Source organism: Perognathus longimembris, chromosome 20 (assembly GCF_023159225.1).
Source record: "Perognathus longimembris pacificus isolate PPM17 chromosome 20, ASM2315922v1, whole genome shotgun sequence".
Taxonomy (NCBI): domain Eukaryota; kingdom Metazoa; phylum Chordata; class Mammalia; order Rodentia; family Heteromyidae; genus Perognathus; species Perognathus longimembris.
Window position 1 is genome coordinate 21,184,035 of NC_063180.1, and position 101,586 is coordinate 21,285,620.

The window sequence follows — 101,586 nt, forward strand, 5'->3', positions numbered from 1 at the left end:
GGTGGTGTGATCATCCCCACTAAGGGGACCACACAACCCCCCAGGTGGGCTTCCTAGAAGGACAGATCCTGACCCATCATCCCTGACCCAGACCAGCTGTCCAAGGCCCTTGGCAGCTTTTTCCATTCTGTCTCCACCCCATGATCACATGCCCCTGGCCCTTCCCCCTCTCCCTATCAGCTGCCACCCAGCTGGCACCTCAACTTCCGGTGCCATACCAGCCGGCTCCCAGCACCAGGGGAATTGCTGAGGACCAGGCCGGGTGCTAGGGCTCCAGGAGCTTCCTGTCCCCAGCAGAGGACTCTAGAAGTCTGCTCTGCTCCTCTCTAGGCCTCAGTTTCCCTCCTGGGCTTTGAGGGCCTTAGAGGCTGCTGGGTGGCAGCAGCCATCACTTCTCCCTAGCAGGAAGGGCTGTGTGCCCGGGGGCGGGGTGTGTGCAGAGCCCAGTGCAGGCCCGGGGCTGAGGGGCACTTCCGGGTCTGGGGAAGGAACGATGGGGAGGTGAGTCAGGAGCCAGCTCTCCACCCAATGCTGGGGACTGGACTCAGCCTCCCAGGGGACCCCAGGCCAGGGCAGAGGAGGAAGGACAGCCAGACACAGGGAGGGCTGACTCAGGGACACGGGGAGGGGAAGGAGCCCGAGACCCAGAAGAGGTGGGTGTGAACTTGAATTTGGCATGTGAGTGTGTGGGGGCTGGTGGGGTGGGGGAGCCCAAGTTCCAAGCATGGTGATTGTGTGTGAGCGTGTGTGAGGGGGGTAGAGGGAGGGAGAGGGCAGCTGATGACTACAGGCATGGTTGTGTTGCTGTGCTGTGCAGACTTGGGGATGAGCTTTTTCTGGAGGCTGTAGTGGGCTTGTTTGGGCATCTGTTTAGCTGGTTCTCTTCTTTGTGGCTCTTTCTACCAGGGTGTGTTTGGATGGGGGGAGCGGGTTATGTGCTGTGGAAGGAGAGAAAATGTTTTGTTCAATTTGGTTTTGGTTTTGCAATCCTGGTGATGGATCCCTGGCCTGCCACGGCCAGCGAGCTCTCTACCACACCAGCCGCACCCTCAAGCCCTGTATCTTGTTCTTGACACCGAGTCTCCCAAAGTTTGCCCAGGCTGGCCTCAAACTTTCAGTCCTCCTGCCTCCATCTCGCAGAATGGCTGGGATTCCAGGGAGCTTTTGGAAGCCCATCTCTCCCTCTCCCCACTATGCTATCATTCACTCAACAAACCTCACAGCTCACTATGTGCCAGGGGCACTCGACACACTCGAGCCCAGAGGGCATCTTCCAGCGGGGGCGTGTACGTCCATGGCATGTGTGCCAAGTGGAGCTGGGACACTCAGTGCCCTTTGCTGAGTCACCCCGTGCCCAGCTGGGGCTCCCATCTGGGTGTGTATCAGCCGGACAGCAAAGCCAAGCAGGCCAGGAAAGGAACCGGCCGGGCTTTTCCGGTACCCACTAGCTGCTGCCTCTACAGCCATCCATTGGGGCTACATCAGGACAAGCGGCAGCCCAGCCCCCACTCCCAGCTTTCCACACTCCTGGATCGGGCTTCTCCTCCCCCAGCCCCCTCAGCCAGGCCTGCAGTGCTCTGAGCACACTAGGTGGGAAATGGGGTGCAGGGGTACGGGAGGGGGTGGGGGAACAGGACAGCGGCTCCTGAGAACAAGAACTTCCCAGGTGGCTGCCTCGCCCACCCTCCACCTCTTGCCCAGGCTGTGACCCCAGGCTGGGTCTGGCCCCAGAGTTGACCTCGCAGCTGGGTGGAGCAGGAAAGAACTGGGCAGAGCTGCTGCTGCCCAAAGGGAGGATAATGAGATTAACGGGGTCTGTGTTCATGGCTGCTTGTCACCCACAGACTTGTCCCTCTCTTCTCCAGCTTCTTCCACACAGACATCCTCTCCTGGGCCTCCCTCTGCCAGCCCTATGGGGTCAGAATATTCCAGAATTCAGGGGCTCTGGGGTTGATCCTAGATACCTTGGCTTTGAGGTTCTTAGTGAAGAGGAGGTGCTGGGTCTGACATTCTAGAATGATCTGGCTCCATCCATGCTGGCATCTTTTCTTCTTTCCTCTTTCCAGCCTCAGCTCATCCTTGGCTCTCTCCCTGTCCCCCTGCTCCCCCGGGGCTCCCACAGACATGACGCAACCAGGCCGGAGCCGGCTGAGAGGTGGGAGGCAGGAGGGAGATGTAATTACAGCTGCTCCTGCCTCCATCCTGCAGGAAGCTCAGAGTGGGGGCCCAAGGGACCCTAATTCTATGTGAATATGGAACATTTGCTATATTCACATGAGCACCCCCTCCTACCCCCAGCCCCAGAAGAGAGCCCAGGCTGCCAGCTGCAGCCAGAACCAGGGTCCAGCCTCATTGCATGAGCTGGGGGCATGGGACCCAAGGATCAGACAGGGAATCACAGGAGGGTGGTGCAAATTCAGCATCCTCCCCACCCCAGGCCAACCAAGTCAACAAAGGCAAACCCACAGATACCCAGGATATGTGTATCCTAGTCTCTCTCTGGTTCTCTTTCTCCATCTCTTTCTGGTGGATCTGGGATTTGAACTCAGGGCCTTGCATTTGCTAGGCAAGCTCTCCATCACGTGAGCCCACTCCCACTCATTTCCCTCAGTTTAGATAGAAGCATAGAACATGTCATTTTACATATACCCCCCTTGCCAGCTCACCCCCCCCCGTGGTAAATAGCAATTCAACTCCCTTCACCAGGAGACAGTGGGGGTGGAGTGAGGACTTTGTCCAGCTAGAAAGTCAGGACCTTCCTCATGGCTGACCCTGAGGGTCAACACATCTTAGAATTCCAGAGAACCTGGAAATTCAGACTTTGTGCACAAACTCAAGAAGTTAAAAACTTCTTTATACGTGTGTAATCCCAGCTACTTGGGAGGCTGACATATGAGGATTGCAGTTCAAAGCTAGCCTAAGCAGAAAAGTCCATGAGACTCTTTGCTCCAATGAACCACCAGAAAAGCAGAAGTGGCGCTGTGGCTCAAAGTGGTAGAGTGCTAGCCTTGAGCGAAAAAGAGCTGGAAGTGGGGCTGGGGGGCTGGGAATATGGCTTAGTGGTAGAGTGCTTGCCTTGCATGCATGAAGCCCTGGGTTTGATTCCTGGGTTCAGATGTCTCCTCCTCCAGGCAGGCCTCCTTGACCTCACCCTAATGTAGACAGACTGGTCTGCCTATCTGATGGACTCAGAACTCTACCCAAGAGGCCAGGACCTGGGCTGTCTCAACCACAGGTACCCAGCAGGGAGCTATTTTTCAGGGAATGTTTGAAAGGAAGGAACAGAAAAAGGCTCTGCATGTGAGGACAGGAATCAAGGCAGTGGTAGGGGCAATCTGCTGTGACAAAAGGGGTGGCTCATCATTCTGGGATGAATTCTGAGGCTCTTTAACATCTCCAGCCCAGGAGGGAGGAGAGGGGAGGGGTGTGTGGAGGTGCAGAGAGAGCCAGGAGCCCTTATGGTCTTCGTTTGCAGCAGTAACTTTGAGTGAGGGACTTCTTTGGGCTCAGTTTCCTCATCTGTAGCACAGGTCTGGTGCCAGGGCTCCTGGGGTCAATGAGTGCAGTTCAGGATGGGATTGTGGGGTGCTCAAGAAACGATGAAGGGCTGGGGATGTGGCTTAGTGGTGGAGTGCTTGCCTAGCACGCATGAAGCCCTGGGTCCCATTCCTCAGCACCACATACACAGAAAAAGCCGGAAGTGGCACTGTGGCCCACGTGGTGGAGGGCTAGCCTTGAGCCAAAGAAGCTCAGGGGCAGTGCCCAGGCCCTGAGTTCCAACCCCAGGACTGGCAAAAGAAAGAAAAAGATGGAGCCCCAAGTGCTCACTTCCTCCCAGGTCCCTGAGCCATTCGCATTTCCCACACCCACGGGCACCCAATGGATGGAACAACAATAGCAACAACAAAAAAGCACCAGGTGCCCCAGGCTATGCACGTGCCCCAGTTTCCCCTAAAACACGAGCACCATCACAGTCATCAACTTTATTGGGTCATGTTTTGGTGGGGGCGATTATCTGTCAAGATGACTCAGAGCAGGACGCAGAAGAGGCGCTTGTCACGGAAGGGGTTCTCGGCGGCGGGGACGGGTGTCACCAGCGGGTCATCTTTGGTGTGGGTTTCGCAGAAAGCCAGCAGCTCGGCCGCCGCCTGCGACACCTGCAGGCATCAGGTGGAAATGACAGCCCGCCTTCCAGGCTCGCTCCGCGGCGAGGAGGGACGACCCAAACACCCGCCCTCGGGCCAGCAAAGCCACGCCCTTCCAGATCCGCCTTGACTTTCCATTGGCTCTGCCCGTCCAAGCCACGCCCCTCTCGCTGCAGAACAGTCCCCCGAGCAGCCCCGCCCCTTCTCGGCCCGTCCTACCTGGTGGCCACGCCCCTTCCAGGCCCTGCCCCTCGTGCTCGCTATTGATCAATTTCCCCATGAGGCTGTGCTTATTCCAGATCATCCTAGCTAGCCGCTGGTCCCACCCCTCCCAGGCCCCGCCTCAACTGGACTAGGAATCACGTTCCCTGGTGGAGCCCCGCCCTTTGAGGCCCCGCCCACCACCCCGCAGCTGGCCCCTCCCTTCCACGGCTCCGCCCGTCCCTGCCTGCATCTGTCCGCAATCCTGCGACCACGCCCCTTGCCCAAAGCCACACCCCGTTCCTGAGGACCTCCTTCCGCGGCTGCTGCTGCTCCCGCCAGATCTGGCACCTGGTGTAAACCCCAGCCCCAGATCTCCCCGATTCTTTCCAAGCCCTCCCCGCACCTTCATGCGGTCGATGTTCACCTCCAGCTTTAGCTGCTCTACTGTTTTGCGGGCTTCCGCGATCTTGGCCATGTTGTTAGACATAGCTGCAGCAGGGAAGGGGTTAAATGAGGACGGGAGTAGGGGCTGGGGCCTGGACCCTGCGGTCGGAGTGCTGGTGATGGGACCCTATAACAGAGGGGTGGGTGGAAGCGATCACTCGCAGCATCCCAGTGACTTGTAGAAGTGATAATGTCGGGGAAGCAGAGGGACGCGGTGGGGGGTAGAAGGTGTGCAGATTGGTGTGGGGGGGGGTGGACCTAGAGGTGAGTGAAGAACTGAGATCTGCAACGGAAGGAAAGGGGACACCCAGATGGGAGGCTGAGAGGCAGGTGAAGACGGAAGGGCCAGAAAGACAGGGCCTCAGGGGCAGGATCAGAATCTAGGGATCCAGGTGTCCTCACCCCCCAGGGACAGAGCAAGCGCCAGGAAGGAGGGGGGGGGCTCCCCAGGCCAATTAGCAGTGACTCCAGGGAGAAGTGCGAATTAAGATCACGGCGGGAGGGGCGCAGAGGGGGCCTCATTAGGACCTTGGCAGCAGCTGCCCCCTCTGCCACCCTCAGGGGGCCCCTCCTCCCCAGCCCTGGCCACCTCAAAGGCTCTTCTGCTCATTAGCAGCCAGGAGAGAGAGCTGGGGTGAGGGTGGGGGTGAACTCAGCCAGATTGGCAGAGGGATGGAAGGATGGAGAGGGGGACAGACAGGCCCAAGGAGGCACAGAGTGATGGGGGGTGGTGGGGAGAGAACAGCCGTGGAGGTGGAGGACATGAAGAGACCAAGGACGGATAGAGAGAAAGAAGGGGAGAGTGGGGAGGGATGGAGCAATGAGAGAAAGACATAAAGAAAGGGACAGATGGAAGGGTAGATGGGACAGAGGATGCAGGGGACAGAGGTACCGAGGGGACAGGCACAGAGGTGAGGGACACAGGGACAGAGGAAAGAAGAGACTTGGACACAGGAATGACTAGAGGTCAGAGAAGGAAGGAATGGGGTGGGGGAAAGAACAGAGGTAGAGAATGGCTGATGGAGGTACAAATACAAAGTCATTCACATTTACTCACCTCAGGCAGGCAGGCAGGCAGGCAGGCAGACAGACAGACAGACAGTGGCCACCAACTGGCAATTGGGACTGGACAGGAGCCTCCTACCTGTTGCAGCTCAGGGCCAGGATGGCTGGCTCGGAGGATGCACAGGCAGCGTCAGGGTCCCCCTCCCTCCCCCGTCCCGCCCCGCCCCCTCCCCTGGGGCGCAGCCCCTCAGGATCCGCCTCTTCCCCCAGGTGACCTCATCTCCAAGCCTCAGCTCTCCAGGCCCTCTCTCCATGTCTGTCTTTCCCTGCTTTGTCTCTGTTGTTTCTGTTTTCTGTGTGTGCCTCTCACTCCATTACACTTCGCATTGGTAGGTGCGTGCACACACACACACACAAGCCACTCCTAGGTGTCCAATGTAGCCTTTCTCTGCCACACACAGTCCACACGGTCACTCACAGTGTCTAACAGCAGAATACGCCATCACCAAAGGCAGCCTCTGCTGACTGTCAAATGTGCCAGCAGTGACTCACAAAAGCCAGGTACCAGTTGCTCACCCTTGTAACTCTAACTACTCAGGAGGCTGAGATCTAGAGGATCATGGTTCAAAGCCAGCTCAGACAGGAAAAAACAAACATAAGAATCGATTTCCAAATTAGCCAGCAAAAAAAAACAAAAAAAACAAAAAAACCCTAACTGGGGGCTGGGAATATGGCCTAGTGGCAAGAGCGCTTGCCTCGTATACATGAAGCCCTGGGTTCGATTCCCCAACACCACATATATATAAAATGTCCAGAAGTGGCGCTGTGGCTCAAGTGACAGAGTGCTAGCCTTGAGCAAAAAGAAGCCAGGGACAGTGCTCAGGCCCTGAGTTCAAGCTCCAGGACTGGCAAAAAAACCCAAAACCTAAATGGGAGGCACGGCTCAAGTGGCAGAGGACCAACTGAGCAAGCAAGCTGACCAAGTGCATAGCCCTGAGTTCAAACCCCAGCACAAAAACCAAACCAAACCAAAATAACAACAAAAATCCACAGCACCTACATCCATGCGCAATTTCAATATCTCAGCCTCACACACCTTTCTAATGGTCTCCCATGCACAGTGCCCTGTGATCGCTTGTATACTAACGTGTACACCATGTGGCACAAAACCAAGCAACACAGTCACCCATCCAGGATGTCACACACCTGGTGTACAATCTCCTGGTGACACAAGTGACCTTACACACTCCTGTCCCTATTGCACTAACTTTTGGTGTCAGCTATACACAAGGACTTTCCATTTCACACACTCACATCCTGCCACACACTGCCCCTGCCTCTAAGTGTCACACAACTTCCCACAAAATCCCCCAACAACCTCACGGTGTCACCGCCACCCTGACCTCCCCATTGTAGGCACGCAGTCACCTCCCTGCCATCTCTCACGTGGGCAGTCCCACTGAATCCCGATGTCAGGGGTCCGGAGGGTCTCTGCCCACCTCCTTCCCGGGCCAAGCCCTCGCCCACGGCTATGACTCTGGACGCCACACGGGGGCGCCCGCGAGCCGCCCATCAGGCCCGCACCAAGCTACCCTGGGGCGTGGAAGCTGGGAGGGAGGGAGCGCTAGTCGCGAGGTGGGAGGGCGGGGGACTGGACGGGAACCGGATCGGGGAGCCGAGAAAGACGTGGGAGGGAACAGAGACCCAGAAAAGGCGGAGGAAGCCAGAGGAAAAGGATAGGGTAGAAGACGGACAAAGAAACAGGCAGGAAAAGATGCAGGGAGATACAGTTGCCGAGAAAAACCATCACTCAGGACCATCACTCAGGAGAAGTAGGGAGGGAGAGGGAGAGAACTGAAGAGAGAGACAGGGCGCCGGGAGACACTTAGGCCCAGGGAGAAACCAAACTCTGGCCTTCAATCCTAGCTACTCAAAAGGCTGAGATCTGGAGGATCACGGTTCGAAGCCAGCCTGGGCAGGAAAAATCCTCAGACTTCCATCTCCAAATAACCAGCAAAAAGCCAGGCTAGGGGCATGGCTCAAGAGCACCATCTGTGAGAGTGAATGAACAATCCAAAAGCCCCGAGTTCAAGCACAAGACAGACCCAGCACATAGACAAACAGCAAACGGAGAAAGGCACAGAGACAAGAGAGGCAGGCTGAACGACAGACAGACGTAGATGGTGGCTCGCGCCTGTAATCCTAGCTACTCAACAGGCTGCGATCTGAGGATCGCGGTTTAAAACCAGCCTAGGGAAGAAAAGTCCATGAGACTCTTATCTGCAATTCACCAGGGGAAAAAAAAGAAAAGAAAAAAGAAGCCAGAGGTGGAGCTGTGGTTCAAGAGGTAGAGCACTGCAGCCTTGAGCGAAAAATCTGAGACAAGGCCCACGGAGTTCAAGCCCCAGGGACTGCACTGCCAGGGGCGGGGCCTGACGGGGAGCGTCCCGGGGCGTGGCATCGTTGTGGGCGGGGACAGCGGAGGCGGGGCCGTGTGGGCGTGGCCTCTGGCTGGGGTTCCGGGTAGAGACCGCGGTGGAGGCGGCGGTGTGGAGGAGGCTCTCTGCCCAGCGCATCCCAATTCCGTTTTTACCGAATGGACTGGCAGGCGAGGCCGGCAGGAAGGGAAGCCTGGTCCCAGTAGTTATTTCAAAGTACCGGTCCTGGAACTCTGGGCGCTGTCCCGGAGCTTTTTCACTCCAGGCTGGCCCGCTACCACTTGAGTCACTTCCAGCTTTTTGCTGGTTCATTGGAGATGAGAAGAATCTCACAGACTTTTCTGCCCGGGCCGGCTTCGAACCGCGATCCCCAGAGCTCAGCCTGCAGAATAGCTGGGATTACAGGCGTGAGTCACGGATTCTGGACCCCGGCTCCCTTCCCCCACTCCGCGGGCGCAGCCGGGCCAGGTCGGGGAGGGGAAGCCGGCCCACATCTGGAAAGCATCAGGCGCCGGACGTGCCAGGGCCCCGGGCCGGCTGCGGAAGGGGGAGGGGACCGCAAAGCGGGTCCGCCGGCGCCGCCGAGGAGGGGCCTGGGCGTGTGCCGAGCCCGGCGCCTCTCCCAGCTGGTTTCCATCAGCCGATCTGGCCTGGCAGCCCCCGGGGAGGAAACCCAGCTTGGAGCTGGGAAATCAGGGTGCCGACCCAATCTTCCCTCCCCGTCCCTTTGGCCAAGCCCAAAGGCTTCATTGGAGAAACGCTAAATGAACAGCAACAGTGAGTCCTAGGCTCAAGTTTCCCACCGGAGTGTTTAGTAGGTATTTCACACTCACAGCATCAGTAATTGTGCTCTCAGGGCTAGGAGCAATAGCTCACAGGTATAATACCAGCTACTTGGGAGGTAGCCGTCCAGAGGATGATGGTTTGAGGCCAGACAAAAAGTGAGCAAGACCCACTCCCCCAACCCAACCAACAAGCAGGCATGGTGGTGCATTGTGGGCCCCCTCATCCCCCATCCCCTCCCCCCCAGGAGGAAGGCCTTAAATAGGAAGGCTGGTCCAGGCTGACCTCTGGGGAGAACAGGAGAGACTATGTATCCAATTACATCAGGGGGTGCTTAGGATCATACCTGTCATCCTAGCTGCTCAGGAGGCTAAGACTGGAGAATCATGATTGGAATCCATCCTGGGTCTCACAAAAGTCTGTGAGACTTCAATTAACAAAAAGCTGGAGGGCTAGGAATATGGCCTAGTGGTAGAGTGCTTGCCTCCCATACATGAAACTGTGGGTTTGATTCCTCAGCACCACATATATTGAAAAAGCCAGAAGTGGAGCTGTGGCTCAAGTGGTAGAGTGCTAGCCTTGAGCAAAAAGCCTACACACCCCTTCATTGCTGTAAGGGAGTTCATGTCTGAAGTATTGCCAGTGTGGAGAGGCCTGGTGCAGTAAGAACAGTCAGGGATAGCTGGTTGTGTGATTAAGTACAATCATCTGAAAATGCAAGGAAAGCTTTCATATTTGCTCCTATCTTTCAGACCACACCCCCTCCCTGCGATTTCTGGCTTCAGTTGCCCATAATCATGGCAGCTCTAGGCATCTATTTACCATCTACCTGATAGAAAAACAGTCAAAGTGGAGGAAGACAATTTGTGTAAATTCCCGCACTGGAGAGGCCAAGGCCCACACTGGGTGCCAGGGCAGTGTGGAATACCCAGCAGGACCCTGTCTCAAGTCAGATAAGAGTCTCACCAGCTTTCCAGGATGGTTGGGAACTGTGATCCTCAACTCCCAGCCTCCTGAGTAGCTAGGATTACAGGCCTGAGCCATTAGCAGGGGAGAAAACCTGACAATGTTGAATTTAAATATTTTCTACAAACAAAACTATAGGCACAAAAAAACTTCACTAAAAATATGAGAGATAAGTACCTCCTTCATATGGTTCATGTGTGTGTGTAAACACATAAAGAACATGGAAGAGCCAGGTGTGGTAGAGCATGCTTGTAATCCCAGCCACCAGTGGGTGATGCAGAGAGGATAATTTTTTTCTCAGAACTGTAGTTCTCTCCTAAAAGGGCTGGGAGTGGGCGTCTCAAGTGGTAAGTCCTTCCAAAGCAAATAGCAGTTGCTCAATAAATGCCAGTCAACATGGAGAACCCACCACGTATGGAACATTGTGCGTTTATTTACCAAGAGGTTAGAAGAAACACAGAATCTGGCCCCCCGTGCACCGGGGAGTCACCGTCATCGTAATAAATACAGTAATTAAAAAAAAAAAAAACTGGAACAGGTGAGGGTCATCCGGTTTCCCCGACTCACAGTGGGGAGAGGCACGAGATATAAACCATCTTCCTTCCTCTCTTCTTCTCCCTTTTAATCCTTAATTGTCCAGGGCGAGAGGTGAAAGTCCTTTACTGATTTTTTGCCAACTCCTATTTGACCCTCAAAACCCCAAGTTGGTGCTCCTTCCCTTGGTGGTGGTGGGGGCGGCACTCTGAAGGCAGCACTTGAGACACAGAATCCGTGACCAAGTGCCGAGGGGATGTCCCAAGGGTCCAGGGACAGGGAGGGGGCACTTTGTGAATGACAAGGGACCACATTTGGACATGGGGGGGGAAGTGTGAGAAGGCCCATGATGATAGGGGTGAAGGGAAGCAGACTAGTCTAAACGAACACCGGGACAATTAAACCGAATTGTCCCTCCTGCATACCAGGGCACCGGTGTGCACAACAGGAAAGGGGCCCACCCAAAGGGTCTAAAGACTTCAGAGGTAGACGCTGACGCGGGCCAGTCAGGGTCCCCTCTCTTCCTCCTTGGGTGTGTGTGAGGCGCCTTTCCAGCCCACCCGGACTTGCTGTGGACGCGGGGAGCGCAGAGGGTCTCGGCGCACGCGCACACAATGGTGGTCTTTGGAAAGGTGGGTGCGGATGGGCCAGTGGCCGGGCGTGTGGCGGTGCAGAGGCCAGAACGGGGGTGGGGGAGCCCAAGCGAATCCCAGGTTTCACACTGTGGTCATGACCTTGAGAGAGCCAGAGCGGAAGCGCAGGATCTTCTTCTTGAGCGCGTGGGAAGCCTTGATCCGCACGAAGACCTTGGCGGGGCCCCCCGCAGGCGCGCCGCCCCCCGCGGCCGCCGCCAGCTGCTGGGGCCACACGAGCCCTGCGCTGCCGTCCGAGTCGCTGGACGCCGAGCTGAGCGCGGGCGACTCGGCCTCGCTGGCGCTCGACGCGCTCTCGCCGTAGGCCCCGCCGGGGGTCCCCCGGCGGCCCAGCGGCCCCGCGCGCCCCGACGAGCACTCGGAGTCGCTGCCCGCGCAGCCGTACAGCAGGCGGCGCTGCTGCGGGGCCGATGGAGCGGCCGGACCCGGGGGCGCGCGGGGCGCGGGGACCGCGCGGGGCCGGGCGCGGCGCGCCTCGGCGGCGTCGATCTCGGCTGTGGAGCGCCACCGGCGGCACGCGCCCGAGGCCTGGGCGGCGAGCGGGGGCGCGGGGCCGCGGCGGGGCCGCGGGGGTCGAGGCTCCTCGCGCTCGGCCGTCGGGTACTTGGGCGGCCCAGCGGGCGCAGGGCCGGCGCGGCCCAGCAGGCTGGTCTCCGACTGGGAGCGCGCGGCCTTGCGGGCCCGGGGCGAGCCCCGGCGTCCCGGGGCCTCGGGGGCGCGGCCCCGCCGCCCCGCCGCCGCCGCCGTGGTCGCTGCCAGCCGCGGCCGCTCGCGTTCCCGAGGCGGCGACTGCTCCACGCTGCGGCCGCGGGTAAGCGGCGGCGCCTTGCGGCGGGCCGCGCGCCCCGGGATGTACTGTGCCTTCACCAGGCGGCCCTCCGCAGGGCTGTCAGGGGGCTCGGGGGGCGCCGGGGCCTCGGGAGGCTCCGGAGCCGCCTCCGCCTCCCACGACGAGGCCCAGGCGCGGCTCAGCGGGGCCGGGCTGGCGTTGCGGCCCCCGACGCGCTCCGCCGATGGCTCCCGCGCGGGCCGCGCGCCCCCGGGGGGCGGGGACGCGTCCAGGGGTCGCTGGCGCACGCTGTTCTGGCGCCGCGGCGCCCCGTCCGCGCCCCCGGGACTGGTCCGGGGCTGGCCCGCCCCCCGGTGGCGGCGCCTGCGCAGAAGCGCGGAGATGTAGCCGTCCAGGGGCTGCCCGCCGCCCGCCGCCGCCTCCGGGGAGCTGGAGGCCGGGCGACCGCAGGGCCGCGGGCTGCGCAGCGCCACCGCGTGCAGCGGACTCGGAGTCAGGAAAGGCCCGGCGCGCGCCCGCCGCTCCGCCGACGAGCAGTCCGACCCCGCCGTCGGGTAGGGCGCCGAGAAGGACCGGGGCACGGCCGCCCGCGCGCCCACCGGCTCCAGAGCGCTGGGACTGGCATCGCCTAGAGGAGGGGAACACAGGAGAGAAGCGGAGAAGAGGAGGATGCCCCCCACACCCTTCCTCACCCCACCCCGGCAGACCCTCGAGTGGGTCAGAACCGGATGGTCCCGGGATGCGGCATGGCCCACCCCTCCCGCGCTCAGACTCTCACACCCCTTTCTGGATGCCAGGCATAGTCGGCTCCTGATCACAGGGCCTTTGCACTTGCTCTTCATCCGTGTTTGTCCCAGAATGGCCTCCCGGCCCCCCTTGAGCCCTTTCCTCACTACAGGGGGCCCCCTTCAGATGTCCCTTGTCTGTGTGCCCCCCACCCCCTTCCAGGTGGATGTACTGGCTGCAGTTCCCTCGATGGCCTACAGGGGGACCTCACAGCCCCTTCTCCTGGTCTATCTCTGGTCCGAGTACAAGCCAGTGTCCAGCACCCTGTATTGTTACTTGTCTTTTTTTTTTTTTGGCCAGTCCTGGGGCTTGGTCTCAGGGCCTGAGCACTGTCCCTGGCTTCTTCTTGCTCAAGGCTAGCACTCTGCCACTTGAGCCACAGCGCCACTTCTGGCCATTTTCTGTATATGTGGTGCTGGGGAATCGAACCCAGGGCCTCATGTATACGAGGCAAGCACTCTTGCCATTAGGCCATATCCCCAGCCACTTGTCTTTTTTTTTTAATTTATTTTTTTATTTTTTGCAAGTCCTGGGTCTTGGACTCAGGGCCTGAGCACTGTCCCTGGCTTCTTTTTGCTCAAGGCTAGCACTCTACCACTTGAGCCACAGCACCACTTCTGGACATTTTCTATATATGTGGTGCTGAGGAATCAAACCCAGGGCTTCATGTGTACGAGTCAAGCACTCTTTGCCACTAGGCCATGTTCCCAGCCCTGTTACTTGTCTTGTATATCATTTCGGATCAGAACATCCGTCCATGAGACCAGGATGCTGTCTGTCTTCGTCATTGCTGTCGCCCTCACTCTTAAGCAGTTTTAGTGAGGCTCAGAGCAGAGGCTCAGAACCCTGGTGTGTAAATAGCAATTCCTGTTTGACTGTGACTCCCACGTGACAGAGTCCAATGCCTAAGGAGGATCCCCAAGTCTTCTCTGATAACCCCACTTTAATGGATGCGCAGAAGCCAAGAAGGAAAAGGGATGCTCAAAAATATCACACCAAGAGCAGTCAGAAATGGAATCCGGGTCTGTCTCACAAGTTCATGCTTCAGCAGGTGCCTGTGTGTCACGCCTGTGATCCCTGCTACTCGGGAGGCTGGGATCTGAGGACTACAGTTGGAAACCAACCTGGGAAGGAGATTCTGTAAGACTCTTAGGTCCAATTAGCCCCCCAAAACCTCAAAAGTGGAACTGTGGCTCAAGTGGTGGAGCACCAGCCTTGAGCACAAAGAGGTAAGGGACAGTGCCCAGGCCCTGAGTTCAAGCCCCAGGACTAGTTGGTGGGCATGCGTGCGTGTGCACACACATGTTCTCCAAACCAGCCTTCTCGCCAGCAGCCTGGCCTTGGCCTCAGGCCCTGCAGGCCAACCTTACCTAGAGACTTGGGCCTCTCGCTGGCGTAGATGCCCCGGGGGTCCGAGGGCCCTAGGCGTCCATAGGAGCTGGACCCCGAGAAGCCGCTGTCCCCACAGAAGGTCGAGGGCGGTGACTCTGGGCCTGGAGTGCAGCTGCGGTCTTCATAGAAGCCTGGGTGGCCAGGAGAAGCCGTGGCTCGATTGTTATTGGGTGGGAAGACAACCAGGAGGGGATGGGGAGCAGGCAGGGGGACCTGGGGTGTGGGGTGTGGGGGAGTTGCCAGCCCTCCTCCCATGCTCACCCGAGCTGCGCCCACTCTCCTGGTCCAGGCCCCCCGGCTCCAGGCTCAGATATCCCAGCTGCTGGCCGAGGTCCCATATGAGCCCAGGCAGGGCCTCCTGAGGACACAGGGAAAGCAGGGTGGTCAGAGCTATCCCCCCAGATCTCCACCCACTGGCCCCCACCCCCAGAAGCTCATGACAGAGCTCAGTCCCAATTTCCAAAGGATAAAATGAGCACCTGAGCCCCAGGGTCCCCTCAGAGATCAATATTCCTGTCCATCATCCCCATTAGAAAGTCCTTTTGCCTGTCTCACTCCTATCCTTGCTACCATCTCCCCCACACCCCGATTCTCTCTCAGGCTTGGTGAGGCTCCAGTCATCCCCACTCCCCAGCACTGTTCCCATCCAGGCTCACAGGGCATACCACTTGGAGTCTAACTGCAGGTCTTCTTGCTGCATGAGTTGTTCACTGCTAACATTGCCTAGGGGACTGCAGGTTCCTTGGCCACAGGTCTGCCTTCCCTTAGCCTCTGGTGCTCCTCTCTCCCCTCTGGGAAAGCCCCTGAGCAAGTCTTCTTCAAGGGCTTTCCTGCTGTGGCTGGAATCTTCCCTCTCAGACAACTCTCCACCCTAGTGCTTCCTGGAAGTCCCTCTGTGAGTCTAGCCTTATTGGTACTGCAACACCCACCTCCAGATTGATTGATTTTGCCCTAGGTCCCCCTTCTATCTGGGCTCCTTTCCCACCCAGTGTGTGTCCACAGTTCCTCATGGAGCCATTCCAAGGGGGAGTCTTGACTTTGACACAGCCCTGGCAGGAGGGGGGCTTTCCAGGACCGCCCAGGACGGAACCTCATTTTGGAAGAGACAGCCAGGGTCCGAAGCACCACATAGACCAGAGGTAGCAGCGGCCACGGGCTGACGGTTGACCCTAGACAAAAGCGAGCTTGTCTGGCCAGCGGGAGGGGGGCGGGGTGGGGCGAAGGAGGGAGGGGAGGGGCGGGCAGCAGGACCGACACCCAGCCAGGCCTATTTAGGGCAGAAAGCCGGGCTGCTCCTGCAGCCTCAACCCCCCTCCCCAGAACAGGAGCCAGGAACTTTCCCAGCCCCTGCTCCCACCCTGAGTATGTTACAATGCCCCCCCAGCCAATTTGTACAGTATTTGGGGGGACCCTCTCTGGGGCCATGTTTGTCACCCCCAAAGTGCCGGCTTGTCTTACCCCTCCTTGGTGGACCCTGTCCTGTGGACTCTGACCCCCCCCTTCCACCTCTCTTCCATGCTTTATTCACAGAATCAGCCCATCCCTTCTCCCATACTATTCCAAAATTGCTCCCCTCTCCTGCACCCTGCCTTTTAGATTTCATCCCACATAGGATAAGGCCTCTTGACTTTAAATTATATACATTATATATTGACTCTTGCAATTACTCACTGGGGCAGATATTGTGTCTGTTTGGTTCATGGATGCCTCCCTCTCCCTCCCCCTGCAGGACTTAGCTCAGTACCTGGTATGCAGTAGGTATTCAGGAAATAGTCACTAAAGGAAGGAGGCAGTGAATGCCTACAGTGGAATACTATATAGCAGTTAAGATGAAGCAAGGCAGTGTGGAGCAGGTCCTCAGGATGTATAGCATGAGAAGGAGTGAGTCAGAGTTAGTCAGGGGACACGTTCTTGACAAATGCATCATGGCTGTTGTCATCTGCCCTTAGTAAAAGCAACTATACTGTCACAGGGCAATATGGCCTTAGAAGGCTACGGCCTATAGGCAGTGTGTTGTTAAAACGATGTCATTAAGTATGATTGTTCCTGGAGGACTTGTTAGAAACTCAAACTACTGAGTCAAGTGTGGTGGCACACACACCTGTAAATCCCAGCTACCCCTGAGATAAGAAGGATCTGCGTTCCAGGCCAGCCAGGGCAAAACAACTCTTGAGAACTCCATCTCAACAACCACAAAATGCGGTGGGCCAGGGTCCACCTCTTTGCCATCCCAGCTACGGATGGTAGAAGATGGGATTGTGGTCTAGGCCTGCTTGAGCAAAAGTGAGATGCTATCTCCTGGTCTATAAGATGGCGAGGTAGGGTTGTTTTAATGTTTAAAGGCATTAGAAGAATAATTTCTTTGAATAAATGTCTCTTTGCATTATCACGTCAGAGTTACAGGTTTCTTTTAAGGAACAGATCTAAACTGTTGCTTGCATCATTGAAATCAGTGGGAAATGATACTTTTTTTTGGGGGGGGAATTCTGTAGGTTGGGTTTCAGTTCTGCTACAGGGAAGGGGAGAAGTTGGGGGGGCAGACAATTTGGAGGTCTTCCTCCCCCAGAGTCAAGTACCCCATCCAATACTTCTCCTAGTCCATTTCTCCTACTTTGCAAGTCTGACCTCATTCTCCCCAGCTGCAAAAAAAGCCCATGGATGTTTAAAAGACCAGAGGTCTATGGCCTGAATACTGCTCCCCCATGCTGTGCCCCCCATCACTCTTTTGTGCGTGTGTACGTGTGTGTGCAAGGCCTGTATAAGCAGGCTGTCCAGCTCAGGCAGACTTCACAAGGGCATCTTTAGGACACCCCTCCCTCCCCAAGATCCCTTGGTCCCCTGCTTCCGGAGGCCTGTATTCCTCTCCTTACATTTCCCTAGCCAGTGTTCATTTTCCTTCTGTGAGGAAGTCCTTCTGCAAGTCTAACTTAAGTGCTCCTTGCCAGGAAGGACCTTTTCCTTTTTCCTTCCTGGGAGTAAACAGGACACAAGCAGCCCCCACCCTGGCTTGGACTCAAGCCAGTCTGGTCTTCGATAACCTAGTCTCTACCTGGTAGAGAAACCTTGGTCACCAGGTCTGGGCGTCAGTCTTTCTTGCTTCAATGGGGAGTAGTGGGTCCCCGGGTGAAGGCAGGGGCGTGGCTAAGTCCCCACGGATAGGGTGCAGGGATCCGGAGCGCCCCTCCCCCTTGCAGAAGGACCCAGGACCCCCCCCCTCCACACACACACTGGAGGCCTTATATTTAGGCTTCTCTACTCCTCTGAGTGCCGCCACCTCTTCCCTAGCGCGGTGTCCAGCTCTGCCTGGTGACTCCTGGGGGACAGGGCTCCCACAACAACCCATGCCAGCCAGGGGAGGCGGGAGACCGAGGGGGAGGGGAGGCCAGGACACAGACAGCTCACCCTGCTGCCCCGTCCTCTCCTTCCGAAGGCCAGGCGGCTTGGGGCGCAGGGGGCGGGAGCTGGCGGGGAGCCCCCCCCATCCGTGTCTTAACTTTGGGAGGGGGTGGGGCCTCCCACAGCTGTTTCTGGTTGGAGAAGAATGCACAGGGTCCCACTCCGGGCCGGGCCGGGGAGGGGCCTGGCCCGCGTCTGGCGGCAGCCCCCCTCCCCACTTCCCATCTCGGGAGAGGGGGGCAGCCGAGGTCAGCGACCGCGGGACCCCTCCCCCCTCCGCAACCGGCTCAGGTTTCCCCAAACGGGAAACTCTGACCACACACCCGGCCTGGAGACGGGGTGGGCCAGGGGAGCCGGGGGTCTGTGGGCTGGGGGAGGGGAAGAGACTGGGGGGTTGGGGGAGGGGAAGAGGAAGATTGAGAGGGGGAGATACAGGCTCAGACATGAAAAGAGGGAGGACCAGGGAGTTAGAGATGGAGACAGGGCCGATAAGGGAGCCATTAGAAAGTGACAGAGATATGGTGGCAGGGGCAGAGAGAGAAACTCAAGAAGGGGGTCTCGGACCTCCTGAACTGGGGGGCCTCTGCCCATCCTGCACGCTAGGGCGGCCGGAAGTCGGGCCACCGAGCTGCCCTTACGGGCCTCTCCCCTCCCCCACCGTGGGTTGAGGGAGGAAGGGGCTGGTGCGGGGGGCCTGGCACAGGGTGATCCTCGGGGACACCCCCCCCCCGCCTATACCCCTCCCTCGCTGCCCCCTGCGATCTCCAAGCACTCGGGGGACTCGGTGAAGATGAAGCCCTGGTATCTGGGGAGGGGGTAGCAGAGGGGCAAATCTTTGCCTGCTGACTGTGTGACCTTGGGTGAGTCGCTTCCTCTCTCGGAGCCTCAGTTTCCCTCTCTGTGAAATGGGGACCAGCACCTACTCCTCCCGACCCCCCCCCCTTATCTCGCAGGCTCTGCAGGAAGCCAACCCATGCATAGTACTGGGACCTAGGTTTGACACATCTTGGCGCCCAGAGGGCTCGTCCACGGGGAAGAAGAGGAGGGGATAGGGCCCGTCCATCACCCCAGCGGAAACCAGGCAGTGCCCCCCTCCCCCCGAACCCCACCGCCCGGCCTGGGGGCGGCGAGGCCAGGTCCCACCCATCACCCGCCCGGACTGCGGGCTCTCCAAGCCCACTCCTCCTCCCTTCTGCCCTCCCCTATCTGAGCATGCAACCCAGATCCCCGGACGGACGGACGGACGGACGGACGTGCAGGCGGCCCCTCACCAGCTGCTCTTCCAGCGCCGCTGCCGCCCGGCGCGCCGCCGCCGCGTCCTCGTCCTCGTCGGCGTCCTCGGCGTCCTCGGCCCCGGCGCCCCCCATCCCGGGCTGGGCCAGCCGCAGCGCCTGCCGCACGCGGTACTCCTGCCGCTCCCGGAGCCAGTGCAACTCGCACAGCCCGGCCAGGCTCCCCTCCAGCCAGCCCCGCAGCCGGCCCCGCTCGGGGCTCACCGGGAACGAGAAGGCCCGGATCATGGCTGCGGCCCCCCGCCCCAGCCTGGCCGGGCCCCACGGCCGCCCCTCTCTCTCCCGGTCCCACCTCCCCGCCCGCTTGGCCGGGCTGTCACCGTCTCATCTGCATAGGCGCCCGCCCATTGGGCCGCCCACCCGCGCCGTATCTACATAACCACGCCCCCCGGCGACACAGCAACGGACGCCTATTGGCTGGTGACCTCTCTGACGAAGGTGTTCAGCGAGGCACTCGCGCCGCCCAACACGACGCATGCTCCAAGCGGACCTACTCACTTTGCTTCAAGGCAGCCTCGCCACGCCCCCTCGTAACGGGCCTTTGGGGATTTGGTCACGCCCCCCTCCCGGCGCGTCACAATGAAATAAGCCCGCCTTCGTTCCGATCCCATTGGTGCACGCTTCCCCGGTTCTGCAAATGGCTCCGCCCTCTTGCGGGAGAGCTCTGGCTGCCATTGGACTGATGGCGGAGAGGGGAAGGGTGGTCTATAAATAGAGAAGGGATCCACGTGACAGTTTGGCAGCTGTTTCCAACCTCCCCTCCTTAATTTTCAGCTTCTGAGGCTGCGCACGGGGAGGCTACATTTAGAGGAGCAGCCCCGATTTCGCCTCCTCTTATAAGAAGCTTTCCCAGACACTCAGCTGTAAAACCAGACTCATATTCACAGATAAAATTATGCTTCTAAGCAGGGCGTGGATCTTGCTTAGAATAACCCCTGCGTTTGCTTTAATGTCGGCTACGGCTGTATTTAAAATTATTTTTTCTAGGAAGGTGCCCGGCACTAGGCCTGAAAATTATGTAGATTCTAAGAGTCTAAGATCGGTTGTGCCCCAAAATTCTGGAATGATTAAGACCCTGAGTGGAAGAGTCTATGTTTGGACCAGAACAGAATGTAAGTGTCTTATCTCCCAGGTGCTGTGAGGCTATGCACTCTAACACTCTGCGATTCCAGGGGCCTTTGTTCTACGTTCTAAGAGGCTTTGTTCCCCGCCTTCTAAGATGCTCTGTTCTCCCAGTTCTATGGTCCAGAGCCTGACTGGTTTCCAAGGCTTCTGCTTCCCCACGCTTAGCAAGCTGGGCTGGCGCGCCCTCTGGCGGTCGGTTTCTGTTACTACACCGGACGCCTTCCTCCGCTGCTGCTCTCACCGGGGGTGGATGGTGTGGCTCCTGGTGGGAGAACCTGCTTAGCAAGCAAACCTCAAAAAAGTGAGAGGAAGTCGGGTGCTCACCCCTGTCATACTAGCTACTCAAGAGGCTGAGATCTGAGGATTGCAGTTCAAAGTCAACCCGGGCAGAAAGGCCGTGACATTCTTCAATCAACCACCAGAAAACCCTTTAGTGGCACTGTGGCTTAAATGGTAGAGCCCTAGCCTTGAGTGAAAAAGCTCAGGGACAGTGCCCAGGCCCTGAGCTCAAGCCTCACCACACATGCACACACACAAAGTGAGAAGAAAAGGTAACCTGCCTATGGGTGAGTCGAAGCTTTGTCACTTTGTAGCTGTGTGGCCATGGGAAATGTTCTTAATCACTCTGTGCATCTCATTGTCTTCATCTGTACCGCAGAGATGTTCTGAAGATTGATAGTATCTTCTATGAATATCCACAAGTAGGTTTGATAATAAAATAATCTCCAACTGGGCTGGGGATATGGCCTAGTGGCAAGAGTGCTTGCCTCGTATACATGAGGCCCTAGGTTCGATTCCCCAGCACCACATATACAGAAAATGGCCAGAAGTGGCGCTGTGGCTCAAGTGGCAGAGTGCTAGCCTTGAGCAAGAAGAAGCCAGGGACAGTGCTCAGGCCCTGAGTCCAAGGCCCAGGACTGGCTTAAAAAAAAAAATCTCCAACTAAACAAATGAGTAGAACTTCAGTAGAGATGAATTTTATCCTCTTCTTGTTCAAGACATACACATAATCAGGGCAGGGGATATGGCCTAGTGGCAAGAGTGCCTGCCTCATATACATGAGGCCCTGGGTTCGATTCCCCAGCACCACATATACCACATATACAGAAAATGGCCAGAAGTGGCGCTGTGGCTCAAGTGGCAGAGTGCTAGCCTTTAGCAAAAAGAAGCCAGGGACAGTGCTCAGGCCCCTGAGTCCAAGCCCCAGGACTGGCCAAAAAAAAAAAAAAAAAAAAAAGACACATAATCAGGGCATGGTGGTTCATGCCTGTAATCTTAGCACTAGAGAGGCTGAGACAGGATGATGGAGAATTGAAGCCAACCTTGTTACATTTTTTTTTACTGCAGCCTGGACTACATAGTGAGACTTCTCAAAATGGAAAGAAAAGAAAAACAAGCCAGGCACCAGGGGCTAATGCCTATAATCCTAGCTACTCAAGAGGGTGAAATCCAGATGAATAGTTTAAAGCCAGTCCAGGCAGAAACGTCTGTGAGAAGCGGGGCACTGGTGGCTCACACCTAGCTACTCAGGAGGCTGAGATATGAGGACCTCAGTTCCAAGCAGTTCAGGGGCAAGAAAGTCCACGAGACTCTTATACTCAATTAATCACCAGAAAACAGGAAGTGGTGCTGTGGTTCAAAGTGGTAGGGTGCTGGCCATAAAAAGAGCTCAAGGACAGCACCCAGCCCTTGAGTTCAAGCCCCTCAACTGAAAGACAGAGAGAGAGAGAGAGAGAGAGGTCCGTGAGAATCAATCCAGCAAAATGCCAGATATGGTTCAAGAGGGAGAGAACCAGCTGTGAGCACAAGGGCTGAGCAAGTACAAAACCCTGAGCTCTATCCCAAATTCTGCAAAAACACAAACCAGCACATGCCTCTAATCCCAAACCAGGCACTCCGGAGGCAGAGGCAAGAGGATCTCAAGTTTGAAGCCAGGCCAGGTAGACAGGAAGACCTTGTCTCAAAGTGAAACTACAAACAAAAGTGCTGGAGACCTGGTTCAAGTGGTAGAGCGCTTGCCTAGCATGCACAAGACCCTGGATCCAACCTTTAGCACTGCAAAAAAAAAAAACTTTTTTAAAGCATTACACCATGTATTGATGGTCCCTAAATTTCAATGGCTCAACTTATTATGATCTTAGGTCAAAAGTGATACAACTCAGTAAAAAGCACGCTTCAAATTTTGAATTTTGCACCTTTCCCAGTGATATTCACTCCAGGATTTTTTGGGATACTGGTAACAACAGATGAGCTAGCTCCATTTGTGAACAACAGACTAAAGATTCAAGAATGTGGTGTGATCAGAGATCCAGGCATGGTGGGAGCCAAGTCCATTTTAATTGCTGGGGAGACAGGGAGGGCCTTTCAAGATAACCTCCTCCCCCGCATCCTGCAAAAAGAGCCATCCAGTCTGGGCAGGGAACTGCTTCCTGTCAAGCACTTCATCTTCTAGGGTACTCCCCCGGGCAGCGGCTCAGAGGATGCTAATGCGCTCGGCTAGGCCCTGCATCTCATGGTCCTGCGGCAATCGGGCACTGCCAAGGTCCCCATCGGTGGGCATCTCAGGGCTGGGCAGCATGCGCTCCGTCAGGAACAGATCCCAGCGCGCATCCTCACTCTCGTGTGTGATGTACCGCTCGCCCATTTTATTCTCCAGCTCCCGGAGGTCCAGCCACGTTTGGTACTCCTGGCCCGGGAAGAGCTAGGTTACCTTGGGGGCTGCATCTGTGGCAGCCAATTGTGGCCGGAGCAGCGCTGGACGCTTTCTGCTCAGCCAAAGATGCACTGGGTACTATGGATGAAGCTACACCCAATGCAGTAGTGCTCAGCCAATAGTGATTTATTCCCTCCCCCGTTGCCCAGCCCAGCCAATGGGAGCTCTCTCCATCACTAGTGGCTCAGCCAAGTGGGGCTCCACCCCTTCCCCAGCACAGACACGCCCCTTGCGTTACCTGTAACCAGGGGTGGCTGAGAGACTTGTCCACGCTGTAGCGTTTGCGCATCTTCACTTGAAGCAGGTTGTTGATGAGGTCGATGGCTGCATGGAATGGAGAGCCCAGCAGCTTGCCACCATGGCTGGCCCACCATCAAGGTGTGCCCAGGTAGCTCAGAAATCTCACCTATCCAAACACTTGACTACTGATTTCCTGACCTAAATTATAAATCTGTGCCTGGTGCCCCTAGTTCACGTCTGTCATCCTAGCTCCTCAGGAGGCTGAGATCTGAGAATCATGGTTCAGAGCTAGTTTGGGCAGAAAGGTTGTGAGGCTCTTATCTCCAATGAACCAGCATAAGGCCAGGAAGTGGTGTGGCTCAAGGGGCTGGCAAATAAGTTTCAGGTGAGTTTGGTGGCACCCTTGGACACAGGCCCCACCCACAAAGGCCATGCCTGTCACCATCTGACCCAAGACCACTCACCACCAGCTGAGATGTGGCTCCAGGGGCTGGCAGGGTACATGAAGGCCGCATTCTGGATTTGGTCATTGATGTCCTCGTCCTCGTTGAAGGGGAATGTGCCACTGAGGCTGACATACATGATCACCCCCACCGACCACATGTCCAGTGAGCGGTTGTAGCCCTGGTTGAGCAGCACCTCTGGGGCCAGGTAGGCAGGCGTGCCCACCACCGAGCGCCGGAAGGATTTCTCCCCGATGATGCGGGCGAAGCCGAAGTCACACAGCTTCACCTGCAGAGGTGAGAGGTACAGGGTCTGGGGGCGATGCAGCCATACCTGCCCTGGGGTGTTCCTGCACTACCAACATGGTATTCTAAAGGAAACAGATGTTGGCTGGGCTCCCTAGTGGAGTGATCTTGGGCAAGTGACTCAGTTTCCTCATCTCTCCCAGGAGAGGCCTAATAGCACATCTCTCAAGGACCAATCCACCTAGCACACAACACAACATCTTACTGGGATTACAGGCATGAATTACCACACACATATACCTACCTCCATTCCTTCCTGCCCTCCCTCCTTTCCTTCTCCTTCCTAGTGTGATTTATACCACCATGAACCTGTCAGAAAACCAACAAAAGTGCAGCTCTTCCTGTCAAGAGGGCCTTTGCATGGACTGTTCCCTGTTTAGAATACTCCTTTCTCAAAAAGAAAAAAAGTGCTACTCCTTCAGATAGTGTTTTCTGACTTCCAACAAGGCTATATAACTTCTACTTTTGAAAGTTTTCCTATAAAAGACCTCCAGCTGTCCCCAACATTTGTTCTCCCCTATTCTCTTTATAAAAATCCTCAATGTAATGGGACACATGGCCACCCAGCATCAAGACTACATTTCCCTGCCTCCTTAGCAGCAGGTTCAGATCATGTGATCACATCCCGGCCAATAAGATATGAGGAGAGGTGATGCAATTTCCAAGTACTATTTAGTGAAGGAAAGGGGTGTGTCCAGCTCATCCACTTTTCCTCTCTCTGGTGGGCCTGCCTGCTCCACAGGGGCATACACAGATTCTGTTTTGTCCAGCCGTTGTAGGAAGAGCACAGATCACAGTGTGGGCACTATGCTTGGCCTCACTTCCCAGAACCGGGAGGGGACCTAGCTGACCTGAGGGAAGGGATCGGCTGAAGCCAGCAACACATTTTCTGGTTTCAAGTCACAGTGCACGATGTTCTTGAAGTGAAGGTGTCTCAAAGCCACCAGGATCTGAGAAAGGACAGAAGGGCCCATGAGGCAGGCAGAGGGCACCCCGCGTCCACCCAAAGGAGCCAGCCCTCCAAACCTCATCCAGAACTTTCTCTGCATCCCTGAAGGTGGCCCCCCCCAGGGCTCCGGAAATGTATGTATGAAAACACGGAGGAGTTGCAGATGTCCAGAAGCATTCTGACTGAGAGCTAAGAGCTAGATAGATTCTAGAAAGGATGGGTTAGAGTAGAGGGACTGGGGAGGAACCCAAGACCCTCTAGCAAGCAGTACACTCCTAATTTGCCTAGCAAATAATCAGTCTCAATATACACCAATGACACTACTTATCAATTTATCACCATCACTATTAGCCTCTGCTGGGTTAGCCTTGCCCAATCTGAGTAATACTTTCTTTGGCCAGTCCTGGGGCTTGAACTTAGGGCCAGGCATTGTCTCTGAGCTTCTTTTGCTCAAAGCTAGCGTTCTAACACTTGAGCTATAGTGCCACTTCTGGCTTTTTCTTTTTTTTTCTTTTTTTTTTGGCCAGTCCTGGGGCCTGGTCTCAGGGCCTGAGCACTGTCCCTGGCTTCTTTTTGCTCAAGGCTAGCACTCTGCCACTTGAGCCACAGCGCCACTTCTGGCCATTTTCTGTATATGTGGTGCTGGGGAATTGAACCCAGGGCCTCATGTATACGAGGCAAGCACTCTTGCCACTAGGCCATATCCCCAGCCCCGTGGCTTTTTCTGAGTAGTTTATTGGAGTTGGGCTTTTCTGCCTGTGCTGGCTTACAATACAGTCCTCAGATCTTAGCCTCCTGAGTAGCTAGGATTACAGGCGTGAACACCTGGGCCCAGCTTGGTGACACTTTCTAGATGCCAAGTTATTTTGGTTCATAGCTCTTGCCTGGTAAGAAACGATACATGGAACAGGGGTTCACAGAGTATTGAATTTAATAAAGGAATGAATGGCTGAATGAAAAGTAACCTCTTGCCCCTTTTTTCTCTTTAATAAAAACTAGGTGCACGAATCTTCACTCAACAACTATAATTGTGTGTGTGTACTAAAGTTTGAACCCAGGGATGGGGTGCTGTCCTTAGTTTTTTTCACTCAAAGCTGCCACTTGAGACAAAACTCTGTGTAAATTTTTTGCTTGTTACTGGGAGATAAGAGTTATGTGGAGGGCTGGGGATATGGCCTAGTGGCAAGAGTGCTTGCCTCGTATACATGAGGCCCTGGGTTCAATTCCCCAGCACCACATATACAGAAAATGGCCAGAAGTGGCGCTGTGGCTCAAGTGGCAGAGTGCTAGCCTTGAGCAAAAAGAAGCCAGGGACAGTGCTCAGACCCTGAGTCCAAGTCCCAGGACTGGCCAAAAAAAAAAAGAGTTATGTGGACTTTCCTGCTTGGGCTACCTTTGAAACTTGATCTTCAGATTTCAGCCTCTTGTGTAGCTAGGATTTCAGACACGGGCACCCAGAAAAATTCTCAATAATTAAATATAATAAGAGCTAGTGCTTTAATTTTGCTAGTACTTTTTTTTTTTTTTTTTTTGGCAGTCCTGGGGCTTGGACTCAGGGCCTGAGCACTGTCCCTGGCTTCTTTTTTTTTTTTTTTTTTTTTTTTGCCAGTCCTGGGCCTTGGACTCAGGGCCTGAGCACTGTCCCTGGCTTCTTCCCGCTCAAGGCTAGCACTCTGCCACTTGAGCCACAGCGCCGCTTCTGGCCATTTTCTGTATATGTGGTGCTGGGGAATCAAACCTAGGGCCTCGTGTATCCGAGGCAGGCACTCTTGCCGCTAGGCTATATCCCCAGCCCCCCTGGCTTCTTTTTGCTCAAGCTAGCACTCTGCCACTTGAGCCACAGTGCCACTTCTGGCCGTTTTCTGTATATGTGGTGCAGGGGAATCGGACCCAGGGCTTCATGTATTAGAGGCAAGCACTCTTGCCACTAGGCCATAGCCTCAGCCCCTTGCTAGTACTTTTTTTTCCTAGTCTTTAGCCTATTGTTTTTCCATTATTACCTTAGTCTACTTATTACATGCACAAAATAACCCACTGCTACTCTATTATCTAATCTATTATTCTTGTCTGTCATTTCTCCTTATTGCTATGAGTCCTTGCCTTTGCCCCTCCTCTGCCCTCCCTCTCCCCCTCCCCCTTTCTCGAGTGTCCAGGTCCCCAGGGCTTCCACCAGGGGGCGCACCTGGGTAATGAGGAACTTGGTAAGGCGCTCCGGCAGCCGGCCTTTCTCGCTGGAGAGAATCATTTCCAACATGTCTCCATGCAGTTTTTCCATCACCACAAACACCTTCTCAGGTGTCTCGAACATGCACTCTAAGTTCACGACCCCAGAGTGCCGCAGACTCTAGGGGAGGGGAAGGATGGAGGAAAAAGGTCACAGATCAGGTCACCCTTGAACTCAGGCCCCAGCAGATAACATGAGAAGGTGACCTACCAACTAGGCTGTCCCTGGGCCAGGCCAAGATGCCCCACACCACTTGACAGTGTCTAGAAGCATCTTTGCTTTGCATAATGATTTAGGGAAGTCTGCAGTGTCAGGGTGAAAAAAGGGACCTTTGTGTTGTTATTGTTGTTTACATTTTTTTAGTTGGTCATGGGGCTTGAACTCAGGGCTAGGCTCTGTCCCTGAGCTCTTTTGCTTAAGACTGGTGCTCTACCACTTTGAGCCACAGCCCCATATTGGTTTTTTGGTGGTTAATTGGAGATAAGAGCCTCAGACTTTCCTGCTTGGGCTGGCTTTGAACCACAATCCTCAGACCTCAGCCTCCTGAGTAACTAGGATTACAGGTGTGAGCCACCAGCACTGGGCAGGACCTTGTTTTTGTTTGGTTTGGTTTTTCTTTGGTGCCAGAACTGGGGCTTTAACTCAAGGCCTGGGCACTGTCTCCTAGCTTTATTTTTTTTTGCTCAAGGTTAGCCACAGTACCACTTGTGGCTTTTTGTGGTTAATTGTAGGTTTAAGAGTCCCATGGACTTTCCTGCCCAAGCTGGCTTTGAACTGCAATATTCAAATCTCAGCCTTCTGAGTAGAGCTCTGATTACAGGTTTTCTTTTTATTTTAAATTTGTTTTTCCTACCCCTTCCTTTAGGTCTGTCTGACCCATCTTCTCCTACCCAGGTCCCTGGCCAGTGGTCACCTGGAGAATAGCCACTTCGTTCCTCAGCTGGCTCTCCTGTTTGGTGGGGAAGCGCAGTTTGTCGATGACTTTTACCGCCACATCCCGGCCAGTCTTCCGGTGCTTTCCTGAGGGGTGGGGAAGGGTGAGGGAAAGGAGGAGGAAGCAAGGACTGGGGACCTCTCAATCGTGGCTGGAGGAGCCCTGCCTCTGTGCCTACCCCATCTCACCATGAACATCCAGACAGGGCTTGGGGAGGGAGGGGGAGGTCACGAGAGAGAGGCTTTGAGGGGTCCTCAAGAGGTGAGGGCTGGGATTGAAGATGACAGTAAAAATGGAAGGATGGCAAAAGATAGAGCTTCAAAAAGGGAAACAGAAAGCAAAGGAAACTTGACTTTTACCCAATCAGAAACTAGTATCTAGTGATGTGACCAACCAGAGTGCAGAACTTTTACTTGATTCATTGAATGAAGGCACCAGGGGCACATGCCCATAATCCTAGCTACTTGGGAAGCTGAGGTCTGAGCATCGAGGTTCAAAGCCATCCTAGGCAGAAGATTCCATTACTTTTTTTTTTTTGGCCATTCCTGGGGCTTGGACTCCAAGCCTGAGCACTGTCCCTGGCTTCCTTTTGCTCAAGGCTAGCACTCTGCCACTTGAGCCACAGCGCCACTTCTGGCCATTTTCTATATATGTGGTGCTGGGGAATTGAACCCAGGGCTTCATGTATACAAGGCAAGCGCTCTTGCCACTAGGCCATATCTCCAGCCCTCCATGACATTTTTTTAATCTCCAAGTAACAGTCAAAAAGCCCAAAGTGGAGTTACGGCTCCAGGGGAGGACTGCCCACCTTGAGTGAAAAAGTGAAGGGACAACGCCCAGCCTTGAGCTCAAGTCCCAAGACCAGCACAAACACACAAACCCCAGGAAGATCCATTGATTTTGCCAATGAGAAAGATGAGTGCATTCAGCTAAGCCAATCAAAACAAAGACAAGCACTGGGCCAATCAGAAAAGGTGGGTGTGGCTCCATGAGGGCTCTGCCCATTGAATGGGTCAGCCTAGTCCTTACCTCCGTAGACCACTCCAAACTGCCCTGAGCCCAGCACCTCATCTGGGAAGATCTGGTAGACAGTAGCAATGTCCTATGGATTGGGGACAGGAAGAGTTAGGGGTGTAAATGGGGATGGGGTGTCAAGGAGACTGAGGAAGTTGTATGGGAGCTGGAAGGCATCAGGAACGTACCACATTCTCTTGGATTTGACTGTTGGACACAGAGATGCTCAGAGACGCTTGTCCTGGGGGGAGAGGAGACAAGAGGTCAAAAGACCCCGGGGTCAGGGTGGTCTTCAACCATAGCTCCAAAGAACCCCCTCTACAGCCAACCCACCCAGGGTGTAATGGAGTGACACAACTTGCAGCTTTATATAGGCCCATTCTGAACTTTACTTTCCTCTTCTAGAAAATGACAACAAAAAAAGGCGCTTGTGCCTATGGCTACTGGGAGGAGAAAAATGAGAAGTGATGTCACAACCCTACAATCCCCATGATCCCAAATCCCAAGGAGGGAGCCCAGGGGATCCAACTTTCCAGGACCTTTCCCCCCACAAAAAACATATCCTTGCCTTCTAGACTCTTCCCTCATCTCCTTGTACCAATCCTATTCTCTCTTTTTTTTTTTTTTGGTCAGTCATGGGGCTTGAACTCAGGGCCTGGGCGCTGCCCCTGAGTTCTTCTGCTCAAGGCTAGTGCTCTATCACTTTGAGCCATAGTGTCACTTCTGGTTTTCTGGTGGTTAATTGGAGATAAGAATCTCAGACTTTCCTGCTGGGGTTGGCTTTGAATCACGATCCTCAGATCTCAGCCTCCTAAGTAGCCAGGATTACAGGTCTGAGCCACAAGTGCCCAGCCTTCATTTTTTTTTAATTATTATTTTTAGGCTTCTTTCTTTCTTTGTTGGCCAGTCCTGGGGCACTATAACTGGGCTGCTTTTGCTTGAGGCTAGTACTCTCTATCACTAGAGCAACAGTGCCACTTGCAGCTTTTTCTATTTATGTGGTACTAAGGAATTGAACCTAGGGCTTCATGCATGCTAGGCAAGCACTCTACCACTAAGCCACATTTCCAGCCCTCCTTTTAGGTTTTTGAAGACAGGATCTTGCTATGTAGTCAAGGCTAGTCTCCAATTTGAGATTCTCCTAGCTCAGCCTCCTGTGTGATGGGATTACAGGGCTACACCAGCAGGCCTTCCCTTTCTTTTCACACCCTGATAGGGAAGCTAGAGGAACCTTGCTGAAACACAACCCTAATCAGTCCTTTCCTTGGTTACAAGGCTGCTATGGCTCTCAGGAACCCTAGCAAGGATTCCAGGTCCTTTCAATGGCTCTCAAGCTGCCCTGCTCCTGTCCCAGTGTCACTGTCTGACAGAGCAGGCACTCAATAAATGCATACACAGTCATTTCATCTGGCATGGGTTCAGAGAGGATTAATATGCTCAAGATCACATATTAAGATCAGGGGCTTAACAGAGACTGGAACCCAGACTCGCTGAGTCTAGAAGACATGTCCTACCACATCCTATGCTACTCTAGGCTCTCCCCTTCCCTGGTCCCCACTCAAGCCCCTCCGGACCCTAGGCAGGGACTCACGGTGGGGTGCATGGCCTGGGGCACTGGGAGCATCTTGGAGGATGACAGGCATCAGGGCTTGGCGGATGGCAGTCTCCCAGCCCCGGGCAGCCTCAGCCCCCTGCCCACTTGGCCCGCCTGGGGCTCCGCCTGGCGTCTCGCCCACAAAATAGGTGGCATTGGCTGTGATGATCTCAAAGCAGTGTGGGTTGGTGCCTGGTGGCACGAGGGTGAAGTTCTGGGCAGGCTCCACTGCGAGGATTTCTGACAGTGGGATCTCCTGGTAGGGCATGGGATCACGGAGGTGAGCATGCCAGGCTGGCCCTGGGGTGCCTCCACTCACTTAGAGGGGCACCCAGGAATCTAGGTCAATGAGAACAGGCTGGCTTGCATAGGGTGGAAAGGAAAGGCTTCTGGGCAGAAGTGATGCTGAAGCAGAGACCTCTAGAAAGACTGGCAAAGAATGGATGCAACAGCACGTGTAAAGGCCCAGCACGTGACACCCCCCTACCACAAGATGGGTGTTTGCATGGGTGCTTGATGAATGAAGGAAGAGGAGGCCACAGGCCTGAGGGTCACAAGGAGAGTCCTGGGCTTTGAGGGCCCTAGGGAGACACTGAAGGGCTTTGAGGAAGGTAAGGGTACCCTCTGGTTGAGTTGAGGGTAGATAGGGTAGACTGAAATCAAGAAAAAAGACCAGCAAGGGGATTGGGGGAAAAAATTCAGGGCCAGGTACAAAGTGGCTCATGCCTGTAATCCCAGCTACTGGAAGGCTGAGATCTGAGGATCACAGTTCAAAGACAGTCAGGACAGGAAAATCCAGGAGATTCTTATCTTCCATTAACCAACAAAAAAGCAGAAGTGGAAGTTTGGCTCAAGTGATAGAGCCCTGAGGTGAGTGTTGCTATTTGAGGCATTTTGCAGAAGAGAGATGTGAAGCATAGAGAGGTTAAAGGTTAAGGAACTTATCCTGGGTTCCCCAGCTGGGAAGAGATAGGGGCCAGGCACAAACAGGAGTGGACTGGCTAAAGAGCTAGAAGGGGAAGCTGGGGATGGGGGAATGATGTGACTGGCAGGTTTGAGTGGAAAAACTGGGGAGGGATTTGAGCAGAGGGGCAGGGATGCTGGGGGCCTTGGCCCACCTTGTAGTATCTGTTGGTGGTGTTGTTCTGAAACAGTGTGATGCACTTGCAGTCTAGGCGCCAATAGTGCCGCTTCCTCTGGTGGGAGAGATGGGGGAGGGGAGGGGCACCCCCCCCAGGCTGTCAGGGCCTGGGGCTTGACTGGAGCTCTTAAGGAGGGGCCTAACTCCCAGTTAGGAGGTCAGCCAAACTCCACCACCGGGCTGCCCTCTCTTCTTGTCCTTACTCCTGCTTTACTCTAAATCCCGATACCTGTCCCATTCCATCCACCCACCCTTCGGATTCCAACACTGTCTCCAGCACTGCCTCGCACCCCTAAAATAAGCTGCGACTCCACTGGGGCTTGTCAATGGAAACCTAACTTCCAGCTCTTCACGCCACCCTAGATAGCCCCGCCCGCTCACCATTCCAACCCCGCCCACTCTGGCTGTGCAGACCCACCCCCAACACTAGCCCCGCCCACTCACCAGAGTGTCCTTATTGCTGTAATGAACTACCCAACCCTCCCGCAGCGTGGTGCTGGACTTCCGGGTGGTATGCCGAACTGACTGCACCACCCTCATCAAGGGGATGTAGCCCAAGGAGCTGAGGGGGAGAAAGGAAGGGGTGAGATATCACCGGTCAGATATAGTATCAGGAGCTGCAGGGTCATCTATGGGCCATCGGGGAGTGGGGCCTGAATTCAAACCCCCGGCATCAACACAAAATAGATGGGCCTGTGCTGGTACTCCTGCCTCAGCCTCTTAAGTTCTGCAATTACAGGATCACACCACTACACCTGGTTTTCCAGTGACTTTAAAAACGAAAATATCAATTAGGGCTGGGCACTGGTGGCTCATGCCTGTAATCCTACTCAGGAGGCTGAGATCTGAGGATCAAGGTTCAAAGCCAGCCCGGGCAGGAAAGTCAGTGAGACTAACCACCAGAAAACTGGAAGTGGTGCTATGGTTCAAAGTGGTGGAGTGCTGGCCTTAAGCAAAAAAAGCTCAGGAACACAGTCAGGCTCAGGCCCCAAGTTCAAGCCCCATGATTGACCAAAAAAAAAAAGTTTCCATCAGGACCAAAGGTTAAGGGGGTCTGAGAATATGGCCTAGTGGTAGAGTGCTTGCCTCCTATACATGAAGCCCTGGGTTCAATTCCTCTGCACCACATATATAGAAAAAGCCAGAATGGGCGCTGTGGGCTCAAGTGGTAGAGTGCTAGCCTTGAACAAAAAAAAAGCCAGGGACAGTGCTCAGGCCCTGAGTCCCAAGCCCCAGCACTGGCAAAAAAAAAAAAAAAAAAAAAAAGGAACCAAGGTTGTTAACTGTTAAGTTTTGGCAATTTGAAAGGTTTGTCTCAGGAACTGAGAATCTTTAGTGTCAGCCCATTGTAGAGATGGGGAAGGAGTGGCTAGCTACAGGCAAGGGACTCTTGGACAGCCCCAGGTACCTTTGGGCCTTTCCTCCCTCTCCTTCCTCCTCCTCACTGGCGTGGAGGGCATTTTCTGAGTGGGAGCCGGGGATGACACCAGAGTCGTCTGATTCGTCCAGGAGGGCACTCTTGTCGGCCTCGCTGAAGTCTGTGGCCTCCTCCATTGGCACATCTTGGGAAGCAATGGCATCAGAGGGCCTCTCCCCAGTCTCAGGCCTCTACTCCATCTCCACCCCGCCTCAGGTGCCCAGCCTCTTACCTCCGTTAATGAGCGCCTCCCCCAGACAGTCATTGGGGACACGGGTGGCACAGCGTTTGTGACAGTTGAACTTGCAGTCTGATAGGACAGGGAACAGGTAGAGGGGGAATACAGGTCAAATACAGGGTTGAGCCTTCAACATGCAGGCTCAGAGGAGTCTGTTCTTGTTGTATAGATCAGAAAACCTGGCTGCTTTTTGCCCTGGTTGTTCCCTGACTCTAAGCCATTTTCTCCAACCATGGGGAGTGAAAGATTCAAAAAGGAGACTCTGAAGCTCAATGAAGCTGGGCTTGGTGGCATATGCTTGTAATCCCAGCACTTGGGAAGCAGAGGAAGGAAGATCTCAAATTCAAGACGAGCATAGGCTACGTGTACTTTCCAGGCCAGCCTCAGATGCTTAAAGAGGTCCTGTCTCCAAACCAACAAAAGCAAGCCAAGCATAGTGGCTCCCACCTATAATTCTAGTTATACAGGAGGTAGAGATCAGAAGGATCATGGTTCAAGGCCAGCTCCAACAAAAAATGTGGGTGAGATTCCAACTCAATGACTTAAAAAAGCTAGGTGTGTTGTACTTGTACTCTCAGCTTCTCAGGAGATAGAAACAGGAGGATGATGGTCCAGGCTAGTTCAAGCACAAAAGTGAAAAATAATTCAAGAGGAAAGGGCTAGAGGATGGGGTTCAAAATGGCAGAGCACCTGCCTAGCACAGGGGCAAGGCTCTGAGTTCAAACCCCAACTCTGCAAACAAACAACTCTTTAAGGATCTACAATTCCAGGTTCTCATTAACCTAAGATTCTAGAATGTGTCAGATTCTGCCATTATATGACGGTAGGCTTTTTATATTTTGGTAGTACTGGGGTTTGACTTGGCTAGGCAGATGCTCTTACTTGAGCCATGCTTTTTTTTTTTTTTTTTGGCCAGTCCTGGGCCTTGGACTCAGGGCCTGAGCACTGTCCCTGGCTTCTTCCCGCTCAAGGCTAGCACTCTGCCACTTGAGCCACAGCACCGCTTCTGGCCGTTTTCTGTATATGTGGTGCTGGGGAATCGAACCTAGGGCCTCATGTATCCGAGGCAGGCACTCTTGCCACTAGGCTATATCCCCAGCCCTGAGCCATGCTTTAATCTTTTCTTTTTTGCCAGTCCTGGGGCTTGAACTCAGGGCTTGGGCACCGTCCCTGGCTTCCTTTTTGCTCAAGGCTAGCGCTCTACCTCTTGAGCCACAGTACCACTTCCAGCTTTTTTTGTTTATGTGGTGCTGAGGAATCAAACCCAAGGCTTCATGCATGCAAGGCAAGCGCTCTACCACCACTAAGCCACATTCCCGGTCCTTTTTTTTGGATAGGATCTCTCCTTATTCCATGGGGTAGCCTCAGACTTTGATCCTCCTACTTATGCCTCTCACATAGCTGGGACCACAGATGCATACCCAGCTTGTTGGTTGAGAGGTGTTCTTATTAACTTTTTGCCCAGGCTGGCCTCAAACTACAACCCTCTCTGCCTCCAGGGTAGCTAGGATTTTAGCCAGGAGCCACTGAACCCAGCTGAGGTTCTATGGTTCTCACTCTGGGAATTCTCCAGTCCTGCAGTTGGGGACTTCCCTGCTAAGTGTCTGATGAATTTAGATTCCCAGAGTTCCAGGACTGTAGAACTCCAAAGGTTCTAGAGCTTTCCTCTTCTGGAGAATACTGAGATTCTTGCTTTGGGCTACAAGTTCAGTTTGGGGGGTGGCTGGGACAGGGAGGTTGGGACCCACTAACCTTTGCACTGTAGGCCCTGGCGGAAGAGACCCTTGAGGAGTTTCTTGCAAGCCTGGCAAACGGTGGGTCGCGTGTAGCTGTGGATGAGAAAGGTGTGTGGCACCTTCACTTTGGTGAGCAGCATCTTGTCCAGCTCGATGGGGCGGCCCGTGTAGAATGAGGCAGAAGATGAGGAGGAGGAAGAGGGCGGCCTGCGACCCAGGAGATCCGTGGTGCTCCGACTCTAAAGGGTCCAGAAGAGGGACAATCAATCAGTGTGTGTGTTCCCACAGGGGAGAGTCCCACCCCCAGCCCGGCCAGCCCCACCCTGCAGCCCCTCACCAGCTCCTCCGCCATGCAGGGCAGGGATTCCGAGCTGCCCAGGCGCACTGAGTGGCCGCTGGCCAGGGAGGTGGACGACAGGCGACGCTTGCGGGCCCCACTGCAGTTATTGGGGATGCTGAAGGCGCAGCGTTTGTGATAGTTCAGCCCGCAGCCTGCAAGAGGTGCCACATGGCCAGAAGCACAGCTTTCATTCCTCTTAGGCCCACAGACTCCCTTCCATCTTCTTTTTATTTGGAGACAGAGTCTCCCTATGCAGCCCAGACTGGCAGTGAACTCATGACCTTTCTCATCGCTGCCTCCTAAGTGCGCAAATTACAGGCATGCACCACCACACTGGGCTGTCACCCCTTAGAATTTTTGCTTTGCCCACTCCCTCAAACTCCAATTCCCTCTTAAGGCATTATACCACTAAAGTTACCCATCACCAGACCCAGTCTCTAATTCTGACCTGTAGCCCCCTCCTACCAGGTCCCTGCAACTCTTCTCATCCCCTCTTCCCTTCCCACCACAGGGACATCTCCCAGGTCAGCCCTAGAAGTACACCCCAGTTCACCCTGTTCAAATACCACTTCCTCACCTGCCCCTGCTGTTAGCCCTCCCCTCATTTTCTGATGGTCAAGCTTTATGTGCCAATGTGGTTGGGCCTACCTCCTCCCGCCCCCACCTTAGGAAAGTGTTGCTGTGCAGGTATATTGCTGATGGGGCTAAAGTCTGCTATCAGAGGGCAGTAATGCAGGCGATTATCTTGGTTCATGGATGAATCTGTCTCAGTCAGTGGACAGGATTAAAGGGCTGAGACGCCCAAGTTCCTGAAGGCTCTTCCTGCCAGGCCTTGCAATCCTCTAAATAAATTCCTTCAGAGAAGACTTAATATTTATCTCTGGTTGTTTCACTGCTGGATCCTTGCCCAACACAAGCCTTCATGCAACTTCTCCCTCTGAAGAAACCAGCCCCGCCCACACAAGCCCCGCCTTTATACCCAGACTACCTCCTCGCCCCGCCCACAGCAAGGCCCCGCCCAGCGCCCCCATCCCACCCCTCACCATCACACTTGAGGCCCTGGCGCACCAGGCCGAACAGCATCTCCCCACAGTGGTCGCAGAAGGCAGGCGCGCGGTACGAGTGCACGGTGAGGGCATGGGGGCGGATCTGGAAGTCCTCAAAGGTGGCAGAGGCTGCAGGTAGTACAGAGGGACGCAGGCCTGAGCTAGGGCTCGGTGTTTCTGGCCATGTGGCCACCACCTCCACCCCCCAAAAGTTATACTGGCCCAGGTTTCTCACGCCTTTCCCGCCACCCTCCACCCTGAGTTGCAAGGTTACCCCGAGTTGCAAGGTTTGATCTCTCTTCTTTGTCTTTATTCACACTGTATTCTGTGTGGGGCGGGGTTCAAACTCCAGCTCCACCACTAGGAAAACATCTACTTGCCTACACCACGCTCCTGGGCAGAAGATGATGGGGAGTGGTTTCATGGCTAGAGAGCTCTCCTTTTATTTTGTTTTGACTAGACAGACTCTCTGAGCCTCAGTCTCTTTAAATTTGTTGTTGTTGTGCTGGTCCTGAGGCTTGAACTTAGGTCTTTGAGCTCTCACTTGACTTTTTCACTCAAGACGTATTCTACCAGCTTGAGCCACAGATCCATTTCTGGCTTTTTGGTGATTCATTGGAGATAGTTTCCTGCCCAGGATGGCTTCTAACTGTGATCTTCAGATCTCAGCCTCCTGAGATTACAAGAAGCTGAGTACAGGTGAGGTGAGTCACCAGCGCCTGCCTGGCTCTAGGGGAGATTTAAAAAGAACAGGTGCCCAGATCTCAGCTCCACTTGCAGAGATCTGACCTCAGTGATCACTGCAGTGGGAGGATGCCTTTTATATTCATGGATAAAGAGAAGAACTTAAGTGTAAGTTCCCACGCTTGTTAGGCAGGAGCTCTAACGCATAAGCCACACCCTCAGTTCTACTTGCTTTATTCTTCAGATAGAGTCTTGTGCTTTTGCCCTGGACATGTCTTGGACCAGGGATCCTTCTACCGCGTAATGCAGGTTGCAGGTGAAATCATGCCTGTCCTCAACCCCTGGCCTATAGATGCTTGGTTCTGAGTCCCATCCTGGCCCCCTTCAGAATGCCCCACCCCCAGGCTAACCTGGGGCCTCTCACCTGACAGCACCACCTCCACGAGGTCACCCTCCTGGATGTCCCCAGCTGAGCGTACCAGCTGCAGGAGATTGGCAGACGAGGGGTCATGTTTGAAGAGCAGGATCTTGTCGTAAAGGCCATAGAAGCCACACTCGGGGAACTGAAGGGAAGGAGAAAGAGGTAGAAAAGCTCAGAGGAGCAGGCTGGAACCCTCCAGGGACAGGGCTGGCAGTTTCCTCAGGAAACTGAGTCCCCCCCCCCCCCAGCCCACAGCTTCCTGTCTATCCCCTCCCAGCCCCAGTAGGGGCAGGGCAGGATGTGAGGGCCCCAGGTGTGCTGGGGAGGGGGGAGGACACAAGCCTGAGTTTGGTATCTGGACTGGGGAGCTCTGGAAGCAACTAGATACCGCAAGTGTTTGTATTGGTGGGGGCAGCCCCCTCCTCTATCCCCTACACCCCAGCTTCCTTCCTGAACCTATTGTCCCTGATAGCTGGCTCTAGGCCCAGCATTGGGGTGGAGGGAGAAGGGGATTTCAGACTAATGCAAGGGGGGGGGGGGAGACAATGGGAGGAAGGATTCAAGGAAGCTGGAAAGGCTGTCCTTCGCCCCAAATACACATAACCCAGGTGTCCAGGACCCAGTTTCGGGGGTTCTGGGGGAAGGAAATGCAACCTGGTAAGACAGAAAGTGAAACAAAATGCCCAGGTGAGGCACAGAGGAGGGCTGGAGAGCGGGAGGGAGGGGGGAGAGTGCCCAGCTGCACCTGGTCAGAAGAAGCAATTGGGTTGAGCTTTGAGCTGGGAGGACAAAGAATTGTACCAGGGGACAATCTCCACCCCCTAGCTGGCCAGTCCAAGCAGGCACTTTGACTTGGGGGTGGGGTTTGGGCCTGCTAGATTTGGGGATTTGGCAGTTCAAAAGAACAAACAAACCAGTAAACCTTACTGCTCTCCCCTACAGAAACTAAGGCTTGCTTGGCCTTGGTCCCCAGGGAGGGTCTTTTCCTAAATTGAAGAGTTTCCTTTTCTGGAAGGGGATTGGGGGAGGTGGTGCTCAGTTCCTCACGTTTCTCTGGGGAGCCCAAAGAATTCATTTTTAGGGAACTGAGGAAATCCTGGATGTTAGATGTTCCCAACATGCTCACAGTTATATACTCTGAATTCTAATTATTGTCATTTACACATTTTAGGATTTCAATGACCTAGATTAGCAGTAATCAAATATTTCCAAATGCTTGGTGCACAACAAAGGAAGATTAGAATATATCTTTAGCATTGGAGAATTAACAAACCATTCTGAAATTTGGACATTTTAATGTCAGAGGATTTAGATGACCTAAGATACATACTGCCATTATTTCAGATCCAAAAATTCTAACATTTTCAGAGACTGGTAAATGAACAGCATTGAAGCCTGCTAGTCTAACTTTTAACTATGTAAGGATTTGGGGAGCCAGGCCGACTTGGTCATCTCTCTCACCATGACCTCACAGGCTCAGCCTAGGAGATCCTGAAGTCTGGAGTTTAAGAACAAAGCCAGCCGCTCGTGGTTCATGTTGCTCATGTATGTAATACTAGCAACTCAGGAGGCTGAGATCTGGGGATTGAGGTTGAAAGCTATTATCTGTGAGACTCATCTCCAATTAACCAGCCAAAAGCTAGAAGTGGAGCTGTGGCTCATGTGCTAGAGTGCCAGCCTTCAGCAGGAAAAGCTAAGGAATAGCCAAGGAACAGCGCCCAGGCCCTGAGTTCAAGCCCAGTGGGGAAACAGGGATTAAGAGAGGCTGTAGAACTTTCCCCAAGGCCTCTAAGGAGTGCAGGAGGAGTGTCAGCCTCTCTACACCCATCGGGCCTGGGGGAGGAGAAGGATTGATTGGGTCCTGAGTCCTCACTTGCCCTGGCCATCTGTGCAAAAACCCACACCCACACATGTCACCCGATCCCCATGGCCAGCTCCTCTTCGGTTTCTACTGTTTCCACCAAGTGGGGGACTCTGGATGGGGAGGGAGGTCCCCACATTTGTTCCTCCCCACCTGCCTCTTAGCCACACTACTCCTGACAGGCACCTCCCTTCCTACCTTCCCGGTGCAGAAAACAACAAACATGCAGGGACTAGCAATTTGAGGAGGCCTCTGGGGCACCCCACCCCTGCCCTGGCCTTCCTCAAACCTTGGTAGTGGAGAAAGGACTCAACTGGGGGCCAGTGCCTTCCCCAATGGTTGAGCAGGGCCTTCCTCTCCTCCCCTCTGCCAGCGCGCCCCTCTTACGGGGCCTCTTCCCAAGCTGAAACTGAGAGCCCCAGACCTCACCTTCTGGTCCACAATAGAGCAAGCCAGCTGCTTCACATGGGCCAACTCGGAGGCCGCGGGCAACAGCACAAACTCGCGGGTCAGACCGATCTGGATGTGGAAGGAGACGCCCGGGCCGGGCCCTGGGCCTTGGGGCAGCAGCGCGGGTGATGACTGAAGCTCCAAGCCAGTGGAGGGCGGAGGAGACCCGGGCCCCGGAGAGCCTGGGAGGCCGGCGGGATGGGTGGGGGCAGCGGCCATAAGGGGCAGGTCCGGACCCGGTGGCCCACCCGGGATCCGGCTGGGGAAGTCCTGGGCAACCGGGTCCTAGATCTAAGGAGATCTCGTGAGCTGTGGGGAGGAGCTGAGGGAGTCGGGAGGAGGTAAATGGCAATATGAGGGACCAGAGGATGGCGGGATCCTGGAAAAGGAGAGATAAAAAGAGAAATCTAGTGGATCTCACGCCTGGAATCACGGGATCACAGAAAATCAGAAAGAAAGAAAAGTGGTGTGTGGGGCGGGGGATCCAGCGATGGAGAGATTCCAAGAAATCAGGAAATCTGATAGGTCAGGGTTCTGAGATAAGAGATCCCGCGATCCAGAGCCCCGTGGGAGAAAGAGGCTGAGAGAAGAGCAGGGGATCTGACCTCGGGGTACAGTGGCTCTGAGAACCAGACCTCACTAAATGCGCCACCCTGGGGTTCGAGGGCAGAAGTCTCTGGGCTGGGGATCCAGTGGGTGCTAAGGATCCGGCCCAGGGATGGACCGAAGGGTCCCCGGGGCCAAGACAGAAAGCAGGGAACCTCACAGGTCTCAGAAGTTGGAGAAAAGTTGGAGTCCGGAGGCCGCGGGAAGGGGGCGTTACCGGAGGCGGGACGGGGTGGGGGGTCACGGGAGGGTCGTGCGACGCGGGCCCCTCTTTTTTTCACCCCTCCAAAGTTTAAGTACGCGGCGGTGGCCCAGGAGGAAGTGTTGGGAGCGATGGCGCCATCAGCCAATCGGTTCGCGTCTCGTGACGTCACGGGGAGGGGCCTGCGAGGGGCTGGGGGAGGAAGGGGAGGGCGGGCCCGCGCGCCGGCGCGGGCTGGGGATCGCGGACCCGGGCTGGGGAGGGCAGGAAGGGGCGGCGGCAGGGGCGCCGGGGTTTTGCTCAGGGACACCCCAGTCTGCGAAGTCAACCTCTGTCCCTGAGCGGCCGCGGGAGCGGAGCCACTGCCTCCCCACGCTGGGTCGCGGGCCTCGCCGGCGCGTGGTTCTGTGAGGAGCCCCCGGGCCCGCATCCGGCGCCCACCGTCGGAGAGGGTCGGAAATAGGGTGTCAGGCCCGGTCTGTTTTCCGGCCCCCCGGCGCCGCCCCCACCCCAAGCCAGCGCCGGGGACACATCTACAAAGTACCCCCAACCCACTTCCCAGGTGGGAAGGCAGAGGCCTGGCTTCAGATCTGCCTGCTGAGCCTCTGCGCGGAGCTGCTCGGTGCAGTGGGTGGAGCTTCCTTCCGCTGTCCACCGACGCCGGTGGAGGGCCACAGGGCTGGGGGGAGGCCTGGGAGGGACTGGGACCGAAGGCAATCTCTTGGGGCCCCTCCAAGAGCCCCCGGGTCTGAGCTGCGAGCAGGGTGGGAACACAGCAGTTCTTGGGGTTCTGGGGGCGGCTATGCACGTGGAGAAAGGGGAGGCACTTTTTTTTTCTTTTGCCAGCCCTGGAGCTTGGACTCAGGGCCTGAGCACCGTACTTGGCTCTTATGTTTGCTCAAGGCTAAGGCTCTACCACTTCACTTCCTGCTTTTCCTGTTTATGTGGAGCTGAGGAATCAAACCCCGGGCTTCGTGCATGCTAGGCACTCTACCACTAGGCTACATTCCCAGCCCCTCAGGGCTGTACTTTCTAGGGGTGCTTGTTTCTTCCGATGAGACATCTACTGAGGGCCTACTGTGGGGAGGGGGTTATGGTTGACACAACTCCAACCCATTCAGGAGTTCTGACTTGATTTCTTTTCTGGCACCCCAGGAAGCTCAAGTCCCTGAGCCATGACTTGTCTCGTCACTTAAACAGACAGCCTCCGGCTTGGCCAGGATCCTGAGGGAGAGGACTGTTGGGGATGAGTACTGAAAGAACCCCTTCCAGGTCCAGAGGTGGTGGGGTGGCGGAGGTGAGGTGGGTGGTGTGGACTCCATCACCACATCCGGGGGCCTGGGCTGAGGAAGGAAGTCTGAGGCTGGAGTGAAACCCCAAACCACCACCTGGGGAAGCTGGGAGCCTGAGGGAAGTGGGTGGAGCAAGGCCACGTGCGGAAAGCTGCTGCAGCCTGTGGCTCCAGCTTTCCAGATGGGTTGGTGACTGTCCCTAGTACACAGCCCGCAGACTTATGCTTCGCCAGGGGCCTGGGCACCATGGAGCCCTTTACTCTCTACCCTGAGGAGAATGAGCTTCACAATCTAGGAATCACATGGGGACACCTGGCAGAGAAAAGGGGATACCTCAGAGCAGAGGGACAGGGACTGAAATGAAATCCCTGACCTGCCAGACAACCTTCAGTGAGCCCTCCCTGCCTCATTCCCTGTAGCATGGGGAGGGTGGCCCCACTCTGTGAGGTCCCTGAAGTGACTACAGATAAAGGCCCTGGCTCCCAGCAGCTGCACAGATGACCACTGAGGGGAAAGGATGGACCCCATGCAGTATGGGTGTGCTGGCTAAGCCATCTGCATCCTCTAGGAACCCTCCTACCCAGCACAGATAGCATGGGATGGGGAATGAAAGATGCCAGCTGGCACAAGCTCCCAGGCAGGCATGAGTTTGCGGCTGAACTGTCCCACTGCTGCATCTGCCCCAGGGGAGGGCACACGGAGATTCGGTCCCATGCCCCTACTTCCGCCCTCCAGGGTCACCCCACCCAAGCCCTCTCTGGCCCCTCTGCCCCCTCACCCTACCACAAAAACCCAAACGGGTCATACCCCCTCAAGTTCAGTGGCTTGGCACCCATCTTACTCCAAAGGGTTTATTGAGACAAGTTTTCACATACAAGTTCAGGGGAGAGGTGAGGGCTGAGGCTTATAAACAGGGGCCTGAGAGGACCAAGGGTGCAGGGGGAACCCAGACAGAGTGAAATAAATAGAGGCAAAGTGTGGAGCCAGGAGACACACAGACTATCACACAGTGATAATGTGGGTGGCGCCATTAAAGTCCCATCCATTTATACAGATATACAGGAGTTAGGGGCCCAGGGCCTACCCACCCTTTCCACCTGGCTTCTTGTGGGGGCTGGGAGGGCTGCCCTTAGAGGAGTGGGGCCTGGCTGGAGTGGCCTCCCAGGCCATTTCTACTCCTAGAAGCCTGGTTAGTGTTGGGCAGCAGGTGGGTATCTGTAGACTTCCTACTGGGGGCTGGAGGGGGAGGAGGGGCAGGGCTCAAGGGCAGAATCTGGCACCTTGTGGCATCTTGGAAAAAAGGACCCCAAGGGCCCTGGTCCTGGCTGCGCTGCAGCTGGGAAGGCAGCGGCTGGCAGGAGCAGGTGCTGGGGCCTCCCTGGAGGGGTGGCTCCCTCCCTGGGTGACTGGGTGGGGAAGGGGCAGGGCATTCCTGGAGAAGGGGCCTTTAGCACCACCAGGCTCCGGGGCAGGTGGGAGAAGGCTGGGTGCCACCTGCAGAGACTCAGGTAGCGAGACTGGACTGGGACAATAGGTTAGGGCTCTGCTCTAGGCCCAGCGCTGTCCCGTGTTCCCAGAGGTATCTCAGCCATTTTCCTAGAACTGAGACTTGACACAGCCTGAAGAGGCTGCGAGGACACTCTGGGGCAAGGACGAGCTTTCTGCCCATCCCACCCACAGCACAAAAGATCTAATGCCCTCACCTCAGCCCCACCTGCCGGGCCCCACTCTGCAGCCAACGTGGCAGCCAGGGTGAGGCCAGACGGGCATCATACGAAGACCTTGGCCAGGGCGTCAGCGCCCGCACTGGCGATGAGAGCCTTGCTGGGGTGGCAGGCCACAGCGTGGATGGCCTCCTCATGCTTCTTGCGGTGAGCCGTGATCTCCTGCACGCATGTCTTATTGTCCAGGCTCCACAGGCGCAGCGAGCAGTCATGGCCTGAAAGAGTGGGAGCTGTTGGGTTGGGCATGGAGCCAAAGGCCCCATTCTGCCCATTGCTCTGCCCACCATCCGGGTAGTCACCAAGTGTTCACTGAGCCCTGTGAGATTCACTGCTCTGTAGCCACGGCCATGTGGCGGGGTGGGAAAACAGCAGGCAGGGTGGGGCTCGAGGGGGAGCACAGGAACATCACGCCAAGCCTAGCTCCTCCAAGTCCCCCAAAACTCCAACATGACAAAACAAAATGCAAAAGCCCACATTAAGAAAAGCAGCCAGCACCCCAGGGAGGGACCAGTGTCAGTACAGGAAGGGTGGAAGGTGAAGGGGGGGGGACGGACGGACGGATGGACACCATAGCCTTGAAGCCTCTGGAGATAGACAGCACATGGTTCGTTTGGTGACTGCTAGGGACCAGATATGTGAGGGGCCAGGGCTTGGGGCCGATGCAGGGAAGGAAGCACCAAGCTAGGTGCAGGGGGCACCAGTGGTACCCAGCTCCTAGAACTGAACCCCTCTTGCAGGAGCTTGGTGTTGCCCATGGGCCTCACACTGTGCACATGCTTCTGCTGCTGGGTTTGGGGCAGGGCTGCTCAGCACCAGTACATGACACAAAGAGGCAAGGCCAGAGGCAGTGTGCTACACCATGTGTATCCCCGTGCACATGTGCAAATACACACATGCGCACACTCATGGCCACCTATGTCCTGCCAGAGTCCAAGCCTCAGACCTGACGTCTGGCCCATCTCTCCACTGAAGACCTGGGCACCCCTGCAGGTACAGTTGAGACAGCAGGGTGGGAGCAAAAGGGCTCCACCCACAGGGTCTTGTCCTACTGCCTCATCCTCCCACATGCTGTGCAAGGCAAAGAAATGTGCCAGCCTCTGCAAGTGGCTGGGGGCAGTGCAGGTGACGAAGGTGACAGGTCTCCAGCAACTCTGATCACGCAATGGTGACCACCATCCTCACCATTGTTCCTGCCACTGGAGAGATGGTGGTCCCCCACCCTGCCAAGGAAGGGGCAGCTGAGGTCCCCACTTACTGCCTGACATCAGGAACACGCCGTTGGGGTCCACGGCTAGGCAGGTAACGGCGTCCAGGTGGGCGACCATGGAGTGCACCGATTTACCTGGAGAGAACAAAGTGGTGGCTGATCCCCTTCCCACTCTGGGCCTCACCAGGACGGCGAGGTAGCTGGGGTGGCACCCGAAAGCTTCCGAGGGACACCATGACTGGGTCTGAGTTGGCTCTATGCCCTCACCTGAACGGTTGTCTAGGAAGCGGATACCCCTGTCGTCATGAGCAGTGATGGTGAGCGGCTGGTTGGGGTGACTCACCACCTGATTGATCTGTGTGGGGCCTGGTGGAGTGGAGGGGGAGGGATGTGAGGAACAAAGCATGGAGGCCAAGACAGGCCACAGGGCCACAGTGCTGCTTCTGCAAACGGTGGGACATGACACCTGTGCCCACCTCCAAGCAGCCATGCTACCCATGCCCCTCCACCTCCCCAGAGCCCCAGCTTCCCACTCAGCCCTGCACCCAGCCTGCCTGCAGGTCCCAGGGCCCTCACCACTGCCTCCCCGGGACTCCAGCGTGAGGAGGGCTCTGCCGGCCTCCAGGTCATACAGGACGGTGTCACCGGAGCGGAAGGAGGCCACGATGTGAGTGGGCTCGGTGCTGGTGAAGGCCACTGAGGTGGGGACCCCGTGCTCTGAGGGCAGAGGAGAGAAAAGGCTTGTGTAGGGAGGCCTGGGGCAGCAATGCCCGGGCTTCCCAGGGCACTCTCATCCCCTCACCACTGGCCGTGGAGAAAGTGCAGAGGCAGGCCGGGCTGCTGCTGTTGGGGTCCCAGATGCGAACGGTGCCATCAGCAGAGCAGGAGGCCAGGCGCTGGGAGGTGGGACTGAAGGCCAGGCCCCACACGGCATCCCCGTGACCCTCCAGGACATGGCTCAGCACACTGGGGTCTGGGGAGGAAACAGGCTACATGCGGCCTTGCACTGGGGCCCCCAGAGCAGGCTCTGAAGCCACTGCATGAGCTCCTTCCCCAGGGCCCAGAGCTCAGCACATGGCAGCAGAGGGCTCCCCGCAGGACTCCTGTGCCCCAATGGTCCTGCAAAATTAGCCCTGAGCTCTTTTCTGCTTGATCTCCCTGGCCACTGGGAGTGTGTGTAGACTGGGTGGCTCTGACAGAGCCTACTGCTACCAACGTGGGGCACTAACTGGTTGGGATTCCCCACTGGCTAGAGATGGCATGCATTCCCAGAAAGCAGGGACCTCTGTCCTCAGCCATGCCCCACAATGGGACCTAGCTCAGGGCCAAGAGCAGGCAAGCATCGTTGAGAACCAGGGTGGGGCAGAAAGCAAGCCCAGCACCACACCACCATGCCCACTTTCTGCATCCTCACATCCCTCCACACTCAGCCACGGAGGAACCTTGTCCTAGCCAGTCTCTGCTCATGCTGCCCCGCGCCCGGCCATGCCCATGAGTCAGAGTGGAGGGGAGGCAGGGCTTCCTCACACTGGAGTCTGGGAGCCCTGGTCCTCACCGTAGCCATCATATGGGTCCATGTTGAGGTCTGGGATCTTCCAGCTGTGGATGCGGGCATCGGCCCCACCACTGTAGCAGTGCTCACTGTTGCTGCCCATGGCCACAGCCAACACTGGGCCCCTGGGGGAGGCAATGGACAGGATACTCACCTTCCCTGACCAAGGACCCCCAGGGCTCTGGCTGTGCCATGAGGTGAGCTACCAACCCCCACAGCCTAGGAAACCAGCTTCCAGTAGCTTCTGCCCACCCACCCTCTGTTCTTGTCTTCCTCCCTCCCTCCCAACCTGTGGGCACGGAAGGCGTGGATGGGCTCCACGTCCAGCGCGGCGTTCTTCTTGGCTGTGGCCGCCTTCTGCAGGTTCCACAGCTTCAGGGTGCCATCCTCAGAGGCGGTGAGCAATGCTGACTGGCTGTGGTGGAAGGCCAGAGAGCGGATGCCATCGTAGTGCGAGCGCAGGGTGAACTTGGGGTTCCACGTCTTCTTGAAAGCATCTTTGCTGTCAGACAGCTAGGAGGGGTTAGGGAGGCTGCCTCAGTGGTGCTTGACCATGCAGAAGCCTGACACCAGCCCCTAGGACCTCACTTCTCGCTGAAGATGGACCCAGCCCTGTGCTCATAGCCTCTCAGCTGGTGTTCCAGTGTACTGGCTCCGACACACATAGGTCTGAACCCGCCGGGCCTCACAGCTCAGGAAGGAGTCAGGACATGAGCAGGTCTAGCCACAGGCCCATGGAACTAGGCTAAGAGCAGAGCTACACTCAACAATGCACCTGGAAGGGCCACCAGGTGGCCTAGCTTCCCTGAGGTAGTGGCAAGTAAGATTTAATCAAAATCCACTAAGAGGAGGGGGAGACAGAAGGAAGCTGGGTGTGCAAAGGTCCTGAGGCAGGTGGCAGGAAAGTTGGGTCCAGAGCCTGAGAGGCCAATGTAGCTGGGCTGCACAATGCAAGGGGAGTGTGACAGGAGATGAGGGGCAGTGAGCAAGAGCCAGGAGTACAAGCTACATTCGTCTAAGAAAAGGCTTGGGAGGAAGAAGGAGCTGCATGGTTTAGAACTGGGAAATGACCAGGTTCGTCTAGGCGACTCCAGGAAGGCCTGGATTAGAGGGAGGTTAAGAGTAGCTACAGAGGGGCTGGGGATATGGCCTAGTGGCAAGAGTGCTGGCCTCGTATACATGAGGCCCTGGGTTCAATTCCCCAGCACCACATATACAGAAAATGGCCAGAAGTGTCGCTGTGGCTCAAGTGGCAGACTGCTAGCCTTGAGCAAAAAAGAAGCCAGGGACAGTGCTCAGGCCCTGAGTCCAAGCTACAGAGAGAAGGGTTTGGAGGTTATGGCATAATAGAAGGAGGTAAGGGGGCAGAACCTGCAGGGACTCCCTGATTTGCGTAAGTAGAGGAGGTTGGGCTTAGAAAAGATGATGAACAGACACTGAAGTGCCAAGATCCAAGATGGGGTTTACTCTGGATGAACTCCCTTTATCTGGCTCAGTCCCCCCTGCCCTGAAGGTTTCCCAGGGGCAACACGGGGTAGGCAGAGGAGTCCATGGCACATCCTGGTACACTTCTTCCACTGTGCACATCCTCTTCTGATCCAGGTACACACACACACCCTTGCCTGGCCACAGAGCACAGGTGCTATGCTCTGACACCCAGGGGCCCTTCACTAGACTAGATTGGGTGGGGGGTGGGGAGTGTCTAGCTTGAAGCCATCTTCCCATACCCCAAATTGCCAGGGTGGGATGGCCCCTGACAAGGCACCTGGTTCCTCAAACCTTGTAGACCTGCACCACAGTACCAGGTACGTCCTTCCACCTGCCTGCTTCTGGACAGTAGGTGAGTGGGGCAGAAGGAACCACGCCAGGTCAGCCACCTGACCAGAGCTGAGCAAGGGCACTGGGTGGGGGGCCCATAGTGGCCCCCAAGAACTTACATCACAGCTGAGATCGTTGTCGTTGGTGACGGTGAGATCTGCCAAGTCCCCCAGGCTCACCTCCCCGCCCCCGATAGTGTCCATGATGAAAACGTCTGAGGAGAAGCCAAAGGAACCTGGTAGGGGAAGGGGAGGTGGGGCAGAGAGGGCCAGGGAGAGAGAGGAGGACAGAGAGAGGCAGAGAGAGAGATAAGGAGCCAGAAAGAGAGCCGGGGAGGACAAGATCAAGAATCACAGCTGGAAAGGAAGAGACAGAGAGACAGACAAGACAGGGCAGGCCAGACAAAGAGGGAGACAGAGACAGACAGACGAACTTTTGGGACAGGGAGGCTACAGACTGGAGGCTGAGCCTCGCCCCTGCAGACACAGCAGCCCTGAGCTTAGCTCTGCAGCCCCCCTCTGCCGTGGGCTCCAGGGCAACTGGGGGAGGGGTTACCTTCGTGAGGCCGGGGCTGGGGGGTGCCAGGAGGTGGGCCAGTCACTTTGGGGGGCAGCCCGTCCACATCCCGAAGGTCAGCCAAAATTCCCTGGAGTTTGACCCGACGGCTTTCTTCAGGGACAAGGCAGTTATAAGTCACCCCCAGTACCAACCTAGCACCTGAGGGGTGGGGTACCTGCTCTTCCATTACTACGGGCCTTCCTGTGATGGTGAGGGCCCCAAGGGGACAGGGGACTCTCTGAGGGGCAGTGGACAAGGCCCTGCCTGGTTCTACAGCCATCTACCTCTGTGACCCCAAGGCCTCCTGGCCAGGAGACACAGGGCAACCCTGCCTACCTCCCCCACTTCCCTTATTAAGTCCTCATCCTGTTCCCTCTGTGTCTGGCCAGGACTGGACACCAGCCCTGCTCTGGAGACTGGATGCTCAGCTTCCTGAAGAGCTATCCGCCTGCAGCCCCGTGGGGACTTCCAGGGAAGGGGGTGTTCCCTTGTCGTCGTCCCCCCCACCCCAAGCATATCCGTCCGGTGACAGGCTAGGGCAGGATGCAGCTGCAGGTGACCTGCACTAGGGGCAGCACACTTGACATACCTAGTTCGTGGGGGTTCCCCTCGCCAGCACAGCGTCGGGGATCCGGAGACCCTTCCCCATCTTCTCCTGAGCCCAGGAAGTCAAACTCATTGATGGCATCCTCTGAGTCGTCTTCCTCGTCCTCATCCTCCATCTCAGGCACCAGGGCCTTGGATGGCAGCTGAGAATAGAGAAAAGCAGGCAGGTCAGGAGCCAGGACAGCTCAGCCCCCTACCAACCCGCTCAGAGCTGCTCTGCCAGCTATACCCCAGGGCTGGGGGGGTGCCCCTGCCGGGGGTCTCCAATGCAGCCCATGCCTGCAGCCTACCACCTTGGCACTCACTGTGCTTTATCCCAGCTTGGCATCTCAGGAAGAAAAGAGCACAGCAAACCGCTGTGAGAAGTGTGCAGAGCGCTACCATGGGGTGGGGGGGGGAGACACTCAACCCCTACCCCATGACTCAGGGTTAGGAGGCGCTGCTCAAATGGTAAAGCAAGGGGGAACCCTAAGTGAATTCTCAGTATTACCAAAACCAAAAAGAACTCATAAACTGGGTGTTGGTGGCTCATGCCTATAATCCCATCTACTCAGGAGGCTGAGATCTGAGGATCACTGTTTGAAGCCAGCCCAGGAGACTCATCTTCAATAAACCACCCAAAAGCCAGGAATAAAGCTATGATTCAAGTGGTAGAATACTTTTTTTTTTTTTTTTTGCCAGTCCTGGGGCTTGAACTCAGGGCCTAGATACTGTCCCTGAGCTGCTTTTATTCAAGGCTAGCACCCTACACCTGAGCCACAGTGTCACTTCTGGCTTTTTCTGTGTATATGGTACTGAGGAATCAAACCGAGGGCTTCATGCATGCTAGGCAAGCACTCTATCACTAAGCCACGGGGCTGGGGATATGGCCTAGTGGCAAGAGTGCTTGCCTCGTATACATGAGACCCTGGGTTCAATTCCCCAGCACCACATATATAGAAAATGACCAGAAGTGGTGCTGTGGCTCAAGTGGCAGAGTGCTAGCCTTGAGCAAAAAGAAGCTAGGGACGGTGCTTAGGCCCTGAGTTCAAGCCCCAGGACTGGCCAAAAAAAACTCCAACAAACCCACAAAAGTCCAAATGGGACCAGTGCCGTAAGCAGCTCCAGCCAACTGTGGACTCCACCTGCTCCACAGCACAGCCCCTGCCACTGTCTACAAGTCCACCACCAGCCACCAGCTGCTTCACCTCAGCCAGCACAGCGCTCAGCTGAGGCCATGCACCGGCAGCAAAGGGTAAACATGCTGATTGTGCCAATAGGCAGAAGCCAAGGCCATACTGAGGCAATATGGACGCCACCCTAAGGACAGTGTCCTGACCTCAACACCAGTCCTATCAGGGCTGAGCTCCCAGGCCCTCCCACTCCACCCTTCACAGAGCTGGCAGCACACATTGCTCACATGCAGGGTCAGAGCAATGAAGTCCCCACCTGCCATCTCCCAGACTGCCGGAGGGGACAGAGCGGCACGTGGGACAGGCATGTGGGCAGAGGGTAGTCTCACCTTCACACGCTGCTTCTTGTGCTGCACGCTGTCCAGCTCGTCATCCTCATCGCTGTCCTCGTCCTCACAGTTCTGCAGGAAAGGGATGTGCTCCAGCACCGAGCCACCCAGGCGCTCTTTGCCATCTTTGCCTGCTGCATTCCTGCATGTGACAGGACAGGACAGGCGGGGGGGGGGGGTGGCGGGGGGGAGCAGGCAGGAGAAAAAGCTCATCAGAAGATGTCCAGGCTCCATGGCCAGAGCCTGATCTCCCAACTCCTTACAGCTCAATGAATGCAGCCTCTGCCGGTGTCTGTCTGCCTGTGCAGACAGAAGCCTCCTCCCTGCCACCCTCTGACAGGCATCACCCCGCCTGCCTTCCATTTTTCCACCACTAGGAGGCAGCTTCATCACTATATTGCCAGGCTGGTCTGGAACAGCTGGGCTCTAGGGACCCCCTGTTCCCCAGACTCTGCCTCCTGAGCTGGGGGCTCCCATTTCGCCTTGATGCCTGCTGTCTCCTGTCACTGAGATGAGTGACTGCAATGAGGAAGGAGAGCCATACAAGCTGCTACAGGCCTGCGTGGGACGAGTCTTGGAGGCCCCAGCACCTTTGGGCCCCAAGGCTCACCTCTTGATCTGCTCCTCAATCTGCTTCACCAGCAGTGACTCGCCACCACTGAGCGCCCCAGGACCTGGTGCTGCCCGAGGGCCCCCATCGTTGGGCTCAGCTGCCCCATTGAACTCCAGTGAGCGGCCTAGCAGAGAACGCACACGCTTGGAACGCATGTCAAGGATGGTGTCAGTGTAGCCCACCTCTTCCAGGTACCTGCAAGGGCAGAGTGGGGCAGGTCACTCAGCCGGCTTCCTCACAAGCTGCAGCAGTCACATGCTGCCATAGCCAGGTAAGGACACTAGAAAACAGATACCAGTTTTGGAAAAGCGTGGCCAGTGCAGCCAGCCAAGCACCGGGAGAAGCCCTGCTGTCCAGGCCCTTGGAGCTAGGCAGGAATGTACAGTGCATGCTCTGTCCTCCATGGGGCTCTGGGAGGGCACAGGGTCACATTATGCACACATACTCAGAATATGCCAACAGGCCTGCAAAGACGCAAATGGGACGCAGGGACTCTGCAGAGGGCTGGCCTGCAGGAGTGTGGGCAGCCCACTGTTAAACTTCTGTCACTGAGCACTTCCCACCCCTGCAACTTACAAGTCAACCCAGCAGAGACGGATGTAAGGATAAAGAAAAAGGGAGGTCTGTAGCTTGAAATGAGGAAAGCCAGCAGGGCCTGGCTGCTCTGCCAGAAGCCCAGCACCCTCCCTCCTACCGCCCCCTCCCCCCCCAGCCTATTCTGTTCCTCTGTTCCTTGTCCCTTAGCTGTGGCGAGGCACTCATGCCTGGACTCCCCTCCCCAACATGAGGCAGGCCAGGAGGAAGAGAGGCAAAGGTGGCCCTGGGCTGGCTGTATTTACTTTTGCATGGCCTGGGGCAAACAGCACCAGCTCTCTCACCCGCAAAGGAGGGAACACCACATGGAAGGAGCCAGGACAGTCACCAGCTGACACAGGGCATCCTCCAGGGTCAATAACCCTGCTCACTTCCACCTGGCACACACCTACTGGTACTGTGCCTGCAGAAGTACTAGGCAGCTTCCTGTCTGCAAACTTAAAGAAAGGGTTGGCTGCTAAGAGCCTTGGCTCCCACAGGACAGCACACCATAGCTTTGTCTCATGATGATGACCAACTGCCCAGAGTTCTTAGGTGACAGTACAAGGCAAACTCTAGGAAAGCAGACCATCATCTTTTTTTTTTTGGCCAGTCCTGGGGCTTGGACTCGGGGCCTGAGTACTGTCCCTGGCTTCTTTCTGCTCAAGGCTAACACTGCCACTTGAGCCACAGCACCACTTCTGGCCGTTTTCTATATATGTGGTGCTGAGGAAGTGAATCCAGGGCGTCATATATATGGGGCAAGCACTCTAGCCACTAGGCCATATTCCCAGCCCCAGCGCAACATTTAACTCACTTCCTGCTACAATTTCTAAGTTTTCCAAAATGTATGAAACTCCAACCATAAAAGTAATATGGCTGAAGGTGTGCATGGCCCAGCAGAGGTTCCTCTCAACTGTAGCTGGTGGGACCCTGACAGCCTAGGGTCCCCAGTGAGGACAGGAAGGGCTGTGGACTTCAGGCTTATCTCCCCAGCCAAATGTGAGGTATGTCCGGCTCCTGCCCTGCCCTTCCGCCTGCACTCACTGCCGCAGAAGCTGCCGGCCTTCCTTCCACACCAGTGGGCTGTTCTCCAGGGTGACTGACTCCACTGGACCATTGGAGACTGCAGAGCAAAAACATGGAGCTGTATCAGTGAGGGGACATCACTCACTCCACACCTCTGTCCTCCTTGACACAACCCCACTGTCACTTCTTGAGTGCACAGCCCCCACACTCAGGGACTCTTCTTCCTGGAAGTGCTCCTAGGCCCCCCCCTCCTGCCTGGCACTCACCAGGCCGCCCCACCCTGACAGGAGCAGAGCTCTGCCTTCAGACATACATGGGCAGCTGCTATGGTCCTGGGGTAGGAAAGTGGGCATTTTGGTGACCTGGGGCAGATTAGATAATATATCACAGGCTCAGATTTGTCTTTTGGGAAATGGAGGTACCATGCACCCCCTTGGAAAGAGGATGCTTTTAGGTGGTTTTTCACTAATTTCTTCGCCAACTGTGTATGAGCATCTAGGTGACCCCTTGCCTGGAGGGCATAGCTGCACTTTCCTGCCCACGCCTGAGTTCCAGCCATACAGTCTGCCCATCTCCCTCAACCAAACACTTTCCCCACTAGCCTGATGGGAGTTCTCTTCCAAGAGGCACAGGCTTAGGGGCCCCAAGGGCAGAGCCTGTGGCTGTCTGCTCTTTGAGGGGGCCCATTCTGCTGACACAAAGCCAGCACCCCATAGATGTATTTTTCTGCACGAATGATGGAACAGCAATGCAGTGCCAACACTGTGCCTCTTTTGTGCAGTCATTCCTCCATTTCCTCAGCAGCCTATAAACAGCCACACTCCCTCTCCCCACGAGTATCTATAGCAGGAAAGATGGTAGGCAGAGCAGGCCACTGAGGACACGCCTCCCCCACCCAACAAGCAAACCCATCCCCACAACCTCAACTGGGGCTAGGCGGGAGGGAAGGAGAGCTACCTTGCTCTGACAGGTCTGGTTTCTTCTCCCCCTGGTTCAGGTCCGTCCCGAACTTTAGTTTATGATATTTTGCCCTAAAAAAGTAAATGGTTATTGAGCAAGAGACAGGAGAGTAGGCAGGACCAGCAGCTGCCTCAGGCATCCCCAAATCCCAGGGCCTGTCACACCCATACTCCCATCTCAGAAGCCAGTTTGTATGGCAGGGGCAGCACCATGGGGTGAGGCCAAGGGGCTTCCTTCCCCTCTTCAGGACTCCCTGAAGATATAAGCCTCAGTCCACCTCACAAACAAGGCCATGACAGCATGAGGCTACTGAAGCAGTAAGGGAGAGGGCTACCAACCAGATTTTGGCATCTGGTAGGCCAACCCTGACTTAATTATTACCGGAGTCACACCTGTTACACCTGGCTCCACCCCCACCAAGGGATGATGGGAAGGGGCATGGCCCAGCTCAGGAAACTGGCAGGCTGGCTAACCTTTCCTGTTTCAGTGCATACTCCAGCATCTTGATCCGCCGTACCAGGTCTGTCTTCAGATTCTCCTGCCCTTTCCTCTCTCCCTGGAGGAAGGCTACCTGAGCCTGGGGAACATGGGGACAGAGGGAAAGGGAAAACAGTGGAACTCAGGGCTTAGGTTCATTGATGATGTCCCTTCCCACACTGGCCGCAGGGCTCAATGGAGCAGAGAGAGGACGGGCTGGACCACCTCCAGGCCCCCAGCCCTGGCCCCCAGAAGAGCCCAAGAGATTTTGTAGTCTGAGACTAAAAGAGAACCAGCATGGGCCCAACCTGACTGCCAGCTCCTGGGGAAAAGCTAGGTCAGGGGCAGAGAGGCAGGAGGGGTGCTGGGTATTAGCAGCCCAGTACCCCTCTCCCCCCAAGTCAGCTGCTGTCCCTGAGGTGGCTGGGGGAGGTGGTGTCCCGCTATTCCTTGCAGAGCATCTGTCTCTGGGAGGCGTAGGAAGCTGCTTCTGGAGCTTAAGGACAGGAGTGGGTGGGCCCAGCACTGCGGTGCAGGAGCTTTGCCACCCGGCCCCCACCACACTGTGGGACAAGGCATACGAGGTACCACCGATCCAGCCAGGTTCCTACCCAGCCCCACACACCATCTGCTGGCTCAGGCTGTCCCAGTGTGTCAACAGGTCATTTGGAGACACTGGGCCAATAACCTTCGAGGTGGAATCCTGGCCTGTCCATGTTCCAGAAGCCCATCTGCCAAAGCCTGAGCTTCTGCCCATCACTGGCTTCTCCCCAGGGCTCCAGGACCCCAGCCAGGTCAGCCTGAGCACCAGGCTTGGCACAACTGCTAGTCTCCTGCATAAATTTAAGCAGGTCTCCCCCATGTCTGACAAGTACGGCTTTGTCCTTGCATGTCTTCTCCATCCCAAAGTGACTACCATGAATCCCTTTGGAGGGTGCAGAGAGGTGACAGGCCTTCCACCAGAATCCTCCAACTGCCCGCCCAGCACCTCAGGTCTCCACAGTTGTAAGGAGGAGCAGTGGGGATGCCTAGGGCTCTAGCCTGCATCACTCTGTACAGTGGAAAGGCATGGCAGGGACAAGGTTGAGGGGAGGAACAAAGGCACCACGTGAGCAGGACAGGATGGAATCCAAGACCCCAGGCCAGCCAGAGTGGGGGGGGAGGGGGTGTGAGCAGAAATGGGGGGGGTTGTGGCTGTGGCATAGGAATGTGGGAAAGGTTAGTGAAGGGGATGAAAGGTCAAAAATGAACTAGGGATGCTGATTACTGGCACTGTGAGCACATCAGGCCTGTGAGCACAGAGGGGCTCCAAGTAGCTCCCCGTCACAGAGGTCAGTAGCTACCAGTGAAGACCACTGTAGACTCAGCAAAGCCCAAAGTGGCACCAGAAGACTGACAGTGGCCTGAACTAGGACAGAACTGAGGACAAGAAAAAGGGGTGATAGGCTCTGGCCCTCCCACTGGTGCAGCGCGACTTGGGACTCCAGTCCTGATGCCCTCCTCAGTACCCAGCGGCTTTGTGTCCACCCCCCAGTTCCTCTGGAGGAAGGTGTGGCTGATGCATCTGGGATGCTGGCATCTCCCCCAGAAAGGAGAAGCTTGTGGGCTGGTCAGCCTCCAGGTACATGGCCTGGTCTGCAGCATGGCAGATGGGCAAGGAACTACATGTTTTCTGCCACCCACTGCCATCCCTGCCCAGGCCAGCCTCAAAGCATGCCCCTACTTCCTCTACTTCATGAGACTTGGCTGCCACTTTCCCTGGCTCCTGTGACTTCTGTCCTGGTATGGCTCCTCCCTCTTCTTCCCAAGCTCCAGGTACTACTGGCAGGAAAAGGTTCAGGGGGACCCTGGGGTCCCTGCTCCCTCTTGCTGAATCTCTAGTGTGAGAGTGTGTACATGTTGTTCTGTCTCCAGCCCAAACCAGCCTCCTGTGCTAGTCTACATGGTTCTGAGGGCAGAGACCACTTACTTCAACCACTGCTTGGCACCCCCCATGACTATCAGTTCCTGTTTATGATCGATCAGCAGGCAGCTCCCTACTCCAAGTGCTGAATGCCTCCCATAGGGGCCGGTCCCTCGCATGTCCCAAGCATGTCCCAAGCACTTTGTGCTCACAGGAAGTCACCCTTCCTACAAGCACAAGCTCGAGATAGGGATAGGAAAGGTATCTGAGAGGTACCGAGGAAAGGGCTGCAACCTGGTGGGGCAGCCTGTTCAAGCCATGGCTTTATGAATACTCCTCACCCCTCTACCTCAACAAACCGACACCCACACAGGAACAAAAGCACGTCACCCATGCACCCAACCACAGGGCCCAACTATACAAGCAATGGCACACCACTTAGTCATCACAAGGAATAAGAAAGCCAGGCATGGTGGTGGTCGCCTGATCCCCCAACACTTGGGAAGCTGAGGACAAGGACTGAGAGCTCTGCAAGACCCTATCCTGCAAGTCTGAGGGCGGGGGTTGGGAGAGAGAAAGAAGGGGATTGTTCCTTTTCACTCACACATATTCTTGTGTTTATGTGTCATACATATGTTTGTGTGTGTCACACACGCACATGTATCTCACACATACCACCAAGGTGTTTGAATTCTTATTAATGTAACAACAACAAAAAAAATGGTGAAAGGTACAAGTGATGATGTTGGAACCTGGACAAGAGAGACACAAAGGGAATGCTTGCCACCAGGTTCTCAAACTCCAAATCAGGAAATAAACACAGATCTTTTCGCCCATTAAGAAAAACTGAGCCTCTCACCCTAGCTACTCAGGAGGCTGAGATCTGAAGATTACAGCTTGAAGCCAGCCCAGGCAGGAAAGTCCTTGAGACTCTTAACTCCAATTAACCACCAAAAGGCCAAAAAGTGGAGCCATGGCTCAGTGGTAGAGTGTGAGCTTTGAGGGGCAAAAAAGAAAAAGCTCAGCAACAGTGCCCAGGCTCTGAGTTCAAGCCCCAGGACTGTTACAAAAAAAGGAGGGAGAAAAGGAGGGAGGGAAGGAGAAAGAGCAGATAAGTAGATAGGTATACACAGGTGGTACTGTACGTAGACTGTATTGGTGAGAAGTCCACACCAGGATTCAGCCCAAGCTTTGCTATGCTTCTTAGGTTGTGACCCATGAAGACCACCGGGCTTCCTAGAGCCAGTTTCTCTCCTGTGTGTGGGGGTGGGGGAGAGGGGGGAACAGACCAGACCTGCCAATCATTGCTGTGATCCTTCATAAATCATTTGCCCTCTCAAAGCCTTTTCTTCCTCTGCTGATTAGAAAAGGAAATAGTATCACTTGCCCTTCCAGAATGTTGCAAAAATGAAACATGTATCCAAAGTGTTCAGCACAGTGTCCAGCACATATATAACACAGGCAAAGAATGGGGGGGGTGGAATGCTTCCCTACCCAATAGAATGTATATATATGGCACTAAGAAAGAGCTTTGGAAGTCGAGAGCTGGCCACCAAGTGCAGAATACTTAAGTTAGGTGCCTGAGTGACCCCATCCCCAGCTTTTCAAGGAGGACAGGCTAAAACCAGCCCCTCAGGAGGGGGAGATGCAGCTATGGGAGAGCTCTCCCCATTCATCTGGTTAGTTACTTAGATTCCTACTTCAGCAAGACAGCAAATTGGCCAGGGCTGCCAGAAGCAAGTAGGTACTCCTGCTAATAACACCCCAGCCAGGAACCCTCAGATCCTGGCTGCCCATCCCTAAATCACTTCAAATATTCAGCTTTTCTGGGGCCTCAGACTTGTCCAGACACTGTCCAAACCAACCCACCATTCTCAAGGTCAACAAATCCTCCCTCTGTTATGCATCTAGGAAGGGTATCCCCTCCCCCCAGAGCCCACATCTTCTTCCCCCAGGGTCCCTGTGAGATGTCTCTACACATGCTCCTCCTAACGCATCACCCCAGGGCACCCTTACCCCTCATTTTCCTCATCTCAGGTGCCCTGTCTTCATGTTGGCAAAGCCCAGTACACGCCCCCTCCAGCTCAGGGCCACCACCACTCCTCCATACCACCAAAATGGGGGGCCTAGGTCACACCCTAAGACCTTTCCATGCCTCCAACCCTAGGGACAAGCTCTTCTTCCCCACTTTCTGCAGCCACACATGCCAGGGCTCCCCCAAGTTTCCTTTCAGACTGAACCTCACTGGGATCCTTCACAACCTTACTCCCACCCACTCCAAAAGTCCTAGCACAGCCATCTTTCAGTTCCTCCTTCCCAAACGCCTGCAAAACTGCCTGTCCCAGGCTCCCGGACTTTCTCCGCTCGCTCTCCCTGGACCGTCTCGTACCCAGGGGGACCCAGACACCCCCTTCTATCCCACCCGGAGGGCTGATCTCGGCCCAACCTCCAACCTGGGAGCTGGCCGGGGACTGGATGTGGGAGGGGGGGAGCGGGGAGAATGATACTCCTCGGTCCCGCCAGACCCCACTGATCCCCCCCCAGAACCCTTTCCCGCGTTCTCCGAGGTCCCCTCGGGGTCTCCTGAGCCCCCCGGTTGGCCAGTCCCTCCCACCCCCGGCCCTCTGCCCGGCCCTCCAGGCCAGTGCCAGAGTCCCGCTGGCCTCCCTAAGCAGACCCAGGCCCCGGGGTACCGCGCGCGGACGTCCCCCGACTTCTCCACGGGGCCGTGGCGGGACCGTCGCGGGCCCCTCCCGCCCCCCCGGCCGTCCCGGCGGCCATTGCTCCAAGATGGCGGCGGCGGCGGCGGCGGCGGCGGGTGAGGCCGGGTCGGGCCAGGCCGGGCGGGGGCCGGGGCCGGGGCCGGGGCCGGGCGGCGGGGCGGGCGGGAGTCGGGCCGGGCTCGGCTGCACTCACCTGCAGCTCGGCGCGCTCGGCCTCCCAGCGGGCCTTCTCGGCCTCGAAGCGCGCCCACTCGTGCTGGATGAAGTGCAGGATCCCGGGCAGGCTGAGGGGCTCGGGGCCGGCGGTGGGCCCGGGGCTGCCCCCGCCGCCGCCGCCGCCGCCGCCGCCTTTACCGGCAGGCCCGGGCCCGGGAGCAGGCCCGGAGCTCGGGGCCGAGCCAGTCGGGCCGGGGCCCGGGCTGGAGCCGAGCGGTCGGCACGAGGAGGCGGCGGCGGCGGCGACCGCGGCGGCCGCTCGCTCCTCCATCATGGAGGCCCCGGGCCGAGCCCGCGCGCCCGCTGTGCCTCCCGCGCCTGCGCGGCCGCGCCACCCTCCCTCCCGCGCGCGCGACCGGCGGGGGAGGGGGCGGGGACGTGCGCGGGGTCGGGCGCGCGCCTCGCCCACCCGGGTCGGCCCCAACGCGCGCGTGCGCGCGAGTGGGAGGGGAGGGGCGGGCTCGGGCGGAGGCGCGCGTCCCGAAGGTCCTGCGTCTGAGCGTCACCTTTCTGCCTCGCTCCTCCCACTTGGCCCCGAAGAAAAAATCCCACCCCTCTCTAGACACAAATAGCCCCCCTATAGCTCTCAGCCCTTGAGAAACAGGGGGACCGCCGTAGGTGGTTTCCAGAGGTGTCCCATTCCGTCTTGATTCCTGTCCAGGTCGGTTGTTATGGCAACCCTTTCCAACCTGGAGCCCCCACCCCCTCCTCAATCTCCCCTCCTCTCCCCTTTGTGTTTTGTGGAGCTCCAAACCGCTCCTGTGTCGGTACCAGGAGGAGGTTGCTAAGGTAACCCAAGTCCCCGGTGGTCCTTCTGCTCCTATCCCCATCAGTTACCATGGCAACCTCCTTCACCTAGTGTTCAGGTAGAAAGGACCCCAGCCCCAAAGACACAGATTCCTAAGAAAAACACCTCTCTCTGGTAGCTACCCAGTTAGCATTACCATGGTAACCGTCCCCCCTACCCATGTGGGTGGTCCGGGGACCAAACCAACCAGGTGTTTTTATTTAGAGGAGATGTTCTGGGACAGTAGCTATGGTTACAGGGTCTGGACCATCTCTCCAGGGAGATGAGAAACTAGAAGACTAAGCTCTACTTACTGTACCGACAGGGAGCACCCTACCCCCCTCCAGTGACCCTAGGAACCAGCCCACCAAGGTAGGGAATGTTTTAGGATTGTCTCTTTGGGAGTGCATTGTGCCTACAAAAGGTGTTGTCATGGTAACAGTTTGTCATTTTTAGCCTTACCTTTTCTGGACACATCCATTGAGAGGGATGGTTTGGGGTTGCTGTGAAAACCCTCATCTCTTGCACCCATCCCATCCCACTCCTGTTACACTCTCTGTGGTACCCAGGCTAATGGGATTTCCAGAAAAAGGGTTCCCTGACCTTGTAGAGGGGAAGAAGAGATTGTGCTGTGTTATACGAAGCTGCAGGCTTTTCTGGTTTTCTTTCCCTCAGCAGAACAGCTGAGCTGGGCTGTCACTGCCCTCCTGGAGCTCCCTCAGCCTGCCACCTAGGAGGTAAGAAGTCCCTTAGCTCCCAGCACTCATGTGGAAGCTGCCCTTTCTTCATCCTCAAAGATTTTCCCACATTGATTACATTGTTTCCTCTCTGCTGCAGGGGCAGAGGCTCTGGCCACTTCAGAGTGATGCACAGAACATATAGTTTCCTGAGGGAATGAAGAGAGTGTGTCCACTGAACCTCTTTCTCCAGCTTTAGGCAGGCCCTGCTTCTCTTGCTCAGGTCCCCACTGCCTTTCTCACCTTGTCTGTAAACTGGGCTTAGTCTGGTGTCTCAGGTCTGCAGGGCAGTCCCAGCCCAATGCCTACCTCCTTCATCCTGGGTCATCAGAACACAGGGTCAGGCAGGGCACTAGTGGCTCATATCTGTAAGCCTAGCTACTTAGGAGGCTGAGATCACTTTCCAAGGCCAGCCCAAGCAGAAAAGCCCTCCAGACTCCCATCTCCAAAATAAGCAGAAAAAAATAAAATAAAAAGAAAACAATAGGATGTGTCATAGAGGGCCCTCGGTAGATCACTGCTTGTGGATCTCATGAGTATAGTTAATCTCATGCTATGCACAGGTTTGCAAGCACCTGCCAAGTCAGGGCGTGGGGAGGCTCACTGAAGATCCACTGAGTTTGGGCTGTCGGGGTTAGCAGGAGAGAGAGCTGTGTTGATTGGTTTAAAGAATGACTCTGGGTGCAGTGGCTCAGGCCTGTCATTCTAGCTACTCAGCTGAGATCTGAGGATAATGGCTCAAAGCCAGCCCAGCCAAGGAAGTCTGTGAGATGCATCCCCACAAAATCAAAAAAGCTGGAAGTGGAGCTGTGGTTCAAGTGGTAGATCCACCTTGGGCAGGAAAGTCTGTGAGACTCTTATCTCCAATTCACAACTAGAAAACTAGAAATGGTGTTGAGGCTTAAGTGGTAGAGTGCTAGCCTTGAGCTGAAGAGCTCAGGGGCAGTGCCCAGGCCCAGAGTTCAAGCCCCACGACAGAGAGAATATGACTCTGGAACTAGCTTCTTGGCCCCACTGCTTCCTAACCTAGCTCTGTAATCTTGAGCTAGTGACTTCACCTGTCTGTGCCTGTTCCCCCATGTGTGTGTGTGTGTGTGTGTGTGTGTGTGTGTGTGTGTGTGTGTGTGTTGCCTCTTGGATGCAAACATCCATTCTACCCTATGATGTGATCATACCATTAGGATTGAATGAATGACTACGTGTGAGGTCCATAGAACCCTGCTTAGCACATCATAAGCTGCCAAGAATGTTATATCATCATTCTGACTCAGAGCAATGTAGAACAGTCCAGTTTTCAATCTTACCATTCCAAAGCTGGGCATCCCTGTCTCATGCTGGCCCAGGCTGGCCTTGAATTTCTGGGCTCAAGTGATCCTCCTGACTCAGCTGCCCCAAGTATATGTTACCATACCTGGCGGAAATCACTCTTCTCTTTCTTTGGAGTGCTAGGGATGGGATCCAGGGCCTCAAACATATGCTAGACAAGTACTGAGCCATGCTTTCAACTCAGAAGTCACTCTTAAAGTACAGCTCACATTTTTAAGTGCTGTCCAAATGGGACTGAAGGAAGGCTAGCAGTACTGGATGAACCAAAGACTGGGAAGACATTGTTCCCTCACAGTGGGGAGACAAAGTGTGGAAGACCTGAGTGGGCTTTACAAACGCACAGAAGCCCTGACCTTAGGCACTGTGGTATTGTTTTTTTTGTTGTTTATTTGTTTTTGTTGTTGTTGTTAGGTCCTGGGGCTTGAACTCTGGGCCTGGGCACTGTCCCTAAGCTCTTCAGGTCAAGGCTAGCACTCTACCACTTGAGTCATAGCACCACTTCTGGTTTTCTGGTGGTTAATTGGAGATAAGAGTCTCACGGACTTTCAAGCCTGGGCTGGCTTTGAACCACAATCCTCAGATCTTAGCCTCCTGAGTAGCTAGGATTACAGGAGTGAGCCACCAGCGCATGATAACACTGTATTTTTTTAATTGTAGTTTTGAGTTGTTCTGTTTTTGAAGACAAGGTCTCACTAGGCATTTCAGGCTTGCCTAGAAACCTTGATCATGCTGCCCTAGCCCCCTGAGTTCTGGGACTACAGATGTGTATCACGATGCCCAGCTTGATGTGCTGGGGACACAGTGGAGATGGAGTTATTCTCTCCCGGAGTGCACAGGCTAGTAGGACAAATGGACCCATCACCCAGTGATGGACCAGCATGGGCGGGGCTGGGATGGGGAGAAGGGAGAGGAGAGGAACTGCGGGAGTTTGACAGGCAGTTCTGATTGGATGTGAAGTTCAGAGAGGGATTCCTGGAGGAGAGGGTGGCAAGCAGAAGTATAAGTTCTCTAGAAGCAAGAATTCTAGGAAGAAGGGACGTTGGAGAGGAGATCCTTCTAGTTAATGCTCTACCACTTGAGCCACAGCCCCATTTCCAGCCTTTCTGGGACTTAATTAGAGCTAAGAATCTCATGGACTTTCCTGCCCCGACTGGCTTTGAAAAAGCCTCTAAAAAACTTTCTTCAGGAGCTGGGGTATAGCTCCCCAATAGAGCTGGACTAGTATGTGCAAGGCCTCTAGATTTAGCCTCTCCACCTTAAAAAAGGAAGGAAAGGAAGGAAGGAAATCTCATAGTGAAATTTTTTTAGCCAAACCTTGGAAGTTGTGATGACAGGGAGACAGCGCCATCTGGCGTTTGATTGGGAGTGTGCCCAATGATTAGGGACAAGCCTCTTTAAATGTGGTAGTCTCTGGACTGCCTTGGAAATCTCGATCCTCCCGCCTCAGCTTTAAGTGCTGCTTAAGTGGAGGGGGGGGAGGGGAAGGGATAGTGACTCACACCTGGAATCCTAGCTGCTCTGGATCTTCCAGAGTCCATCCCCAATCAGTTAGCAAAGCAATGCCTCCCGGGGTAGACTGCAAGGTCGAGTTCAAGCCCCGGGACCGGCACAAAGGGAAAAACTAAAATGCGCTGGGAAAGCTGAGCTCGCCCCCCCCCCTCCTTTTCCTCCCCAGGATATACAGGACTCGAGCCGCGCCCGTCGTGGCCGTCGGCCCCATGCGGGTCCCGCGCCGCTGGGCTGTGCTGGCGGCCGCCATCACCCTGAACCTGCTGGTCTTCTTCTACGTCTCCTGGCTGCAGCACCAGCCGCGGAACCCCCGGGCCCGGGGCCCCCGCCGCACCGCTGCCGCCGGCCCCCGGGTCACTGTGCTGGTGCGGGAGTTTGAAGCCTTTGACAACGCGGTGCCCGAGCTGGTGGATTCCTTCCTCCAGCTGGACCCGGCCCAGCCCGTGGTGGTGGCGGCCGACACGCTACCCTACCCCCCGCTGGCCCTGCCGCACCTCCCCAACGTCCGCCTGGCGCTGCTGCAGCCCGCGCTGGACCGGCCCGCCGCGGCCTCACGCCCCGAGACCTACGTGGCCACCGAGTTCGTAGCCCTGGTCCCCGATGGGACGCGAGCCGAGGCGCCGGGCCACCTGGAGCGCATGGTGGAGGCGCTCCGGGCCAGCAGCGCACGCCTGGTGGCCGCCCCAGTGGCCACGGCCAACCCGGCCCGATGCCTGGCCCTGAACGTCAGCCTGCGGGAGTGGACAGCCCGCTACGGCCCGGCCCCGGCGGCGCCCCGCTGCGACGCGCTGGAGGGGGACGCCGTGGTGCTGCTGCGCACGCGCGACCTCTTCAACCTGTCGGTCCCGCTGGCGCGGCCGCTGGGCACCGGCCTCTTCCTGCAGACGGCGCTCCGCGGCTGGCCGGTGCAGCTGCTGGACCTGACCTTCCCCGCGGCGCGCCAGCCCCCGCTGGCCACGGCGCACGCGCGCTGGAAGGCGGAGCGCGAGGGGCGCGCGCGGCGGGCGGCGCTGCTGCGCGCGCTGGGCATCCGGCTGCTGGGCTGGGAGGGCGGGCGGCTCGAGTGGTTCGGCTGCAGCAAGGAGAGCGCGCGCTGCTTCGGGACGGTGGTGGGCGACACGCCCTCCTACCTGTACGAGCGCCGCTGGACGCCGCCCTGCTGCCTGCGCGCGCTGCGCGAGACGGCGCGCCACGTGGTGGGCGTGCTGGAGGCGGCGGGCGTGCGCTACTGGCTGGAGGGCGGCTCGCTGCTGGGCGCCGCGCGCCACGGCGACATCATCCCCTGGGACTACGACGTGGACCTGGGCATCTACCTGGAGGACGTGGGCAACTGCGAGCAGCTGCGCGGCGCCGAGGCGGGCTCGGTGGTGGACGAGCGCGGCTTCGTGTGGGAGAAGGCGGTGGAGGGCGACTTCTTCCGCGTGCAGTACAGCGAGAGCAACCACCTGCACGTGGACCTGTGGCCCTTCTACCCGCGCCACGGCGTCATGACCAAGGACACCTGGCTGGACCACCGGCAGGACGTCGAGTTCCCCGAGCACTTCCTGCAGCCGCTCGTGCCGCTGCCCTTCGCCGGCTTCGTGGCCCAGGCCCCCAACAACTACCGCCGCTTCCTGGAGCTCAAGTTCGGGCCTGGTGTCATCGAGAACCCCGAGTACCCCAACCCCGCGCTCCTGAGTCTGGCTGGTGGCTGAAGCCGCCTCTGGGCGGGTCCGTGCGGGGCTGGGGGGGGGGCAGGGGAAGCGGGGTCAAGCCGGCGCTGGGGGCCCCGGGCAGGCCTCCACCCAGACGAAGCAGCTGGCACTGGGTGGGCAGCGCCGGCGCAGACCCTCAGCTTCCAATTCTGGCCCTAGCACTAGCAGGTTAGGCGGGCCTGGGGCGGTGTCTCTCTGCCTCAGTTTCCCTCCGGGATTCCCAGCGCCCTCTTTTGTGTGACCTGTCCACTAGAGGGCGCCGCCACCCACTCCCGCCGCTGTTCTGCCAGACATGCACAGGTCGCTCCTCTCAGCCTTCCTTGGGAGGCCGGCCCCTCCTACTTGCCACGGTGGGGAACTGTTGTTGACCCCCTCCTGCCTGGGAGGAAGGGCTCCAAGCTCTAAGGTGCCTCTCCTGATACCTGGGCTCCTCCATTTCTCACCCCCCACCCGGGGTGAATGCAACCTCAGCCCTCTAGGCACAGGGCACAGCTCCCGCGTGGCCTAATGGACCCCTCACTCCACCCCAAGAGGTGATCGCTGCTGTTCTGTCCACCTTGCAGCGATAACTGAGGCCACAATGGCCAAGCCCCTCTCCCCAACTCCTTGTGTCCCCTAAACAGTTGGCAGGTGGAGTGCTGAAGCTAGGACTTCAGGCTCTAGAGCATGTACCTCCTCTCTCTGGCTGCTTCCATAAATGGTACTCAAGGGAGGGGGGCTTTGGGAACCCTCACTTGTCTTGATCAGGCATCTAAGAGTGAGCCCCCACCATATCATGTCTGTGCTTATTTATAAATTATGTGCAAGTATCACTACAGTCTGTTACTAATAAGGCATAAATTATTCCATTTTAAAATTGAAAATGTAGCTGGGTGGCTTAGGTTTATAATCAGCTGTTCAGGAGATGGAGATCTGAGGATTATAGATTGAAACCAGCCCAGACAGACAAATTCTCGATACTGTATCCCCAATTAACTAGCAAAAAGCCAGGCTAGAGATGTTCAAATGACAGAGTGCCAGCTGTGAGTGGGGGAAAAAAAAGGGCCTTGAGTTCAAAGCCTAAAAAATAAATGCATGAATGAATGAATATGAGTAGGCGTTTTACTTTCTCATCCTAGCAGGCTGGCTTTGAACACGAGTTCAAATGGTCCTCCAGCTAGGTATATTGGCTCGTATTTGTAATCCCAGCTACTCAAAAAGCAGAGACCAGGGCGCTGATGATCACACCTGTAATCTTAGCTACTCAAGAGGCTAAGATCTGGCTGGGAATGTGGCTCAGAGGTAGAGTGCTTGCCTAGCATGAATGAAACCCTGGGTTTGATACCTCTGTTCGGTACCACATATGCAGAAACAGCCGGAAGTGGCATCGTGGCTCAAGTGGTAGAGTGCTAGATTTAAGCAAAAGGAGTTCAGGGACAGTGCTCAGGACCTTAGGTCAAGCCCCAGGACTGTAAAAAAAAAAAAAAGAAAAGAAAAAGAAAGAAAAGAAAAGGCTAAGATCTGAGGATCACAGTTCAAAGCCAGCTGAGGCAGGAAAGCCTGTGAGACTCTTATCTCCAATTAACCACCAGGAAACCAGAAGTAGAGCTCTGGCTTCAAGTGGTAAAGAGACCTAGCCTTGAGCAAAAGAGCTCAGGGACGTGCCCAGGCCATGAGTTCAAGCCCCCACAACTGACCCCCTTCCCCCCCCAAAAAAGAAGCAGAGATTGGAAGGGTATCAGTTACAGGCTAACCCAGGCAAAACATTAATGAGGCCTCATACACAAATAAGACAGGCCTGGTGATACATGTCTGTGAGCCCAGTTCCACAGGAAGCAGAGATGGTGGTCTAAGACCAGCCTAAGGCAAAACTGCAAGACCCAACCTGAGAAATAAAGCAAAGGGAAGCTGGGAATGTGGCTCAGTGGTAGAGTGCTTGCCTGGCATAAAGGAAGCCCTGAGTTCAATTCCTCAGTACCACATGTACAGAAAAAGCTGAAAGTGGCACTGTGGCTCAAGTGGTGCCAGCCTTGGGCAAAAAGAAGCTCAGGGAAAGTGTCCAGGCCCTGAATTCAAACCCCAGGACTGGCAAAAATAAAATAAGCCAAAAAGGCTGGAGGCATGATTCAGGTGGTACTACACCTCCCTGGCAAGCAGTTCAAACCCTAATATGGAAGAAATAAAAAAGAAGGATCCTTTTGCCACAGGCTGATTAGTGCTGGATTACAGGTGTGTATCACCATTCTCAACCCTGGGGTGTTTTTTCTTAAAAGCAGAGAGCTGAGCATGTAGCACAGAGGTAGAGTGAGAATTATTATTAGCTGACCTGAGCTCTCAAGGTGTTAATAATTTCTCAATGCTAATACAGTGTTTTTTGGGGGGGTCTTTCGCTCTACTATTCATGAGCAGCAAATAAAAACTCTTGAGGGCCTTACCATACTGTCGTTGATTTTATATAGCAAAAAAATTTTATTCAACTAAGTTTATGTATGTCAGGAAACTCATACTAACAATTACAATGAACTTCTGAGTGTATATTAGGATATGGACTATTGAAAAGGTTGCCTTTATCAAGTCTTTGGTTTTTTATATGTGTGTGCTGGTAGCTTAGTGATGGTTGAACTCAGGACTGTTAGGTTTTTCGTTCAAGGCTAGTGCTCTACTACTTGAGCCACAGCTCCACTTCGGACTTTTTGATGGTTCATGGGAGATAAAAGTTTCATGGAGGGCCAGGCACTGGTGGTTCACACCTGTAATCCTAGCTACTCAGGAGGCTGAGATCTGAAGATTATGGTTCAAAGCCAGCTGGGGTAGCAAAGTCTGTGAGACTCAATTAACCGGCAGAAAACCAGAAGTAGCACTGTGGTTCAAGTGGTAGAGCGCTAGCCTTGAGCTGAAGAACTCAGGGACAACATCCAGGCCCAGAGTTCAAGCCCCACCACTAACCATTAAAAAAAAAGTTTCATGGACTTTTCTGTCTCATCTGGCTTCCAACCTAGATCTTCAGATCTCAGCCTCTGGAGTAGTTAGGATGACAGGTGTGAGCGACCAATGATCAAGTAGGAAGCAGCCAGAAGAGAAGTATTTCAACATTTTAACAACCTGCACTTCGGTACTGCAGCAGACCAACTAGATTCCACCCTACCTGCAGGTGAACACAAGCACAGTCACAATCAGAGCCCAGAATCAAATTCTCCCTTGTAAACACCAAGTCCCCTTTAAGAGGATTATGGGCCTCTGCATTTTCCAGGAAGTACAGGCCTCTTGTGAAAGGAGGGAAGCCTGTTTGCTGTGTTGTTAGAATCTTGGCAATGACCATCTGCCATATCAGCAAATCACCTTGTCAACAAGCCGCTGTAGGTAATTAGACACGGAGACAGGGCATTTCCACTGCGGAAGCTTACAGGAATCACAGGCTGACTTTCTGTCATCCTGGGGAGGTAGCCCCACAAATTTACATATTAAAATACTTATTCCAAATTACTATTCTTTCATTTCTCCTTTGAATTATGATTATGACAATAACTGATTTTGTTTTCAGTCCTGAGGATCAAACCCTGGGGTTTTTGTTGTTGTTTTTTTTTTTTTTTAGTAGAGGTTTATGCTTTTACTTATTTTTGCCCCAGGGCTAGTCTCAGATTTTGATCCTCCTTCATATGCCTCCCAACTGGCTAGGATAACAAGTGTGAATACCAGGCCTGGCTTGTGTGTTGAGCAGGGGTGGGATGGGCCCTGGGGGAGTGGCCATGGGGTACTTTTCCTCTGGGTCTTACATGACCTCCAGTGACCTTGGGATAAGGCATAACAGAGCCATTGTGCCCCAGCTGGGAAAATTGGCAGCCCCCCAAGGTCATATACCTGGCAGGTAGCCAGCTTCTCACAGCCAGGCAGCCCTAGAATAGCTGGAGCCCTTTAACTCCTTCACTGCTAGTCCTGAGCTCCTGAGATGTGGTGGGACCAGGCCTGTGCAGAGCAGTGCAGTGCCAGTGCAGTAATAACCCACCATATAATAAATTAGCCAGGGGCTGGGAATATGGCCTAGTGGTAAAGTGCTTGTCTTGTATACTTGAAGCCCTGGATTCGATCGATTCCTCAGCACCACATATATAGAGAAAAAAGCCAGAAGGGGCACTGTGGCTCAAGTGGTAGAGTGCTAGCCTTGAACAAAAAGAAGCCAGAGACAGTGCTCAGGGCCCTTAGTTCAAGTGCCAGGACTGGCAAAAAATAAAAATAAATAATAAATTAGCCAGTGCCTGGTGCTGGTGGCTCACACCTGTAATCCTAGCTACTCAGGAGGCTGAGATCTCAGGATTGCAGTTCAAATCAGCCCAGGCAGGAAAGTCCATGAGACTCTTATCTCTAATTAACCACTAGAAAACCGGAAGTGGTGTTGTGGCTCAAAGTGGTAGAGCGTAGCCTTGAGCTGAAGAGCTCAGGGACAGTGCCAAGGCCCAGAGTTCAAGCCCCAAGACGAAACCCCTCCCCCCTCCAAAAAGAAAAAAATTAGCCAGTCTTGGAAACACATGGCTGACTGAGGTATTGTTTGTTTGGTGCTAACCAGCATGCCTAGCACCCACAAGGGTCTGGGGTCCACCCCCAGCACTGAGGAAGTTTGAGAGTTCTTGTCTCAAAATACCTAACTAAATAAGTAAATAAATAAAAAGAAACCTTAAAAACAACTAGAATAGGATAGGTGCCCACAGTGTCAGGGTGGGGACGGAGATGGAGGTGACATTTAAGCAAAGGCTGGGAAGGAGTTAAGATAGGGGTGGGGGCAGTGTCCAGGCCTTGAACAGACCAGTGTCAAGGCTGGAGGCAGGAGCAGACCCAGTATGCTGGAGAGATAACAGAGATCAGGATGGTGTGGAGGAGGGAGGGAGGCAGGAGAAAGGAAGGTGAGGCTGGTGGGCCTTGGCTTTTTCTGAGTGAGGCTGAAGCCAGCGAAGGCTCTGGGTATCGGAAATGGAGGCCACCCCAAGTGGAAACTGGCTCCCCCTGGCGGCCATGCTGGGGACAGACTGAAATGGCAAGGTCCAGGGTTGGGGGGAGGGGAGGGCATGGTGGATATCACCCGACCAGGTAGCGCCCAGCATGAGGTGCAACAGGAAGGACCAGATTGGGAAATTCTTTATGAGGCAGAGAAAATGGAATTGCTGATAGCCAGGATGCGAGTCTAAGGTCTAAAAGTCTTGTCCTGTCCCCGCCTGGCCTCTTAGAACAGGCTCCTCTCCTTCTGTAGTCCCTGAGCCCCCCAGTGCCAGATAGAAACAACCCAAGGGAACCAAAAGTTACCAAGATCTCTGATGACTGCAGCTGCACCCTGAGTGTGTCAGCACTGGCAATTCTTGCCTGGTGCCCAGCTACTGAAGGGTTTCAGGTTCAAGTCCCGGACCTTGGAGGAGGTAGAAGTGCCGCACACCCCTATTTTCCACCAACCCACTCACCATCCTTCAGACATACTTGCAAGGATTTCATTGAAGTCAGTCCAGTAGTTTTAAAAACATGTTTGAAATTGTCAAGCACAATGGCAAATGTCTAGAGTCCTAGCCTACTTAGGAGCTGGAGATCTGGAGGATAGAGGTTCCAGGCCAGCTTTGGCAAAAAACATGAGACCTCATCCCAATCAATAAATTGGATGTGTGGTGGTGCATTCCAGTCATCCCAGCTATGTGGATGGTATATCCTTCCAGGACAGACTTGGAATAAAACACTCAAGACCCTATCCTGGGGCTAGGAATATGGCCTAATGATAGAGTGCTTGCCTTGTATGCATGAAGCCCTGGGTTTGATTCCTCAGCACAACATATGTAGTAAAAGCTAGAAGTGGTGCTGTGGCTCAAGTGGTAGAGTGCTAGCCTTGAGCAAAAAAGAAGCCAGGGACAGTGCTCAGGCCCTGAGTTCAAGCCCCAGGACTGGCGAAAAAGTAAAAATAAAAAAGACCCTATCCTGGGAGATAAAACCCTAAAGCTACTGGAGGCACGGTCAGAGTAGACATGGTTAAAGTGATAGAGTACCTGCCAAGAAACTTCAAGGTCCTGAGTTCAAATCTAATGTTAAAAGAAAAACAAGCAAAAATTAAATTGCACAGCATATTTTCCCATCATTAATTTTTTTTGGGGGTCAGTAGTAAGGCTTGAACTCAGGGCCTAGGCACTGTCCTGACCTTTTTTGCTCGAGTCTAGTGCTCTACTACTGGACTTCCACTTCATTTTCTGGTTGCTAATTGGAGGTAAGAGTCTCACAGACTTTCCTGCCCTGGCTGGCTTTAATATGTGACCCTCAGATTTCAGCCTCCTGTGTACCTAGGATGACAGGTATGAGCTACTGGCGCCAAGCTTCAGTAATTATCATTATTATTATTATTTTATGCTGACATTGGGACTTCAACCCAGAGTCTTATACTCCCATTTGGCTTTTTTCCTCAAAAGTGGAACTCTACCACATAAGCCACAGCTCCATGTGGGCACCTGTAAGGGCTAAGACATGAGGTCTGGTAAAAATAATTGGAATGCCATTCTCTGACTCTCAGAAAGCTGGGAGTGGCCTGAGAAAGATCAATTACTCCTAACATTAGAGATCCAACATTCTACCCTAAATGTAAGATAATCAGGATCCAAACTCCCTTGGATCTTTAGTAGTTAGATAAAGGCCTATAGAAATTGTGGTGTTTGCTGCTTGCCTCCCCTTCTAATATAAGGAAGTCCCTCACCTTAAGATTGTTCCCCATGCTGCTGTAACTTTAAAGAGATTGCTACCTTATTTTCTGCATGCACCACCCCGTCTGTAATCAATAAAGACCCTGTTAACGAGACCTCAAGCCTATGTTGCTGGCGAGAGTTACAGGTCCACTGGTGCCCCAAAACCTGTTTCATGGTCCAGTTTCCATCACTGCCTTGTCCCAGTCATGGTGGGATAAGGCGCTCATGGAAGTTTGCAACAGCTCCACTTCTGGCTTTTGGGTGGTTAATTGGAGATAAGAGTCTTACAAATTATCCTGCCCAGGCTGGCTTTGAAACTCAGTCTTCAGATCTCAGCAGCCCAAGTAGCTAGGACGACAGGCCTGAGCCACTGACTCCTGGCTGAGTCCAATTCTTAAAACGCCTGTTTATATACACTCAATAATTTTATTGCCAAAAAGTATCTTCTGGAGTGACAGTATTTTTTTCCTGATTTCCCTCCAGGGTTTCTGGAGTGTTTGTTATTGGGGTGGCACATGCACGGAAGCACACACACACACACACACACACACACACACACACAAACACACACACCAGCTTAAAGGCACTGTTGCAGCCCACATGACGTAGACTGGCCATCCTCATTCAAAAGTGGAGACATTCTCACCCACCTGGGCCAGACATAGGGCTACCGGGCACTGGGGGAGAGCTATGTGGCTCTGGGTTGGGGCAGAATATTTTCACTCTGGGTGGAGACAAGAGTTGAGGACTCAGGAGATCTGGGTTCATACAAGTACACTGACCCCAGCAACAAGGTCCCCAATTTCCAGGAACCCCCACTATCTCCTAGAACCCTGATTTGCCCATGTATCCACCCTTAGGGATCTCACTGTCAGTGCCCCCCACCCCTACCCCCAGCAGGACAAGGCAGGCCCCTCCTGGGGATTACATGACCGATTCCTTCTCGAGGGTATCTGTGTCCTCACTGGGGCTCTGGAGCTGTTTGAGGAGGGGGTTCCCTTCCTCAGTGGGTGCCGCCAGCAGGTTGAGTGGTACTTCAGCTTTCACCTGGAGTAGCTCGGGTTCAGAGCTCTGCGGCTTTGTATGATCCACATAATGCTGGAGCAGTCCCGCCCCAAGAGCATCACCTTCCACGTTGATGACGGTGCAGGACCGGTCCCTAAAAGGGACAAGAGATGGAGGCTGAGAGGGAAGGAAGAGGCCATAGGAAACCCCAGCCCCAGCTGCCTGCCTCTTCCCCTGCAATCTTTTGTATTTTCATCGGTTCTGTTTTGTTTTTGTTTCTTTGACTGTACTTGGGTGTTTAGCTGGTGCTCTACCACTTAAATCATACATTTAGCCCTTGTATTCTTCCCACCCCTCCCCCACCATGGGTACTCAGGCTTGAAATCAAGGCCTGGCATTCTACCACTTGAGACGTAGCTCCATGTCTGGCATTTTGGTGGTTAATTGGGGGCAAGAGTCTCAAGAATTATCCTGCCTGGGCTGGCAATGAACCTCCATTCTGATCTCAGCCTGCTGAGTACTTAAGATTATAGGTATGAGCTACCAGTACACAACAGCCTCTGTTTGTTTTGTTCTTTGGGTTTTATTTGGTTGGTTGAGGGGCTTGAACTCAGAGCTTGGGCACTGTCCCTGAGCCTCTTTGTGCTCAAGGCTAGCGCTCTACCACTTGAGCCACAGCGCCACATCCAGCCTTTTCTGTTTATGTGGTACTAAGGAATCGAACCCAGGGCTTCATGCATGCTAGGCAAGCACTCTACCGCTAAGCCACACTCCCAGCCCCTCCTGTTTATTTTAGAGATAAAGTCTGTAAGACTTTTCTGCCCAGGCTGATCCTCTAGATCTGCCTTGTTAGCTCAAACAAAATGCATAAATCACAGGCACTGTCCTGATTCCTGTGTCAGCTTTCTGAGTGCTGGGATTACAGGCATGCACTACCATGTTGGGCAAACAGTTATACTCTTAATTGTGTAATCATAATCCTAAACAACCATGTAACATTTATCAAGATACTGGGGGAAGTCTGAAGGGGTGTGTGTGTGTGTGTGTGTGTGTGTATTATAGTAAGTCAGTCATCTAGTCCTTAAGACTCTCTTCTCACTATTTTACAGATGGAGAAAATGAGATGCAAGGAAAGCAAGTACTTGCTCAATGCCACACAGGATGGTGGCCCTGGGATTTGAGCCCAAGCTGCCAGGCCTGAGTCATTTCACCTAACTACTCCTGTGCACTGCCTTCTGGGGTTCCACTTAGATCCCCAAAGAAGATAGTCTTCCTTCTGCCTGGAAAGCTCAAGGTCCCACCTGCTCCCTCTAGAAATCCAGGCTGGGTGGCCTTTCCTCTTCTTCCCAGAGATGTACAAGGACACTCTGGTTCGTCCCCTTTGCCCAGGGGTCCCCTCAGCGCCCCCCAGCTCACACTAGCCAGTCGATGGCCAGGATCAGGGAGATGTCCTTGTCAGGGAGGCTGATGGCTTCCAGGATGATGGCGAGAGTGAGGATGCCTCCTGCGGGGATACCGGCTGCCCCCACGCTGGACGCTGTGGCCGTGACTCTGGAGGAGGGGACATGAGGCAGATGTCGCTGGGATGGGAGGACACAGGAGTGGCAGGACCCCCACCGCCACCGCCGTGCACTCACAGGATGGTAATGACCTTCACGAAGTCCAAGGGTTGGTTGTTGAGCTGCGCAATGAACACGGCAGCCACGCACTGGAAGAGCGCCGCACCGTCCATGTTCACCGTGGCACCAATGGGCAGGATGAAGCGGCTGATGTGCTTGGACACGCCATTCTTCTCCTCCACACACTTCATCATCAGAGGCAAGGTGGCCGAGCTGTGGGGATGGCAGGGCAGAGTGATGGGGGTGGGGAGTGCCATGGCCACGCCCACCGCAGGTCACGCCCCCGCATGGCCGCGGCCCTAACATAGGCCAGAGCTCCTCCCGGGTGAAGCCACGCCTACATGTTAATAAGACCTTGTGTCCATAACATCGGCCACATCCACATCCCTAGGGAAAACAGGTCTGCAAAAACCACGCCCATGCCCAAACTGAAGCCACGCCCTGCTACACAGACCACAGGGACCCTCATCAGAGGCCACGCCCACCCTAGCCCAGACTACGCCTATAACACAGGCCACGCCCACCCGCTGAACAGGCCACCTCACCCAGCATAGGCCACACCCACAGCCAGACCAGACCCTCATCCTAAATTGATCACTGTGCACAACACTGGCCGTGACAGGCCACGCCCAAACAGAAGTCACACCCACCTGCTTCAACTTCTTCCCTCCAGCCACCCACAGGGCTTCCCACACCCTTCTCAAGTATCTACAGAAATTCCCACTTAAACTGAGCTTGGTTGTGCGCTCTTGTAATCCCTGTACTCAGGCTGAATTGCCAGAGACCTGTCTCAAGCAAAATAAAGGAAGAGGGGACTGGGGACATGGCTCAAGAGGTGCTGCTAGTCTAGCAAGCTTGAGGCTGTGAGTTCAAACCCCACTACTAAAAAAAAATTAAAAGTCACATCTAAATCCTGCAGAGCCCAGATGCTGGCAGAAGGGTTAGGGTTTTGGGTGGGGAGTGAGTGTCATAAGCAGGAAGGTTGGATTCCTGGGAAGACAGGGTAAGGGGGTGTGCGGGGGGGGGGGGGGCCAGGGAGGCTGGATCAGTCAAACTTGAGTCCCCAGGTGGAGAGGGGGAGATGGAACCCAGGACCTCAAGAACTCTTTCCCCAGAGCTAATGTCCCCAAACACAAATTTTCAGGGCTCCTCAGATACCTGTGTCCCATTCATATTCCTGCATGAAGATCCTGCTTGGGGGAGGGGAGGAGGCTCACCTGGAGGAGGTGCCAAAGGCAGTGGCCAGCGGTGCCCGGATGCCCCAGAGGAAACGGTAGGGGTTTTGGCGGGTGAAGACGAAGTAGATGAGAGGCAGGACCAGGAGACCGTGGATGGCGTGGCCCAGTAGACAGCACAGGATGTATTTGCCAAGGCTAGTAAAGAGCTGCCTCACGTTCCCCATCTCTACAATCTTGCCCGCCACCAGGAACAAGATGCCCACAGGGGCGTACCTGTCACCCAGGAGAGAGGGGCCATGGCTGCTTACAATGGCAGGGCATTGTGCTCTGCACCCCCGAGGTGCATCCCAGCCTCCCCTGATAGCAAGGGAACCCCGGGCAATATGCCCAGGCCTCCCAGGCCTGGGGCTATCCTCTGCCGCCTCTTCCAGGCCCTTTTCTTTGAAGGTGGTACAGCCAGAAGATAAAAGCCCACGTGCTCAGATTTGAACTTGACCCACAAATCTAGCTGCTGTCCTGTGAGCCATTTGTTTTCTGGTTGTTATAGCAGATGGTGTGAACAAGGCCAATACATGATGAGGACAAGGTTAAGGGTGTGTGTGTGTGTGTGTGTGCGCGCGCGCGCGCCGGTCCTGGGGCTTGAATTCAGAGACTTGTGCTCTCCCTTAGCTTTTGTGCTCAAGGCGCTACCATTTAAGCTAGAGCTTCACTTCTGGCTTTTTGCTGGTTGACTGGCGATAAGAGTCTTATGGACTTTCCGGCCCAGGCTGGCTTCAAACCAGAGTCCTCAGGTCTGTCTCCTGAGTAGCTGGGATGACGAGCATGAACCACTGGTGCCGGCTTTGATTCATTTTTTAAGTCGAGTGTCACTGCTCAACTCTGGGCATGAGCATGTCTTCCTTCACCTTATCCTTTGTGGGGCTCTTGCTGGCACAACAGGGGTCAGACGTGTAGCGTCCATTATGTTCTGAAAACCATTGGGTGTCACCACTTCCGCTCAGGCAGGACACCACCCCCCGAGCCAGTCCTGATACTCTTGCTCATAGAGGGACAGGTCAGCACCACAAGGAGAGGGCCAGGCCCTGGTGAGCCATAGAAGTGGCCACTGAGGGACAGAGATGGCAAAGCACTTGCTCAAAGTCACACAGCCCTCAGCACCCACCACATAATCCAGGACACCAGCACCATGGTGGCATCGTTGAAGGTGTTGAAGAAGTGGATGAGTAGTTCCCCCTTGGGCCCCAGCTTCCGCAGGGCCACGCCAAAGATGATGGCAAAGACCACCAGGCCCAGGATATTCATGCCCTCCTCTTCTTTACCCGAGGGAAACTTCTGGTAAGAAACACACAGGCATGGACAAAGGCACAGTCAGTCCACCTGCTTAGTGGATAAGGCAGCTCCTCAGGGCTCCTTTGCCTCCCTAGGCTCAAGACCCAGGCCCACCAGGGGCAACAGACCTGTCACCACAGGTCATCCGAAGTGAGAGGGACTGGAATGGGGGCCCCCCAGGAAAGGGCAGAACTCAGAAGGGGGGGCACCAGTGTGGGGAGGCATCACAGAGGGCTTCCTGGAGAAAGAGACATCAGCTGAACCTGAAGGACAGGAGGAGTGAACCAGGTCAAGAGGGTGGGAAGAAGGTTCTAGAGAGAGGAAACAGAATGGGCAATGGCCTAAAACTGCACCCCCAGATTGGCACTTTGGAACCAGCTTGCCCCAGGGAGGAAGAGAGAGAATAGGCAGGGGGGCTGGGATAGGACAATGGAGGAAGGGAAGAGGGGACGGAGCAAGAGGAGAGGGAGTCTGAGGGGGGACAGGGCTTTGAGGGGAAAGAAGCCAGTGGTTGGGCTCCTGCCACCCACCAGTGCTCACCTGCATGTCCGTCTTGTTCATGTAGGATGTGGAGTACTGTGGGAAGGAGGGCCAGAAGATTCTGTGAGAACTGTCATCAAGGTGTCCCCACCCCACCAGGGAGCCAACAGTGTTCAACATCCACCCAGATATTTAGATTCCTATTTGGCCCTTGAAATTGAACCCAGGCACGTGTACCTGCGATGTAAGTGCTCAAAAACAAAAACAAAAAACAAAAAACAAAAATGTAAACAAAAGGGTTTTTTGTTTGTTTGTTTGCCAGTCCTGGGCTTGGACTCAGGGCCTGAGCACTGTCCCTGGCTTCTTTTTGCTCAAGGCTAGTACTCTACCACTTGAGCCACAGTGACACTTCCAGCTTTTTCTGTTTATGTGGTGCTAAGAAATCCAACCCAGGGCTTCATGCATGCTAGGCAAGCACTCTACCACTAAGCCACATTCCCAGCCCTTGGGCTGGTGTTTTTTGAACAAGGTCTGGTGAACTTTACACCAAGCTGGTCTTTTAATTCCAGGAGCTTAGATTAAAGGCATACACTACTATACCTGGCCACCTTGAGCCTCCTTTAAACTCGATGTCATCTTTCATCAGTCCCAGTAGGTGGGACCATTCATACTCAACTTTTTAGAAGTAAAAGCTGAGGGTCTGAGGTAAAGCCTTTGGCTCAATTACTTGTCACCAGGTAGAAAAAAAACACAAGAAGTACTGAACCCAGGTCCAAACCTAGGGCCTTAGGGACTCAAACATGAAGCTATACACCCTTATTTCCTCACAGGGAAAAGCCTGGATGGATCTCAGGGCTGCACACTGTCAAGGGGCCAGGGCCACAAAGCCTTTTTTTTTTTTTTACTTCTGCCCCCACCAAGGGGACAACTTCCCTTCCCTGGAGACTCACAGAGCGGAAGGTTGCAGAGACCAGGTTGGAAGGGAAGATATTCCTGCAGAGATAAGACACAGTGGCTATTAGAACACTGTAAGGGTTCGGGGTGACAAAGGGTGTGTTCTCTGGGAGGAGGACTGGGTTGGCCTCTTGGGAGGGTAGACAGGAACAACAAGGCTCTGTCTTTACCCATACCAGGCAGTGGAGCCTGGCTTCCACCCCTTTTCCTAGAGCAGGAGTCTGTGTGGCCGGCACAGGTTGGGAGGATTGTGGGTTGGAGGTGAATGTTGGGTTCAGGGGGAGGAGGGGGCGGGGCGGGACCAGGACCAAGAGGGGCGTGGCCAGTGCGGGCCTAGAAGCCGGTGGGCGTGGTCTCTGTGCGGGCGTGGTCTGGAAGCAGGGGCGGGATCACGCGCCTCAGCTCCACTCTGGAAGGCGACACTCTGGCTTGGCTTGCATCAGCCAGTTCCGGGAGGCCTGATCCCCCAAGAGGCTGGCTCTGTATTGGAGGACATAGGGGAGGGCGTGGGGTGACAGCGTGGTAAGTTCAGGCCACGCGGGGTGACAAGGGTAGCTGTGAGGTCGCCCTGTGGGAGGGAATCTGCCAGACAGCCGGTGGGCTAATGCTGCACACAAACCAACTCATACCATCCTGGCCCCAGCCCCGTATTGGAAACTGAGGCAGCCAAGAGCAAGAAACCTGCTCAATGCCTGCCATCCTAGCTACTCATGAGGCTGAGATCTGAGGATAACAGGTAGAAGCCAGCATGGGAGCAGGAAAAATCCATGAGCCTATCTCCAACTAACCAGCAAAATGACAGAAGCAGAGGTGTGGCTCAAGTGGTAGAGCACCAAACTTGAGTGAAAAAGCTCAGGGACAATGCCCAGGCCCCGAGTTCAAGCCTCAAAACTGGCACAAATGAAAGAAAACAACAAAGCCCTGCCCAGGTGGGGAGTGGCAGAGGTGGGATTTGAACCAGCTACTGGCTCTGGAGCCAGTACTCCAGTAATACATACACACACATACACACAGAGCTGGCCTCAAACTTGTGATCTTCCTACTTAGCTTTGTTCTGTCCCAAGTACTGGGAACTGAACCTAGGGTCCCAAAGGCCCTACACCCACTTGAGCCACACACTCAGCCTGTTAGTTTTACTTTGTTTTTAAGACAGGGTCTCCCCAGTAGCTGGGATTATAGACATGTGCCACCATTCCTGGCTGTGCAGTGTTTGGTAGGTGATGGTGGTTGATGGGTGTGTAACAGCTGGTGGGCCATGTGTCTCTCTGAGGACATCTCAGGCTACCAGCGGGTACGTCAGTTGGTGAGATGTTCCAGCTAAGTTTGGAGGTGTCCAGCAGTTTAGGTTCTGGGTGGAGAGGCCTGTTCTCACAAACAGCCTCAGGTGGGTGTGCCCACCTCCTGCTCAGGGCCAGGCAGAGCAGGCAGCTAATCTCTCTCCTCCAGAAGCTCCAGTTTCCCCACTGTGACCATGCAAACCCAGCCTCCATGGGTCAGCAGGCCCCCAGAAGCAGGAATACCCAGTTATGGGCTTCACTACTTCCTTCCAGAAAGTCCCTGACCTACAGACTCCCAAGTAGCTATGCAGCGGGGGACATCCCAGCCACTGGAGTGGCTGAGATCTGAGGACCATAGTTCAAAGCCAGATGGGGCAGGAAAGTCCACAAGACTCTTATCTTCAATGAACTACCAAAAGCCAGAAGTGGAGCCATGGCTCAGGTGGTAGAGTGCCAGCCTTGAGCCTGGAGTTTTAGTAGGGGCACATGGACAGACAGACAGGCAGGCAGACAGACAGACAGACACACACACACAGAGCATTGTGGGGGGGGGGGGGGAACAAAAGTCAAAACAACACATCAGATTCCCTTATCTATGCTCTAAGCTGCCGGCTCTGGGGGCTCCACTGGGAAGGAGGCAGACAGAGGAGGAAGGGAAGTGGGAAGCAGGGCTCTGGCCTGAATCCAGGGGCTACCCTGGCCCACAAATGAAGCTGAAGAGGAAGAGGCTGAGCAAATAAAATAAAAGAAAGCTGGCTGGATCTGGAGATGCAAGGTTTAGGCAGCACTGGGCAGCTGGGGGGCCCTAAGCCCGTGAGTGTGCATGCATAACTGTTTCAGGGGTCCCAATACATCTTCTCCTGTCCCACAGCCAGAGTTGAGGATGCACCTGGGGTCCTCACTAGGTCACCTGACTCACAAAGACACCCCCTATTATCTTTGCCTGAAACCCCATTCACAGGAGTCTTTGAGTGGCAAGGAGGAAGTCCTGCTAAAGTTCCCCAGGAGCCTGTCCTCACACCCCCCAAAAGACCAGATCTGCCTCCCAAACACTGACCCCATCCACTTCTGTTTCTCTTTCAGTCCACGTGGTGCCCCCCTCCCCCGGCTCTACCCAGCCCAGGGCCGCCCCTCAGGCTCCCGGAGTGGTGGGGCAGGGAATGGGGGTGATGAGGTGGGGAATTGGGCGTGATGGGTGGGGATCTGGAGTGATGGGGTGGGATGGAGTTTGGGGGTGATGAGGTGGGATGGGGCTTGGGGGGATGGAGGGGATGGGGTTTGGGGGGCATGGGGTGGGACGGGGCTTTGGGGTGATGGGGTGGGATGGCTTTTGGAGTGATGGGTTGGGACGGTTTGGGGGTAATGGGTGGAGTGGGATTGAGAGGGGTCTGACCTCAGAAGATCCAGGAAGGAATCCAGCACCTCCTTTGTGGCAGGCCTTTGGGGGAAGCCTTCCGCTCCGAGGGAGGCCCCGAGCGAGGCGTCGACCGAGGCGCCGGGCTGCATCAGCACGGCCAGCCCCACGCCAAGCGCGGAGGCCAGCAGGGTGGAGGCCAGGAAGAAGAGCAGGGCCCAGGCGCCCAGCCGGCCGAGGGCCGCGGGGTCCAGGCTGGCGGCGCCGCCCACCAGGCTGCACACCACCAGCGGCAGGATGATCATCTTCAGCATGCGCAGCAGCAGCTCGCCCGGGAAGGCGAAGGCGGCGTGGCGCTCGCGGCCCACGGAGACCCCCATGCCCAGCGCCACGCCGGCCGCCACGGCCGCCACGGTCAGCAGCACCAGCGCGTTGGCCCGGAGGCAGCCGCGCAGCCGCTGCCCGGCCGCGCGGCGCCCGCCTGCGGCCCCGGCCTCCCCGCCCAGGGCCGGGACGCCGTTGGCAGTGGGTTCCGGCTCCGAGGACGCCTTGTGGTCGGGCTTAGGGGGATCGGCCACCATGGCGAGGCGGGCGAGGCGGGCAGGCGGACGGGGCAGCGACGAGTGCGGTCCTTCCCGGCACGCGGAGGCCCTTAAGGGAGGCGAGCCACAGCGTCCCGCGGCGGCCGCGCGGGGAAGCGCCCGGAAGCAGGGGTGAGCGCCGGGGCTGCCCCGAGTCTGCAGTCCGCTCCCAGGAGCAGCCCTGGGGCGCCCTGCCCCGCCTTGGGTGCGTGTGCCCGTGCGTGTGTATGCGCGCGCGTGTGATGCCGAGGGTGAGTCGAGAGTGCTTGGGTTTGCTTCTTGGACTCTGGGTTTTGGAGGATCAAATTACCAGCACCAAATAAAAGCAAACTTGCCACAACAAGAACCAAACCTGGGGCTGGGATGTAGCGCAGTGGCAAAGCACTTGCCTAGCAAGTGCAACTTCCTGGGTTCAATCCCCAGTACCAAACAAACAAACAAAAAAAGAACCAAACCTGTAGAGCTGGCACCTGTCATCCCAGCCATTCGGGAGGCTGGAATCTGGAAGATTTGAGCGTTCCAAAGCCAGTGGGGGCAGAAAAGTTGAGACTTCACCTCTGCTTATAATCAGCAAAAAAAGCAGAGCTGGATGGAGATGGGGCCCAGGTGGTAGAGAGGCCAGCAATGCCAAGGAAGGGCAGCAAGTGTGAGGAACTGAGTTCACACACACACACAGACACACACACACATTCAAGAGGGAAAATGAGGCTGAAGCAGAGATAGGAGCCCAACCAAGAGGGTGACAAAAATCACAAAAGGGGGATGGGTTATAGTTCAAGGGCAGAGTGCTCATGCATTTATTGTGACAGAATATTTATCAGGCAGTGTGGCACATGTCTGAAATTCCAGCAAGCACCAGTGAGATTTAAAAATAAAGCCAGTTTCAGTGGGCTAGGAAGCTTCATCAGGTTTAATCCTCAAATCCTTTAATTGGAACAAAAAGTAACATGTGGGGATCTACCTTGAGCCAGGTATTTATCTATTGTTCTATCTCATAAGGAAAGTAACTGTGAAATGATGACTCTTCAAATCTTCCTTTCGTTCTGTTTCTTCTTTCTTCAAACCAATCTGAGGCTGGTGGTAAGGCTGAGTGCAGATCGCTTGCCTGGCACTCCTGACAAGGCCCTGCTTCCTTTCCCATAACCAAGGGGTTGAAAAGCCCTTCCACTCAGCATAAATCATTGCTCATTCTGTGTCATGGAATGACAAGTTGCCTGGTTGTAGAATCACAAAATAAAACCAACTAGGGGGCTGGGAATGTGGGTTAGTGGTAGAGTGCTTGCCTAGTATGCATGAAGCCCTGGGTTTAACTCCTCAGTATCACATACACAGAAAAGGCAGAAGTGGCGCTGTGGCTCAAGTGGTAGAGTGCTAGCCTTGAGCACAGAGAGGCTTGGGAACAGTGCCCAGGCCCTGAGTTCAAGCCCCTGGACTGGCAGTTCATGTTTGTTATCTGGGAGGGTGGGAAGTAAGGAAAAAGGATCTAGCTAGAGTTTAAGGCCAACCTGAACTACATAGCAAAATCCTGATTCCTGCCCCACCCCCCAATAAAAAGAAGGGAAAAAAAGGAAAGGAAGGGAAAGCTGGGAGGGAAGGTGGGAGGGAGAGAGCGAGGAAAGGAAGCAGTGCACTTTTGGGCCATCTATGCTTAGAATTTCATCACTTCCCACCCTTAGCCTGAGCAGCCCCAAAGCAGGCAGGGAACTGGAGAAGGGGCCGCTCTGCCCTTCCTTGTGCCGCAATTACTTATTTAAAGGCTGGCTTGTCTGACACCCAGAAGGCCTCTCCCAGATGCAGTGGCCCTGGAGCTTTTATCTGTTGTCACTCAGGTTTCTGGGCCTTGGGGCCAAGTCCTGGGGTGTCAGGTGCTACCCTCCCTGCTTCCCCCCCGAGTCTTGACAAAGCCAGGTGCCACTGCCACCACTGCAGGACCAAGCTTGGGACCCCACTAGTGTCCTAAGACTCAGGTGACCTGGATAGAAAGACATTCAAGCCAGGTGGTAGTGGTTCACGCCTGTAATCTCAGCTACTCAGGAAGCTGAGATGTGAGGATCATGGTTTGAAGCCAGGCTAGGAAAAAGCCCCTGAGACTCTTATCTCCAATTACCCAGCAAAAAACCCACAAGTGAAGGTGTGGCCCTGAGTTCAAGCCCCAGTACTGACACAAAAAATAAAAAAGCCACATACCAGTGTCACAAGCCTGTAATCCCAGCCACTCCGAAGGCTGAGATCAGAGGATCAAGGTTTGAGGTCAGCCTCAGGCAGAAAATCCTCAGGACTCCATCTTTCACTAACCAGCAAAATGCCAGACTGGAGTTGTGGTTCACATAATAGAGTGCCAACCTTGAGTGAAAAAAGCCAACTGAATGAGGCCTTGAGTTCTCAGTTTAAAAACCAAACCCAGGGGTTGGGGATATGGCCTAGTGGCAAGAGTGCCTGCCTCATATACATGAGGCCCTGGGTTCGATTCCCCAGCACCACATATACAGAAAATGGCCAGAAGTGGCGCTGTGGCTCAAGGGGCAGAGTGCTAGCCTTGAGCAAAAAGAAGCCAGGGACAGTGCTCAGGCCCTGAGTCCAAGCCCCAGGACTGGCCAAAAACAAAAACAAACAAACAAAAACCCAAACCCAAACCAGGAACTTCATTTGTCAGTACAAATGAGGAAACTGAGTCCCTATGTCCCACAGCTAATTAATTCAGAAGCTAAGAGCTCTGAAGATTTTAGGCTTCCAGCTGCCAAAACCCCAGAGGAGGGTGAAATGTCCAGGCATACATACATAAATCAAGTCACATTCCACACAGTTCTTTCCCCCCTCCTTTTTTTCCCCCATGATAATAGCTGGCCATGTGGTCTAGACTGGCCTTGAACTGTTGGAATCAAGTGATTCTCCTACCTCAGCCTCCCCATAGAGCAAGCACTGTAAGTATTCACCATCAAGCAGGGCTATTTTAATTAATTAAATTACCACTTAGGCAATTATATTTATATGGTCCAATTGTAGTTAAAATTAATTATGTTATTTAATTGTAATTATATAATCAAATTAATTTAATTTAGTTATTTAATTCTTACTGTCCTGAGGATTGAATTCAGGGCCTCATCCTTGCTAGGCAAGTACTTTACTACTTGAGCCACACTCCCAGCCTTTATTTATGTTTGTTCATTTTTTATTTTTATTTTTGCCAGTCCTGGGGCTGGCCTGGGTGTTGTCCCTGAACCTATTTGTGCTCAAGTCTAGTCTTCTACCACTTGAGCCACAGTGATGCTTCCAGCTTTTTCTGAGTAGTTTATTGGAGAGAGTCTCATGAACTTTCCTGCTCTGGTTGGCTTCAAACCAGCATCCTCAAGTCTCAGCCTCCAGCATAGCTGGGATTACAGGCATGAGCCACTAGTGCCTGGCTTTCTTTCTTTCTTTCTTTCTTTTTTTTTTTTTTGCCAGTCATGGGTCTTGAACTCAGTGCTTAGGCACTGTCCCTGAGCTTCTTTTGCTCAAGGCTAGCACTCTAACACTTGAGCCACAGTGCCGCTTCCAGCTTTTTCTGCTTATGTGGTACCAAGGAATCGAACCTGGGGCATCATGCATGCTAGGCAAGCACTCTACCACTGAGCTACCAGCCCATCCTCACTTATCCAGTCTGGTTTATTATTTTACCTTCACTTCTGGGGGGTTGTGATGGGGTCACAATGGGGACATGATGGAGTCATGGTGTACCCTCCCTCTTGCCATGCCAAGGGACAAGGCCTGTGGGTAGACTTGGCATGGTTGGCAGAAGGCTGTGCCCTGTGACACATTTGCGGATGGAGGTGGGGTGGGGACAGCCTCCAGGGAAGCCATTGGCTGACAGATATATGCAGTGGCACCACCCCCGCCCTTTGACACAGCACTGCCAGGCCAGATCTCTGCCATTCTGGGGTCTGGAGCCAGGCAACGCCATAGCCCCTTCTGCATCCATAGAAAGACTGGAACCAAACTGGGTGCCAGTGGCTCATGTCTGTAATCCTACCTACCCAGGAGGCTGAGATCTGAGAATCGTGGTTTAAAGCCACCCCAGGCAGGAAAATCCATGAGACTCATCTCCAATTAACCACTAGAAAACTGGAAGTGGCACTGTGGCTCAGAGCTCAGGGACAGCGCCCAGGTCCTGAGTTCAAGCCCCATGAATGACAAAAAAAATACTGGAATCAAGCTAGGTTGTAGTCAGAAGGACTGGAGAAATACACTTGGGCTCATCCCAAGGCAGCTTTATAAAAGAATAAGCCAGGTGGGTGCTGGTGGCTCACCCCTGTGATCCTCGCTACACAGGAGGCTGAGATCTGAGGATCACAGTTTGAAGCCATCCTAGTAGGAAAGTCTGTGAGACTCTTATCTCCAATTAACCATGGAAAAGCTGGAAGTAGAAATGTGGCTCCATGGGTAGAGCACCAGCCTAGAGCCAAAAAGCTAAAGGACAGCCTCTATTGCCAGCACTTCTTAGTAGGTTGAGACAGGTGAATGGCCAAGTCAAGACTAGCCTGAGCCAGACAGTACAACCTGCCCCAAAACACAAAAAATTACATGGATGGTGGAGGGGTGTGGGGGTGGGTGGAGGCCAGTCACATAAAGGTATAAGAGACTCCATCTCGACCAATAGCTGGGTATAGTAGCACACACCTGTCATTCCAGCCATAAGGGGAAACATGAATAGGAAGACTACAGTCTGAGGGAAAGAGCAAAACCAAGTCTCAAAAATAACAGAAGTTAAAAAAAAAGTGGTTTGGGGGTATGGTGTCAGTGGGAGAGGTTTTCCTTAGCAAACACAAGGCCCTGCATTCAAACCCCAAGATCTGCAATAAATAACAAGACCAGGGAACAGTGGCCCAGGGCTGTAATCCCAGCTACTCAGAAAATGAGAGGATGGAATTTCTAGGTCAGCAAGGCAAAAAGTTAGCAAGACCCTATCTCAGTCAATAAACTGGCCAAGGAAGCTATGTGCCTGTCATCTCAGTTGTGTGTGGCATAAATAGGAAAATCATGGTTCGGGTTGCCCAGGGCAAAAGCACAGGACCCTACCTGTAAAATGACTTAAGCCAAAAAGGACTTGGAGTCATAAGCTCAGGTGGTAGAGCATCTACCTTGCAAGCTTGAAGCCTTGAGTTCAGTCCCAAACAAACAAACAAAATTAAGCCAATGGGCTAGGAGTGTGGCTTGGGGGTAGAGTGCTTGCCTAGCATGCATGAAGCCCTGGCTTTGATTCCTCAGCACCACATACACAGAAAAAGCCAGAAGTGGCGCTGTGGCTCAAGTGGTAGAGTGCTGTCTTTGAGCAAAAGGAAGCCAGGGACAGTGCTCAGACCCTGAGTTCAAGCCCCAGGGAAAAAAAATTTAAGCCAAAACAAAGCAAAACAGAAACCACTGCTAAATATTTACTCAGTGTGTTTTTCGGAGGACACACTTTTGATTTGGTCCCTCTGCCAAGTTCCATGGTGTAAATTAACTCCCCTAACGTCAGAGGAAAAACAAACAAAAAAGAATCAGAAAGCAATAGATGTTGGCTGTCCATTGCCTTCGGTTTCGTGTAGTTTATTTACCTGTGTGTTTGTATCATTTAATATCTTTTTCTCTTTTAACTACTGGCTTGCAACATTCTGGAAGGTTTAGCAATCTGCTGGGATTGTGGTCTTGGCGCACACTGATGGGCAGATGCAGAGCAAATGCCAGGGCTGTTGTTGCTTTATTTTGTTTTGTAAGGAGGGCTGAGGCTGCATCCTGGACCCAGGGCCTCCTGCTTGCGGGGTGAGTGCCCTTCACCAATCTAGATCCACACCCTCAAACGCTAAGTCTGGGATGGGAGTCTAGAAGACCGGGAGTCTTGCCTCACACTTCTTTTTTTTTTTTTTTGGCCAGTCCTGGGCCTTGGACTCAGGGCCTGAGCACTGTCCCTGGCTTCTTCCCGCTCAAGGCTAGCACTCCGCCACTTGAGCCACAGCACCGCTTCTGGCTGTTTTCTGTATATGTGGTGCTGGGGAATCGAACCTAGGGCCTCGTGTATCCGAGGCAGGCACTCTTGCCACTATATCCCCAGCCCCTCACACTTCTTAATCGGTGTTTCCAGAAGGCAAAACTCAGAAGACACTGGGCTCACGCCACGCCCTCCCCCCCCCCCCCCCCCGCGTCAGGCCTGAGCCCAGAGGCCACGCCCCCACACCACGGACCACGCCCCCCGAAAAGCCACGCCCCCAGCCGCTCTCAAAGCTTCCAACCCGACCTGACCTGACCACAGGGCTGGTCGGCGGCAGCTGGGGCCCCGGGGGCCTTCAATGTGGGTGGCTGACTGCGGGAAGGGCCCAAGGGGACCCGGAGGGTGGGAGGAGGAGGAGGGCCAGGGGGATCGATCCGCTGCGGTTCTGGTACAAAGCAGGCCATTATTTATTAGATTTTCCCCCCAGGGTTCAATAAGAAGTACCTGCCCCAGGGGGCAGCTGTGCTGGGGATAGGGAGGAGGTAGCGGGGAGAAGGGGGAACCTGAGCCAGGAAGGGGGGTGGGGAAAGGAGGGAAGGGAAGGGGTGGGGAGTGACCCAGCAGCTGGGACAACTGGGGCTGCCAAGCCATTCCGGCCTGTTCCAGAACATTCCCACAGTGGAATGTTCAGCATGAAGGCCTTAGAAGGTTCTGGGAGGCCAGGCCTGGCCCTGCCTGGGGCTCTCAGCCTCTGCAAGCCGACTTGAGGGTCTCTCAACTATCCGTGCCCCAATGTAACCAGACTCCCCAAAGTTCCAGCCACCTCCTGGGCACCCTTGGCAAAAAGTTTTGAGCTTCTTAATGGCTGTATCCCAAGAGGAGGTGGCTCACATCTGGCCTTCCTCTTCCCTCCTCCCCCATCTCCTCCATCTCCTCCCTCCTCCCCCATCTCCTCCCTCCTCCCCCATCTCCTCCCTCTCTCTTTCCCATCCTCCTCTCTCCCTCCCACCTCCCTCCCTCCTTCTCTCCCCACCCAGCCTCTTCTTGACATCTTGGCTTCCTTCCTTGGGTACAAATATTTGTGGACACCAACCCCTTACCAGGCACCCTGCCAGGAACAAGGAGGAGGTGAGGAGAGGCCACATCTTAGCCCAGAAGAAGAGGGTGTTTTAGAAGATTTCACTGTTGCAAGACCCTGGGTTTGGTTGGGAAGGGAAAGGAAGGCAGGAGGAACAGAAAGTGAGGTGGCTCAGAGGCACAAATGAGCTTAAAGTTAGGCCAGAAACCAGAAAGAGGCCCAAAGGCTGGATCTGAGGTACAGAGAGGAAATGGCTGAAGAGGTGGTTTCCATTAAAAACAATTTTGTTTTTCTCCAGTTAGTATACCTTAACTCAGGGTCTGGGTGCTTTCCCTCAAGGCTGGCCTTCTACCACTTGCACCACAGCTCCACTTCCAGCATTTTGGTGGTTAACTGGAGATCTTTTTTTTTTTTTGGCAGGTCCTGGGCTTGGACTCAGGGCCTGAGCACTGTCCCTGGCTTCTTTTTGCTCAAGTCTAGCACTCTGCCACTTGGGCCACAGCGCCCCTTCTGGCCATTTTCTGTACATGTGGTGCTGGGGAATCAAACCCAGGGCCTCATGTATACGAGGCAAGCACTCTTGCCACTAGGCCATAGCCCCAGCCCAACTGGAGATCTTTAATAAGAGTCTTGAGGCTTGTCTACTCAGGCTGGCTTGGAACCACAATCTTCAGATCTCACCTTCCTGAGTAGCTAGGATTACAAGTATAAGCTGCTGGAGCCTGGTGTCTTAGTAATATTAGTGGCATTTTTTTATGTTATTTTAGGGACTGGGAATGTGGCTTAGTGGTAGCGTGCTTGCCTAGCATGCATGAAGCCCTGGGTTCGATTCCCCAGCACCACATAAACAGAATAAGCTGGAAGTGGCTCAAGAGGTAGAGTGCTAGCCTTGAGTACAGAGAGGCTCAGGGACAGTGCCCAGGCTCTGAGTTCAAGCCCCAGGACTGGCAAAAAAAAAAAAAAATTAACAACAAAAAAAGTTCTTTTTAGAGGTGCTAGTCCTGGGCTTAAGTCAAGGCCTGGGCACCATCCCTGAGCTTTTTCACTCAAGGCTAGTACTGGACCACTTGTGCTACCTATACTGCCTTTTTGAGACTTTTGGGTGGGTGGGCTGCTGGAGGCTCCTGTACTGGGGGTGGGGGAGAGGCTGTGCCCTTCTGTGGGAAGAGCCCCACCTGCTCAATCAGCAATGGAGGTCAGGCTGGCTCTGATACACATTAACCTTGACAGGACCGGGGCAGGTGTGAGGCTCGGAGCCAGCCTTCTCTCCCATCTGACATTCTCCCTCTGGGGTAGGCCCACCTTTCCTTTTCCCCAGCCTAGGCACGAACTCTCCAGCTCCACCTGAATCCGCTTTCACCCTGTCCCTCTGCCAGCTCCCTGCCTACCTGGCCGCTGACGGCTACCAGCAGGCCCCCACCCAGCTCTTCTGTGTATTTTATTTTATTTTATTTTTTTATTTTTTATTTTTTGGCCAGTCCTGGGCCTTGGACTCAGGGCCAGAGCACCGTCCCTGGCTTCTTCCCGCTCAAGGCTAGCACTCTGCCACTTGAGCCACAGCGCCGCTTCTGGCCGTTTTCTGTATATGTGGTGCTGGGGAATCGAACCTAGGGCCTCGTGTATCCGAGGCAGGCACTCTTGCCACTAGGCTATATCCCCAGCCCTTCTGTGTATTTTATGAGGTAGAAATCCAACCTGCCATCCGTGTGTGCAACTGCACCCTCTTCCACCCACCTCCCAGGGCTTCTCAAGTTTCCCTTTTGACACATCTTCCTATTCAGTTACTTGCCTTTTTCTTACTGATTTATGGCAGCTCTTTACATATTGTAGATAGCCATCTGTCACAGTGATATGGAACAAGTTCCATTGTTCCAGTGGTTGGCCTCAATCGAGTCTCCGGACTCAAGGTTCTGTGAGTGCTGGAATTATAGCTGTGGACTGCTATACCTGGCATTGTGCAGACAGAGCATGTCTGACAGGGATGGGAACTCAGGTGCTTTCACTTGTCAGCTGTTGTGGCATTTCTTTCTTGGCTAATGTATTGTACAGACAGGATTGGCACTGCTGAGTCAGGGAGGAGGAAGTGTGTTTACCTTTGAAAGAAACTGCAAGGTAGATCACCAGTGGGACTGCCTGGGGCCTCCCCACAGCTGCTCCGCACTGTGGATACTGGGTGCAACTTAACTAACCCTTCACATGGGCTGCAGAGATCTTGATCTCAGTTGCAAGCTCTCCATCTTATTTTTATGTTACTGCTATTTAAGGCCTTGTGCTTATTAGGCAGGTGCTCTACTGCTGAGGCATGTGCCCAGGGTTTTTCTTTGAGCTACTTATTTTTAAGGCAAGAGTCCCACTTTTCCTGCTCATAGCCTATTTGGGGCTTCCCTTCATAACGAGGGTAACAGGGATCTCACCACACAACGGTCTCGGTTGAGATGGAGTCTAGTGGGCTTTTCAGCCTCAAACCACACTCCTCCCAATGTCAATCTCCCAAGACAGCCACTGGTTCAGTCCAAATTCTATTGTTTCAAGCCACTAAAGTTTTGGTAATTAGTGACAGCAACAGTGGGAAAGGAATATACTGTGTTATGGTTACACCTGTAACACCAATAGAATTCACCAACTCGCCTCTGTCAGTGCTGTCAACATGAGCTGCAAGTATAACTATATTTTATTTTACTCAGTGGCATAACTTGGGCTTGAACTCAGGGCCTGGCCACTGTTCTCTAGTTGTTGTTTTTTTTTTTAAGTTAAAGTCATTTCCTTTATTTTTTCCTTCCTTTTTTTCTGAATAATTATTTATTGTCAAAGTGATGTACAGAGGGGTTACAGTTTCATACGTAATGTTCTCTAGCTTTTGTGTGCTCAGGGTCAGCACTCTACCACTTGAGCCACAGCTCCACTTCTGGCTTTTGGATGGTTAACTGGACATAAAGAGGCTCACAGAATTTCTGGCCTGGGCTGGCTCTGAACCTCAGACCTCAGCCTCCTGAATAGCTGGGATGGCAGGCGAGCATCAGTTTGGGGACTCTGGGCCTGCGCAGCCCTAGGTGCTGTGTGGCTCACGGCGGAGGGGTTTCCAGGGAAGACCTCAGGTACCAGGCAGGACCACAGGTTTATTGGGGCTCCACGCACACACACGCACAGCATCACAGACAAGGAATGGCATCACACGGTGACAGCCACATGGGACACCAGGGCAGCCCAAGGCAGTGGGGGTGCGGTCTCCTGTCTCGCAGCCCAGACGCCCCGGGTCCTTCCTGGGGTCTCTCCTGGGGACAGCTGTGGGGGGCAGGAGGGCAGGAGGCAGGGGCAGTGCCTCCCTCATTCCAGGGACTGGAGCATGAGCAGCTGTTTCAGCACCTTCGTCTGGCTCGTCTCCCGGATCTCTCCGGCCAGGAACATCTCGTCCACCACCGTGTAAACCTGCACCCAGGGAGGCCAGGAGGCCCATGTGAGAGGGGGGAGAGCTCAAGCCTCCAGAGCCTGGAAATGGGACCCGTGGGGACCCCCACCCACCCCCTGCCCCAGAGCTTACCTTGTAGAAGTTGAACACCAGGTCCAGCTCGCACACATTGTGGAAATATTCATTAAGGACCTGGGAGAGTGAGACCATGAGAAATGGGCAGGGGGAGGGAGGAGAGGGAGGGTGGCACAGAGATGCATGACTCATGGGCATGGGAGAGAGGGTGACCAAAGAGAGGACCAGGAGAGACACGCAGAGGAAGACGAGCAAAGACCATCCTAAGGAAATAGTGACAGGTGTGGTGGGGCACGCCTGTAACCCCAGCTACTGGGGAGGCTGAGGTTGGAGGATCTTGGATTCAAGGTCAAGGGCTGCACAGTAAGACCTTATCTCAAACTGGCAAGAAAAAAAAAAATCATTGGGTGAGGGGAGAAGAGCCAGACAGGGCTAGGGGTGTGGCTCAGCAATAGGGTGCTTGAACCCCCGAGTTCAAAAGTCAGTTCTACAAAAACAAAAGGCAAAGGCACAAGGAGGAGACATGAGCAGAGCTGGATGCCAGGTAAAGACAAGAGGGCAGAGTTGGGGCTGGGGATATGGCCTAGTGGCAAAGAGTGCTTGCCTCGTATACCTGAAGCCCTGGGTTCAATTCCCCAGCACCACATATACAGAAAATGGCCAGAAGTGGCGCTGTGGCTCAAGTGGCAGAGTGCTAGCCTTGAGCAAAAAGAAGCCAGGGACAGTGCTCAGGCCCTGAGTCCAAGCCCCAGGACTGGCAAAAAAAAAAAAGAGGGCAGAGTTTCTAAGGATCATGTCTGCGAATCAGGATTCCTGATCCAGAGACAATGGCCCCATGGGATGGAGCCAGAAGGTGTCATCAAGAGTAACTGGAATGAAATTGTTGACAACTTTGATGATGTGAACCTTTCGGAGTCTCTCCTCTGTGGCATCTATGCCTATGACTTTGAAAAGCCCTCTGCCATCCAGCAACAAGCCATTCTTCCTTGTATCAAGGGTTATGATGTGATCGCTCAAGCCCAATCTGGGACAGCGAAAACAGCCACATTTGCCATAGATCTAAAGGCAACTTAGGCCTTGGTCTTGGCCCCCACTAGAGAATTAGCTCCGCAGATACAAAAAGTGTTCATGGCATTAGGAGATTATATGGGTGCCTGCTGTCATGCCTGCATTGGGGGCACCAATGTACAGGCTGAGGTGCAGAAGTTGCAGATGGAAGCTCCCCATATCATCGTGGGCACCCCGGCCGTGTTTTCGATATGCTTAATTGGAGATACCAGTCTCCCAAATACATCAAGATATTTGTATTGGATGAAGATGGTTAAGCTGTGGGTTCAAGGACCAGATCTACGATATATTCCAAAAGCTCAACAGCAACACCCAGGTGGTCCTGTTGTCAGCTACAATGCCTTCTGACGTGCTTGATGTGACCAAGAAGTTCATGAGGGACCCCATTCGGATCCTTGTCAAGAAGGAAGAGTTGACTCTGGGGGGTACCCGCCAATTCTACATCAATGTGGAACGAGAGGAGTGGAAGCTCGATACACTGTGCGACTTGTATGAAACCCTGACCATCACTCAGGCAGTCATCTTTATCAACACCTGAGGTCGATTGGCTTACTGAGAAGATGCATGCCCGAGACTTCACTGTCTCTCCATGCATGGAGGTATGGACCAAAAGGAACGAAATGTGATCATGAGGGAATTCCGATCTGGCTCTAGCGGAGTACTGATTACTACTGACCTGCTGGCCAGAGGCATTGATGTGCAGCAAGTTTCTTTAGTCATCAACTATGATCTTCCAACTAACAGGGGAAACTATATCCACAGAATTGGTTGTGGTGGTCATTTTGGCCGTAAGGGTGTGGTTATTAATATGGTAACAGAAGACAAGAGGACTCTTAGAGACAATGGAGACCTCCTACAACACCTCCATTGAAGAAATGCCCCTCAATATTGCTGACCTGATCTGAGGGGTGTGCTACCTGGCTCCAGCCAGGATTGAACCTCTGGCAGGCTAAGGAGCAGCTGGAGGGGGGAAGAAAGGGGAGCCAAGGGATGGACATCTTGTCTTTTTTTTCCCCTTTAAATAAATGTCACTTTTTTTGAGGGAAGAAAAAAAAACAAGTGGGCAGAGATATGACTGAAAGACAGCTGGTCAGGTTGGACATGGTAGCTGGAAGTGGCGCTGCGGCTCAAGAGGTAGAGTGCTAGCCTTGAACAAAATAAGCCAGGGACAGTGCCCAGGACCTGAGTTCAAGCCCCAGGACTGGCAAAAAAAAAAAACCAAAACCACAAGACTCAGGGAAATTACGAATGCAACAATGGCTGGAGGCACAGCACAAGTGGCAGAGTGCCATGCCTGGAAAGCACAAGGCTCTGAGTTTGAACCCAAGTGCCCCCAAGGGAGGAGGAGTCAGTCGGGGTGGGGCAGGCGAGGAGAGGTGAGTGAGGCAGGGACAGGAGTCAGAAGACAGGATTCAACCATGCAGAGCAGGCAGAGGCGGGGAATGGTGAGGCTCCCCCACGCACCTCCACAAAGTTGTGGATGGCCTCCAGATAGGCGAGGTTGTTATCGTTGACATCCACGCAGATGCAGAAGTAGAGGCCAGCATAGCGGCGGTAGATAATCTTGAAGTTCCGGAACTGTAGGCAGAGGGGCCTTGAGTGGGGGGATGGGGGGGCTGGTGCCGGGGACCCATGGCGCAGTTGGGGGGCTGGGCAGGCGGGCTGAGCTGAGCGGGTGCCCAGCAAAGCCAGGCCCAGCCCTGTCCTCAGAGGCTCACTCACTCTGGGGATGCAACAGGCAGCATAGTGGGGCAACCATGTTCCCTCCAAAGATGGGAGCAGGGAGGACAGATAAGAATGTTCCAGAAAAGAACAGCCTGCACAAAAGCCCAGACTAAGGGGAAGCCAGGCATACCCTCCAGGACCTGTGCATCCCCGACTCTCCCTCTATGACTCCCAGTCCCCAAGAGGCTGAGGCGGGAGGATTGAGTTTGAGGCCAGCCTGGGCTGTGTAGTTCAGACCTCAAAAATAAAAATAAAAATCCTTAACCTGGGTAAGCTCCGTCCATCATTCTGCACACATCAGTAAGCAGCTGCTCTATCCCAGGCCTGAGGGGGGTAGAGTTTGGGGGTCACCACCATTACTGAGGCGACTCAGGCCTTCCTGTAGCCCAGACTAGCCTCAAACTCTCCATCCTCCACCTCTCTCTGCCTCCACGGGCTGGGACTACAGGCATACACTAACTACCACACGGGGGGATCCACAGCTGAGCTTTTCTGAGCTTCCTGTTAGCACTCCACAAGGTTCAGCTAGTGCTGGGGCATGACTCAAGTGGTAGAGCACCTGCCTAGGAAGCACGAGGCCCGGGATTCAAACCTCAGTATTGCCAAACCAACATAATAAGTATGTACATACATTCTGGAGTGCAATGCACTTTGGCCAAAATCTGAAAAAAAAAAATAGTCCAAGCTGTCAGAGCGGTAGTGTGGCGCCACCTGGTGGCAGCTTTGGGTGCCAACACCAGTCCTGGTACTCTGAGGTCATCCTGTAGTTAATTTCTGCAGGGTTACAGTGACACCCCCACAGTCCCAGGACAAACAGCCCTCTCTTCCCATCTGGCCCTGTCCTCCCCGGCCCCCCTCCACCACACTGCCATTCCACCACACTGCTACCCCATCTCCACACACCCTCTTCCTCTTTTTTCCCTTTTATTTTGAGGTACTGGGAACAGACATAGACATACACACACATACACACACACACACACACACACACACACACACACACACGTTCTCTTTTTCCCCTGGCTTTTTGTTTTTATGGTTTTGGGGACAGACTCTTATTAACTTTTTTTTTTCCCCGTCCTGGGGCTTGAACTCAGGGCTGGGTACTATCCCCAAGCCTCTCTGTGCTCACTCTATCACTTGAGCCACAGCACCACTCTAGCTTTTTCTGTTTATGTGGTACTGATGAATCGAACCTGGGGCTTTATGCATGCTAAGCAAGCACTCTACCACTAAGCCACATTCCCTGCCCCTCTGGGGGGGGTGCAGTGAGGGCAGTGGTAGGAAGAGGTAGGTTTGACCTGTGTACCACCCTTGCTAGGCAGCACCTTTCTCATCCCAGAGGTGGGTGCGGTGGTACCTGCTGGTCATCCAAGCTATGGCTGGAAGTCTAAAGTAGGTGTACCCAGGGAAACAGCAAGACCTCTCCTCAAATATAACCAGCAGCTGGGCATCTGTGGCTCACGCCTGTCATCCTAGCTACTCAGGAGGCTGAGATCTGAGGATCATGGTTTGAATCCAGTCCAGGCAGGAAAGTCCATGAGACTCTTATCTCCAATGAACCACCAGGAAACTGTGGCTGCTAACCTTGAGCACACAGAGGCTCAGGCACAGCACCCAGGCATTGAATTCAAGCCCCACAAAGAACCAAAAATAAAGAAATAAAAACAACAACAAAAAGTGAGGAAGACATGGCAGGTGGGAGGGAGGGGAGGCCCGGGCGGGCAGGGAGGGGAGCAGTCACCTCCACAAAGTTGGTGTGCTTGGCATCCCGGACGGTGACCACGGCGTGGACTTCCTCGATCAGCTTCTGTTTCTCATCATCATCAAACTGCATGTACCACTTGGCCAGCCGCGTCTTGCCTGCCCGGTTCTGGATGAGGATGAAGCGGATCTGGGATGGCAGAGGAAGTAGAGTGAGAGGCAGGCAGGGAGGGAAGCCTGAGGCGGGCACTGCCCGAGAGCCCTGCCCATCCTCCCAGGGGTGATAGGGTGCAGGCCTCACCCCCACCCCGTAACCTCTAGGCCCCTCCAGCCTCCCTTCTACTTAGTGGCTGACCAAGTCCCAGACTCCATAACTGCCTTTTTGGTTTTATCCAGTTCAGGATTCAATCCTCCTGTCTTCATCTTCCAAATGCTGGGATTACAGGAGTGTACTCCCATGCCTGGCTGGAGCACTTGTTTGCCACTTTAAGCCTGTTTCCTCACTGGCCAAGCAATTTTTTCAAGATTTGTCTTGCTAGGGTGCTTTCAAAATTAAGTAAATTTATAAACTTTTTTTTCCTGCTGGTCCTAGAGTTTGAACTCAGGGCCTTTCACTTTCTAGGCAGGTGAAAGCCATACCCCTAGCCCTTTCTGCTTTATTTTGCTTGGCCTTGGACTGTGATCCTCTTTTTCTGCCTCCTGTATAGCTGAGACAGATGTCAGCTTGTTCATTGAGATGGGGTCTAACTTTTTGCCCCAGTTAACCTCAAGCCATGGTCTTCCTGATCTCGGCCTCGTGAGCATCTGGGATTACAAGTGTGACTCATCTAGCTCAGTTTTTCTTTTCTTTTCTTTTCTTTTTTAAGCACACAATTTTAAAACCCTGAAATATAATGAGTCTCATTGACTTTTCTGCCCAGGCTGGCTTCGAACAGCAATCCTCAGATCTCAGCCTCCTGAGTAGTTAGGATTACAGGTGTGGGCTACTGGAGCCTGGCACAAATTTCTTTGTGCTGATACTGGGCTTGATCTCAGGGCCTAGGCATTGTCCTCTTACCTTTTTCTTTTGCTCAAGACTGACACTCCACCACTTGAGCCACAGCTCTACTTCCAGCTGGTTAACTGGAAATAAGAGTCTCACAGACTTTGCTGACTACACTGGCTTTAAACCATCTTCCTCAGCTCTGATCCCCCTGGAGAGCTAAGAGGCATGAACCATCTGTACCCAGCTTTGTTATTTGATGTTGAGACAGCTGCTGTCCAAGTCCCCTCAGTGAGGACGCCTGGCTTTGGGCACCCTGACTCTGGCAAGCTACTGCCCATTTTATTATGGAGAAAACTGAGGGTCAGGAAAAGGAGAATCTCACAGCCAGGGCCTCTGAGCCTCCAACTCCTGACTTGTGTGAGCCCTGACTCCTTAATGAGGGGGAGTACCCCCTTTCCTAAACATGGTGTCCACACTCAATAGTCGTCCCTCTCCCCCAAGCTGGAAAGGAACAGGATATTACATGCTCCTTCTAGGAACTTCTCTGCTGAGCCGGCGAAACCCACTTCCTAGAAGGGCAGAGGGCTGGGGCAGGACAAGAAGGGACTGGTGAGCACCCCAGAATTCAGAGACCTGAGTGCACATGATTAGAGGAACTAGAAGCAAGCCTGGGGGTGGTGGTGAAAGACCTCCTATCCCCAGATCCCCCCTCCCTTTAAAAAAAAAACGGGTTGTGGAGCTTGAACTCTGGGCCTGGGCGCTATCCCAGAGCTCTTCAGCTCAAGGCTACTGCAATACCACTTGAGCCACAGCGCCACTTCCGGTTTTCTGAGTGGTTTACTGGAGAAGAGTCTCACGGACTTTCCTGCCTGGGCTGGCTTTGAACCATGCTCCTCAGATATCAGCCTCCTGAGTAGCTAGGATTACAGACAGGAGCCACTGGTGCCCAGCTACGCAGATCCCCTTAATACCTCCTGAGGTATCCTGAGAGTTTGGCACACCCTTGCTCCCTCCTTCCGTGGTTCATTTTGGACCTCTCCTCCCCGCCCCCAAGCCTCAGTGGGTCTTTCCTTGGAGATAACCCTTCTCTAGCTCCAAGGCCACTTTCCTTTGTTCCAAAGGTCACTTCTTGCCTTCCAGTCCCTGGAGGAGGCTCGCTCATGTTTGGATACCTTTCCTCCTGATGTCCCACCCAAACAACCCTTCTGAGTTCTATAGCTCCACGTTTGGGGGAGGGGGGGAGGGACAGGGCGGCCTCTAAATCCAAAATTTAGTTAATTTCAAGACGATTCTGTACCCCAGCCCCAAACTTCTCCCGAAAATATCTACCCCTCCATCTCTTTCCAGAATGCACTCCCTAGCTCCAAGCCGTGGGTTGCAGCTCACTCGCTCAGAGTCCATCCCCGCATCCCACAATTGCTACTTCCAGCACCCCAGTGTCCAGTCCCTTCCCCCCACCCCCGAGATTCTCTCCATTGGCAGAATCCTCTCCTGTCCTAACACCCCCTCCGCTCCTGCGGGGACCAGCCCCTGACCCCCGGGGACCCCTCCTCACCCCGGTTCCGCGCCAGCGCTTCCCCCCACTACGATGCCTGCCCTTCCCCCCGCATTTCCGAAGGCCCCTCCCAAACTTCCAGGGTCGCCCACCCTCCGGCACCTCTTCCCCAAGGCCCCCTTGTGCGGACACCCCCGAGCGCCCCCGCGCGCCGAATACAAGCCCCGTCCTCCGTTCTCCGTCCCCGCCTGGCCCCAATCCTCGCAGCCTGGCCGGGACCATCCACCACCGGGAGAAGGGACCGACGGCCGGAGCCAACCCAGGACGGCACAGCCCGCGCGCCCACCCTCCCCCGGCTCGTCCCGGTGTGGCGCGCCCCCGTTACCATGACGACCCCCGTTCGGACCCCAGCGGCCCGGGTCCCCGCAGCGACTGGGCGGCTCTGGCTCCGCAGTTGTAGGGGCCTCCAAAGGCTGGCGCAGACTTCCGGCAGAAGGACCCGCCTGTCTAGCGCGCACAACCTGCTGGGAGTTGTAGTTTTTTCTAAGGAGCCCGCTCGTCAAGGAAGAGCAGGGCCTGCTTCCCAGCACGCTGCGCGACTGCCCGTTTCCACCAAATGATACGGACAACAAATGCATGCTGGGAGTGGTGGACCTAGTTCTTTACGGAAGACTACAATCCCCACATGCTTGGCGGCCCACATGAAGAGCGTTGCATTTTGGGAATTGTAGTTTGGCTATGTACACCCATTTCCCTTCCCCACCTCCCCCCAGGGAGGGTATGCTGGAAATGGTGGTTTTCGATATAAGAAACTGCATTGGGAGGAACGCCAGTGGCCTGGAGATCAGAGGAAAAGAGTTTGAGGCCAGCCAAGGCAGAAAAGTCCCTATACTAATAAATGAACAGAAAGTTGGACTGGAGGCTTGGCTCAAGTGGTAGAGCACCAGGCATAAGCAAGCTAGTAGAGTTAACTATCCTTCTGTGGTTATACATTGAGATTAAGGCGGTAGCTCAGTGTATCAAAACACTCTGGAAAAGGACCACAGTATAAGGACCTGCAAGTTTGGCAATTGCCCGCTTAGCTGGGTGATTGTGTTTTTTAGAATTATATTAGTTATTAGCTGGGTGTTAATTTGCTGTTAGCCAGGTTCATGCCTGTCATCCTAGATACTCAGGAGGCTGAGATCTGAGGATCATGGTTCAAAGCCAGCCCAGGCAGGAAAGTCCATGAGACTCTTATCTCCAGTGAACCACCTGAAAACTAGAAATGGAACTATGGCTCAGAGTGATAGATTACTAACTTTGACCAGAAAAGCTTAGGAGCAGTCCCCAGGCCTGGAGTTCAAGCCCCATGATGAACATAGATCTATATACACATACACACTCACACATATACACACATACACATATATGTTATCTCATTATGTTTTTTAGTAGTTTGTTAATGTTTTTTTGTGTGTGTGTGTGGATTTTTTTTGCTGGTGCAGGGGCTTGAACTCAGGTCCTGGGTGCTGTCCCTAAGCCTCTTTGTGCTCTAAACTAGCACTCTACCACTTGAGCCAGTGTACCACTTTCAGCTTTTTCTGAGTAGTTTATTGGAGATAAAGGTCTCATGGTCTTTCCTGACCGGGCTGGCTTTGAACCGTGATCCTTAGATCACAGTCTTTTGAATAGCTAGGTTTACAGGCATAAGCCACCGGCGCTTAGCTTGTTGCGATTTTTATAAATGAAAATAATGATCAAATTCATCCCCTCTATTATTCTTTTGTATCTTCTCCTCACTATTTCACGCACCCCCCCCCGATTTTAGTGGATTTTATTATATAGCTGTCTGGCTTTATATATTTTAAGCAGTACTGAGATTTGAATTTGACCTCACAAATTCCATTTTTTGCAGTCTTCTAACACTTTGAACCATACACTCAGCCTTTTTTTCTTCAGTTATTATTATTATTATTATTTATTTTTAGGTAGGGTCTCATACACATGCTAAACTCCCTCCCCCTGCCCCCTCCAGGATTTGAAGTCAGAGTCTCTACCTTGTTGAGCTTGCTTGCTTGAATCTTGAGGACTTTTCTGTCTGGGATTACAGGCATGAGTCACTGGTACCCACTGCATCCAGATGAGGTCTCATATATTTTTGCTTTGTACTGGTCTTGGAATATATTATTTTTTTCCAGTGCTGGGGGGCTTGAACTCAGGACCTGGGCAGTGTCCCTGAGCCTCTTTGTGCTCAAGGATAGTACTCTACCACTTGAGCCACAGTACCACTTCAGGTTTTCTGGAGGTTAATGAGAGATAGGAGTCTCGTGAGCTTTCCTGCCCGGGCTAGATTCGA

At 54.5% G+C, this 101,586-nt stretch overlaps 7 protein-coding genes, 1 long non-coding RNA gene, 1 other non-coding gene and 1 pseudogene across 15 annotated transcripts; 2 read left to right on the forward strand and 8 right to left on the reverse strand.

Moving 5' to 3' along the window:
• Positions 1 to 4,028: 4,028 nt before the first annotated feature.
• Positions 4,029 to 4,836, reverse strand: Gng8 (G protein subunit gamma 8). Its single transcript, XM_048329842.1, has 2 exons — positions 4,753 to 4,836; positions 4,029 to 4,157 (listed from the first exon to the last, which is right to left on the reverse strand). Exons 1-2 carry the CDS (start codon positions 4,834 to 4,836, stop codon positions 4,029 to 4,031), a joined length of 213 nt encoding a protein of 70 aa, XP_048185799.1.
• A 5,562-nt stretch (positions 4,837 to 10,398) lies between these two features.
• Positions 10,399 to 19,083, reverse strand: Dact3 (dishevelled binding antagonist of beta catenin 3). Its single transcript, XM_048329749.1, has 4 exons — positions 18,808 to 19,083; positions 14,402 to 14,498; positions 14,119 to 14,271; positions 10,399 to 12,590 (listed from the first exon to the last, which is right to left on the reverse strand). Exons 1-4 carry the CDS (start codon positions 19,054 to 19,056, stop codon positions 11,236 to 11,238), a joined length of 1,854 nt encoding a protein of 617 aa, XP_048185706.1. The 5' UTR covers positions 19,057 to 19,083; the 3' UTR covers positions 10,399 to 11,235.
• A 3,190-nt stretch (positions 19,084 to 22,273) lies between these two features.
• On the reverse strand, positions 22,274 to 40,644 carry Prkd2 (protein kinase D2). 3 transcript variants are annotated; one of them, XM_048369516.1, is made up of 19 exons: positions 40,528 to 40,644; positions 39,684 to 40,083; positions 37,397 to 37,535; positions 36,286 to 36,417; positions 35,240 to 35,394; positions 34,919 to 35,141; positions 33,161 to 33,238; positions 32,920 to 33,073; positions 31,956 to 32,073; positions 31,489 to 31,566; positions 30,368 to 30,626; positions 28,965 to 29,017; positions 28,792 to 28,864; positions 27,742 to 27,848; positions 26,787 to 26,948; positions 24,507 to 24,605; positions 23,371 to 23,638; positions 22,905 to 22,990; positions 22,274 to 22,639 (listed from the first exon to the last, which is right to left on the reverse strand). In XM_048369516.1, the coding sequence occupies exons 2-19, from the start codon at positions 39,921 to 39,923 to the stop codon at positions 22,427 to 22,429; spliced, it is 2,637 nt and encodes an 878-aa protein (XP_048225473.1). In that variant the 5' UTR covers positions 39,924 to 40,083; positions 40,528 to 40,644; the 3' UTR covers positions 22,274 to 22,426. The 3 variants fall into 3 exon arrangements, with proteins under 3 accessions (XP_048225473.1, XP_048225472.1, XP_048225471.1); XM_048369515.1 differs by having other exon boundaries at positions 40,357 to 40,633; XM_048369514.1 differs by having other exon boundaries at positions 40,471 to 40,632.
• A 1,997-nt stretch (positions 40,645 to 42,641) lies between these two features.
• Positions 42,642 to 59,566, reverse strand: Strn4 (striatin 4). 2 transcript variants are annotated; one of them, XM_048369180.1, is made up of 16 exons: positions 59,242 to 59,566; positions 54,419 to 54,522; positions 53,943 to 54,016; positions 53,004 to 53,082; positions 51,381 to 51,578; positions 50,771 to 50,912; positions 49,253 to 49,412; positions 48,661 to 48,774; positions 48,225 to 48,319; positions 46,577 to 46,800; positions 46,291 to 46,412; positions 45,538 to 45,708; positions 45,312 to 45,452; positions 45,003 to 45,101; positions 44,784 to 44,870; positions 42,642 to 43,743 (listed from the first exon to the last, which is right to left on the reverse strand). In XM_048369180.1, the coding sequence occupies exons 1-16, from the start codon at positions 59,536 to 59,538 to the stop codon at positions 43,574 to 43,576; spliced, it is 2,277 nt and encodes a 758-aa protein (XP_048225137.1). In that variant the 5' UTR covers positions 59,539 to 59,566; the 3' UTR covers positions 42,642 to 43,573. The 2 variants fall into 2 exon arrangements, with proteins under 2 accessions (XP_048225137.1, XP_048225136.1); XM_048369179.1 differs by having other exon boundaries at positions 48,225 to 48,340.
• Positions 52,417 to 52,994, reverse strand: LOC125368295. The gene is made up of 3 exons (XR_007214215.1): positions 52,763 to 52,994; positions 52,656 to 52,657; positions 52,417 to 52,551 (listed from the first exon to the last, which is right to left on the reverse strand). It is a non-coding gene; the product is annotated as an uncharacterized LOC125368295 (long non-coding RNA).
• On the forward strand, positions 59,121 to 66,312 carry LOC125368294 (fukutin related protein). 3 transcript variants are annotated; one of them, XM_048369181.1, is made up of 3 exons: positions 59,121 to 59,143; positions 60,730 to 60,788; positions 63,790 to 66,312. In XM_048369181.1, exon 3 carries the CDS (start codon positions 63,833 to 63,835, stop codon positions 65,315 to 65,317), a length of 1,485 nt encoding a protein of 494 aa, XP_048225138.1. In that variant the 5' UTR covers positions 59,121 to 59,143; positions 60,730 to 60,788; positions 63,790 to 63,832; the 3' UTR covers positions 65,318 to 66,312. The 3 variants fall into 3 exon arrangements, with proteins under 3 accessions (XP_048225138.1, XP_048225139.1, XP_048225140.1); XM_048369182.1 differs by lacking the exon at positions 59,121 to 59,143 and adding an exon at positions 60,889 to 61,011 and having other exon boundaries at positions 59,774 to 60,788; XM_048369183.1 differs by lacking the exons at positions 59,121 to 59,143; positions 60,730 to 60,788 and adding an exon at positions 60,799 to 61,011.
• Positions 66,313 to 72,838: 6,526 nt separating this feature from the next.
• Positions 72,839 to 81,824, reverse strand: Slc1a5 (solute carrier family 1 member 5). Its single transcript, XM_048329751.1, has 8 exons — positions 81,230 to 81,824; positions 78,556 to 78,598; positions 77,666 to 77,701; positions 76,959 to 77,128; positions 75,836 to 76,069; positions 74,637 to 74,831; positions 74,416 to 74,550; positions 72,839 to 73,153 (listed from the first exon to the last, which is right to left on the reverse strand). The coding sequence occupies exons 1-8, from the start codon at positions 81,769 to 81,771 to the stop codon at positions 72,919 to 72,921; spliced, it is 1,590 nt and encodes a 529-aa protein (XP_048185708.1). The 5' UTR covers positions 81,772 to 81,824; the 3' UTR covers positions 72,839 to 72,918.
• LOC125339150 lies at positions 76,757 to 76,889 on the reverse strand. Its single transcript, XR_007208439.1, has one exon. It is a non-coding gene; the product is annotated as a small Cajal body-specific RNA 23 (non-coding RNA).
• A 10,062-nt stretch (positions 81,825 to 91,886) lies between the features above and the next one.
• On the reverse strand, positions 91,887 to 99,782 carry Ap2s1 (adaptor related protein complex 2 subunit sigma 1). The gene is made up of 5 exons (XM_048329753.1): positions 99,634 to 99,782; positions 96,809 to 96,958; positions 94,804 to 94,917; positions 92,329 to 92,388; positions 91,887 to 92,216 (listed from the first exon to the last, which is right to left on the reverse strand). Exons 1-5 carry the CDS (start codon positions 99,634 to 99,636, stop codon positions 92,115 to 92,117), a joined length of 429 nt encoding a protein of 142 aa, XP_048185710.1. The 5' UTR covers positions 99,637 to 99,782; the 3' UTR covers positions 91,887 to 92,114.
• Positions 93,065 to 94,345, forward strand: LOC125338765 (annotated as a pseudogene). Its single transcript, XR_007208357.1, has one exon. The product of XR_007208357.1 is annotated as a eukaryotic initiation factor 4A-I-like (transcript).
• Positions 99,783 to 101,586: the final 1,804 nt, after the last annotated feature.

What these genes read in the sequence shown, in the direction of transcription:
- Gng8 (XM_048329842.1), bottom strand. Translation starts at nt 4,836, where the DNA reads ATGTCTAACAACATGGCCAAGATCGCGGAAGCCCGCAAAACAGTAGAG. An exon ending in TGAACATCGACCGCATGAAG is followed by an intron (nt 4,158 to 4,752) that starts GTGCGGGGAGGG and finishes TGATGCCTGCAG; the next exon opens with GTGTCGCAGGCGGCGGCCGA.
- Dact3 (XM_048329749.1), bottom strand. Translation starts at nt 19,056, where the DNA reads ATGATCCGGGCCTTCTCGTTCCCGGTGAGCCCCGAGCGGGGCCGGCTG. An exon ending in GGAGAGTGGGCGCAGCTCGG is followed by an intron (nt 14,272 to 14,401) that starts GTGAGCATGGGA and finishes CTGGCCACCCAG; the next exon opens with GCTTCTATGAAGACCGCAGC. An exon ending in CGAGAGGCCCAAGTCTCTAG is followed by an intron (nt 12,591 to 14,118) that starts GTAAGGTTGGCC and finishes CCCCTCCTCTAG; the next exon opens with GCGATGCCAGTCCCAGCGCT.
- Prkd2 (XM_048369516.1), bottom strand. Translation starts at nt 39,923, where the DNA reads ATGGCCGCTGCCCCCACCCATCCCGCCGGCCTCCCAGGCTCTCCGGGG. An exon ending in ACAGCAATAAGGACACTCTG is followed by an intron (nt 31,567 to 31,955) that starts GTGAGTGGGCGG and finishes CTCTCCCACCAG; the next exon opens with AGGAAGCGGCACTATTGGCG. An exon ending in CAGCCGATCCCTTCCCTCAG is followed by an intron (nt 23,639 to 24,506) that starts GTCAGCTAGGTC and finishes TCACCTCTGCAG; the next exon opens with GTGAAGCTGTGTGACTTCGG.
- Strn4 (XM_048369179.1), bottom strand. Translation starts at nt 59,538, where the DNA reads ATGATGGAGGAGCGAGCGGCCGCCGCGGTCGCCGCCGCCGCCGCCTCC. An exon ending in GGGGAACCCCCACGAACTAG is followed by an intron (nt 48,775 to 49,252) that starts GTATGTCAAGTG and finishes TTGTCCCTGAAG; the next exon opens with AAAGCCGTCGGGTCAAACTC. An exon ending in CACGCCTTCCGTGCCCACAG is followed by an intron (nt 46,413 to 46,576) that starts GTTGGGAGGGAG and finishes TGCCTCCCCCAG; the next exon opens with GGGCCCAGTGTTGGCTGTGG.
- LOC125368294 (XM_048369181.1), top strand. Translation starts at nt 63,833, where the DNA reads ATGCGGGTCCCGCGCCGCTGGGCTGTGCTGGCGGCCGCCATCACCCTG.
- Slc1a5 (XM_048329751.1), bottom strand. Translation starts at nt 81,771, where the DNA reads ATGGTGGCCGATCCCCCTAAGCCCGACCACAAGGCGTCCTCGGAGCCG. An exon ending in GCCTTTGGCACCTCCTCCAG is followed by an intron (nt 74,832 to 75,835) that starts GTGAGCCTCCTC and finishes CCATCCCCACAG; the next exon opens with CTCGGCCACCTTGCCTCTGA. An exon ending in GTGAAGGTCATTACCATCCT is followed by an intron (nt 74,551 to 74,636) that starts GTGAGTGCACGG and finishes CCCCTCCTCCAG; the next exon opens with AGTCACGGCCACAGCGTCCA.
- Ap2s1 (XM_048329753.1), bottom strand. An exon ending in AGCACACCAACTTTGTGGAG is followed by an intron (nt 94,918 to 96,808) that starts GTGACTGCTCCC and finishes CTCTGCCTACAG; the next exon opens with TTCCGGAACTTCAAGATTAT. An exon ending in TGGTGTTCAACTTCTACAAG is followed by an intron (nt 92,217 to 92,328) that starts GTAAGCTCTGGG and finishes CCCTGGGTGCAG; the next exon opens with GTTTACACGGTGGTGGACGA.